The sequence below is a fragment of the Oryctolagus cuniculus genome, chromosome 1 (genome assembly GCF_051225735.1).
Source record: "Oryctolagus cuniculus isolate XC-2025 breed Fujian yellow rabbit chromosome 1, ASM5122573v1, whole genome shotgun sequence".
Taxonomy (NCBI): Eukaryota; Metazoa; Chordata; class Mammalia; order Lagomorpha; family Leporidae; genus Oryctolagus; species Oryctolagus cuniculus.
The window spans coordinates 7,813,758-7,957,936 of NC_142867.1; the positions used below are offsets into that span (position 1 = coordinate 7,813,758).

The window sequence follows — 144,179 nt, forward strand, 5'->3', positions numbered from 1 at the left end:
GCAAGTGTGCAGAAAGATGATTTCTGGGAGAGAATAAATATGTAATTATAGTTTTAAAAATATTGCACAATTGTGGGACTATAGACTAATCAATACCTAAATGCCAGAGGGCACACAGGATAGAAATAGGGAAGAAGAAATTTATAAATAAAACAAATAAAACTTATGACTTCATTCTGTAGACAGGGTCTCACTTAGTTTCAGGATTATCTCCTGTGGAACAGCTTCTATTGAGGATTTCTGAGTCAAGCACACAGAGGTTGTCTTAAGCAAATAGAAAGAGAGTTCAAGGATCAAACATGGAAAAGCAATGATACAAATATTCATTTCTATTGGAGCGTGTTAGAAAGGACATTATGCAGCAAGGCTGTACCTAAGGTCAATTTCTGTCTTTTACCATTTTATTCTTTTTTAAATGATTTTTTTTCACATGAGTGTGATCTTAGTACAAAGAGAAGAGAATCAATGTAGTTCATAGGTTTGATTCTAAGAATATAATATTCTCTTCTTCCCTGAAACCCACCAGCCCTTCCCCCACATCTTCCCCTCCTCTCCCCTCCCCTCCCCTTCCCTTCCCTTCCCTCCCTCCCTCCCTTTGTTTTTGAGATAATATTTTATTTTATTTTATTTTTGACAGGCAGAGTGGACAGTGAGAGAGAGAGACAGAGAGAAAGGTCTTCCTTTGCCGTTGGTTCACTCTCCAATGGCTGCCACGGCTGGCACGCTGTGCACCACGCTGATCTGAAGCCAGGAGCCAGGTGCTTCTCCTGGTCTCCCATGCAGGTGCAGGGCCCAAGCACTTGGGCCATCCTCCACTGCACTCCCGGGCCATAGTAGAGAGCTGACCTGGAAGAGGGAAACCAGGACAGAATCTGGTGCCCCGACTGGGACTGGAACCCAGTGTGCCGGTGCCACAGCTGGAGGATTAGCCCATTGAGCTGTGGTGCCGGCCAGATAATATTTTATTTTTAAAAATTTATGATTACCATGCCATGGTTGAACATTTGAGGGGGGCACAGTGTAATATTACAGCACACATACACAGGATAAACAAATCAAGTAGGGCAAATACCCTTTTATTTCCTTTTCTTTCTGCTTGGAGCCTACTGGCTCCTCTCTTGCAGTTGTTTATATGGCATATAATACATTATTTTGAACCGCAGTCACCCCACTGTGCTATGGAATACTAGCACAGGTTACTTCCATCTGATTGTGTTTTAGATTCAATTATTCAACCTCCCTCAGTCCCCTCTCTGTCACCCCTCCAGCCTCTAGTTACCACTATCCTAAGTTCTGATCTTCCATTCTTTGAAGTTCAACGTAGGGGAAAGAACATGAGAAATCTGTCTTGGTCTGGCCTATTTCACTTTGTGTGATGCTATCCAATTCCATTCATTTTGCTGAAAATGTCAGGAGTTCATTCTTTTTTATGGCTGAAAAATATCCCATTGTATCTATAGGCCACATTTTCTTGACTCATTCATCAATTAATGCATACTGTATTAGTCATCTTTTCATGACTTTGTCTAGAATACTTGAGAGCCAGCTGTTAAACAGATACTTCAGATTGTGTGACCAGCTTTGAAACTGGGTAGTGGGCAGAGATTGGAAGAGTTTTGAGGTGCATACTAGGAAAAGCCTACATTGCTGTGAATGTAGTTTCAAGGGTAATTCTGGCCAGGGCCCAGAAAGAGAAAGGAAGAGCTATAGAAAAAGCCTCAGTCTTCTTAGAGAATACCTACTAGTCTTCTTTTTTTTTAACTTCTATTTAGTAAATATAAATTTCCAAAGTACAGCTTTTGGATTACAATGGCTTTTTCCCCCCATAACTTCTCTCCCACCTGCACCCCTCCCATCTCCCGCTCCCTCTCCCATTTCATTCACATCAAGATTCATTTTCAATTATCTATATATACAGAAGATCGATTTAGTATATATTATGGAAAGATTTCATCAGTTTGCACCCACACAGAACATAAAGTGTAAAATACTGTTTCAGTACTAGTTACAGCATTAATTCACATTGGACGGCACTTTAAGGACAGAGATCCTACATGAGGTGTAAGTACACAGTGACTCCTGTTGTTGACTTAACAAATTGACACCCTTGTTTATGGCATTAATAATCTCCCTAGGCTCTATTCATGAGTTGCCAATGCTATGGAAGCCTTTTGAGTTTGCTGACTTCGATCTTACTCTGACAGGGTCATAATCAAAGTGGAAGTTCTCTCCTCCCTTCAGAGAAAGGTACCTCTTTCTTTGATGGCCCGTTCTTTCTACTGGGATCTCACTCGCAGAGATCTTTCATTTAGGTCCTTTTTTTTCCCAGAATGACTTGGCTTTCCATGCCTAAAATACTCTCATGGGCTCTTCAGCAACTTCTGAATGCCTTAAGGGCTGATTCTGAGGCCAGAGTGCTGTTTAGGACATCTGCCTACTAGTCTTGAATCTAATGTTGATAGGAATATGACTGGCAAAGACCCCTCTGATTAGACCTCATATATAAATGGGGAGTATGTCATTGGACCATGGAGGAGAGGTGATCCTTGTTATTAGAGTGGGAAAGAATTTGGCTAAATTGGGCTCAATTCCAGTTTTTGTGGAAGGTAGAACTTAACAAGAGATGAAGTTGGATGTATGACTGAATGTCTCTAACCAGTGTATGAGTGGCTTGGCTCCTCTTAACTGTTTTAGCAAAAGTGGAGACATGAGTAATTACTTAAAGACAGTGTTTTTAAGCAAAAAGGAGCTGGTTTCTAAAGTTTTAGAAAAGTATCATCGGAGCTGTGCCAATCCAAAGCCCGGAGCTAAGAGCTTCTTCCTGATCTCCCACGTGGGTGCAGGGGCCCAAGGAGTTGGGCCATCTTCTACTGCTTTCCCTGACCATAGCAGAGAGCTGGACAGGAAGTGGAGCAGCTGGGTCTTGCACCAGCACTCCTATGGGATGCCGGCGCTTCAGGCCAGAGTGTTAACCCCCTGTGCCATAGTGCCGCCCTGGCTGAATTATTTCTTTATGTATTCTTCCAAAGTTAATACTTTTCTAATGTATACGCTGGAAAGGCAGCAGATGATGGCTCAAATGACTGGGTTCTTGCCACCTATATGGGAGACCAAGATGATGTCCCTGTCTCCTGGCTTCCACCTGGCCCAGTTCTGGATTTCAGATCATTTGAGGAGTGAGCCAGTGGATGGAAGATATCTTTCTCCACTCCCCTGCTATCTGTACTCTGCCTTTGAAATAAATAAAATAAATAAGCCATAAAAAATCATTGTGATAATACTCTTCCCCAATCATATATCCTTCAATAACCAATGTAAATACCTCAATAAGTTTGAAATCTTTAGTGTAGCTTATAAGTTCACCTCTTATAGACTTTCTTCCAATGTTCCACTCTCTCTTCTTTCATAGCCCTGTAGCCATTTCTACCACACACACACACACACACACACCCTATCCTATAGCCATCTAAACTTATTGATCAGCATTTTATCCTAAGCCATCACAAGGACTCCATGAGAAGAGTGATCAATATGAACACTACCCTGGAGTACTTATGAATCATGTTTTTTTTTAACGTTTATTTAATGAATATAAATTTCCAAAGTACAGCTTATGGATTACAATGGCTCCCCCCCATAACTTCCCTCCCACCCGCAACCCTCCCCTTTCCCGCTCCCTCTCCCCTTCTATTCACATCAAGATTCCTTTTCAATTCTCTTTATATACAGAAGATCAGTTTAGCATATATTAAGTAATGATTTCAACAGTTTGCACCCACACAGAAACACAAAGTAGACAATACTGTTTGAGTACTAGTTATAGCATTAAATCTCAATGTAGGCGGAGCCAAGATGGCGGAATAGTGAGGGCGCGCACCGATAGTCCGGGAAAATTTAGTTTAATAAAAGGGGAGTTACGGTAGCCGCAGAAAATAGAACCAAACAAAAATTGCAGGGGAAACCCTTCTGAATGGAGCAGGCGTGAATCGGACGACCTACTGGGAGAACAAGGTCGCCCACCACACGGAAGCAAAGTCGCGGGACCCAGCCGCAGAAGCCCCAGGGTCTGCGCGACAGTGCTCCAAGGAGAGTGCACGCCACACAGAAAACAGCAGGGAGACTTGAGACGCTCAGGGCTCCGAGTCCACACATCGGCGCTGGAAGGGGAGGTGAGCTCAATAACCCGAGACATTGGTGGGGAAACGGGGGTCAGAATCTAGAGGGGGGCCGGAAAGTGCAGCAAACTCACTACCGGAAAGAAGGAAAAAAAAAAGCTTCGGGGTTTCTCTTCCCCCTAACCTTGCAAAGGTTACAAGGCTGCCAGACTTGAAGAATTCCCAAGAGACAAAGAGCAGGCCTCCTCTTTGGATTTACATATCAGTGGGGGAGAGTTAAGGAACTGAGTCACTACAATTCAGTAGCCTAGGCAACCCAGTGGGAGTCCAGAGGAGCCAAAGACTGGAAGCTAAATACCATCAATTCTGCACAGCCCTGCCCTGCAGTGTTACTTACCCCCTGAATAAATAAAATAAATAAATAAATAAAAAGAGAGAGATTTACCACACATAACCTGAGGGTGTCACCTTTGCACACCCTTAACCTGGAAGAACCAGGCAGAGCTCTCAGGCCGCACCCATCTCAAGCCTCCAAGGCTCCTCCAACAGCAGGCAGTCCACTTAACACGGACACAGTATAAAAAAAAAAAAAAAAGAAAAAAAAAAAGCGCACAGTGACGCAAGAAGAATTAACTATGCCGAGTAACAAACACAGAAATAGAGGGAGCAAGATCAACGATGACACTATGATGCCTCCAAATAAGCAAAACACCCCAAGCCAAGAGTATGAAGATGATGAGATAGAAGAAATGCAAGATACGGATTTCAAAAAATTTATGATAAGAACATTTAGAAGTTTTCAAAAGCAAATCCTTGAACTACAGAAATCCTTAATGGACAAGATTGAAAATCTTTCTCGTGAAAATGAAATTTTAAGGAAGAGTCAAAATGAAACTCAGAAACTAGTAGAACAGGAAAGTGTAATAGTCAAGAGAAATCAAAATGAAATGAAGAGCTCAATAGATCAAATGACAAACACATTAGAAAGCCTTAAAAACAGAATGGGTGAAGCAGAAGAGAGAATATCGGACTTAGAAGATAGAGCACAGGAAAACATACAGTCAAACCAAAGAAAAGAAGAGGAAATTAGAAACCTAAAAAATATTGTTGGGAATCTACAGGATACTATTAAAAAAACCAACATTCGAGTTCTAGGAGTTCCTGAAGGCATGGAGAGAGAGAAAGGATTGGAAGGCCTTTTTAGTGAGATACTAGCAGAGAAGTTTCCAGGTTTGGAGAAGGACAGAGATATCCTAGTACAGGAAGCTCATAGAACCCCCAATAAACATGACCAAAAGAGATCCTCACCACGACACATGGTAATTAAACTTACCACAGTGAAACATAAAGAAAAGATCCTAAAATGTGCAAGAGAGAAACGTCAGATTACTCTCAGAGGATCTCCAATCAGACTCACAGCTGACTTCTCATCAGAAACCCTACAAGCTAGGAGGGAATGGCGAGACATAGCACAGGTGCTAAGAGAGAAAAATTGCCAGCCCAGAATATTATATCCTGCCAAGCTCTCATTTGTGAATGAAGGTGAAATAAAGACCTTTCATAGCAAACAGAAATTGAAAGACTTTGTGGCCACTCGTCCGGCCCTGCAAAAGATACTTAAAGATGTGCTACACTCAGAAACACAGAAACACGGCCATCAATATGAAAGAAGGGAAAGGAAGAACACCTACCAGTAAAAGAGCATGGGAAGCTCAAAGCATATACTAGAAAATATTTCCGGGAAAATGGCAGGGCAAAGTCACTACGTATCAATTGTCACATTGAACATTAATGGTCTGAATTCTTCAGTTAAAAGACACCGTTTAGCTGACTGGCTCACAGAACACAACCCAACTATTTGTTGCCTACAAGAAACACATCTCTCTAACAAAGAGGCATGCAGACTGAAAGTGAAAGGTTGGAAAAGATATTCCATGCCAACAGAAACCAAAAAAAAGCAGGTGTAGCCATATTAATATCAGACAAAATAAACTTTAATACAAAAACTGTTAAGAGAGACAAAGAGGGACACTATATAATGATTAAGGGTTCAATTCAACAGGAAGATGTAACTATTATAAATGTATATGCACCTAATTACAGGGCACCGGTCTATTTAAAAGATATGTTAAGGGACTTAAAGGGAGATTTAGATTCCAATACAATAGTACTGGGGGACTTCAATACTCCACTCTCAGAAATAGACAGATCATCTGGACAGAAGATCAACAAGGAAACAGCAGATTTAATTGACACTATTGCCCAAATGGATCTAACAGATATCTACAGAACTTTCAACCCTACATCTACAGACTTCACATTCTTCTCAGCAGCGCATGGAACCTTCTCTAGGATTGATCACATACTAGGACATAAAGCAAATCTCAGCAAATTTAAAAGAATTAGAATCATACCATGCAGCTTCTCAGACCACAGCGGGATGAAGCTGGAAATTAGCAACTCAGGAAACCCCAGAAAGTATGCAAACACATGGAGACTGAACAACATGCTCCTGAATGAACACTGGGTCATTCAAGAAATCAAAAGAGAAATCAAAAACTTTCTGGAAGTAAATGAAGACAACAACACAACATATCAAAACTTATGGGATACAGCAAAAGCAGTATTGAGAGGCAAATTTATAGCAATAGGTGCCTATATCAAGAAATTGGAAAGGTACCAAATAAATGAGCTTTCAGCGCACCTCAAGGACCTAGAAAAACTGCAGCAAACCAAACCCAAATCTAGTAGGAGAAGAGAAATAATTAAAACCAGAGAAGAAATTAACAGGATTGAATCCAAAAAAACATTACAAAAAATCAGCCAAGCGAGAAGCTGGTTTTTTGAAAAAATAAACAAAATTGACACCCCATTGGCCCAACTAACTAAAAAAAGAAGAGAAAAGACCCAAATCAATAAAATCAGAGATGAAAAAGGAAACGTAACAACAGACACCACAGAAATAAAAAGAATCATCAGAAATTACTACAAGGACCTGTATGCCAGCAAACAGGAAAACCTATCAGAAATGGATAGATTCCTGGACACATGCAGTCTACCAAAATTGAACCATGAAGACATCGAAAACATAAATAGACCCATAACTGAAACAGAAATTGAAACAGTAATAAAGGCCCTCCCAACAAAGAAAAGCCCAGGACCAGATGGATTCACTGCTGAATTCTACCAGACATTTAAAGAAGAACTAATCCCATTTCTTCTCAAACTATTCAGAACAATCGAAGAAGAGGGAATCCTCCCAAATTCTTTCTATGAAGCCAGCATCACCTTAATCCCTAAGCCAGAGAAAGATGCAGCACTGAAAGGAAATTACAGACCAATATCCCTGATGAACATAGATGCAAAAATCCTCAATAAAATTCTGGCCAACAGAATACAACAACACATCAGGAAAATCATCCACCCAGACCAAGTGGGATTCATCCCTGGTATGCAGGGATGGTTCAACATTCGCAAATCAATCAATGTGATTCACCACATTAACAGACTGCAGAAGAAAAACCATATGATTATCTCAATTGATGCAGAGAAAGCATTTGATAACATTCAACACCCTTTCATGATGAAAACTCTAAGCAAATTGGGTATAGAAGGAACATTCCTCAATATAATCAAAGCAATTTATAAAAAACCCACAGCCAGCATCCTATTGAATGGGGAAAAGTTGGAAGCATTTCCACTGAAATCTGGCACCAGGCAGGGATGCCCACTCTCACCACTGCTATTTAACATAGTTCTGGAAGTTTTAGCCAGAGCCATCAGACAAGAAAAAGAAATCAAAGGAATACAAATCAAGAAGGAAGAAGTCAAACTATCCCTCTTTGCAGACGATATGATTCTGTACTTAGAGGATCCAAAGAACTCTACTAAGAGACTATTGGAACTCATAGAGGAGTTTGGCAAAGTGGCAGGATATAAAATCAATGCACAAAAATCAACAGCCTTTGTATACACAAGTAATGCCATGACTGAGAAAGAACTGCTAAGATCAATCCCATTCACAATAGCTACAAAAACAATCAAATACCTTGGAATAAACTTAACCAAGGACATTAAAGATCTCTACGATGAAAATTACAAAACCTTAAAGAAAGAAATAGAAGAGGATACCAAAAAATGGAAAAATCTTCCATGCTCATGGATTGGAAGAATCAACATCATCAAAATGTCCATTCTCCCAAAAGCAATTTATAGATTCAATGCAATCCCAATCAAGATACCAAAGACATTCTTCGCAGATCTAGAAAAAATGATGCTGAAATTCATATGGAGGCACAAGAGACCTCGAATAGCTAAAGCAATCTTGTACAACAAAAACAAAGCCGGAGGCATCACAATACCAGATTTCAGGACATACTACAGGGCAGTTGTAATCAAAACAGCATGGTACTGGTACAGAAACAGATGGATAGACCAATGGAACAGAATTGAAACACCAGAAATCAATCCAAACATCTACAGCCAACTTATATTTGATCAAGGATCTAAAACTAATTCCTGGAGCAAGGACAGTCTATTCAATAAATGGTGCTGGGAAAACTGGATTTCCACGTGCAGAAGCATGAAGCAAGACCCCTACCTTACACCTTACACAAAAATCCACTCAACGTGGATTAAAGACCTAAATCTACGTCCTGACACCATTAAGTTATTAGAGAACATTGGAGAAACCCTTCAAGATATTGGCACAGGCAAAGAATTTCTGGAAAAGACCCGGGAGGCACAGACAGTCAAAGCCAAAATCAACTATTGGGATTGCATCAAATTGAGAAGTTTCTGTACTGCAAAAGAAACAGTCAGGAGAGTGAAGAGACAACCGACAGAATGGGAAAAAATATTTGCAAACTATGCAACAGATAAAGGGTTAATAACCAGAATCTACAAAGAGATCAAGAAACTCCACAAAAACAAAACCAACAACCCACTTAAGAGATGGGCCAAGGACCTCAATAGACATTTTTCAAAAGAGGAAATCCAAATGGACAACAGGCACATGAAAAAATGTTCAAGGTCACTAGCAATCAGGGAAATGCAAATCAAAAGCACAATGAGGTTTCACCTCACCCCGGTTAGAATGGCTCACATACAGAAATCTACCAACAACAGATGCTGGCGAGGATGTGGGGAAAAAGGGACACTAACCCACTGTTGGTGGGAATGCAAACTGGTCAAGCCACTATGGAAATCAGTCTGGAGATTCCTCAGAAACCTGAATATAACCCTACCGTTCGACCCAGCCATCCCACTCCTTGGAATTTACCCAAAGGAGTTTAAATTGATAAAGAAAAAAGCGGTCTGCACCCTAATGTTTATTGCAGCACAAGTCACAATAGCCAAGACCTGGAACCAACCTAAATGCCCATCAATGGTAGACTGGATAAAGAAATTATGGGATATGTATTCTTTAGAATACTATACCGCAGTAAGAAACAACGAAATCCAGTCATTTGCAACAAAATGGAGGAATCTGGAACACATCATGCTGAGTGAAGTAAGCCAGTCCCAAAGGGACAAATACCATATGTTCTCCCTGATCGGTGACAACTGACTGAACACCAAAAAGGAAACCTCCTGAAGTGAAATGGACACTATGAGAAATGGTGACTTGATCAGCATAGCCCTGACTGCTAATGGACAACTTAATACATTATCCCTCATAGTATTTTTTTTTTGTCTGTTCTACTTAATATGACTGGTTTAATTCTGTAATTATCACACAGTTATTCTTAAGTGTTGAAAATTAACTGAAATGTGATCCCTGTTAAACATAAAAGTGGGTATAAGAGAGGGAAGAGATGTATAATTTGGGGCATGCTCGGGCTGACTTGCCCCAATTGGTAGAGTTGGAAACATACCAGGGGATTCCAATTCAATCCCATCAAGGTGGCATGTGCCAATGCCATCTCACTATTCCAAGTGATCAATTTAAGTTCACAATTGATCATAATGAAAGGACTAAGAGTCAAAGGGAGCACATAAACAAGTCTAGTATCTGCTAACACTAACCGATAGAATAAATAAAGGGGAGAGTGATCCAACATGGGAAGTGAGATACTCAGCAGACTCATAGAATGGCGGATGTCCTAAATAGCACTCTGGCCTCAGAATCAGCCCTAAAGGCACTCGGATCTGGCTGAAAAGCCCATGAGAGTATTTCAGGCATGGAAAGCCAAGACACTCTGGCAAAAAGATCTCTGTGAGTGAGATCCCAGTGGAAAGAACAGGTCTTCAAAGAGGGAGGTGCCTTTCTCTGAAGGGAGGAGAGAACCTCCACTTTGACTATGACCTTGTCTAAACAAGATAAGAGTCGGAGAACTCAAGGGGCTTCCATAGCCTTGGAAACTCTTGACTGGTGCATAGGGAGATTACTGATGCCATAAACAGGAGTGTCAATTTGTAAAGTCAACAACAGGAGTCACTGTGCACTTACTCCTCATGTAGGATCTCTGTCCTTAATGTGCTGTACACTGAGGCTTAATGCTATAACGAGTACTCAAACAGTATATTTCACTTTGTGTTTCTATGGGGGTGCAAACTGTTGAAATCTTTACTTAATGTACACTAAACTGATCTTCTGTTAAAAAAAAAAAAAAAGAAACTATCAATTCCCAACTTGACTCTCACTGGGATTAAACATGACAATAGGTCTGCTCTGATTTCATCATCATTTAAAAAAAATCATCTATTATTTTTCACTTTATGTTTCTGTGTGGGAACAAACTGTTGAAATCCTTACTTAAGGTATAATAAGCTGATCTTCTGTATACTAAGATAATCGAAAATGAATCTTGATGTGAATGGAAGGGGAGAGGGAGTGGGAAAGGGGAGGGTGGTGGGTGGGAGGGACGGTATGGGGGGGAAAGCCATTGTAACCCATGAGACGTACTTTGGAAATTTATATTTTTTAAATAAAAGATAAAAAAAAAAGAATTATAGGATGTTTTAAGTAATAAAACTAACAATGTTCTACACAGAAAATACTGTGAAACAAAAACTATTCCATAATATTAATTAAAAAATGCACGAGTACTTAAGTTTTGAAAAAGAAAAAAAAAAATGAATCTTGATGTGAATCGAAGGGGAGAGGGAGCAGGAAATGGGAGGGGTGCGGGTGGGAGGGAACTTATTGGGGGGGAAGCCATTGTAATCCATGAGCTGTACTTTGGAAATTTATATTCATTAAATAAAAGGTAAAAAAAAAAATCTCAATGTATAGCACATTAAGGACAGAGATCCTACATGAGGAGTAAGTGCACAGTGACTCCTGTTGTTGACTTAACAAATTGACACTCTTGTTTATGGCCTCAGTAATCACCCTAGGCTCTTGTCATGAGCTGCCATTTTGGGACATGCTCAAGCTGACTTACCTCAAACAGTAGAGTTAGAAACATACCAGGGGATTCCAATTCAACCCCATCAAGGTGGCATGTACCAATGCCATCTCACTAGCCCCAGTGATCAATTTCAGTTCATAATTGATCATAATGATAGGACTAAGAACCAAATGGAGCACATAAACAAGACTAGTGTCTGCAAATACTAGCTGATAGAATCAAAAAGGGATAGAACGATTCAACATGGGAAGCGAGATAAACAGCAGAACCATAGAATGGCAGATGTCCTAAACAGCACTCTGGCCTCAGAATCAGCCCTTAAGGCACGTGGATCTGGCTGAAAAGCCCATGAGAGTATTTTAGGCATGGAAAGCCAAGACACTCTGGCAAAAAAAAAAAGACCTAAATGAAAGATATCCGTGGTTGAGATCCCAGTGGAAAGAACAGGTCATCAAAGAAGGAGGTACTTTTCTCTGAAGGGAGGAGAGAACTTCCACTTTGACTATGACTTTGTCTAAATATGATCAGAGTTGGTGAATCATGTTTTAAGATGCACATTCATACTTCACAGTCAGCTGAGAGAACATAACATTATGATTCTATATGGTAAGTGGTGCCTTGGGAGACCCACGTGTGTTGTGGTGATGCTCGTCTGCCTGCCCACCTAGGATGGGCACTTCCAGACATGGAATATCCAAAACTGCTTGCTTGGCAAATTCATGACAAGTTAATTACTTTTAAAGTTGCAAAAATCACCGTTAGCCTTTTATTAATAATACAAGCACCCAGTAATACAGCACCAGTATCCCCTCACTGTGCACCCAACATGTTTTAAGGAAATGCCTATTCATTTCAGTGGGGCAACTGCGACATCATAACCAATTTGTGAACCTAGAATTATTAAGCTTGCTGTCTAGGAGTGACTTAACACACAACCCCCCTGACTAAGGCCTTCATGCTAATCTTCATTTCTGTGTCTTCGAACAGGCTGAATCCCTCATATTGGAACATCTTTCCCCTTTCCCCTGTGGTTAAGTTCTCACCTTTCTCAATCAACGTGTCACCTCTAATTCCTACTTTGAAATGTCCCCACTCTGATGGAGCTGTCATTTCAAAATCCAGCACAAAGATACTATACAGAGAGTTCTATGACAACAAAGTAGCACTGACCACATGGACTTGAATTCATATCTGTATCTAGATCTCTGAGGTTCAAGGCAGCCCCAGTGCTGTAAATTGAATGCTGGAACATAATAACATCAAAACACCACAGACTGCGGGTCCTGAACTAGAGACACTCAGCTGTCTGAGTGATCACACATATGAGGCTTCCCACCAGCATTCCAGTCATGCAGAGGAATAGAACCACTGATTTCAGTGACAGATGATCACATACCTGGTCCACTGGAAGAGACAGAAATCAGGCAATAGAGCCCAACAGCAGCTTATGACCTGCCCATGTTCACCAGCAGGAACACTGTCCAGCCTTTCTCAGTTACATTTAATGACCTGTGTCATTGAACTCCCAGTTTGAACACAGCTTTCTCTAAAAATTCTCATTCTAAACTGTTTAGTTTATATTTGTCTGTTTTTATATTCACTTAAGACTCTGTACCTTGGTGGTTCTCAATCTTTGCCACACATTGTAAACATGGAGGAGGAAGTTTTTTATATTACAACCCTGCTTTGTTTCCCTGACATGTAGCCAAAACATGGAGATGTTTTAGGATTAACACAGATATGTCTGATTTGCAGCCTGAGCTAAGAACAAGTGACCCAGAAGATGTTTTCACACTTGAGGATATGTAAAAGGGTTCATGGAAAAAAATGAATCAAAAACTACACTTATTTTTGTGTAAAAATGTTTTGACAACCGTGCATGTTTTATTCAAAAACACATTTTCCATGAACTTGCTGAAGACTGCTTGTATATCAATTGTTTGTCTAATCATCCACCTCCACAATAATTTTATCTCTGTGATATAGGGTTCATGTTTAGTTGTTCAAATTCATCACCTTGGGTTCTATGCAATGTCCTAGCAATTAAAGTATAAACAATCACCATTTGCTGAAAGAATGAAGGAGAGCAGTCTACAGAATCTACACTGGGACTGGAGAATTGAATCATGTTTGTTGCCTTCCACACATCCACGTCATGTACTCAGGAGGACCAAGCAAGGTCTCTTACCTCAATCACAATAGCTGAGGCGAAGTAGCTTCCTGCCACTGTGGATGAGTGAAGTGATGGCACTTCTCTGGCCTCAGGTTTGAGTCTAGTGGGATGCAGAATGTCAGGAGGGCATTGTGGCTGAGGACCCCAGTGGCATTGACAGACACCATGTGATTATCCAGGATGTGGGTCCCGCAGTGATGACTAGGGATGGCTGCAGTGAAGTTATTCAGTAGGATATTGGAGATTATTACCAGGGAAGAATGAAAGCCATCAGAAGGGAATGCAGCCTCCTAGGCATCCTACTTGATTTAAGAGCTCCTCAAAAGCCATTGAATGTGAAAGGTGATGCTTTCTCCCAAGGGAGGCACAATCATTTTACAGAGATAAGCTCCAAAGGAGAAAACTTCCCCTTTCATGAAATCACTGTAAGTCTGAGTTGACCCTAACGTCAGTGTCTCATCTATGGGCCCACCACAGCACTGCAGCAGAGCAATGGCAGCATTTTTTTAGTCCTTTTGGGATCAGGAGATAGAATAGCTTTTAGTAAAGGCAGAGAGAGAATTATTTAGCAGAGTTGCTTTCAGCTGTTGAAATTTAATCCATTTAAAGATTTACCCTCCTGTGTGCTTGCCCTCAGTACACTGTGGAAATTAGCATTGGACTTTGGCATGTACAGTGTCCTTCAATGAACTGAAATAAATCTAGTGAACAGTTCAATTATTTCCTAGAAATAGAATTGGAGAGACACCAACATGAACTGAAGAACAGAAACTCAGGGCTTTTCTTACTTAGTATGAAATTTAGATTAAATAATTAATATGTGCAAAATTAATACAATCATTTGCTTTCAATTAAGTAAAGTGGAATGTGATGAAATTACTATTTTTTGGCAACTGATCATATGCTTTAATTTAAACCACAGTAAGGATTCCTAGTAATTTTAAACTACATGAAGTGTGGTTAGATAAGGAAGGCAGAGGTAAATTCTTATGAGGACTTATTTCCTTGTTTTTACTTATTCATTAATTTGATGCCTTTAAGGTTCTTTTCTAGTTTTCAATTTAACATATTGTCATGATGAACTCTATCTGCTTACTTCTGGTAATGCTCCTCAATTTGAAGTAAATGTTTTATTTCTAATTGAAACATCATAATTATACATATTTGTAAGATATAAAGTTAAGTTTCTAAAGATGTATCGTGTCATGATCGAATTGGGTAATTAGACTATCTATCACTTTGAACACCTATCATTTCCTTATGATGAAAACTTTCAAAATTCTCTCCTCTACCTTTTTTTAAATATGCAGTCTACATTACTGGTAACATTATTGGTAATTCTGTGCCACAGAATACCCGAAATTCTCCTCTAAACTGGAGCACTGCATTGTATCTCTCTCTCAGACTCTCCTCTCCCAGACTCTTCCCCAGCCTCTGAAACCACTGTTCTACATTTGACTTCTATGAGATAATTTTTTTTAGGTTTCACAAAGAGTGAGAGCATGTGGTGTGGTGGAATGAGAAGGCCATGCCAAGATGGCTGCTGAGAAGCTAGCATCAATTACTCAAAAATGTCTTCAGAACCCACCTGGCAACGGAGCCTGCCTGGCAACAGGCAGTGATTGGTTAGGGCATAAACTGCCCCATGACTGGATTGGCTGCCTCGGCTATAGAAGCTGCTGTACCAACTGAAATAAGCGAGTCTGTGGGCTGCTTGCCTCTGGCCCACTTTCACCTGACTCTCAGGGTCTGTGTGGTGACGCTGTACCTCTTGCCCCCACCATGCTCCTCCTCTCAGAACGAATCCACAGCAACATCTGGCACCTAATGTGACTGAGAGAGAAACAGGGTGTCGGACTTGGCGAGATCTCCCTTTGATTTCAGCAAGTGGGCCCCTCGCTGTTTTGTGTGCTGTTCGGTTCTGTGAGGGTGAGCACAGAACCCCCTCCTACGCCCTTTCCTTGTCCTTGTCCTCGGTTGAAGTGACCCCAGGTTAGGCACACACTGCCCAGAAGCATACTGCCGCTTCTTGGCTCCTCCTTTTACATTCGGTTCACCCAGCAAATTCACATAAGGGACTCAGCATCCCAGAATTGGAACCTAGTCATCTTCCCTCACTCAAGAGAGGTGACGCTCTGGAGACATCGTGTGGCCATATGGCCTTGACCTAACGAATCAAGGAAGTCCCCCACTAAGCACAGGACATTGCCAAGGCCAGGGCAACTTCAGCTGGTTGACAAGGTCACAGCAGAAGGTCTGTCTCAGCAAGGTGTGAGAAGGATGGCTGTGGTCCTCTTGGTGGTATTAGGTTTTTTGGGAACTATACTCTGCATAAGAAAGCCAGAGCTTCCTGGTGGTCCCACTAATGATTGCTGTATTCCTAATTTTAGGGAAAATGTTTAGTCTCATTACCCACAAAATGTCCATTGCTTTGTAATATTTTAATCAAGCAGAATATTAGTGTAGGAGAAAGTGTTAATGATTTACACAAGTTTGAGCTGTTTGTGGAAAAGAATTAAAAGACAATGGCTCCCTGGTAGATACTTCCCACTAAAACAAAGATAAATGTTATTAAAGCTTTAACTCAATATATGCTACAAATACAATAATGGTTAGGATATCAAATCTGTAGAATAGATCTAAGTGAACTTTAAATAAGTACAAAAAGAAATTAGAGTTATAGAAAGAACTGAAAAGAGGGGTTACTTTTTTTAAAGGCCTGCTTTGAACTTGGGGCTTCTAGTAGAGATTAAATTAGGAAGGTACTGTTCTATCTTGTGTAGCCAATTTCTGCATAGCTGGACAGTGCTCCAGGCCTTGGCTTGTGTGGGCAACCTGTTATCTTGCACCTGTCTGTGATTGTAACCTATGCTCTGAATATGCCCTTGAAAATCAAAGAAATTTGCAGACACTAGTCTTGTTTATGTGCTCCCTTTGGCTCTTAGTCCTATCATTATGATCAACTGTGAACAGAAATTGATCACCGGGACTAGTGAGATGGGATTGGTACATGCCACCCATCAATTTGTTGGCAATTTGTTAAGTCAACAACAGGAGTCACTGTGCACTTACTCCTCATGTAGGATCTCTGTCCTTAATGTGCTGTACATTGTGATTTAATGCTATAACTAGTACTCAAACAGTATTTTTCACTTTGTGTTTCTATGTGGGTGCAAACTGTTGAAATCTTTACCTAATGTATGCTAAACTGATCTTCTGTATATAAAGAGAATTGAAAATGAATCTTGATGTGAATGGAAGGGGGAGGGAGTGGGAAAGGGGAGGGTTGCGGGTGGGAGGGAAGTTATGGGGTAGGGGGGAAGCCATTGTAATCCATAAGCTGTACTTTGGAAATTTATATTCATTAAATAAAAGTTAAAAAAAAAACCAAAAAAACAACAACAAAAAAGAAAATCAAAGAAATTGTAATTAGAAAAAATGGAAAACAGACTTGTTATTGTGAGAAAAAAATCATTATGTGACTTATGATATAAAAATAAAGTCTGATGCTTGAGAGCTAGAGCCATACCATCAGCCTTGCTGTGAGTTTGTCTATCATTTCTTCAAGTGCTGACACCTCTCACACCTTGGGGCCCTTGGACTTGCAGGAGCTGGTCTCTGGAAGGACACACTTAAGATCTGATACACCACTGTTCATCTAATGTAGGGAACCGCCTGCATAATGCCATCAACCGCTGAGGTGCTAGGAATTTGTTTTGTTATGGCAGCAGTACTGTGGGTATCTTTCCTTTGGCTAGAGTTGGCGTGGCATACTGCTCTTAAGCACTCCAACATGGGAAAGATAACCCCTCTCAGAAACCCAAACAGATTACCAAACATAATGAATCTGTGAGTGATAAGAGCCTGTCACTCCAGGCCGCTGCCTTTCAATTCCTAGGTTATGAAATCTCTTCCCATATATCTCCAATGGGCCCAAACCTAAAAGTCAAGCATAAATACTCACTTAATGAACTTCAGCAACTATGCGGCCAAATCAATTGGCTGAAGCCCTTCCTTCCCCAAACACCTGCAGAGCTTAGACTGCTATTTGATTTACTAAGGGGAACAGCCCTTCCTCAAAAATCACATTGACATCAGCAGCCAAATCTACTATAGAAAAGATCAACACCCAGTTGTCAAATTTAAAAACCTTTAGATATGACCCTTGAGTGCCTCTATTTTCTGTAACCCTATCTACCCTCAAGGTCCCCTTAGGTAGGAATTATTTGGCAACAACACAGACCACTTTTTTGGGCGCACATAGTCTGGAGCGAGTGTCATAAATAGTTAACAAAGTAGATGCCCTCCTTATGATGGGACTTAAATTAAGATATTATGCCAATAAGATATTTAACACAGAGGCAGACATAGTGGTCCTACCCCTATCACAATTAGAACTGACCACGCTGATGCAGAATAGCACACTCTTTCAAACTTTAATGATAAATTTCCCAGGACAGGTTGAGAATCATCTGCCTGTGGATAGCTTACTCCAGATGTTACAAACCTTAGAAATAGACTATCCAAAACATGCTTTCCCTGCTAATCAACCTATACCCATGGCACCGTGTGTGTTTATGGATGCCAACATGTCACTGTTTGGAATAGTGATCAAGTCAAATAGTCAACAGAAAAAGATAAGAACCATGTAGATCCCCACAGAGGATCAGTACAGTTGGGAGAAATAAGGGCAATAGTCAAGGTACTACTCATTAGCCAGGATAGGCTTATAAATATATTTTCAGACAGCAAATACTCAGTACAGGTAGCAAAGATGGTCCCTTTTGCAGTATTGAACCTGACTAATAAGCCAATTGACCAGATGTTCACAACAATTAAAGAGCTAACTGAGAATAGAAAACATCCATGGTATATCTCACATGTAAGATCACATACTGGGTTACCTGGCTTTATTTTCCAAGGCAATGAACAGGTTGATCGTCTTATTTCCTGCAACACAACTTCCATTGGACACCTAGAACAAGCCTGTATTCTACACCAAGAATTTCATATGCCAGCAAGCAACATAAAATTGCTTTTCCCAGAGTTAACAATGAGCCAATGTAAACATCTAGTGTGCTCTTGCAAGAGTTGTGCCCCCCTCGTCCACTGTAACAAGGAGGAGTGAACCCGCAAGGCCTTGCTCATAATAAACTCTAGCAAGTGGATGTCACCTACATTAACTCCTTTGGTAAACTTAAGTTTGTCCATGTGTTGGTAGATATTTATTCCAAGGCTGTATTCACAACAGCCCAATCTGGCAAAAAGGCTAGTAATGTGATAAAGATGGTCAAGTCAGCCGTGCTGGTCTTCTGTGTCCCCTGGACCATAAATACTGATAATGGGCCAGCATATACATCACAGGAATTTAATTCCTTCCTGAGATCCTGGGACATACAATCTGCCACAGGTATTCCATATAATCCATAGGGACAGGCAATCATTGAAAGAACTCATAGGATGATTAAAGATCTCTTAGACAGAAAAACAATCATATGCTCCCAGAACCACAGCTTGCTTTTAAAGAGGTCTTTTTCTTTATCAATTTTCTTACTTTTGATTCTCAAGGGGTCAGCCCAGCTTATAAACACTGGGGATCCTTTCCATCACAGACCCCGGCCCCTATGGTTGGGTAGAAAGACCCCCTGACGGGAGAATGGAAGGGACCACACCCTCTGCTAACCAAGGGCCAAGGGTATGCTTGTGTCTTTCCAGAAAATGCAGGACAGCCTATTTGAGTACTATCCAGAAACATCAAGCCTGCAACTGACAGCCAACCAGAACCAGCAAACAACACAGAATCTGCCTTGTTAGCGGTTGCACCTGCTACTGATTGTCAAGCTGCTGCCTTATCATTCTGCCCTGAGGAACTGCCCATAGCCACATCTGTTACTGCTTTATTCCTCACTTAGCTCTGGTAACACACTCAAATGACCCACAGCCTGTGTGTGGTCACACCATTCCTGATTACCATTGTTTCTCATTCCTACCCCCATCAGAGCAAGCACTCCTGTGGTCTCAAGCTTTGAGGGCTGGTTAGTCAACGACAGGTAAGATCACCTGGGAGACAACCTAAGACAGGCACAGCTGTGTACAGAGACCACATGGAAATGGGGTCAACAATGGTATGGCCAAGAATCATGCCTCACATTGCTCAAAAATAAATGAAAGGGGGAAATGTGGTGGAATGAGAAGTCCATGCCAAGATGGCCACTGGCAAGCAATCATCACTTACTCAGGAATGGCTTCAGAACCCAACTGGCAATGGAGCCTGCCTGGCAACAGGCAGTGATTGGTTAGGGCATAAACTGCCCCATGACTGGATTGGCTGCCTCGGCTATAGAAGCTGCTGTACCAACTGAAATAAATGAGTCTGCAGGCTTCTCACCTCTGGCCCGCTTTCACCTGACTCCTGGTGTCTGTGTAGTGAATCCGCACTTCTTGCCCCCACCATGCTCCTCCTCTCAGAACAAATCCACAGCAACAATGTGGAATTTGTTTTTCTGTGCCTGGCTTATGAAATTGAACAAAATGTCTTTCAAATTAATTCATGTTGTAACAAATGACATGATTTGATTTTTTTTACAGCTTAATAGTATTCCATTGTTTATATATAACACATTTTTTTTTATCAGTCCACCCACTGATGGACACATAGGTTGATTCCATGTCTGGGGTATGGTGAATAGTGTTGCAATATACATAAGAGTGCAGATGTTTCTTTAACATACTGAATTCATTTCCTTTAGATATATTAGCAGTGGGATTGCTGGATCATATTATAGTTCTAATTTTAGTTTTTTCAGGAAACTTCATATTGTTTTCCATAATGACTGTACTAATTTACATTCTTACCAACAGTGTTCAAGGGATCCCTTTTTTTTCAACTTTTATTTAATACATATAAATTTCCAAAGTACAACTTCTGGAGTATAGTGGCTTTTCCCCTATAGCCTTCCTCCCACCAACAACCATCCCATCTCCCACTCCCTCTCCCCATCCCATTCTTCATCTAGATTCATTTAAAATTATCTTTATATACAAAAGATCAACTTAGGATATACTAAATGAAGATTTCAACAGTTTGCACCCACACAGATACACAAAGTATAAAGTACTGTTTGAGTATTAGTTTTACCATTGATTTGCATAGTACACCACATTAGAGACAGAGACCCTACATGGGGAGTTGGTGTACAGTGACTCCCATTGTTGATTTAACAGTTGAAAGTCTTATTTATGATGTCAGTAATCACCCAAGGCTCTTGTCATGAGCTGCCAAGGCTACGGGAGGCTCTTAAGTTCACAAACTCTGATCTTATTTAGACAAGGACATAGTCAAAGTGGAACTTCTTCTGGGTCTCCTATATTGGTGCAGGAGCCCAAGGACTTGGACCATCCTCCACTGTTTTCCCAGAAGTGGAGCAGCTGAGACTCGAACTGGTACCCATATTGGATGTTAGCACTGCAGGCTGGGGCTTTAACCTGTTGCTCCACAGTGCTGCCCTCATCTCTGTGTATTTTCAAAAAGCCTGTCTTTAGTTCCATAGATTCTTCTTGATCAGTTCTGCTGTTGATAGTCTCTATTGTATTTTATTCTTTTTTTTTTTCAACTCCAGAATATCTGTGTTGCTATTATTATTATTTCAGTTTGTCTGATGAATTTCTGAATCATTTCCCTGTGTTTTCTTTAAGTTTATTGTTTCCTTAAAACAGCTACTTTGAATTCTTTGTATGACATTCACACATCTGCATTCTCTTAGGCATAGTCACTGGCAATTTGTCCCTTTACTGACTTTATATTTCTCTTTTCTTGATGTTTGCAGGTATGTATTTGTGTCTGCTCATTGAAGAATTCATTGGGGACTTGTTCCTGATTCTCAGACTGGCACTTTCTGGGTACTCATCCTTCTTTAAAACTTTTCAGAAACTCTTGGCAACTTGACTTATGTTCCATAAACCTGTGACTGCTACAGCTGTTTCTGTATTAGATGGTACCCTAAGTCATGTTATCTACAAACATTACAGGATTTTAAAAGTTTGTGTGGATCCCAACATAGGTGAACCTGTGGGATACCAAAGGAAGGTATCTGGACTTGTGGGAAAACTGGCGAGGGACCCAATCCTAGAAGCCGATCCTGGTGGCATAGACAGGTGCAACCTCCAGAACCTCCTCTTACAAGTGCAAGTTTCCCAATTGCAGTGAGAGAAGCTGGAGCTGGGACCAGGCCCCCTCAGGGTCTGCTGTGAGATGGAGTCTGGTAGCCCATCACAGGGTCTCATGCAGATAGGTAACTTCTAGCCTGTAAGGTATAACCAAGTCTCCTTCCAAGATACAAACAAGTCCTTGTGTGGACAGTGCCAAGCAGGGCCCATGACTAGACAGGACTGCAGCTGAGTCACAGAGCAACTTCAAGGTCCACGGCCAAGACCAATGTTGGCAGGCAGACAGGTCAAGCATTTGTATGCTTGATTTGCCCTGGACGCTTTCACAACTGGCTTTAACTTCATGCACAGGACCAGATGGAGACATATGTCCACGCTCTGGTGGAGAACCCAGGAGCGTGATCTGCAGGTCAACCACCTGCATGCAGGTCTGTACTCTCAAATAATCCTCCTAGGTCTTGGTCTCTGCTAAGGTTCCACAGCCTCCTACCCAAATCTCTAGGCTCCTACAAAGCGACAGACTATGGATGGGTGCATATTTCTTGTCGTGTTGGGATATAAGCTATTTACTTCCTATTCCACCACCTTACTTTGTCACTCTCCCTTGCTTCTTTGTGACAGGCCTCTAATATTTAAACACCAGTCCTTTTGTACTTTCAGGAATTCTTGTGAGGAATTGTGAACAGTTACACATCTAATAGTGTCTACATTATCATCAACATGATGGCTAGGACCAGGAAACTGGTTTAAGGGACAAAAGAGTAGAATGCAAATGCAGGTTTCCTCTCCTCTTTCTTTGTGTTTGTAATTCAGATGCTTATTGGGATTATTATAGATTCACATACAGTTGTAAGAAGTCACACAGGGGCTGGCACCGAGGCTCATTAGGCTAATATAGACAAGACCAGCCAATTCGGTTAAGGGGCAGTCTATGCCCCAACCAATCACAGCCTGTTGACAGGGAGTTTCCAAAGCCATCCAATCACAGCCTGTTGCCAGTCAGGCTCTTGTTGCCAGGCAGTTTCTGAAACCATCCAATCATGGCCTACTGTCAGTCAGTCTCTGTTGTCATGTGGTTTCCTCTGTCGTCATGTGGTTTCCAAAGCCATCCAATCATGGCCTGTTGCCAGGCAATTTCTATTGTCAGCGGCCATCTTGGCATGACCTTTCACCTCTGTGGCCATCTTGGCATGAACTTTTCACCTCTGTGGCCATCTTGGCATGAATTTTTCACCTCAGCAGCCATCTTGATATGACCTTTTCACCTAATTCCACCACATTTAATGCCTTAAATATTATGATTAACTTAATACATTATCCCTCTTAGTAGATTTTTTGTCTGTTCTACTTAATATGACTGGTTTAATTCTGTAATTAATACACAGTTATTCTTAAGTGTTAAAAATTAACTGAAATGTGATCCCTGTTAAACATAAGAGTGGGAATAAGAGAGGGAAGAGATGTATAATTTGGGACATGCTCAAGCTGACTTGCCCCAAATGGTAGAGTTAAAAACATAACAGGGGATTCCAATTCAATCCCATCAGGGTGGCATGTACCAATGCCATCTCACTATTCCAAGTGATCAATTTCAGTTCACAATTGATCATAATGAAAGGACTAAGAGTCAAAGGGAGCACATAAACAAGTCTAGTACCTGCTAACACTAACCGATGGAATAAATAAAGGGGGGAGTGATCCAACATGGGAAGTGAGATACTCAGCAGACTCATAGAATGGCGGATGTCCTAAATAGCACTCTGGCCTCAGAATCAGCCCTAAAGGCATTCGGATCTGGCTGAAAAGCCCATGAGAGTATTTCAGGCATGGAAAGCCAAGACACTCTGGCAAAAGATCTCTGTGAGTGAGATCCCAGTGGAAAGAACAGGTCTTCAAAGAAGGAGGTACCTTTCTCTGAAGGGAGGAGAGAACCTCCACTTTGACTATGACCTTGTCTAAACAAGATAAGAATCAGAGAACTCAGAGGGCTTCCATAGCCTTGGAAACTCATGACTGGAGCATAGGGAGACTACTGATGCCATAGACAGGAGTGTCAATTGGTAAAGTCAACAACAGGAGTCACTGTGCACTTACTCCTCATGTAGGATCTCTGTCCTTAATGTGCTGTGCATTGAGATTTAATGCTATAACGAGTACTCAAATAATATATTTCACTTTGTGTTTCTATGGGGGTGCAAACTGTTGAAATCTTTACTTAATGTATACTAAACTGATCCTCTGTAAAAAAAAAAATAAATTATCAACTCCCAACTTGACTCTCACTGGGATTAAACATGACAATAGGTCTGATCTGATTTCATCATCATTTAAAAAAAATCATCTATTATTTTTCACTTTATGTTTCTGTGTGGGAGCAAACTGTTGAAATCCTTACTTAATGTATACTAAGCTGATCTTCTGTATATTAAGATAATCGAAAATGAATCTTGATGTGAATGGAAGGGGAGAGGGAGTGGGAAAGGGGAGGGTTGTGGGTGGGAGGGACGGTATGTGGGGGAAGTCATTGTAATCCATAAATCGTACTTTGGAAATTTATATTCATTAAATAAAAGTTAAAAAAAAGAAATACAAAGAAAAAAAAATTATGACTTTTGGGGGCTGGCATTGTGGCACAGCAGGTTAAGCTGCCACTTAAGATGCTCACATGCTGTGCAGGTGCTAGTTTGAGTCCCAGCTACTCTACTTCCTATTCAGTTCCCTTCTAATGTGCCTAGGAACCCAGCAGAAGATGGCCCAAGTGCTTGGTTTGCTGCCACCCACAAGGGGCCCAGATGGAGTTTCAGGCTTCTGGCTTTGGCCTGACCTAGCCCCAGCTCTTGCAGCTACTTGTTGGAGTGAACTCCACTTGCTCTCTCTCTCTCTCTCTCTCTCTTTCTCTCTGTAACTCTGCCTTTCAAATATATAAAAAATAAATCTAAAAAATGGTGACTTCCATTTGGAATATTGAGTCCATTAAATTACATCTGATATAATTTTCCATATTCTTTTTTCGATATACATTTGCTGCTTGCTCTTATTTTATAGTTGTCTAATTTTATATTTTTCCTTTTTTGCCTTCTTTTAAAAATATATTTGTTCTCCTTCAATAGTACTGTTGACAATTTAACAATATCTACAAAATTGCTTTTAGACACTCATCTAGAGTTGAAAATTTTTTTTAACTTAATCCACTTAGGTGTAATATTTACCACCTCAGATAAATTATTAGTGTCTTTCCGCCAATCCTTAGTTACAGTATTTAATTCTGTGTCACCTTGCCTGGGCTGTGGAATGCCCAATCAGCTGCCTAAATGTTATTCTGGTTGTGTCTGAGGGCATTTACAGATGAGATTTGCATCTGAATTGTTGGGTCAAGTAAAGCAGGTGACTCTCCCCAGTGTGAGTGGGCATTATCCAGTCTACTGAATGCCTGCCTGGAACAACAAGGCAAAGAGAAGTGAAGTCACTTCCTGCCTGGCTGCTTGAGCTGGGACACCCGTCTTCCCTGGCCTGCATTGCTCCTGCTCCCCAGGCCTCAGATCCACCCTGCAGTCGGCACCATGGACAGTGGCTCTCAGACTTTTCAACTTTGGCAGCAGCTTTCCTGGGTGGCAGCAGGCTGGGGTGCTTCTCAGCCTTCATAATCATGTGATCTGTGGGATGTTTATTCTTATTCTTCTTTATATGTTCACCTGAATACTGTGGTACTTTCTAATTTCCTCAGTTAATTTTTCTTTCTTTCCTGGGAGACGTTGAAGATGGGACACTATGATTTCTGTTTATTTGCTGTCAGACACCTTGACTCTAGATATACAATCATTATTTATCAGCATCAACATAAAATTATTAAGAATAAAGTTCATTAATTGAAGTGAGCAAAAAATTTGTCCATGGAGTTCAACTACTTTGGTCTATATTTTGTCTCCACCACTTATATTTGGTATATCCATTCTTTGGCAAATTACTTAATGTTCCTGGACATCTGCCTACTTGGTGATAAAGTGGAGTAGATAAGGGTAAGAACTAAAGGAAAGAAAACAGGGGCAGCGCCTTGGCCTAGTAGGCTAAGCTTCCGCCTATGACACCAGAACCCCATATGGGCACTGGTTCCTGTCCCAGCTGCTCCTCTTCTGATCCAGCTCTTTGCTATGGCCTGGCAAAGCAATCAAAAATGGCCCAAGTACTTGGGACCCTGCAGCTGTGTGGGAGACTGGGAGGAAGCCTCTGGCTCCTGGCTTTGGATTGTCTCAGCTCAAGCTGCTGCAGCTACTTGAGAAGTGAACAGAGTATTGGAGACATTTCTCTCTGTCTCTCCCTCTCACTGTTTGTAACTACTTCTCAAATAAATAAAATAAAAATTTTATTTTAAAATAAAATTTAAAAAAAGAAAGGAAGAAAACATTAAAGTGCTTATAACAAAACTGACGCATGTGAATATTCAGTGAATTGTCAACTTTAATTGTCATGATTTATATCAGTTTATTCACAGAGTTGTAAATGATTTGCCTTGTTTGATTCACATCTCACTATTTTTACATACTATTAGTGACTGTGGGGAGCAACTCGGACTAGACTAAGTTACTGGAATTAAGACTTATTCTATGCATCTGCTCTCCCACAATATGGCGCTGAGAAGGGAGAAACAGCCTCTACACAGCTGCCTCCAGTTCAACCAATAAACTGTAGGACCTACTCCTGATTGGAGGAGAGCAGCGTACTCGGCGTGTGGGTAGCAGAGTTGGGATTGGTGGAAGAGGACTATAAAGGAGGAGAGAGACAACATGCACCAGGAACATCTAAGGGGAACATCCAAGAGGAACACCTGAGGAACATCTGAGCAGCCCCCGAGAGAGCCGGCCGGTGGTGTGCTGCTCCCCTGCGGAAGTGGGGAAAGTGGCCAGGGGGAACCGCCCTTCCACGGAGGTGGAAGGGACGGCAGCCAACCCGGGAAGAACCAGCAGCAAACCCGGGAAGGGCCGAGCAGACAGAAGAACAGCGCAGGGTCCTGTGTCATTCCTCCACGAAGACGGGGAGCGACAGTGACTTTAGTAAAATGTTCCATTTGAATAACCCCATTAGCAGCTGAATTGTGTCACCCCAAAATTCACATGTTGAAATCACAACCTCCAGCAACTCAAGATATACCTGTATTTGGAGAAAAGTGAAGATGAGGTGGATAGGAAGGCATCCTGATCCAATGGTGTCCTTGTAAGAAAAGGAAGAGCCATCAGGAATGTGCCTGCAAAATAAGAAAGACCTGATGAGAACACAGCAAGAGCCAGCTATCCACAAGCCAAGGAGAGAGACCTCAAAAGTAACCTACCGTGTTGACACCCTGATCTTGGACTTCGAACCTGCAGAACTGTGAGGAAATACATTTCAGCCATCACAGAGTGTGCTATTTTGTGATTGCAATCCTGGCAAACAAATCTGCTTTCTAGCATTTTGTAACACTTCCCAGTGATTTCTGAGGTTTTCAGCTTTGGAGTTGCTCCATCAAAGTCGAGGTGGACAGGAGTCTGCGTTTTAAACTGCTCCAAGGATAATGAATTAAAAGGTAAAGGACAAGAGCCACCAGTCTGCAGAGTCAGTTCTAGAGGCTTTGTTGGTTTGCTTGGTTTGGTTTTTATAATCAGCCTACTTTATTATGCCCTGCATGTTTCTTAGCTCTGGCTTTGTAACATCTTGTAGGTGAGCAGTTATTTTCTGCCCTGTTACCTTAATTATGTACTTGTTATTTTCATCTGTAAACAGGCCTTTTTCCATTCTGTCACCTACTACTTCATTGTCTCATTAATATCTCTTCCATTGTCAGTACAAGTTCATTTAAATAGGGATAACTCCCCAGCTCTGTGGCATCTACCTGGGAATCATTAAATGGTTTCTATTTATTTCTTTCAGAGGAGATTGTCTAACTTCCTTGTGGTTCTCTTATCACCTTGCAATGAAATTATTTATGTATCTATCTCTTATGAATTGAAAGATGAGACCTTGTAACAGGTTTATAATTCATAATTTATTTATAAATTTATACATATATATGTAAGTATATATTAGCAAAATAACTCTATAGCAATAATAGCAGAAAGTTAGTATAAGTGCTATTAGTATCACTCAGTAAATCTGTTAAAATAAATGGCATAAAAGTACAATTTCCAACTTCCTTGCCCCATGTCCTTATTTCAGCATTGCAAAATTCTTAAAATCAGTGTCACTGGTATCATTTAACTCAAGCAGGAGTTTGCCTACCAAAGGTTAGGCTTACCAGTGAACATTCCACTTTGCTTTATTTTAACTAAGGATCCTTTCATTAACTTTTATTTGAACTTCAGTTCCTAGAAAAATCCCTGGTCTGTTCTTGGCAGAGGAACATCATCAGGCACCCCCTTGTGGGTCTCCAACTCCCCTTTCTGAAAACAAAGACAAACCACTGAGCGTGATTATTTTAGGTCATATGGAGATTACATCCCTGTGAAGCCCACCCAACTCTCCTGAAGCTCAGGGGTCAGCGTCATGCAGAGAAGTGTCTTGTGCAGGAAGTTGTATTGCCAAATAATTGCATCTGTGACATTTTTTAACCTGTTGGCTGCCAACATCAAAGAATTTGTGGAAACTCCTGTCTCTGCTCCTCTGCAGTGCTGAGACTGGGCCTATTGAGAAAGTGGGACCAAGACAACACAGCATTAGAGGACGTGGTGAAAGGAAGCATTCTCTTCCTCTGAACCTATCTCCATAGTCACTGTGCTTCACCTTGGAGACAACCTGCTCAGCCTCAATGGGCTTCGATGTGCTCCTGGATCAAGCTGGAAGTCTGGGGAGATTTCAGATCCTTCAGATTGCCTTCTTATTTGTCACCAGTATGATAACATACCCTCAAGCTCTGTTGGAGAACTTCACTGCAGCCATCCCTGGGCATCGCTGCTGGGTCCCCCTCCTGGACAACCAAACCGCCTCTGGCAATGGCTCTGACATCCTCAGCCAAGACGCCCTCCTGAGCGTCTCCATCCCGCTGGACGCAAACCTGAGGCCAGAGAAGTGCCGTCGCTTCACCCGTCCCCAGTGGCAGCTCCTTCATCTGAACAGGACCTTCCCCAATATAAGTGAGTCAGACACAGAGCCCTGTGTGGATGGCTGGGTGTACGACCAGAGCTCCTTCTCCTCCACCATTGTGACTAAGGTAAGAGTCCTCATTAAACCTCTTTATAGAGAAGTGATGTGAACTGAAGGTGTTTGGAGTTAACACAAAGAATGGACTGAGAATTCTCTACCAACTTATTTTATCAAATGAAGAAAGTCTTCATTCCTTCAGCAATTAGCAGTTGCTTATCTGTACCACAATATCAAGGGTGCTAGTATGGAGGTTAATGAATTGAACAAACTATACCTCAACCTACTACTATATCATTTTATCTGGAGATGATAATCAATTGAAGTGCTACTAGGCTTATGATATGCAAAGTCAGTGCTACTCAGTACTTACTGCAAAACTGATGCACAAAGCAAGTAAAGTAGAACCTGTATACATAGGATCCAGGCATCAGTCCTGTTGAAGCTCTCTAGCTGATTTGATGAGTGGCCAACACAAAAACAGATACATGGAGACAAACGGTCAATAGTACTAGTTAGCACAAAAATAAAAATGAAAATCAAAACCACAGGGAGAAATCATCTACCCCGGTTAGAATGGCTATCATCAAAAAGACAAAAAATAACTCATGCTGGCCTGTATGTGGAGGGCGGGAAACTCTTATACACTGCTGATGGAAATGTAAATTAGTACAGCCATTATGGAGAACAGTGTAAGACTTCTTGAAAAACTAGAAAGAGAACTGCCATATGACCTAGCAAACTCACCACTGGGTATATATTCAAAAAACATGAAATCATTATTTGTTCCACCACGGTTATTGCTCTTCACTGTAGCCTGGATTTGGAATTGACCAGGTTTCCATCATCACATGAATTAATAAAAAATATATGGGAGACCACATTGTGGTAGAGTGGGTTAAGATGCTACCTGCAATGCTGGCATCCCATGTAAGCACTGATTTCACTCCCATCTGCTCCATTTCTCTGCTAATGCCACTGGGAAAGCAGCAGAAGATGTCCCAAGGGCTTTGGCCCCTGCCACTCATGTGGGAGCCTCTGATGGGGTTCCAGATCCTGGCTTTGACCTGTCCTAACCTTGAGTATTATATCCATGTGTGGAGTGAACCAGTAGATGAAAGATCTTTCTCCGTGTGTGTCCCTCCCCAAATCTCTGTAACTCTGATTTTCAAGTGTGTAATTAATTTCTTTCAAATGAAATATATATTCACAATGGAATCCCATTCAGTTATTTAAAAAGAATGAAATCTTGTTATTGGCATCAAACTGGATGGAACTTAAAGACATCATATTAAATAAGTCAGTCACAGGGAGACAAATATTACATGTTCTTTCACATATGTGGGAGTTAAAATAAGCCTCAATATGAACATAGAATGTTGATCACTAGAAGCTGAGAGGAATGTGAGGGACAGATTGGACTTTGGATTTTAAAACACAGTGTCACTCCCCGATTTGCGGAGGAACGACACAGGACCCTGCGCTGTTCTTTTGTCTGATCGGCCCTTCCTGGGTTTGCTGCTGGTCCTTCCCGGGTTGGCTGCCAACCCCTCCACCTCCGTGGAGGGGCGGTACCCCCTGCCACTTTCCCCGCTTCCGCGGAGAAGCGGCACACTGCCGGCCGGCTCTCTCGGGGGCTGCTCAGATGTTCCTCAGGTGTTCCCTCAGATGTTCCTGGTGCATGTTGTCTCTCTCCTCATTTATAGTCCTCTTCCACCAATCCCAACTCTGCTACCCACACGCCGAGTACGCTGCTCTCCTCCAATCAGGAGCAGGATCAGCTCCTGCAGGTTATTGGTCAAACTGGAGGCAGCTGTGTAGAAGTTGTTTGGTCTCTCTCTCAGCGCCATATTGTGGGAGAGCAGATGCATAGAATAAGTCTTAATTCCAGTAACTTAGTCTAGTCTCAGTTGCTCCCCACACAGAGGAAAATAAAGAGTGGCTAATGGAGAGTGGCAAATATGTATGATGTTAAAAATATTGGAAGCTGGGAGAGTGCTACATAGAAACTCACATAGCTCTAAAATTTTAGTTTTTTAATTTTAAAACTTCTAAAATGAAAAGTTTTAAAAGAAAAAACTAAGCCATTTTGTAATAATTAGTATAAACACTTGAGTGACATGCTAATGATATGATGAAGGAAAAAAAACCTTGTATTTGCCTAAGTATTTAAATTTTGGTAACTTAAGTTACTTAAAATAACATTTTATGTGAATTTAATTTTGGTACCTCACAAATGTGTTGACAGTGATACAGTAAAGGGATTTGGTGCTCTAGGGGAAAAATGACTGAAGTCGTGTACACACGTGGTAACAGATTATCAGAAGGGTATGGCGTAAAAGAGGCAGTGGCATTTGAAAGGTTGCTATGAGTTTCAGTATTTCTAGAGTGTGGGCAACCAGAGGGAAGTGACTGTAGATGAAACTGGAGAAGAAGGCAGAACCCCATAGCAGGAGCTCGTGTGTATCATATGGAGGAGTTTGTGGTCAGGCTCCACCAAAGGGCTGAAGCTCTCCTAACACTCTGCTGTGCTGCTTCCTCTTCCAGTGGGACCTCGTCTGTGAATCTCAGTCACAAAAATCAGTGGTTCAAACCGTGTTCCTGAGTGGGTCGCTGCTGGGAAGTCTGATATTTGGCTATCTCTCAGACAGGTAAGTGTCACCTCACTTTATTTGGGGTTGTTGACCACATGATCCACACATTCATGTATTTTAGAAGACTTTGATGAGATCACACTGTGCCCTTTATGCTGGGCTACATACTCACCTAATTGTCTGATTTCAGGGAGCTACAACAATAAGCATATTTGCTACATGACCTGGATATTATAATTTGTTATGACAAATCTATTCATTGTGTGCATAACAGGAGACATAAAGAGACATCTAAATAAGATTCAAGCAAGTTTCATGAGTGATTTTCAAAACACATTGAAGGGTATGAGATTTCTGAGTTGGAGTGAGTTCAATACAAGGAGAGGTAGAGAATTTGAGGCATGTTCAAAACCACAAAATTGTGAAATAATGTTGTTGGCCTTGGCGATGATAGGAAACACCTGGAACCTGTGAGGTCACTGGTGGTGGACACTTGTAGACTGGCATCACTTTGTGTCTGCAGCATAGATGCACATGTACAGTGGGTCGTCATTGTTGTAAAATCTCTTGTTGTGAAATAACATCGGGTAGATATGGTGGTAAACCTTACAGCAATAACCTGAGAGCTGAACCTTGTGAAATAGGTACAATAGGTAATATTTGCCACCATAAAATGTAAATCATCTTAAGAAATTATGATGACATGGTTTTAGTATAAAATTGGAGATTTCTTGTGTCTCGGATCAGCTTCTGAAGGAGGCAACCATGCCTGTCAATCAGGATGCCTCTTACTAGAACAATCAGAGAATGACAGACGCTCATTGCCAGCCAGTTGTCAAAGTTAAAAGCTATGTATGCCCTTTGAATTTACACAGTTACATATTACATATATAGAAGTAACTTGTCCTAGCTTTCTTTCATATATATATATATATATATATATATATATATAAAGGGAAAATGTTCATATATTTTTTTTCTTTTTTTTTTTAACTTTTATTTAATGAATATACGTTTCCAAGGTACGAATAATGGATTACTATGGCTTCCCCCCCATACCGTCCCTCCCACCCACAACCCTCCCCTTTCCCACTCCCTCTCCCCTTCCATTCACATCAAGATTCATTTTCAATTATCTTAATATACAGAAGATCAGCTTAGTATACATTAAGTAAGGATTTCAACAGTTTGCTCCCACACAGAAACATAAAGTGAAAAATAATAGATGATTTTTTTTAATGATGATGAAATCAGATCAGACCTATTGTCATGTTTAATCCCAGTGAGAGTCAAGTTGGGAGTTGATAGTTTCTTTTCTTTTCTTTTCTTTTCTTTTCTTTTTTTTTTTTTTTTTTACAGAGGATCAGTTTAGTATGCATTAAGTAAAGATTTCAACAGTTTGCACCCCCATAGAAACACAAAGTGAAATATATTATTTGAGTACTCGTTATAGCATTAAATCTCAATGCACAGCACATTAAGGACAGAGATCCTACATGAGGAGTAAGTGCACAGTGACTCCTGTTGTTGACTTTACCAATTGACACTCCTGTCTATGGCATCAGTAATCTCCCTATGCTCCAGTCATGAGTTTCCAAGGCTATGGAAGCCCCTTGAGTTCTCCGACTCTTATCTTGTTTAGACAAGGTCATAGTCAAAGTGGAGGTTCTCTCCTCCCTTCAGAGAAAGGTACCTCCTTCTTTGAAGACCTGTTCTTTCCACTGAGATCTCACTCACAGAGATCTTTTGCCAGAGTGTCTTGGCTTTCCATGCCTGAAATACTCTCATGGGCTTTTCAGCCAGATCTGAATGCCTTTAGGGCTGATTCTGAGGCCAGAGTGCTATTTAGGGCATCTGCCATTCTATGAGTCTGCTGAGTATCTCACTTCCCATGTTGGATCACTCTCCCCTTTATTTATTCTATCGGTTAGTGTTAGCAGGTACTAGACTTGCTTATGTGCTCCCTTTGACTCTTAGTCCTTTCATTATGATCAGTTGCGAACTGAAATTGATCACTTGGACTAGTGAGATGGCATTGGTACATGCCACCTTGATGGGATTAAATTGGAGTCCCCTGGTATGTTTCTAACTCTACCATTTGGGGCAAGTCAGCTTGAGCATGTCCCAAATTATATATCTCTTCCCTCTCTTATTCCTACTCTTATGTTTAACAGGGATCACATTTCAGTTAAATTTCAACACTTAAGAATAACTGTGTATTAATTACAGAATTAAATCAGTCATATTAAGTAGAACAGACAAAAAAAACTACTAAGAGGGATTAATGTATTAAGTTGTTCATTAACAGTCAGGGCTATGCTGATCAAGTCACCGTTTCTCATAGTGTCCATTTCACTTCAGGAGGTTTCCTTTTTGGTGTTGAGTCAGTTGTCACCGATCAGGGAGAACATATGGTATTTGTCCCTTTGGGACTGGCTTATTTCACTCAGCATGATGTGTTCCAGATTCCTCCATTTTGTTGCAAATGACTGGATTTCGTTGTTTCTTACTGCAGTATAGTATTCTAAAGAGTACATATCCCATAATTTCTTTATCCAGTCTACCGTTGATGGGCATTTAGGTTGGTTCCAGGTCTTAGCTATTGTGAATTGTGCTGCAATAAACATTAGGCTGCAGACCGCTTTTTTGTTTGCCAATTTAAATTCCTTTGGGTAAATTCCAAGGAGTGGGATGGCTGGGTCGAACGGTAGGGTTATCTTCAGGTTTCTGAGGAATCTCCAGACTGATTTCCATAGTGGCTTGACCAGTTTGCATTCCCACCAACAGTGGGTTAGTGTCCCTTTTTCCCCACATCCTCGCCAGCATCTGTTGTTGGTAGATTTCTGTATGTGAGCCATTCTAACCGGGGTGAGGTGGAACCTCATTGTGGTTTTGATTTGCATTTCTCTGATTGCTAATGACCTTGAACATTTTTTCATGTGCCTGTTGGCCATTTGGATTTCCTCTTTTGAAAAATGTCTATTGAGGTCCTTGGCCCATCTCTTAAGTGGGTTGTTGGTTTTGTTTTTGTGGAGTTTCTTGATCTCTTTGTAGATTCTGATTATTAACCCTTTATCTGTTGCATAGTTTGCAAATATTTTTTCCCATTCTGACGGTTGTCTCTTCACTCTCCTGACTGTTTCTTTTGCAGTACAGAAACTTCTCAATTTGATGCAATCCCAATAGTTAATTTTGGCTTTGACTGCCTGTGCCTCCCGGGTCTTTTCCAGAAACTCTTTGCCTGTGCCAATATCTTGAAGGGTTTCTCCAATGTTCTCTAGTAACTTGATGGTGTCAGGTCGTAGATTTAGGTCTTTAATCCATGTTGAGTAGATTTTTGTGTAAGGTGTAAGGTAGGGGTCTTGCTTCATGATTCTGCACGTGGAAATCCAATTTTCCCAGCACCATTTTTTGAATAGACTGTCCTTGCTCAAGGAATTAGTTTTAGATCCTTGATCAAATATAAGTTGGCTGTAGATGTTTGGGTTGATTTCTGGTATTTCAATTCTGTTCCATTGGTCTATCCTTCTGTTTCTGTACCAGTACCATGCTGTTTTGATTACAACTGCCCTGTAGTATGTCCTGAAATCTGGTATTGTGATGCCTCCGGCTTTGTTTTTGTTGTACAAGATTGCTTTAGCTATTCGAGGTCTCTTGTGTCTCCATATAAATTTCAGCACCAATTTTTCCAGATCTGAGAAGAAGGTCTTCGGTATCTTGATTGGTATTGCATTGAATCTATAAATTGCTTTTGGGAGAATGGACATTTTGATGATATTGATTCTTCCAATCCATGAGCATGGAAGATTTTTCCATTTCTTGGTATCCTCTTCTATTGCTTTCTTTAAGGTTTTGTAATTTTCATCGTAGAGATCTTTAACGTCCTTGGTTAAGTTTATTCCAAGGTATTTGATTGTTTTTGTAGCTATTGTGAATGGGATTGATCTTAGAATTTCTTCCTCAGCCATGGCATTGTCTGTGTATACAAAGGCTGTTGATTTTTGTGCATTGATTTTATACCCTGCTACTTTGCCAAACTCTTCTATGAGTTCCAATAGTCTCTTGGTAGAGTTCTTTGGGTCCCCTAAATAAAGAATCATGTCATCTGCAAAGAGGGATAGTTTGAGTTCTTCCTTCCCAATTTGTATCCCTTTAATTTCTTTTTCTTGCCTAATAGCTCTGGCTAGAACCTCCAGAACTATATTGAATAGCAGTGGTGAGAGTGGACATCCCTGTCTGGTCCCAGATCTCAGTGGAAATGCTTCCAACTTTTCCCCATTCAATAGGATGTTGGCTGTGGGTTTTTCATAGATTGCTTTGATTGTATTGAGGAATGTTCCTTCCAAACCCAGTTTGCTTAGAGTTTTCATCATGAACGGGTGTTGTATTTTATCAAATGCTTTCTCGGCATCTATTGAGAGAATCATATGGTTTTTCTTCTGCAGTCTGTTAATGTGGTGAATCACATTGATTGTCTTGCGCACATTAAACCATCCCTGCATACCAGGGATAAATCCCACTTGGTCTGGGTGGATGATCTTTCTGATGTGTTGTTGCATTCTATTGGCGAGAATTTTATTGAGGATTTTTGCATCTATGTTCATCAGGGATATTGGTCTGTAATTCTCTTTCAGTGCTGCATCTTTTCCCGGCTTAGGAATTAAGGTGATGCTGGCTTCATAGAAAGAATTTGGGAGGATTCCCTCTTCTTCAATTGTTCTGAATAGTTTGAGAAGAATTGGAGTTAGTTCTTCTTTAAATGTCTGGTAGAATTCAGCAGTGAATCCATCTGGTCCTGGGCTTTTCTTTGTTGGGAGGGCCTTTATTACTGTTTCAATTTCTGTCTCAGTTATGGGTCTGTTTAGGTTTTCGATGTCTTCCTGGTTCAATTTAGGTAGGTTGCATGTGTCCAGGAATCTATCCATTTCTGATAGGTTTCCCTGTTTGCTGGCATACAAGTCCTTGTAGTAATTTCTGATGATTCTTTTTATTTCTGTGGTGTCTGTTGTTACATTTCCTTTTTCATCTCTGATTTTATTGATTTGGGTCTTTTCTCTTCTTTTTTTAGTTAGTTGGGCCAATGGGGTGTCAATTTTGTTTATTTTTTCAAAAAACCAGCTCTTCGTTTGGCTGATTTTTTGTAATGTTTTTCTTGATTCAATCCTGTTGATTTCTTCTCTGATTTTAATTATTTCTCTTCTCCTACTAGATTTGGGTCTGGTTTGCTGTAGGTTTTCTAGATCCTTGAGGTGAATAGAAAGCTCATCTATTTGGTGCCTTTCCAATTTCTTGATGTAGGCACCTATTGATATAAACTTTCCTCTTAACACTGCTTTTGCTGCGTCCCATAAGTTTTGGTATGTTGTGCTGTTATCCTCATTTACTTCCAGAAAGTTTTTGATTTCTCTTTTGATTTCTTCTATGACCCATTGTTGATTCAGGAGCATGTTGTTCAATCTCCATGTGTTTGCGTATGCTCTAGGGATTCCTGAGTTGTTCATTTCCAACTTCATTCCTTTATGGTCTGAGAAGCTGCATGGTATGATTCTAATTCTTTTGAATTTGCTGAGACTTGCTTTATGGCCTAGTATGTGGTCAATCCTAGAGAAGGTTCCATGTACTGCTGAGAAGAATGTATAATCTTTAGCTGTAGGATTGAAAGTTCTGTATATATCCGTTAGATCCATTTGGGCTATAGTGTCGTTTAAATCTACTGTATCCTTGTTGATCTTCTGTCCTATTGATCTGTCTATTTCTGAGAGTGGAGTATTGAAGTCCCCCAGTACTATTGTATTGGGGTCTAAGTCTCCCTTTAAGTCCGTTAACAAATCTTTTAGATAAACCGGTGCCCTGTAGTTAGGTGCATATACATTGATAATTGTTATATCTTCCTGTTGAATTGATCCCTTAATCATTATGTAGTGTCCCTCTTTGTCTCTCTTAATGGTTTTTGTGGTAAAGTTTATGGTGTCTGATATTAAGATGGCTACGCCTGCTCTTTTTTCATTTCTGTTGGCATGGTATATCTTTTTCCAGCCTTTCACTTTCAGTCTGTATGGATCTTTGTTGGAAAGATGTGTTTCTTGTAAGCAGCAAATAGATGGGTTTTGTTTTTTAACCCAATCAGCCAAACGGTGTCTTTTAACTGGACAGTTCAGGCCATTCACGTTCAATGTGACTAATGATAAGTGGTAACTTTGCCCTGCCATTTGCCAAAGATAAGTTCTAATATATGCTTTGAATTCCCTGTGATCTTTTGCTGTGAGCTTTCCTTCCTTGGTTTCCTTCCTTTACCTTCTTTCATATTGATGACCGTGTTTCTTTGTTTCTGTGTGTAACACATCTTTAAGCATCTTTTGCAGGGCTGGACGAGTGGCAACAAATTCTTTCAATTTCTGTTTGTTATGAAAAGTCTTTATTTCACCTTCATTCACAAATGATAGCTTTGCAGGATATAATATTCTGGGCTGGCAGTTGTTCTCTCTTAGTACCTGGGCTATATCTTGCCATTCCCTCCTAGCTTGTAGAGTTTCTGATGAGAAGTCAGCTGTGAGTCTGATTGGAGATCCTCTGAGAGTAATCTGACGTTTCTCTCTTGCACATTTTAGGATCTTTTCTTTATGTTTCACTGTGGAGAGTTTAATTACAACGTGTCGTGGTGAGGGTCTCTTTTGGTCGTGTTTATTAGGGGTTCTGTGAGCTTCCTGTACTAGGATTTCTCTGTCCTTCTCCAAACCTGGGAAATTTTCTGCTAATATCTCACTAAAAAGGCCTTCTAATCCTTTCTCCCTCTCCATGCCTTCAGGAACTCCTAGAACCCGAATGTTGGGTCTTTTAATAGTATCCTGAAGATTCCTGACAATATGTTTTAGATTTCTAATTTCCTCTTCTTTTCTTTGGTCTGACTGTATCCTTTCCTGTTTTCTGTCTTCTAAGTCCGATATTCTCTCTTCTGCTTCACCCATTCTGTTTGTAAGGCTCTCTATTGTGTTTTTCATTTGATCTATTGAATTCTTCACTTCAGTCACTATCACAGTTTCCTGTTGTACTAGTTATTTCATTTCATTTTGATTCCTCCTTAATATTTCATTTTCACGAGAGAGATGTTCTATCTTGTCCATTAAGGATTTCTGTAGTTCAAGAATTTGTTTTTGAGAACTTCTTAATGTTCTTATCAATTTTTTGAGATCTGCTTCTTGCATTTCTTCTATGTCATCATCCTCATAATCTTGAATTGGGGTGTCTTTTTCATTTGAGGGCGTCATGGTGACTTCCTTGTTTTTATTACCTTGGTTTTTGCATTTGTTATTTGTCATATTGGAGATATTTGGTTTCTTCACTGTGGTGCTTTTTCTTGTTATACTATGACTCTAGATTAAGTGGACTATCTGTTTTTGATGGAGCCTTAGGGCTTGAGATGGGTGTGGCCTGAGAGCTCTGTTTGGTGTGCCAAAGGTGACACTCCCAGGTTAGGCGTGGTAAACCTCTCTCTCTCTCTCTCTTTCTCTTTTTTTTTTGATTCAACAGGGAAGTTATTCTGCACAGCTGAACAAAGTTGGAGGTAGTTAGCAGGCAAATGATATACCCACAGGAGCCAGAGATCAGAAGCTCTTTCCCAAGGACCACACAGGGAATCTGTTCGGCCCTTAGAGTGGGCTCAAATTCTCCTTCAGTCTCCCACTGGGTTGCCAAAGTTACGGAATTGTAGCGTCTCTGGAGAGTGCTCACGTGAATTCTGTGAGTTCTCTCCCCCACCGTCTCTTTTTTCACAGTCTCAGTTCAGTAGCACCATAAATTTACTAAGTCCTAATCTCCTGTTAATTCGCCCCACCCAGAGTCAGGTTTTACTGCTAATCTCAGGGCCGGTGCAGACCTGAGGTCGCTCTGCTTATGACGTATGTCCAAGATGGCGCCTGCTCTTTGTCTTGCTCGCCCTTGAGAGGTGAGCGGAGAGAGAGAAACCCGTGTCCATACCAGTCACCTTTTTTTTTTTTCCCTCTCTCTCTCTTCCAGTTAGCTTGGTGAAGTCCCCCCCGCCCCGGGGGTCGTTCCCTCTAGTCTCCTCTCTCCGCTTGCCTGCCGGTGTCTCGGGTTATTGAGGTTCGGCTCACCTCGCGTTCCAGCGCTGGTGTGTTGAGTCTGCCGCTGATGTCCCGAACTGTGGGCTCCCACGCTCTCCACGCAGGTCTGCTCCCCTTCCAGCACCGATGTGTGGACTCGGAGCCCTGGACTTCCCAAGTCTCCCCTCTGTTGCACTCCCCTTCGAGCACTTGCGCGCAGACCCTGCAGCTTGCGCAGCTCAGTCCCACGGCTTGGCTTCCGCGGCTCAGTCCCGCGGCTCGGTCCTGTGGTTCGGCTTTCGCGCGCGGTGGGCGACCTTGTTCTCCCAGTAGGTCCTCCGATTCACGCCCACTGGATCCAGAAGAGTTTTGTCTGCAATATTTTCCTGGTTCTTTTTTCTGAGGCTACCGTAACTCCCCTTTTATTAAACTAAATTTTCCCGGACTATCGGTGCGCGCCCTCACTATTCCGCCATCTTGGCTCCCAGAAATGTTCATATATTTTATATACACAGTTTTAAAAACATAATGACACCTTCCACATCTTTCCCTCCCTCGTGCCCACCCTTCATCCTCCTTAGTTTCTTATTTTTCTTTGAAAATTTTCAATGATATATTTCAATTTCCATTATAATTATAGGATTAATTCTCCACTACATTAAAAAAACTCAATAAGTAGTAAGTAGAAAAACCACTGATTCTCAAATACATAAATAAATCTTTTTAAAAAAGGTCAATTTTGCTCACATACATTGTATTTCTGTACTCTATATAATAGTTACCACAAATCAGAGAAAACATGACACATGTCTTTTTAAGACTGGCTTATTTCACTAAGCATAATGGTCTCCAATTGCATCGATTTTGTTGTGAAAGACAGGATTTCATTCTATTTTATGGCTGGGTAGTATTCCATGGTGTACATTTATCACAATTTCTTTATCCAGTAATCAATTGATGTACATTTGAATTGATTCCATATCTTAGCTACATAAATTGTGCTGTTATAAACGTGGAACATGCAGATTTCATTTCCTTTGGGTAAATTCCAAGGAGTGGGGTGGCTGGGTCATATGGTAGATCTATTTTCAGATTTCTGAAGAATCTCCTACTGTCTTCCATAATGGTTGCATAAGTTTACATTGCCAGCAACAGTGTATTAGGGTACATTTTCCCCCACATCCTCACCAGCACATGTGACTTTTTAATTTTTGGATGATAGATATTCAAACTGGGGTGAGGGGAACCTCATTATAGTTTTTATTTGCCTTTCTCTAATGGCTCATGATGTTGAGCAACTTTTCATGTGTCTGTTGGCCATTTGTATTTTATCCTTTATCATATACCTGGTAATACATTAGACCATTTCTTCAATGGAATATTTGTTTTGTTGCTGAGTTTCTTGAGCCCCTTATATATTCAAGATATTATTCACTTATCAGATGTATAGTTTTCCAATGTTTTCTCCCATACTGTCAGTTGAGTATTTCCTTTGTTGGGTGTTTCTTTGTTGATTTTTTTCTACAGAGAAGCTTCTTAGCTTGATGTAATCCCATCTGTCTATTTTTGCTTTTATTGCCTGTGCTTCTGGGATTTTATCCAAAAAGCCCTTGTCTATGCCAAAATCTTGCAGTGTTTCCAATGTTTTCTTCTATTAATTTGACTGTTTCATATCTTAGATCTAGATCCTTGATCCAATGTGTTTTTTATACGGTGTAAGGTAGAGGTGTTTCATATTTCTGCATAAGGTGGACCAATTCTCCCAACACCATTTGTTGATGAGACTGACTTTTCTGCAGGAATTGAATTTTAGTTTGTCAAAGATTAGTTGATTGTATATGCATGGATTAATTTCTGGTGTCTCTGTTATATTCCATTGTTCCACATATCTATTTTTGCACAAGCACCCAGCTTTTTTGATTGTAACTGTCATGTAATATGTCTTGAAATATGGTACCGTAATGCCTCTGGCTTTGTTTGCTGTTTAAGATTGCTTAGGTATTCAGGATCTCATGTGTTTCTATGTGAATTTTAGGGCCTATTTCCCTAGATCTGAGAAGAAAATCCCTGGTATTTTTATTGGGATCACTTTGAATCTGTAAAATTGCTTTGGGCAGTGAGGACATTTTAACAATATTAATTCTTCCAATCCATGAACATGGAAGATTTTTCATTTTGTGTGTGTGTGTTTATATTCCTTTCCTTAATGTTTTTAAATTTTCTTTGTAGAACTCTTTCATATCCTTGGCTAAATTTATCACAAGGTCTTTACATTTTTGTAGAAATGATAAATGCGACTAATCTTACAAGTTTCTTCTCAGCCATGGCATTTTTGTGATACAAATGCTGTTGACTGTTGTGTGTTTTTATTTACGCTGAAGCTTTTCCAAACTCTAACAAGTTCCAGTAATCTGTTGGTGGAGCTTTTGATTCCCCTAAGTATAGAATCCTGTCATCAGGAAGCAGGGGTAATTTGTTCCTCCTTTCCCCTATATATCCCTTTGATTTCTTTTTTTTCCCTAATTACTGTGGCTTTAAATTCCAGAACTGTATGAAATAGTAATGGAGGGAGTGGACATTCTTGTCTGGTTCCACATACAGTGAAAATGCTTCCAGCTTTTCCTCATTCAACATTCTGGCTGTGGTTTGTCATAGATTGTCTTGATTGTGTTGAGGTTCATCCCTTCTATACCCAATTTCTTAAGATTTTTTAAATTATGAAGACATTGTATTTTATGAAATGATTTTTCTGCATATATTGAGATAATCATATGGTTTATTCTTCAGTTTGTTAATGTGAGGTATCGTGTTTATTGATTTGCATATGTTGAACCATGCCTGCATCCAGGCGTAAATCCCACTTGGTCCACATGGATGATCTTTTTGATGTGTGCTTGGATTCAGATAGCTAGTGTTTTGTTGAAGATTTTTGCATCTATGTTCATGAGGGATATTGGTGTCTAATTTTTCTTTGTTGTATCTTTTTCTGTTTTTGGAATTAAGGTAATGCTGACCTCATAGAAGGAGTTTGGGAGGATTCACTCCTTTCAATTGTTTTGAATGGTTTAAGAAAAATCGGATTAGTTTTTCTTTAAAAATTTGGTAGGATTCAGCAGTGAAGCCATCCAGTCATGGACTTCCCTTTGTTGGTAGGGTCTTTATTACTACTCCTTTTCATCTACTAAAAAAGCTGCGTTATGCAGTGAGAGATCTTCCATTGCTGCTTCATACCCTAAGTACCCTAAAATAGCTAGGGATGCACCAGGCTGCAGTCAGGAGCCTAGAACATTGTCTGGGTCTCCCATATGAGGGGCATTCAATTGAATGCCTCCCAAGATGCATTAGGAAAAAGCTGCATCAGGGGCAGAATGGCTGGGACTGGAACTGCCACTCCCGCTTGGAATGCAGGCATCCAAAGCAGCACCACTACATCATAATGCCTACTCCTCATGTAAATTTGTATTCAACAATAAAAAAATGCTATCATCACATGCATCAATGCAGAAGAAACATTATATAACACACAATCAAATGATATGATTCCAATTTTTTAAAAAAGAAACAAAAATTAATTTTAAAATACAAGCCAAATTAATGCATTGTATTTTAACTTGTGAAATTATATACCTTTGTGGAAGTAGGAGCTAAAAGAATGCACAATTGGGGATTCTTGTGTAAGAACAATGATGCATTTCATCAGGGTCTGGTGGAGTACCTTGATTTTTTTCTGTTTCATTTTTTTAAGATTTACTTATTTATTTGAAAGTCAGAGTTACAGAGAGGCAGAGAGAGGCAGGGAGAGAGAGAGAGAGAGAGAGAGAGAGAGAGAGAGAGAGAGAGAAAGTCTTCCATCCACTGTTTCACTCCCCAGTTGGCTTTAATGGCTGAAGCTACTCTGATCTGAAGCCAGAAGCCAGGAGCTTCTGGGTCAACTATGTGGATGCAGGGGCCCAAGGACTTGAGCCAACTTAAACTGCTTTCACAGACCATGGAAGAGAGCTGGATCAGAAGTGGAGCAGCCAGGACTCAAACCTGTGACCATATGGGATGCCGGCACTGCAGATGGTGGCTTTACCTGCTATGCCACAGTGCTGGCTCTGAGTACCTTGTTTTATGAAAAGCTTATTGATAGTTCAGAGGCAAAGTATAGATCTCTTGATTTCACTCCTAACTGCTCTAAAGACAAGGCACAAACTCACTATATTCAATGCATACATTTGTATAGCAAACTTTTGGGGTAAATTTTTATATTTCATTTTCTTCTATATGACTTCATATGAAAAGAGACTTCCTGGTGATTGTTGACTAACAGAGAGTTGATAATGGTCTTGTATGTACTAGGAGGATTACATCTGTGATTTCTATTGTTGACAAATATAATTATTCCATTAGCCTCCAATGCAGTGCTACAAATGAGAAACATTTATCCTGACTTCTAAATGTGCCATCTTCTGTTAGGTTTCCTACACATTATGTTTCTCCCTAAATAACCTTATTTCTTAGATATGGTCGGAAGGGGTTTTACACATGGTGTCTCCTGCTGACGGCTATCGTGGACACCTGTGCCACCTTTGCTCCCACCTTCCTCATCTTCTGCATTCTACGTTTCTTGGCTGGATTTTCTGCTATAACTGTTGTAGCAAACGCTTTCCTTCTTGGTAAGTTAACAATTTAAAACTTTTATTGTACCACTGCCTTGAATTGATCTTGAAATTGCCCTTTGTCTGAAATAATTGTGTATATATTTTTTCAGTAACAGAGTGGTCAGTGTCCAAGTCACAACATATAGGAGCAACACTGATGTTATGTTCCTACAGTGTTGGGCAGATACTCTTAGGAGGATTAGCTTTTGCCATTCGAGACTGGCAAACACTGCATCTGATTATGTCTGTACCCTTCTTTGTCTTCTTCCTGATTTCCAGGTATGTACAACCACAGGGGAGGCACTGTGGGAATATACAGGAAAATGTTGACATTTAACATGTTTGGTACTGGTCTGACACTGAGCCATGTTCCCTACTGAAATCCATTGAACTACTTGGAATGCAAAGAAGGGAAAAAAATGATACATGACCACAGATGCTAAGACTTTACAGTCATCATTGTAGTACAGTAAAGAAAGAATTATTTGTTAAAACATTGTTAATAAAAAACAGTATACACTTAGTAATGAATCAAAGATACTATTTATTTAGCTTTGGAAGTCAAAAAGTGATGGAAATTCTTTGGTGGCTCTTGTCCTTCTAAGTGATATTGCATCAAAGACAATGAGCTTATCTCCACAAGTATTTGACATAAGAAGAGTATGCCTTCTCCAGCATTAAAAATTGGCAAGTATTTTAGGCATGGAAAGCCAAGTCATTCTGGGAAAAAAAAAGAAGACCTAAATGAAGATCTCTGCGAGTGAGATCCCAGTGGAAAGAACAGGGCCATCAAAGAAGGAGGTACCTTTCTCTGAAGGGAGGAGAGAACTTCCACTTTGACTATGACCCTGTCAGAATAAGATTGAAGTCGGCGAACCCAAAAGGCTTCCATAGCCTTGGCAACTCATGACTAGAGCCTAGGGAGATTACTGACGCCATAAACAAGGGTGTCAAATTGTTAAGTCAACAACAGGAGTCACTGTGTACTTACTTCTCATGTGGGATCTGTCCTTAATGTGTTGTCCAATGTGAAGTAATGCTATAACTAGTACTGAAGCAGTATTTTTACACTTTGTGTTTCTGTGTGGGTGCAAACTGATGAAATCTTTACTTAATATATACTGAATCGATCTTCTGTATATAAAGATAATTGAAAATGAATCTTGATGTGAATGGAATGGGAGAGGGAGCGGGAGATGGGAGGGGTGCAAGTGGGAGGGAAATTCTGGGGGGGAAAGCCAATGTAATCCATAAACTGTACTTTCGAAATTTATATTTCCTAAATAAAAAGAAAAAAAGAATTGGCATGGAGAAATCAAGGACAATTGAAGAATAAAGCATCCAAACATTGGGTCCTCAATAAAGGCAACAAAAAACTGGGAAAAAAATCAGAATTACCTTTTTCAGAAATCTAAACTGATGCCTGCAGTGATTCATTGAATCTTTAATTCAAGAAAAATAGCTGATTTCAGTATGAATAATGAATTTTGCGGTATTTCAAATATATACTAATTTTATTCCTACTCTCCATATATGGTATAGCCTTGAACAAAAAATATAATGGTGTTTATTCTTGGTATTAGCAGAGCAGGGTTTGATTTATTTCTTTTTTTATTTAGTAAATATTAATTTCCAAAGTACAGTTTATGGATTACAATGGCTTCCCCCCCCCTATAATTTCCCTCCCACTCACACCCCTCCCATCTCCCGTTCCCTCTCCCATTCCATTCACATCAAGATTCATTATCAATTATCTTTATATACAGAAGATCGATTTAGTATATATTAAGTAAAGATTTCATCAGTTTGCACCCACACAGAAACACAAAATGTAAAATACTGTTTCAGTACTAGTTATAGCATTACTTCACAGTGGACAACACATTAAGGACAGATCCCATATGAGAAGGAAGGAAGTACACAGTGACTCCTGTTGTTGACTTAACAATTTGACACCCTTGTTTATGGCGTCAGTAATCTCCCTAGGCTCTAGTCATGAGTTGCCAAGGCTATGGAAGCCTTTTGGTTTCTCCGACTTTCATCTTATTCCGACAGGGTCATAGTCAAAGTGGAAGTTCTCTCCTCCCTTCAGAGAAAGGTACCTCCTTCTTTGATGGCCCCATTCTTTCCACTGGGATCTCACTCACAGAGATCTTTCATTTAGGTCTTCTTTTTTTTTTTCCCAGAATGACTTGGCTTTCCATGCCTAAAATACTCTCCTGGGCTCTTCATTCATATCCAAATGCCTTAAGGGCTGATTCTGAGGCCAGAGTGCTATTTAGGACATCTGCCATTCTATGAGTCTGCTGTGAATCCCACTTCCCATGTTGGATTGTTCTCTCTCTTTTTTATTCTATTAGTTAGTATTAGCAGACACTAGTCTTGTTTGTGTGATCCCTTTGACTCTTAGACCTATCAGTGTGATCAATTGTGAACTGAAACTGATCACTTGGACTAGTGAGATGGCATTGGTACATGCCACCTTGATGGGATTGTATTGGAATCCCCTGGCACATTTCTAACTCCACCATTTGGAGTATGTCTCAAATTGTACATCTCCTCCCTCTCTTATTCCCACTCTTATATTTAACAGGGATCACTTTTCAGTTAAAATTTAAACACCCAAGAATAATTGTGTGTTAATTACATAGTTCAACCAATAGTACTAGAACATATAACCCTACCATACAACTCAGCCATACCACTCCTTGGAATTTACCCAACGGAAATTAAATTGGCAATCAAAAAGATGTCTGCACATTAATGTTTATTGCAGCTCAATTCACAATAACTAAGACCTGTAACCAACCCAAATGCCCATCAACAGTAGACTGGATAAAGAAATTATGGGACATGTACTCTATGGAATACTATACAGTGGTCAAAAACAAACAAACCCCATCATTTGCAATAAGATGGAGGAATCTGGAAAACATTATGCTGAGTGAATTAATCAGTCCCAAAGGGACAAATATCAAATGTTCTCCCTGATCGGTGACAACTAACTGAGCACCAAAGGGGAAAGCTGTTGAAGTGAAATGGACAGTATGAGAAACAGTGACTTGATCAGCCCTTGTCCTGACTGTTGATGTACAATGTAATACTTTATCCCAGGTTTGAGTTATTTCATAGCCTCACTCACAGTAAGTTGTCATTATTTGATCTGTTTGGTGATTTGCCTAAAATCATTTCAAAGACTATTTGACTTGACTTATGACTTGCCCATGATAGAAAAAAACAACAGGTGTTTCACTGGAGTGTCTGAGCCAGAGTTCTCGAGGGGAGACGGAAGTTAAAGGGATGTTGTAAGCATGGAGATGCACGGGGACCTTCTAAAAGGGAAACAAAGAACACAGAATTCAGAATCCCACAATCAAGATCACTCTAAAGCAGAAGGGACTCTGTTTGACAGGAAAATGATCAGCAGGACTCCTACTCACACCACAGAAAACTGAAGCATGTGCTGCTGGAGATATCTACAGTCCTCACAAACTGAGCCTTTTAGGGGAGCTTCTGTGTTACTGGCTACATTTCCCCCAGAGAAATAGCCCAGCCCATGTTATGCCTTCCTCCACTCTGGCCTTTCATGCACAGTGCCTTCTTGTGTACCTATCCACTCAGGGTCCTTAAAACAGCCAACAACTGCCCCCAGAAGTTCATCACACCAAGTCCCCAAACCAGCTGAGTTAGCACACCTACATTCCTAGAGGCTCAGCAGTATCCAATCAGGTTGCCTGAAGGCAAAGCCCACTGAGCTCCTGCAGAGCCATCAGGCAGCCCGGTCTACCTTCTTTCAGACCCAAGAAGCTGCCAAACCACCAGTTCTCCATCCTTGGCTCATTAATGCCCTGGCCAGCAGCCATGTCTCACAGAATGCATGAGCATAGCTCTGGGGCTAACTCCCACAGTTCCAGGGTGCAGGGTATCTGACCTTAGCCCCACACATTGCACTGACTCTGACCACAATGCTGGTAGGAGCAGAATAGATGTGTGCTGCATAGCTTTTCACTGCTGCGATGGCACTCAGTGTGGGTTTGGGAGGGGCAGAAAGGAAAGCAAAGCAGCTTCCCTGCTCCAAGCCAGGCAGTGGCTCACACCACAGTCAGCTCCCCAGCCTGAAGTAAAAGTCAGTGGTTGACTGTGAAATTCCCACTCAATGAAAACTGTGAGTCGACACAAACAGACAAGAATACACCTCCTATGATTTAAAAAATGATTTACCCTGCTAAACCTGGGTGTGTCACCTCAGACACGACCTTCGCGCTGGCGCACTGAACACAGAGCCTTGGACACACCCACCACATGCTTCTAGGTATTTCCAGAAAGCAGACACTCTACTAGTCACTCAGACATAATCCAAAGAATAAAACAGCCACAGTGAAAAAAAAAAAAAACAAATGAGTATCTTCTTAAATGCCAAATAAGAAACACACAAATTAAAGAAACAAGAGTAAGGAAGAAAACATGATATCCCCAAAGGAACATAACACTTCAGTACTAGCTTGTAAATATGATGAGATTAAAGAAATGCCAGATGGAATTCAAAAAATTGATCATAGGAAAACTTAGAAGTTATCAGAAGCAAGTGCATGAACTAATGAAATCCATACATGACGTGAAAGAAATCTTCTACCACAAAATTTAAATCTTACAGAGAAATCAAAATGAAATCTAGGAAATAAAGAATTCAAGAGAACAAATTAAAAATGCTGTGGAAAGCTTTAAGAAAAGAACATCTGACTTAGAAGATGAGGCAAAGGAATTTATAAAGTCAGACCTAACACAAAAAGAAGAAATTAGGACACTAAAAACACTGTTAGTAATCTAAAGGACATTATCAAACAACCCAACATATGCAGTCTATGGGTTCCTGAAGGCATGGAAAGAGATAAAGGGTTAGAAGGCCATTTTAGTGAAATAATAACAGATTTTTTTTCCCAATTTGGAGACAGAAAGGGCATTCAAATACAGGAAGTGTATAGAACTCCTAATGGACATGACCAGAAAGGAACTTCACCATAATGCATTGTAATGAAACTCTGCACAGTAAAATAAAGAAAAGATTCTAAAATGTGCATGAGAGAAATGCCAGATAAATTTCAGAGGATCCCTAATTAATCTCACCACAGACTTATCATTAGAAACCTTACAGGCTAGGAGAGAATGGCGAGATATATTCTAAGTCTTAAGAGAAAAGAACTGTCAATCCAGAATACTGTACCCTGCTAAGTTCTCATTTAACAATGAAGGTGAAATAAAGATCTTGCATGACAAACAGAAATTGAAAGAATTTGTCACCACCTATCAGGCCCTTAAAAGAATGCTTAAGGATGTGCTGCACACAGAAACACAGAAACATGGTCTTCATTATGGCAGAAGGTAAAGGAAGTAAGTAAATCCCTCAGTAAAAGTAAATCGAAAGTAAAAAAAATAGAAATGTTTATGGAAAAATGGCAGGGCAAAGTCATTACTTATCAATAGTCATCTTGAATGTAAATGGCCTCAACTCCCCACTTAAAAGGCATAGACTGGCTGAAGGGATTAAAAAACAAAACCAGTCTATTTGCTGCCTACAAGAAACACATCTAACCAACAAAGACACACACAGACTAAAAGTGAAAGATTCGAAAAAAATATTCCATGTCAACAAAAAGGAAAGAGCTGGTGTAGCCATCTTAATAGCAGAGAAAATAAACTTTAACACAAAATCTGTTAAAAGATACAAGAAGGAAACTATATAATGATAAAAGGATTAATTCAACAGGAAGTTTTAAGTATTATAAAGGTATATACCCCTAAAAACAGGGCCACGGGCTATTTAAACAGGATCTAAATGGATTTAAGGAAACTTAGACCCAAATACAGTAGTATTGGGGACTTCAGTACTCCACTTTCATCAGTGGACAGATCAACAAGATAGAAGGTCAACGAGGAAACATCAAATTTAATCGACACTATAGACAAAATGGACCTTACAGATATTGACAGAATTTTTCATCCTACACTTGAAGAATACACATTCTTCTCTGCAGTGCATGGAACTTTCTCTAGGAAGGACCACATATTAGACCATAAAGCCAGTCTCAGAAAATTCAAAAGAATAGAAATCATACCATGCATCTTCTCAGAACACAGTGGAATAAAGCTGGAAATCAGCAACTCAGGAAGCTCTAGAGCATATGCAAACACATGGAGACTGAACAACATGCTCCAGAATGAGCAGTGGGTCACAGAAGAAATCAAAAGACGTATCAAGTGTTCTAGTGGGAACGAGTCTTGAAGCCCCAAGGGGGAAAGTACACCAGTCTAACTAGAGGAGGGAAAAAATAAAAGGCACAGTTAGGACACAATTCTTTCTCTCAAATCACCTTAAAAAGACATCCAAGCTCATAGAGCAGGTGCCATTTTTGACATACATAATAGCTGTGCAAGTTCCTGTCTGTGCCCAGCAATCAGCTGAGAAGATACCTGACTCTGTCAGGGAGTCATAACAGGAGGCTAAGATCTAGTGAATGTGTGGAGCTTCTGAACTGAGAATGAAAAAAATGAGGGTGTGTGAGAGAACTTACATTGTGGCTCAGACTTTGAGTGGTCTTGGTGGGAGACGCTACAAGCTCGGGCAGCCCTGGCTTCCTGGTGAGAAACATTGCAGGAGAATCTGAACTTACACTGAGGACTGAACAGATCCTTTGTGTGGTCCTTGGGACAGAGCAGATGAATATTATACTCACTGGGGCTAGTGCTCAGGCACTTATCACCATCGAGGAGAAGAACTCAGCCGAGTGGAATTACTTCCCTTCTGATAAAAAAAGAGAAGAATTACCATGCCAAAATGGGTGTGTCACCTTAGGAACACCCTTATCACTAAAGAACTGAGCAGAACTCTCTGGCCACACCCACCACTAGCCTCTAGAAAGTCACTGAGTGCACACAGTCCACTTATTTACAGAGTCATAGCACAACATTAAAAGCCATGACAGCAGGAAAAAAAAACAAGAAACAACCAAGGAGTATCACCACAAATTCTGAACAACAAATGCAATAATCCAAGAAACAAGAATAAGGATGACAAAATGATGCTCCCATAAGAACATGACACTTCAATATAAAATTATAAAGATGATGAGACAGAATGAATGCAAGAAAGGGAACTAAAAATGGATGATAAGAATACTTAGAAATAATCAAAGGCAAGCTCATGAACCACTGAAATCTATGCAGGACATGAAAGAAAATCTTTCTCATGAAAATAAAATCTTAAGGAGGAATCAAAATGAAATGAAGAATTTAATAGAACAAATATGCAGTTGAGAGCCTTAAGAACAGAATCAGTGAGGCACAAGAGAGAAAAAAGAGAATATATCAGACTTAGAAGACAGAGCACAGGAAAATATACAGTCAAACCAAAGACAAGCAGAGGAAATAAGAAATCTAAAAAATAGTGTTGGGAATCTACAGGATACTAATAAAAAACCCAACATTTGGGTTCTAGGAGTTCCTGAAGGCATGGAGAGAGATAAAGAATTAGAAGGCCTTTTTAGTGAGATACCAGCAGAAAACTTCCTGGGTTTGGAGAATGAAAGAGAGGTCCAAGTACAGGCAGGACACAGAACTCCCAATAGACATGACCAGAAAAGATCCTCACCATGTCCCATTGCAATCAAACTCACCACAGTGAAACATAAAGAGAAGATTCTAAAATTTGCAAGAGAGAAATGCAAGATTACTCTCATAGGATCTCCAATTAGACTCATCAGAAATCCTACAGACTAGGAAGGAATGGCGAGATATAGCCCAAGTACTAAGAGGAAAAAAATTGCCATCCCAGAATATTATATCCTGCACGGCTCTCATTTGTGAATGAAGGTGAAATAAAGACCTTTCATGGCAAACAGAAATTGAAAGAATTTGTCACCACTCATCCAGCCCTGTAAAAGATGTTTAAGATGTGTTACAAGGAGAAACACAGAAACACAGTCATCAATACAATAGAAGGTAAAGGAAGACAATCTCTCAGTAAAAATTCACAGCATGTTCAAAGTTTATTAGAAATATCTTTGGAAAAATGGCAGGTCAAAGTCACTGCTTATCAGTAGTGACATTGAATGTAAATGGCCTCAACTCTCCAGTTAAAAACACAGACTGGCTTAATGGATTAAAAGGCAAAACCCCATTTGTTTGCTGCTTACATGAAACATCTTTCCAACAAAGGTGCATGCACACTGAAAATGAAAGGTTAGAAAAAGATATTTCATGCCAACAAAACCAGAAAAAAGCTGGAAATTCAAAAGACTAGAAATCATACCATTCATCTTATCAGACCACAATGGAATGAAGCTGGAATTTAGCAACTCAGGAATCCCTACAGCTTATGCAAACACATGGAGACTAAACAACATGCCTAGGATGATCAGTGGGTCATAGTAGAAATCAAAAGAGAAATCAAAAACTTTCTGGAAGTAAATGAAGAAAACAACACAACATATCAAAACTTCCTGGATACAGCAAAAGCAGTGTTAAGAGGAAAGTCTATAGCAAGAGGTGTCTCCATCAAGAAATTGGAAAGGCTGTCAATGCATCTCATGGATCTAGCAAAACTGCAGCAAACCAAACCTAAAACTAATGAGAAAAGAAATAATTAAAATTAGAGAAGAAATAAACAACATTGAATCCAAAAAATTATAAAAGCTCAATAAAACAAAGAGCTGGTTTTTTGAAAACATAAACAAAATTGACACACCATAGGACCAACTAACAAAAAAAGAGAAGACCTAAATCAATAAAATTAGAGATGAAAAAGGGAATGTAACGACAGAAACCATAGACTTAAAGAGTCTTCAGAACTTACTACAAAGAGTTGTATGCCAGCAAACTAGGAAATCTATCAGAAATGGATAGATTCCTGGACACATACAACCTACCTAAATTGAACCATGAAGACAGAGAAAAACTAAACAGATCCATAACCAAGATGGAAATTGAATCAGTAGTAAAAGCCCTCCCAACAAAGAAAAACCTAGGACCAGATGGATTCACGCTGAATTCTACCAGACATTGAAGGAAGAACTAACCCCAATTATTCTCAAGTTATTAAATACAATTGAAGAAAGGGAATCCTCCAAATTCTTTCTACTAAGCCAGCAACACCTTAATTCCTAAATCTAAAAAAAAGATGCGGCCAGAGAAAGAGAACTACAGACCAATTTCTCTGATGAACATAGATGCAAAAATCCTCAATAAAATTGTGGCCAATAAAATTCAACAACACATCAGAAAGATCATCCACCTAGACAAGTGGGATTCATCTCAGTTATGCAGGGATGGTTCAACATTTGCAAATTAATCAATGTGAGGCACCACATTAGCAAACTGTAGAAGAAAAACCATAGGATTATCTCAATAGACGCAGGGAAAGCATTTGACAAAATACAATACCCTTTCGTGATAAAAACCCTAAGCAAATTTGGTATAGAAGGAACATTCCTCAACAGTATCAAGGCAATTTATGAAAAACTGATGGCCAGCATCCTACTGAATGGGGGAAAGGTTGGAAGCATTTCCAGTGAGATCTGGTACCAGACAGGGATGCCCACTGTCACCACTGCTATTCAATATAGAACTGGAAGTTTTAGCCAAGTTTTAGGCAAGAAAAAGAAATGAAAGGGATACAAATTGGGAAGGAAGAAGTCAAACCATCCCTCTTTGCAGATGATCTGATTCTTTATTTAGGGGATCCAAACAACTCCACTAAGAGACTATTGGGACTCAGAAGAGTTGTTCAAAGTAGCAGGATATAAAGTCATTTCACAAAAATCAACAGGGATACAAATTGGGAAGCAAGGAATCAAACCATCCCTCTTTGAAGATGGAATGATTATTTAGGGGATCCAAAGAACTCTACTAAGAGACTATTGTAACCCATAGAAGAGTTTGGCAAAGCAGCAGGATATAAAATCAATGCACATGAATCAACAGCCTTTGTATACACAGACAATGCCATGGCTGAGAAAGAACTTCTAAGATCAATCCCATTCACAATAGCCGCAAAAACAATCAAATACCTTGGGAATAAACTTAACTAAGGATGTCAAAGAACTCTACAATGAGAATTACACAACTTTTTTAAAAAATAGAAGAGGATATACAAAAAATGGAATAATCTTCCATGTTCATGGATTGAAAGAATCAATACCATCAAAATGTCCATTCTCCCAAAAGCAATTTATAGATTCAATACGATACCAATCAAAATATCCAAGACATTCTTCTCCGATCTGGAAAAAATGATGCTGGAATTCATATGAAGTCACAGGATATTTTGAATAGCTATAGCCATCTAGTACAACAAAAACAGGGCTGAAGGCATTACAATACCAGAATTCAAGACATACTACAGGGTAGTTATATTCTAAAGAGCGTGGTACTGGCACAGAAACAGATGGATAGGCCATTTGAATAGAATAGAAACAGCAGAAATCAATCCAAAATGTACAACCAACTTATATTTTATCAAGGAGCTAAATCCAATTCCTGGAGCAAGGATATTCTATTAAACAAATGGTGCTGGGAAAACTGGATTTCCACATGCAGAATCATGAAGTAAGACTCCTACCTTATATTTTACACAAAAATCCCCTAAACATGGATTAAAGATTTAAATCTATGACCCAACACAATCAAATTATTAGAGAACATCGGAGAAACCATGTAAGATATAGGCACAGGCAAAGACTTTTGGAAAAGACCCCAGATAAAAACAGGCCGTCAAAGCCAAAATTAACAATTGGGATTGCATCAAATTGAGAAGTTTCTGTACTGCAAAATAAACAGGAAAGTGTAGAGGCAACCAATGAAATGGGAGAAAATATTTGCAAATTATGCCACTGATAAAGAATTTTTTAAACTTTTATTTAATAAACATAAATTTCCAAAGTACAGCTTTGGGATTACAGTGGCTCCCCCCCATAAGTTCCTTCCCACCCACAACCCTCCCATCTCCCGCTCCCTCTCCCATCCTATTCACATCAAGATTCATTTTCAAGTATCTTTATATATATAGAAGATCGATTTAGTATATATTAAGTAAAGATTTCAACAGTTTGCACTCACAAAGAAACACAAAGTGTAAAGTACTGTTTGAGTGCTAGTAACACCATTGATTCGCATAGTACAACACATTAAGGACAGATCCTACATGGAGAGAAAATGCACAGTGACTCCTGTTGTTGATTTCACAATTGCCACTCTTGTTTATGGTGTCAGTAATCACCCTAGGCTCTTGTCATGAGCTGCCAAAGCTATGGAAACCTCTTGAGTTCGCCAACTCCAATCTTATTTAGACAAGGCCAAGTCAAAGTGGGAGTTCTCTCCTCCCTTCAGAGAAAGGTACCTCCTTCTTTGATGGCCCATTCTTTCCACTGGGATCTCACTTACACAGATCTTTCCTTGAGGTCATTTTTTTTTCCAGAGTGTCTTGGCTTTCCATGCCTAAAATACTCTCATGAGCTTTTTAGCTGAATTGGAATGTCTTAGGTGCTGATTCTGAGGCCAGAGTGCTCTTTAAGACATCTGCCGTTCTTTGATTCTGTTGTGTATCCCACTTCCCATGTTGGATCATTCTCTTCTTTTTAATTCTATCAGTTAGTATTAGCAGACACTAGTCTTGTTTATGTGATCCCTTTGACTCTTAATCCTAACATTATGATCAATTATGAAGTGAAACTGATCACTCTGACTAGTGAGATGGCATTGGTACATGCCACCTTGATGGGATTGAATTGGCATCCCCAGGCATGTATCTAACTCTACCATTTGGGGAAAGTCTGATTGAGCATGTGCTACACTGTACATATCCTCCCTCTCTTATTCAAACTCTTATATTTAACAGGAATCACTTTTTAGTTAAATTTAAACACCTAAGAATAATTGTGTGGTTTTTTTTTTATCTTTTATTTAATGAATATAATTTTCCAAAGTACGACTCATGTGTTACAATGGCTTCCCCCCCCATACCGTCCCTCCCACCCACAACCCTCCCCTTTCCCACTCCCTCTCCCCTTCCATTCACATCAAGATTCATTTTCGATTATCTTAATATACAGAAGATCAGCTTAGTATACCTTAAGTAAGTATTTCAACAGTTTGCTCCCACACAGAAACATAAAGTGAAAAATAATAGATGATTTTTTTAAAATGATGATGAAATCAGATCAGACCTATTGTCATGTTTAATCCCAGTGAGAGTCAAGTTGGGAGTTGATAATTTCTTTCTTTCTTTTTTTTTTCTTTTTTTTTCTTTTTTTTTTTTACAGAAGATCAGTTTAGTGTACATTAAGTAAAGATTTCAGTCGTTTGCACCCCCATAGAAACACAAAGTGAAATATACTGTTTGAGTACTCGTTATAGCATTAAGCCTCAGTGTACAGCATGTTAAGGACAGAGATCCTACATGAGGAGTAAGTGCACAGTGACTCCTGTTGTTGACTTTACCAATTGACACTCCTGTTTATGGCATCAGTAATCTCCCTATGCACCAGTTATGAGTTTCCAAGGCTATGGAAGCCCCTGAGTTCTCCGATTCTTATCTTGTTTAGACACGGTCATAGTCAAAGTGGAGGTTCTCTCCTCCCTTCAGAGAAAGGCACCTCCCTATTTGAAGACCTGTTCTTTCCACTGGGATCTCACTCACAGAGATCTTTTTGCCAGAGTGTCTTGGCTTTCCATGCCTGAAATACTCTCATGGGCTTTTCAGCCAGATCCGAATGGCTTTAGGGCTGATTCTGAGGCCAGAGTGCTATTTAGGACATCCGCCATTCTATGAGTCTGCTGAGTATCTCACTTCCCATGTTGGATCACTCTCCCCTTTATTTATTCTATCGGTTGGTTTTAGCAGATACTAGACTTGTTTATGTGCTCCTTTTGACTCTTAGTCCTTTCATTATGATCAATGGTGAACTGAAATTGATCACTTGGAGTAGTGAGATGGCATTGGCACATGCCACCTTGATGGGATTGAATTGGAATCCCCTGGTATGTTTCCAACTCTACCAATTGGGGCAAGTCAGCCCGAGCATGCCCCAAATTATACATCTCTTCCCTCTCTTATTCCCACTCTTATGTTTAACAGGGATCACATTTCAGTTAATTTTCAACACTTAAGAATAACTGTGTGATAATTACAGAATTAAACCAGTCATATTCAGTAGAACAGACAAAAAAAACTACTAAGAGGGATAATGTATTAAGTTGTCCATTAGCAGTCAGGGCTATGCTGATCAAGTCACCATTTCTCATAGTGTCCATTTCACTTCAGGAGGTTTCCTTTTTGGTGTTCAGTCAGTTGTCACCGATCAGGGAGAACATATGGTATTTGTCCCTTTGGGACTGGCTTACTTCACTCAGCATGATGTGTTCCAGATTCCTCCATTTTGTTGCAAATGACTGGATTTCGTTGTTTCTTACTGCGGTATAGTACTCTAAAGAATACATATCCCATAATTTCTTTATCCAGTCTACCGTTGATGGGCATTTAGGTTGGTTCCAGGTCTTGGCTATTGTGAATTTTGCTGCAATAAACATTAGGGTGCAGACCGCTTTTTTGTTTATCAATTTAAACTCCTTTGGGTAAATTCCAAGGAGTGGGATGGCTGGGTCGAACGGTAGGGTTATATTCAGGTTTCTGAGGAATCTCCAGACTGACTTCCATAGTGGCTTGACCAGTTTGCATTCCCACCAACAGTGGGTTAGTGTCCCTTTTTCCCCACATCCTCGCCAGCATCTGTTGTTGGTAGATTTCTGTATGTGAGCCATTCTAACCGGGGTGAGGTGAAACCTCATTGTGCTTTTGATTTGCATTTCCCTGATTGCTAGTGACCTTGAACATTTTTTCATGTGCCTGTTGGCCATTTGGATTTCCTCTTTTGAAAAATGTCTATTGAGGTCCTTGGCCCATCTCTTAAGTGGGTTGTTGGTTTTGTTTTTGTGGAGTTTCTTGATCTCTTTGTAGATCCTGGTTATTAACCCTTTATCTGTTGCATAGTTTGCAAATATTTTTTCCCATTCTGTCGGTTGTCTCTTCACTCTCCTGACTGTTTCTTTTGCAGTACAGAAACTTCTCAATTTGATGCAATCCCAATAGTTGATTTTGGCTTTGACTGTCTGTGCCTCCCGGGTCTTTTCCAGAAATTCTTTGCCTGTGCCAATATCTTGAAGGGTTTCTCCAATGTTCTCTAATAACTTAATGGTGTCAGGACATAGATTTAGGTCTTTAATCCACGTTGAGTGGATTTTTGTGTAAGGTGTAAGGTAGGGGTCTTGCTTCATGCTTCTGCACGTGGAAATCCAGTTTTCCCAGCACCATTTATTGAATAGACTGTCCTTGCTCCAGGAATTAGTTTTAGATCCTTGATCAAATATAAGTTGGCTGTAGATGTTTGGATTGCTTTCTGGTGTTTCAATTCTGTTCCATTGGTCTATCCATCTGTTTCTGTACCAGTACCATGCTGTTTTGATTACAACTGCCCTGTAGTATGTCCTGAAGTCTGGTATTGTGATGCCTCCGGCTTTGTTTTTGTTGTACAAGATTGCTTTAGCTATTCGAGGTCTCTTGTGCCTCCATATGAATTTCAGCATCATTTTTTCTAGATCTGCGAAGAATGTCTTTGGTATCTTGATTGGGATTGCATTGAATCTATAAATTGCTTTTGGGAGAATGGACATTTTGATGATGTTGATTCTTCCAATCCATGAGCATGGAAGATTTTTCCATTTCTTGGTATCCTCTTCTATTTCTTTCTTTAAGGTTTTGTAGTTTTCATCATAGAGATCTTTAACGTCCTTGGTTAAGTTTATTCCAAGGTATCTGATTGTTTTTGTAGCTATTGTGAATGGGATTGATCTTAGCAGCTCTTTCTCAGTCATGGCATTGCTTGTGTATACAAAGGCTGTTGATTTTTGTGCATTGATTTTATATCCTGCCACTTTGCCAAACTCCTCTATGAGTTCCAATAGTCTCTTAGTAGAGTTCTTTGGATCCTCTAAGTACAGAATCATATCGTCTGCAAAGAGGGATAGTTTGACTTCTTCCTTCTTGATTTGTATTCCTTTGATTTCTTTTTCTTGTCTGATGGCTCTGGCTAAAACTTCCAGAACTATGTTAAATAGCAGTGGTGAGAGTGGGCATCCCTGCCTGGTGCCAGATTTCAGTGGAAATGCTTCCAACTTTTCCCCATTCAATAGGATGCTGGCTGTGGGTTTTTTATAAATTGCTTTGATTATATTGAGGAATGTTCCTTCTATACCCAATTTGCTTAGAGTTTTCATCATGAAAGGGTGTTGAATTTTATCAAATGCTTTCTCTGCATCAATTGAGATAATCATATGGTTTTTCTTCTGCAGTCTGTTAATGTGGTGAATCACATTGATTGATTTGCGAATGTTGAACCATCCCTGCATACCAGGGATGAATCCCACTTGGTCTGGGTGGATGATTTTCCTGATGTGTTGTTGTATTCTATTGGCCAGAATTTTATTGAGGATTTTTGCGTCTATGTTCATCAGGGATATTGGTCTGTAATTTCCTTTCAGTGCTGCATCTTTCTCTGGCTTAGGGATTAAGGTGATGCTGGCTTCATAGAAAGAATTTGGGAGGATTCCCTCTTTTTCGATTGTTCTGAATAGTTTGAGAAGAAATGGGATTAGTTCTTCTTTAAATGTCTGGTAGAATTCAGCAGTGAATCCATCTGGTCCTGGGCTTTTCTTTGTTGGGAGGGCCTTTATTACTGTTTCAATTTCTGTTTCAGTTATGGGTCTATTTATGTTTTCGATGTCTTCATGGTTCAATTTTGGTAGATTGCATGTGTCCAGGAATCTATCCATTTCTGATAGGTTTTCCTGTTTGCTGGCATACAAGTCCTTGTAGTCATTTCTTAATATTCTTTTTATTTCTGTGGTGTCTGTTGTTACGTTTCCTTTTTCATCTCTGATTTTATTGATTTGGGTCTTTTCTCTTATTTTTTTAGTTAGTTGGGCCAATGGGGTGTCAATTTTGTTTATTTTTTCAAAAAACCAGCTTCTCGCTTGGCTGATTTTTTGTAATGTTTTTCTTGAATCAATCCTGTTAATTTCTTCTCTGGTTTTAATTATTTCTCTTCTCCTACTAGATTTGGGTTTGGTTTGCTGCAGTTTTTCTAGGTCCTTGAGGTGCGCTGAAAGCTCATTTATTTGGTACCTTTCCAATTTCTTGGTATAGGCACCTATTGCTATAAATTTTCCTCTCAATACTGCTTTTGCTGTATCCCATAAGTTTTGATATGTTGTGTTGTTGTCTTCATTTACTTCCAGAAAGTTTTTGATTTCTCTTTTGATTTCTTGAATGACCCAGTGTTCATTCAGGAGCATGTTGTTCAGTCTCCATGTGTTTGCATACTTTCTGGGGTTTCCTGAGTTGCTAATTTCCAACTTCATCCCGCTGTGGTCTGAGAAGCTGCATGGTATGATTCTAATTCTTTTAAATTTGCTGAGACTTGCTTTATGGCCTAGTATGTGGTCAATCCTAGAGAAGGTTCCATGCGCTGCTGAGAAGAATGTGAAGTCTGTAGATGTAGGGTTGAAAGTTCTGTAGATATCTGTTAGATCCATTTGGGCAATAGTGTCAATTAAATCTGCTGTTTCCTTGTTGATCTTCTGTCCGGATGATCTGTCTATTTCTGAGAGTGGAGTATTGAAGTCCCCCAGTACTATTGTATTGGAATCTAAATCTCCCTTTAAGTCCCTTAACATATCTTTTAAATAGACCAGTGCCCTGTAATTAGGTGCATATACATTTATAATAGTTACATCTTCCTGTTGAATTGAACCCTTAATCATTATATAGTGTCCCTCTTTGTCTCTCTTAACAGTTTTTGTATTAAAGTTTATTTTGTCTGATATTAATATGGCTACACCTGCTTTTTTTTGGTTTCTGTTGGCATGGAATATCTTTTTCCAACCTTTCACTTTCAGTCTGCATGCCTCTTTGTTAGAGAGATGTGTTTCTTGTAGGCAACAAATAGTTGGGTTGTGTTCTGTGAGCCAGTCAGCCAAACGGTGTCTTTTAACTGAAGAATTCAGACCATTAATGTTCAATGTGACTATTGATACGTAGTGACTTTGCCCTGCCATTTTCCCGGAAATATTTTCTAGTATATGCTTTGAGCTTCCCATGCTCTTTTACTGGTAGGTGTTCTTCCTTTCCCTTCTTTCATATTGATGGCCGTGTTTCTGTGTTTCTGAGTGTAGCACATCTTTAAGTATCTTTTGCAGGGCCGGACGAGTGGCCACAAAGTCTTTCAATTTCTGTTTGCTATGAAAGGTCTTTATTTCACCTTCATTCACAAATGAGAGCTTGGCAGGATATAATATTCTGGGCTGGCAATTTTTCTCTCTTAGCACCTGTGCTATGTCTCGCCATTCCCTCCTAGCTTGTAGGGTTTCTGATGAGAAGTCAGCTGTGAGTCTGATTGGAGATCCTCTGAGAGTAATCTGACGTTTCTCTCTTGCACATTTTAGGATCTTTTCTTTATGTTTCACTGTGGTAAGTTTAATTACCATGTGTCGTGGTGAGGATCTCTTTTGGTCATGTTTATTGGGGGTTCTATGAGCTTCCTGTACTAGGATATCTCTGTCCTTCTCCAAACCTGGAAAGTTCTCTGCTAGTATCTCACTAAAAAGGCCTTCCAATCCTTTCTCTCTCTCCATGCCTTCAGGAACTCCTAGAACTCGAATGTTGGTTTTTTTAATAGTATCCTGTAGATTCCCAACAATATTTTTTAGGTTTCTAATTTCCTCTTCTTTTCTTTGGTTTGACTGTATGTTTTCCTGTGCTCTATCTTCTAAGTCCGATATTCTCTCTTCTGCTTCACCCATTCTGTTTTTAAGGCTTTCTAATGTGTTTGTCATTTGATCTATTGAGCTCTTCATTTCATTTTGATTTCTCTTCACTATAACACTTTCCTGTTCTACTAGTTTCTGAGTTTCATTTTGACTCTTCCTTAAAATTTCGTTTTCACGAGAGAGATTTTCAATCTTGTCCATTAAGGATTTCTGTAGTTCAAGGATTTGCTTTTGAAAACTTCTAAATGTTCTTATCATAAATTTTTTGAAATCCGTATCTTGCATTTCTTCTATCTCATCATCTTCATACTCTTGGCTTGGGGTGTTTTGCTTATTTGGAGGCATCATAGTGTCATCGTTGATCTTGCTCCCTCTATTTCTGTGTTTGTTACTCGGCATAGTTAATTCTTCTTGCGTCACTGTGCGTTTTTTTTTTCCTTTTTTTTTTTTTTTTTTATACTGTGTCCGTGTTAAGTGGACTGCCTGCTGTTGGAGGAGCCTTGGAGGCTTGAGATGGGTGTGGCCTGAGAGCTCTGCCTGGTTCTTCCAGGTTAAGGGTGTGCAAAGGTGACACCCTCAGGTTATGCGTGGTAAATCTCTCTCTTTTTATTTATTTATTTATTTTATTTATTCAGGGGGTAAGTAACACCGCAGGGCACGGCTGTGCAGAATTGATGGTATTTAGCTTCCAGTCTTTGGCTCCTCTGGACTCCCACTTGGTTGCCTAGGCTACTGAATTGTAGTGGCTCAGTTCCTTAGCTCTCCCCCATTGATATGTAAATCCAGAGAGCAGGCCTGCTCTTTGTCTCTTGGGAATTCTTCTAGCCTCACAGCCTTGTAACCTTTGCAAGGTTAGGGGGAAGAGAAACCCCGAAGCTTTTTTTTTCCTTCTTTCCGGTAGTGAGTTTGCTGCACTTTCCGGCCCCCCTCTAGATTCTGACCCCCGTTTCCCCACCAATGTCTCGGGTTATTGAGCTCACCTCCCCTTCCAGCGCCGATGTGTGGACTCGGAGCCCTGAGCGTCCCAAGTCTCCCCGCTGTTGTCTGTGTGGCATGTACTCCCCTTGGAGCACTGGGGCTTCTGCGGCTCGGTCCCGCGACTTGGCTTCCACGCGGTGGGCGACCTTGTTCTCCCAGTAGGTCCTCCGATTCACGATTCCCGTGCAATTTTTTCCTGGTTCTTTTTTCTGCGGCTACCGTAACTCCCCTTTTATTAAACTAAATTTTCCCGGACTATCGGTGCGCGCCCTCACTATTCCGCCATCTTGGCTCTGCCCCAATTGTGTGTTAATTAAAGAGTTCAATCAATAGTATTAAGTAGAACAAAAGAATACTAAAAGGGATAATGTAGTAAGTTGTTCATTGATAGTCAGGAAAGGGCTGATCAAGTCATTGTTTCTCATGGTGTCCATTTCACTTCAACAGGTTTCCTTTTTGGTGCTTGGTTAGTTGTCACCGATCATGGAGAACATGATATTTGTCCCTTTGGATTGACTTATTTCACTCAGCATTATGTTTTCCAGATTCCTGCATTTTGTTGCAAATGACCAGATTTCATTGTTTTTTACTGCTGTATCGTATTCTATAGAGTACATTTCCCATAATTTCTTTATTCAGTCTACTGTTGATGGGCACTCTGACACTATGATAAACAATATTTGATCAGCCCTTGTCCTGATTGTCGAGGAACAGCTTACTATTTTATTCTTTTTAGTATTTTCTTTTTCCACTTAAAACCATTGGTTGAAGTCTTTAATTAACACACGATTATTCTTAGGTGTTTAAAGTTAACTGAAAATTGATCCCTGTTAAAAACAAGAGTGGCAATAATAGCCAAATGTGTTCTACAGTTTGGCACATGCTTACTCAGAATTACCCCTAATGGTAGAACTAGAAACGTGCATGGGACTCCAAATCCCATTAAGTTGACAGTTACCAATGCCATTCTATTTGTTAAAATGATCAGTTTAGGTTCACAATTGAACATAAAGATAGGATTAACTGTCAAAGCGATCACATAACTAAGACTGGTGTCCACTAAAACAACCTATAGAATTAAAAAGGAGAGAACAACCCAACCTGGAAAGCAGGATACACTGCAGACTCACAGAATGGCAGATACCCTTAATAGCACTCTGGCCTCAGATTCAGCCCTTAAGGCATTCGGATCTCGCTAAAAAGTCCATGAGAGTTTTGCAGGCATGGAAAGCCAAGACTCACAAAAAATGGCCTAAATGAAAGATCTTTGTGAATGAGATCCCAGTGGAAAGAATGGTCCATCAAAGAAGGAGGTACCTTTCTCTGAAGGGAGGAGAGAACTTCAATTTTGACTAAATAAGATTGGAGTTGGAGAACTCAAGTGGCTTCCATAGCTTTGGCAGCTCATGACAAAGCCTCGGGTGATTAGTGACACCATAAATAAGACTTTCACTTGTTATATCAACAATGGGAGTCACTGTGCACCTGGTCCCCATGTAGGACCTCTGTCCTTAATATGTTGTACTATGCAAATTAATGGTAAAACTACTACTCAAACAGTACTCTATACTTTGTGTGTCTGGGTGCAGTCTGTTGAAATCTTAGTACATACTAAGTTGATTTGTATATAGATAATTAAAAATGAATCTTTATGAATTTGGAATGGGAAAGGGACAAAGAGATGGGATGGTTTGTGGGTGGGAGGGTGATTATGGGGGCAAAAGCTGCTAGAATACCTAAGTTGTAATTTTGAAATTTATATTTATTAAATAAAATTTTTCTTTAAAAAATTGAAAAAGACCTAAATGCCCAACAGCTGAAGACTGGTTTATAGAGATTTTGGGGTATGTACTCCGGGATACTACACATTGTTAAAAAAAGTGAAATCTGGTCATTTGCAACAAAGTGGAGGAATCTGGGAAACTTCATACTGAGTGAAATTTGCCAGTTCCAAAAGGATAAATATCATATGTTCTCCCTTATTTGTTATAACTAACTGATCACCTAAAAAGGAACCTGTAGAAGTGAAATTGACACTATGAGAAGCAGTGACTTGATGAGCCCTTGTACTGACTGTTGAGGAACAGATACCCTTTTATCTTTTTACTTTTTTCTTTTTCTATGTAATACCACTGGTTAAACTCTTTACTTAACATAGAGTTATTCTTAGGTATTTAAATCCATTTTAAAAGTGATCCCTGTTAAAAAATAAGAATGGGAACCAAAGAGAGAGGAGAGGCACCATTTGACACACCTTCCCTCAGACTTACCCCTCAGGGTAAAGATAAAATATTGCCATGGGACTCCAAATCCCATTAAGTTGACAGTTACCAATGCCATATTACTAGTTAAAGTGATAATTTTAAGTGCATAACTGATCATAAAGATAGGATTAAGTGTCAAAGGGATCACATAAATAAGACCAAGTGTCTGCTAATAATAATTTCATAGAACTGAAAAGGAGAGAATGATCCAACATGGGAAGCAGGACACACAGCAGACTCATAGAATGACAAAAGCCCTAAACAGCACTCTGGCCTCAGAATCAGCCCTTAAGGCATTTGTATCTGGCTAAAAGCCAATGAGAGCATTTCAGGCATGGAAAGCCAAGATGCTGTTGAAAAGAATGGCTTCTTACCTGTTCCTTGAAAATCAAGACAAAGGCTATTTAAGTCATGGCTGCTCAAAGCATCAACTTCATTTCTACGGATTTCCTTTCAGGTGCTCTATTAGTTGTCATAGATCAGGTAGAACATATGGTATTGTCCCTTTAGGACTGGCTTATTTCAGAGTTACAGAGAGAGATAGAGACAGAGAGAGAAGTCTTCCATCAGCTGGTTTACTCCCCATGTGACTGCAATGGCCAGAGCTGCGCCAATCTGAAGCCAGGAGCCAGGAGTTTCCTACGGGTCTCCCATGCATGTAAGGGGCCCAAGGACTTGGGCACCTTCTACTGCTATCCCAGGCCATAGCATACAGCTGGATCAGAAGAGGAGCAGCCAGGTCTCGAACCGGAGCCCATATGGGATGCCGGTGCTTCAGTACAGGGTGTTAACCCACTGTTGCACAGTGCTGGCCCCTGAAATCTATTTTCTTCATATTAATAATTTTTTAAGAAAGAGAGAACTCTAAAATGAACTTCCATTAGGTTGCTTATTATTCATCAGAAATACAGGCAAGGAGAGACACAGTACAAGACCAGAAGAGAAACTTCCCAATCTATAATACTTTATTCAACAAAGTAATCTTTAATAAATAAAGGATAGTTAAAATATTTCTAAGACAAATCAACACTGAAGAAATTCATTACTAACTGTCCAGCCTTAAAAATAATAATTAAGGATAAATTACATACAGAATAAAGAAAGGTTACATCTGTCCTGACAGTGTTGGATACTATAAAACCTACCAGAAAAAGATCTAAGTATATTTGAAGCAAACAAAAGAAACTTTAAAGGAATAGGGCCAGAAAAAATCCTTAATTATCAATAATATCCTTAAATGTAAAAGAACTAAATCTTCAATTAAAATATACAGGTTCTCTGAATGAATTTTTGAATGACTTAACAACAAACCTCCCCCAAGAAAGTCTCTTTACAAGTAAATGCACACATACACTGAAAGTAAAGAAAAAGATGTTCCATGCAAACACAAACCAAAAGAAGTAGGAGTAGCTATGCTTGTATGAGGCAAAATAAACTTTAAGACAGAAACTGTAAATTAGAAAAAGAAGGTCACTATATGATGATCAAGGGAACAAGCCAACAAGATGTTGTTGTTGTAAATGTAAATGCAACTATGCCAGAGCACTTAGTTTAATGGAACAAATGTTATTGTTACTAAAGGGAGATGTAAGCTCTAATACATTGATATTGTTGGACTTTAATCCACACTTTGATCAATGGACAGATCATCCAGACAAAAAATCAACACAGAAACCACAGAACTTATACAAACTATTGACCAAATTGACCTAATAATATTTAAAGAATATTCTATTCTACAACTGCAGAACCCACATTCTTTTCATCAGCTTGTGCAACACTCCTTGAATAGACTATGGACTACAAAATGACTCTTAAGAATTTTTAACAAATCAAAATCATATCATGTATATTTTCTGACTGATAACCACTAGAATTGTAAATCAACACAAAAGAAGCTGAAGACACTAGGGCCTCAGAATGAGACCCTAAGGCATTTGGCTCTGACTAAAAAGCCCATGAGAGTTTTGCAGGCATGGAAAGCAAAGACACTGTGGCAAAAGGAAAATGGCCTAAATGAAAGATCTCTGTGAGTGAGATCCCAGCAGAAAGAACGGGCCATCAAAGAAGGAGGTACCTTTCTCTGAAGGGAGGAGAGAACTTCAATTTTGACTATGGCTCTGTCTAAATAAGATCGGAGCTGGTGAACTCAAGAGGCTTCCATAGCCTTGGTAGCTCATGACAAGGGCCTCGGGTGATTACTGAAGCCATAAATAAGAGTGTCAATTGTTTTTTTTTCTTTTTTTAACTTTTATTTAATGAATATAAATTTCCAAAGTACGATTTATGGATTACAATGGCATCCCCCCCATACCGTCCCTCCCACCCACAACCCTCCCCTTTCCCACTCCCTCTCCCCTTCCATTCACATCAAGATTCATTTTCGATTATCTTAATATACAGAAGATCAGCTTAGTATACATTAAGTAAGGATTTCAACAGTTTGCTCCCACACAGAAACATAAAGTGAAAAATAATAGATGATTTTTTTTAAATGATGATGAAATCAGATCAGACCTATTGTCATGTTTAATCCCAGTGAGAGTCAAGTTGGGAATTGATAATTTCTTTTTCTTTCTTTTTTTTTTTTTTACAGAAGATCAGTTTAGTGTGCATTAAGTAAAGATTTCAACAGTTTGCACCCCCATAGAAACACAAAGTGAAATATACTGTTTGAGTACTCGTTATAGCATTAAATCTCAATGCACAGCACATTAAGGACAGAGATCCTACATGAGGAGTAAGTGCACAGTGACTCCTGTTGTTGACTTTACCAATTGACACTCCTGTCTATGGCATCAGTAGTCTCCCTATGCTCCAGTCATGAGTTTCCAAGGCTATGGAAGCCCTCTGAGTTCTCCAACTCCTATCTTGTTTAAACAAGGTCATAGTAAAAGTGGAGGTTCTCTCCTCCCTTCAGAGAAAGGTACCTCCTTCTTTGAAGACCTGTTCTTTAAGAGTGTCAATTGTTAAATTGACAACGGAAGTCACTGTGCACCTCCTCCCCGTGTAGGACCTCTGTCCTTAAGGTGTTGTACTATGCAAATTAATGGTAAAACTATTCCTCAAACAGTACTGTATACTTTGTGTGCCTGTGTGGGTAAAGTCTGTTGAAATCTTTACTTAGTATATACTAAATTGTTCTTCTGTATATAAAGATAATTGAAAATAAATCTTGATGAAGAATGGGATGGGAGACGGAGTGGGAGATGGGATGGTTGCTGGTGGGAGGGAGGTTATGGGAGGAAAAGCCACTATAATTCAAAAGTTTTACTTTGGAAATTTGTATTTATTAAATAAAAGTTTTAAAAAAAAGAAGCTGAAGAAATTATACAACTAAATGGAATAGAAATGGCATGAATTAACCACGAACAATGTTTACTGGAGAAAGGAATAGGAAACTTAAACATTTCCTTGAAATTAATGAAAATAAAGCATATCATATGTTGAAAAGTTGATTCTGTTGCCAGCACTGTTGTGCAGTGGGATAAGCCACTGCCTGCAAAACCAGAAATTCACATGATTATCAGTTCAAGTCCAGGTACTCCACTTCCAATCCAACTCCCTGCTAATGCACTGGGCAAGTAGCAGAACATGTCCCAGTGCTTGGGCCCCTATCCTTAGGAAGACCAGTACAGTGGGGGAGGTACATCGATTAAGGTACACTGCTAGAATTTATGTTAGTACTTTATGGAAAGGAAAAGGAACCTCAAGTTAATGTTAAGTGACAATTAAGCAATTGAGTGCTAACTGATTCTTTGCTGTGTTCTTTCAACAGGAGGCTGGTGGAGTCTGCTCGGTGGCTAATTACCACCAATCATCTAGTTGAGGGCACCAAGGCACTTAGAAGGGTTGCACACATCAATGGAAAAAAGAGTGCTGGAGAGATCCTGACCCTTGAGGTGACTGGAAAGGGGAGCTAGTCACTGGGATAAAATGCCCTGAACTCACAATCACCCTAATCTGGGTTGTATTTTTTGGAGGACACAAAAGCACTCACTATAGCTTAATGGGCTAGGAAAGGATTATGAGTTAGCTGTTAAAAATGATAAAGAAAGGCATTGCAAACATCACAGGAACTGATTGGTAGCTGTGCAACTGATAAAACCCCATTCAACCACAAAGGAAAACAATGTCTCATAGAATAAAATATTGATCAAAGAAAACACAATGTTTCTGGCCTCTGAGTCTATGACTCCATTTCCCTTATATGATAAATAAATTGCCACTTGCCAAATGTCCAAGAAAAACTAATATCCTTATAGCTTATTTTCAAAGTCTATAATTATAACATTTAAATGATGCCCAAATGTGGATGAGACTACCTAAGTGTGTAGTTGTGTAACTACAGAATTTTTGTATTTTATTTGTGTTTTCTCTTACATGTTTATCACTTACTCTATACCTTCAGAAGGAGCTTGCTCAATACACAAATTTCTGCTAGAATCATTCAAGGCAATAGAATGGTTTTCAAAAATTTCATAGATATGCCTACCATAAAAAAACTAAGCATAGATTTCAAACTTCTTGCACCGACAAATTTATTAATTGCATTTTTTTGACAGGCAGAGTGGACAGTGAGACAGAGAGAGACAGAGAGAAAGGTCTTCCTTTGCCATTGGTTCACCCTCCAATGGCCGCTGCGGCTGGCGCACCACACTGATCTGAAGGCAGGAGCCAGGTGCTTCTGGTCTCCCATGCAGGTGCAGGGCCCAAGGACTTGGGCCATCCTCCACTGTACTCCCTGGCCACAGCAGAGAGCTGTCCTGGAAGAGGGGCAACCGGGACAGAATCCGGAGCCCCGACCAGGACTAGAACCCGGTGTGCCAGGGCCACAAGGCGGAGGATTAGCCTATTGAGCCATGGTGCCGGCCAATTGCATTTTCCACTTATGTTTTGAAGTTACTTCCTAAATGAATTCTCTATCATAATCCAGAAGAATCCTCCTAGCCTTCATGTATTTTCTAATTCCAAATCCATTTGCAAATTTTTAGCTATTTCTAGTAGCTCTACTCCACTCCCTGTGCCAACACTAGATAGAGTACTCTATTGCATGAATCAAATGACCTCAAAATATAGGGTCTTTAAAGAATCTAGGAAGGGTTTACCTTGGTCCGTTATTAACAGTCTCTCACAGTTTGCAATCAAGACAGCTGTTACAGCTATGATATTATCCAAGTCTTCACTGGGGAAGGATCTACTTGCTAGTTTACTCACATGGTTGTTGGAAGGGTGAAGTTCCTCTCAGATGGTTGAACTGAGGACTCCTTTATGGTCATATGGATCTCTCCAATATGGCAGTGCTTAGATAAAGTATGTAGCTGGAGAGGGAACCCAGTATGGCAGAAGTCACAGTCTTTTATAATCTACCCATAGATGTAGCAGACCATGATTCTTGCTCTATTCTGTTTATTAGAAGCGAACGTCTCTTGAGAAGAGAGGATTACACAGAAGTATAAATACCAGAAAGTAGTATAGAAGTGGTGATTCAAAGCTGCCCACCCCATTTTCACGTGATAGAAAATCTCCTTGTCTGATTTTACAATATGTAAACCTTGTGATATTTTTCGAGAGAGAGAGAGAGAGTGAGTGAGCGAGAGTGAGCGAGCCAGAAATAGCCCACGGAGAGCTTTTATCTGTTTTTACGTTCTCCAAATGCCTGCAAGAGCCTGGGCTGGGATGACCATGAAACTAGGAGTCCACAAAGCAATCCAGGTCTACTAAGTGTGCTTCAGGAACCCAATTACGTTATCAATCAACACTGACCCTCTGGGATCTGCATTAACAGAAAGCTGAATACAGGAGAATGATCCAGTGCTAGGAATCATACCCAGGTACACTGATGTGGGACACAGGCATCTTAACCATTACTGTAAACATCTATTCCAACCTTGTTATCAGAGTCTACTCTTTTGCATTGATGGTCCCTTGCTATAGCCATCCAGTGCTAACGTCCTATTAGTTATTATTTTTCTTGAAATTTTCAAAAAATCCTAGGTCATACATATGCCAGTATATCTACTGCACCACTAATCCATCCTGTTCATCATAGTGAAATTTTTAATAGTTGAATCACAATAGCATACTCCAGTGAGCACCAGATTTGGAATATTCATTGAACCATCTAGTTCTAAATTCTCATTGTGGTACCTATAATCTAGTATCATTTTACAAGACAATAATTGCATTCTTCTGATTTTATATACCTTTCATGATGGCATATGATTCTTTGGTTAAATTTTAGAAACCCCCATGGAATAGAAGTGCTAATTTCATTTTTTAACTTTATGCATAACCGCACATATCATTGGGGTACCATAAGAAGTTTAAATACATTATACATTATATATTGCTGAAATCACCATGAGCTTATCTATTTCCTCAAATTTTTATCATTAATTTGTAATATGGACATAAAAATTCTTCACCTTTGCCTTTATCTTTTTGGGGGGAATACATGAGGGAACTTCCAAAATTTGATGGAAAATGGAATTTAAGTAAGGTTATTTGAGTACAAAATATTTCAAATTCATTCATATCAAAGGTCTTCAAAAAGCTCATAGAAAAATGTGTATTGTGAAAAAAAACTATGCATGGATTTCCAAATGTTTTTTGCATCAAATAATTTATCTTTACTTTTTCCACAAGGTGTTTGAAGCACCTTTATGTAATGTATTATCGTTATCGATAATCCCAACTGTACAACAGAACAACAAAACTTATTTCTCCTATGTAAGTTTAATTTAGTGCCAGTGGACCCACTTTTTCTGACATAGTAAGTCACATTTTTAGTTCAGGGATAAATTCTAAGCTGATTTTTGAAGCCTTTTGGCATTCATAAAGTTTGCCATGCTTAAGCCCAGTTCACAGTGTATCAACATTTCCCTTGCTTTTTTTTTTTACTGCCTTTAACTCTGCCTTCCATTCATGATGGGAGGCTTCCTGTCTATCATTCTTAGACAAGTATTTCTTGGAACCAAATGATGAAGAGGATATAGTTTTCAGAAAAAGGCCACTCATTGCGTTGCTTTTTGTGTATTTTGCAGAATCAACTTGCTATTAATGCATGCATTCATAATCGTGATCTTGATTCTATTCCATGGCCTATAAGTCCATCTTATGCCATTTTACTTTAGCTTTGTATTATCTCATGAAATCAGAAATTGTGATGCCTTAAGCTTTGTTCCTTGTTTCTCGAAATTGCTTGGCTATTCCAGAACTTTTCTGCTTCCATATGAACTCTAGCATTGTTGTTGTTGTTCTCCAGAGAACACCATGGAATTTTGGTGGGAATTGTTTTAAAGCTGTAATCACATTAGGTATTATGGATTTATTTTTGACAGGCAGAGTTAGGCAGTGAGAGAGAGAGACAGAGAGAAAGGTTTTCCTTCCGGTAGTTCACTCCACAAATGGCCACTATGGCCGGCGCACTGCACCATTCTGAAGCCAGGAGCTGTGTGCTTCCTCCTGGTCTCCCATGCAGGTGCAGGGCCCAAGCCCCTGGGCCATCCTCCACAGCAGAGAGCTGGACTGGAAGAGGAGCAACTGGGACAGAACCGGCATCCCAACTGGGACTAGAACCCGGAGTACCGGCACTGCAGGCAGAGGATTAGCCTAGTGAGTTGCGGTGCCGGCCATTATGGATATTTTGATAACAGGAGTATTAATTCTTCACGTCCATGAATATGAGAAGTCCCACTTAATTTGTCTTCTTCAATTTCTTTTATCAATGTTTCATCATATTCAATGTGAAAAATCTTTCAAATCCTTGGTTAAATTTCTTTCAGGATACTTTTCATAGTATTACTGAATTGGACTTCTTTTATGATTTTTTTACATCAGCTTTGTAAAATTGCTGTTGATTTATGTTAATTTTATGTCCTATAACTTTATTGTATTTGTGTATCAGTTCTAATAGGATTTTGGTGGACTCTTTAGATTTTAATATACAGAATCATGTCATCAACAAACAGGGAAAACTTAACTCCATTTTTCCTGTTTGTATAGTTTTGTATTTCTTTCAGTTAGCTAGTTGCTCTGGCTAAAGTTCTCTTAATTTGAACAAGGGAAGGACCGGTCCCCATGCTTAATGAAAAGAACAGAAACCTTGAACAATGAAACTATTACTTTTTATGGTATTCCTTTGGTAATATAAATAATTTTTCAATGTTTTTGTACCTCAGGAGTTCAATATTTCACTGGCTTTATTCCTATGAAATTCATCTGAGTTCCATTTCTCACTATACCTTTTGGAACTCTCCACACAAGAGATTGGACACTGAATGCTCTCTCACACACACCCCCTAGATAGAAGAGTCGTGAGTACAGTGAATTCTGGGTCTATCTCATCTTCCAGGACTCACCACTACACTCATTGACATCTATCTCATAAACACTTGTTGTTTTTGTTGTCAAAGTTTGTGAGGTCCACCATGCAGGAGGAGATGGACAAAGCCTCAACCAAACCATCCGTGGTTGAGGTGTTCCAGGCACCCAAACTGCGTATGAGGGTTTTCTACTTGAACTTCCTGAGGTGAGTTACACTGGGTGATGGTCATGAAGAATTCCTTATGTTGTTCTGTGTCCATTTTCATTAGGTTGTCAATTTTTTTGGTTCTTTATTAAAAATATATTCCAAACATAATACTTAGAAATATATTCTAAATGTGTTATATCAGACAGGAAATTCAGGAATGTGTTTTCATTAAATTTTATCTTTTTATCTAATTTTTTTTAACTTTTATTTAATAAATATAAATTTCCAAATTACAGCTTTTGGATTACAGTGGCTCCCCCACCATAACTTACCTCCCACCCGCAACCCTCCCATCTCCTTCTCCCTCTCCCCTTCCATTCACATCAAGATTCATTTTAAATTATCTTTATATACAGAAGATCAATTCAGTATATATTAAGTAAAGATTTCAACAGTTTTCACTCACACAGAAACAGAAAGTGTTAAGTACTGTTAGAGTACTAGTTATAGCATTAATTCACATTCTATAATGTATTAAGGACAGAGATCCTAGAGGGGGAGTAAGTGCACAGTGATTCCTGTTGTTAACAATTGACACTCTAAATCTCCCTTTAAGTCCCTTAACATATCTTTTAAATAAACCAGTGCCCTGTAATTAGGTGCATATAGGTTTACAACATTTACATCTTCCTGTTGAATTGACCCCTTAATCTTTATATAGTGCCCCTCTTTGTCTCATTAAAAGTTTTTGTGTTAAAGTTTATTTAGTCTGATATTAATATGGATACACTAGCTTTTTTTTGGTTTCTATTGGAAGGGAATATATTTTTCCAAGCTTTCTCTTTCATTCTGCATACATCTGTGTTGGAAAGATGTGTTTCTTGTAAGCAGCAAATAGATGGGTTTTGTTCCTTAATCCATTCAGCCAGTCTGTGTCTTTTAACTGGAGAGTTGAGGCCATTAATGTTCAATGTGACTATGAATTTGTTTTTGATAACTTCTAGATGTTCTTATCATAATTTTTTGAAATCCATATCTTGCATTTCTTCTATCTCATCATCTTCCTAATCTTAAATTGGGGTGTCATGTTCATTTGGGGGTGTCTTAATGTCTTCCTTGTTCTTGTTTCCTCAGTTTCTGCATTTGTTGCTTGGCATTGTGGAGATATTCTTTGGTTTCTTCTTTTATTTTTCCTCGCTGTGGTGGTTTTTCTCAGTATACTATGACCCTAGATTAAGTGAACTGCCTGCTTTTGATGGATTCTTAGAGGCTTGTGATGGGTGTGGCCAGAGAGCTCTGTTCGGTTTTTCAGGTTTAAGGGTGTGCCAGGCCAGTGCTGTGGCTCAACAGGCTAATCCTCCGCCTGCTGTGCCGGCACCCCGGTTCTAGTCCTGGTCGGGGCTCCAGTTCTGTCCCGGTCGCTCCTTTTCCAGTCCAGCTCTCTTTTGTGGCCTGGGAATGCAGTGGAGGATGGCCCAAGTCCTTAGGCCCTACACACATGTGGGAGACCAGGAGGAAGCACCTGGCTCTTGGCTTCGGATCAGTGCGGTGCACCGGCCACAGCGGCCTATGGGGGGTGAACCAATGGTTAAGGAAGACCTTTCTCTCTGTCTCTCCCCCTTCTCTCTCACTGTCCACTCTTTCTGTCCAAAAAAAAAAAGAAGAAGAAAAAGGTGTGCTAAAGGTGACATACCCAGGTTAGGCATGGTAAATCTCTCTCTCTCTCTCTCTCTCTCTCTCTCTCTCTCTCTCCCCCCTCTCTTTTTTTCAAAAGGGAAGTAATTCTGCACAGCTGAGCAGAATTGAAGGTAGTCAGCGTCTGAGCTCTGGTTCCTGTCGGTATAATATTCGTCTGCTCTGTCCCAAGGACCACACAAAGCATCTGTTCAGTCCTCAGTGTGAGCTCAAATTCCCCTGCAATCTCCCACCAGGTTGCCAAGGATACTGAGATTGTGGCGTCTCTGGAGAGTACTCACATCTCGGGTACTCCGTGAGTCCTCTCACACACTCTTTTTTTTTTTTTTCTCACAGTCTTAGTTTATCATCTCCACACATTCACTAGTTCCTAACCTCCTGTTATTTCTCCCCACCAGAGTCAGGTTTTTCTGCTTGGCTGATGGCAGGGGCAGCTTTTATGTATGTCCAAAAAGGTGCTTGCTCTTTGTCCTGCTCACCTTTGTAAAGTGAGTGGAGAGAGAGAATTATGTCTGTACTGGTCCTATTTATTCATTTTTTTTAATTTATTTTTGTTTTGACAGGCAGAGTGGACAGTGAGAGAGAGAGACAGAGAGAAAGGTCTTCCTTTGCCGTTGGTTCACCCTCCAATGGCCGCCGCGGCCGGCGCACTGCGGCCGGTGCACCGCACTGATCCGATGGCAGGAGCCAGGAGCCAGGTGCTTTTCCTGGTCTCCCATGGGGTGCAGGGCCCAAGCACCTGGGCCATCCTCCACTGCACTCCCTGGCCACAGCAGAGAGCTGGCCTGGAAGAGGGGAAACTGGGACAGAATCCGGCGCCCCAACTGGGACTAGAACCCGGTGTGCCGGCGCCGCTAGGTGGAGGATTAGCCTAGTGAGCCGCGGCGCCGGCCCTGTACTGGTCCTATTTATTTATTTATTTATTTATTCTCTCCTCTAGTTAGCCTGGTGAATTTTCCCCCACGGGGCTTCAAGCTTCGTTCCCTCTAAGCTCTCCCTTCCGCTTTCTCACCCGTGTCTCAGGCTACTGAGGTTTTGCCTCACCTCCCTTTCCAGCGCTGGTGTGTTGATTCAGTGGCTGGGGTCCTGAGCTGTGGGTGCCCGTGCCCTCCACGTAGGTCCACCATGTCCCACTAGTTCTGGAAGTGTTTCCTCTGCTGTTTTTCCCCTAACTCTTCCCTGAACCTACAGTATCTCCCCTTTTATTAAGCTGTCTTTTCCCGGACTATCAGTGTGCTCCCTCCCTATTTCACCATCTTGGACTGAGAATATGAGACCAGCACTGGAAAGGGAGAAGAGGCAAAACTACAGTAGCCTGAGACACTGGCAGAAAAGTGGCAGGAAGAGTATAGAGGGAACGAGGCTTGAAGCTCCATGGGGGAAAGTACACCAGCCTAACCAGAGGAGAGAAAACAAAACGAAAGGGACCAGCATGGACATGATTCTCTCTCTCCACCCACCTTACAAAGGCAGGGAAGACAATAGAGCAGGTGCCAATTTGGAAAACCTAACAGCTGTGCCAGTTCAGGACTGCACCTGCCCTCAGCCAAGCATGAAAACCTGACTCTGGTGGGGAGAAATAACAGATTAAGACCTAGTGAATCTGTGGAGGTTATGAACTGGGAATGTGGGGAAAAAAACTGAGAGTGTGTGGAAGAACTCACGGTGTGGTTGAGACATGAGTAGTCTTGATGGGAGACCCCACAAATTCGGGCAGCCTTGGCTACCCGATGAGAATACTGCAGGGGAATCTGAGCTTACACTGAGGGCTGCACAGAACCTTTGTGTGGTCCTTGAGACAGAGCAGATGAATATTATACCCACTGGGGCTAGTGATCAGGCACTGCATGCCATCAAGAAGAGCTCAGCTGAGCAGAATTACTTCCCTTGTAAATAAAAAAAAGAGAGAGAAAAAGAGAGATTTACCACGCCAAACCTGGGGGTGTCACCGTGGGCACACCCTTAACTCTGAGGAACTGAACAGAGCTCTCTGGCCACACCCACCAAAAGCCTCTAGAGATTCACTAAAAACAGACAGTCTACTTAATCTAGAGTCATAGTATAATGAGAAAAGCAACTACAGCAAGAAAAAAAGAAGAAACTAAAGAATATCTCCACAATGCCAAACAACAAACGCAGAAACAGAGGAAACAAGAAAAAAGAAGACATTATAATGCCCCCAGATGAATATGACACTCCAATACAAGATTATGAAGATGATGAGATAGAAGAAATGCAAGATATGGATTTCAAAAAATTTATGATCGGAACATTTAGAAGTTCTCTAAAACAAATTCATGAATTACAGAAATCAATACAGGGCAAGACAGAAAATCTCTCTCATGAAAATGAAATCTTAAGGAGGAATGAAAATGAAATGAAGAATTTAGTAGAAGATGAAATTGTGATATTGAAGAGCAATCAAAATGAAATGAAGAATTCAATGGAACAAATGAAAAACACATTTGAGGGCCTTAAAAACAGAATCAGTGAGACAGAAGAGAGAATATCAGACTTAGAAGACAGAGCACAGGAAAGCATACAATCAAACCAAAGACAAGCAGAGGAAATTAGAAATCTAAAAAATATTGTTGGGAATCTACAGGATACTATTAAAAAACCCAACATCCAGGTTCTAAAAGTTCCTGAAGCCATGGAGAGAGAGAAAGGATTAAAAGGCCTTCTTAGTGAAATACTAGCAGAGAACTTCCAGGGTTTGGAAAGGAAAGAGACATCCAAGTACAGGAAGCACATAGAACCCCCAATAAACATGACCAAAAGAGATCCTCACCACGACACGTGGTAATCAAACTCACCACAGTGAAACATAAAGAAAATATCCCCAAATGTGTAAGAGAGAAACATCCAGATTCCTCCATTTTGTTGCAAATGACCAGATTTCATTGTTTTTCACTGCTGTATAGTATTCTATAGAGAGCATATCCAATAATTTCTTTATGCAGTCTACTGTTGATGGGCATTTAGATTGATTCCAGGCCTTAGCTATTGTGAATTGAGCTGCAATAAACATTAAGGTGCACACCGCTTTTTTGTTTGCCAATTTAATTTCCTTTGGGTAAATTCCAAGGAGTGGGATGGCTGGTTGTATGGCAGGGTTATGGTAAGGTTTCTGAGGAATCTCCAGACGGACTTCCATAGTGTCTTTACCAGTTTGCATTCCCACCAACCGTGGGTATAGTTCTAAGAAGATAACCATATTCCCTCTCTCCTGAACTCCCTCCATCAATTCCCTTTCTCCTTCCTATTTTTCTTACTGCAAAAACATAATTCAGTCCACTCAATAGTCACAGGCTTAATCCATCACTAATAATATTCAACAAGTAAAGAGTAGGAAGACCACAGTTCCACAGGAGTATAAACAAGGGCTAAAAACAACAAACATACCACAAGATGTCCATTTCATGCCTATACATTTTTGGCATTCAATATTAACTGCCACATATCATAGCAGCATGTGATATTTGCCTTTCTTGACTGGATTATTTCTCTAGGCGTAATGTCTTCTAGTCGAGTGCATTTTGTAGGAAAAGACAGGATGTCATTCAGTTTTTGTGGTTGAGTAATAGTCCACAGGGAAGATATATCACATTTTTTTTGTACAGTCATTGCTTGATGGACACCTACATTGATTCCGTATTTTAACAATTGTGAATTGAGTTGCAACACAGTTAGGGGTACAGATAAGTCTTATAATGATAGATTTATTTTCAGATTTCTTCCATAATATTTGTAGCAGATTGCATTATTAGAGTACCTAGAGTACTTTTTCCACACAGCCTCACCAACATTTGTAATTTGTTCATTTGGGTTAAGATACCATTCTAATTGGAGTGGGGTGAAACCTCATTGTAGTTTTGATTTGCATTTCCTTGATGCTTAGAGATCCTGAGTATCTTCCACCCATTTGAATGTCATCATTTGAAAAATACCTTTTCATGTTCTTTGTTATTTCTTAACTAGATTGTTAATTTTTAGTTGTTGAATTTCTTGAGCTCTTATAGATTCTCAATATTAATCCTTTATTAATTGCATAGTTTGCAAATATTTTCTCCTGAGTTGCCTCTTCACTCTACTGAGTGTTTCCTTTGCAGGGCAGAACTTCTTAGCTTAATGCAATCAAATTTGTCTACTTCTGTTTTTATTTCCTGTGATTCTGGGTTCCTTTCCAAGAAGTCTTGGCCTATGCCAATGTCTGTAAGAGTTTCCCTGAAAGGGAATTTGATGGTTTGAGGTCATAGATTTAGATCCTTGATTCATTTTGAGTTGATGTTTGTATAAGGTGTAAGGGAGGGGTCTTGTTTCATATGTTTGCATGCAAAGATCCAATTTTAAGAGCACCATTTGTTGAAGAGACTGTCCTTTCTCTAGGGATTGATTTTTAGCTTCTTTGTTAAAGAATACTTGGTTATAGATATAGATATATGTATTAACTTATCGGGTTTATTTTCTGTTCCACTGATTTAATGTCAACTTTTGTGCCAGTACCCAGATGTTTTGATTATAATTGTCCTTGTAGAATGTCTTGAAATCTGGTAGTGAAAGCCCTATGGCTTTTTTAAGTATTTTTCTTTATTATTTGTGGTCTCATGACTCAAGTATTTAGTGTTTTTTTTTCTATATGAGGAGAATGTCCTTGTTTAAAAGATTTTTTATTTATTTGGGATGCAGAGTCACAGAAATAGGAAGAGACAGAGGTCTTCCATCCTCTGGTTCACTACCCAAATTATTGCAATGTCCAGAGCTGGGCCAATCTGAAGCCAGGAGCCAGGAGCTTCCTCTGGTTCTCCCATGTGAGTGCATGGTCCAAACACTATGGCCATCCTCCACTGCCCTTCCACACCATTGGCAGGTAGCTGGACCAGAAGGGCAGCCAAAACACGAACTAGTGCCAATATGGAGTACTGGCACCATGGGTGGAGGCTTATTCTACTTCACCATGGTGCTGGCCCCTATCCTTTTTCATTTTTATTGAGATCACAACAAATATGTAAATTACCTTGGGTTGTATGGACATTTCATTTATATTATTATTTCCAAACCATGAACCTGGAAGATGTTTTGGTTTCTTTTTTTTTTTTTTTTCATTTTCGATTCTCTTTATATACAGAAGATCAGTTTAGCATACATTAAGTAAAGATTTCAACAGTTTGCTACCACACAGAAACAAAGTGAAAAATAATAGATGATTTTTTAAATGATGATGAAATCAGATAAGACCTATTGTCATGTTTAATCCCAGTGAGAGTCAAGTTGGGAGTTGATAATTTCTTCTTCTTTTTTTTTTTTACAGAAGATAAGTTTAGTATACATTAAGTAAAGATTTCAACAGTTTGCACCCCCATAGAAACACAAAGTGAAATATACTGTTTGAGTACTCGTTATAGCATTAAGTCTCAATGTGCAGCACATTAAGGACAGAGATCCTACATGAGTAAGTGCACAGTGACTCCTGTTGTTGATTTTACAAATTGAAACTCCTGTTTATGGCATCAGTAATCTCCCTATGCACCAGTCATGAGTTTCCAAGGCTATGGAAGCCTCTTGAGTTCTCCGACTCTTATCTTGTTCAGACACGGTCCTAGTCAAAGTGGAGGTTCTCTCCTCCCTTCAGAGAAAGGTATCTCCTTCCTTGAAGACCTGTTCTTTCCACTGGGATCTCACTCACAGAGATCTTTCATTTAGGTCATTTTTTTTTTTTGCCAGAGTGTCTTGGCTTTCCATGCCTGAAATACTCTCATGGGCTTTTCAGCCAGATTGGAATGCCTTTAGGGCTGATTCTGAGGCCAGAGTGCTGTTTAGGACATCTGCCATTCTATGAGTCTGCTGAGTATCTCGCTTCCCATGTTGGATCACTCTCCCCTTTATTTATTCTATCGGTTAGTATTAGCAGGTACTAGACTTGTTTATGTGCTCCCTTTGACTCTTAGAACTTTCATTATGATCAATTGTGAACTGAAATTGATCACTTGGAGTAGTGAGATGGCATTGGTACATGCCACCTTGATGGGATTAAATTGGAGTCCCCTGGTATGTTTCTAACTCTACCATTTGGGGCAAGTCAGCTTGAGCATGTCCCAAATTGTACATCTCTTCCCTCTCTTATTCCCACTCTTATGTTTAACAGGGATCACATTTCAGTTAAATTTCAACACTTAAGAATAACTGTGTATTAATTACAGAATTAAAACAGTCACATTAAGTAGAACAGACAAAAAAAACTACTAAGAGGGATTAATGTATTAAGTTGTTCATTAACAGTCAGATCTATGCTGATCAAGTCACCATTTCTCATAGTGTCCATTTCACTTCAACAGGTTTCCTTCTTTGTGTTCAGTCAGTTGTCACCAATCAGGGAGAACATATGGTATTTGTCCCTTTGGGACTGGCTTATTTCACTCAGCATAATGAGTTCCAGATTCCTCCATTTTTTATTTATTTTTTATTTTTTTTATCTTTTATTTAATGAATATAAATTTCCAAAGTACGACTCATGTGTTACAATGGCTTCCCCCCCATACCGTCCCTCCCACCCACAACCCTCCCCTTTCCCACTCCCTCTCCCCTTCCATTCACATCAAGATTCATTTTCGATTATCTTAATATACAGAAGATCAGCTTAGTATACATCAAGTATGGATTTCAACAGTTTGCTCCCACACAGAAACATAAAGTGAAAAATAATAGATGATTTTTTTTAAATGATGATGAAATCAGATCAGACCTATTGTCATGTTTAATCCCAGTGAGAGTCAAGTTGGGAATTGATAATTTCTTTCTTTCTTTCTTTTTTTTTTTTTTTTTTTTTTTTTTTTACAGAAGATCAGTTTAGTGTACATTAAGTAAAGATTTCAGTCGTTTGCACCCCCATAGAAACACAAAGTGAAATATACTGTTTGAGTACTCGTTATAGCATTAAATCTCAATGTACAGCACGTTAAGGACAGAGATCCTACATGAGGAGTAAGTGCACAGTGACTCCTGTTGTTGACTTTACCAATTGACACTCCTGTTTATGGCATCAGTAATCTCCCTATGCACCAGTCATGAGTTTCCAAGGCTATGGAAGCCCCTTGAGTTCTCCGACTCTTATCTTGTTTAGACACGGTCATAGTCAAAGTGGAGGTTCTCTCCTCCCTTCAGAGAAAGGCACCTCCCTCTTTGAAGACCTGTTCTTTCCACTGGGATCTCACTCACAGAGATCTTTTTGCCAGAGTGTCTTGGCTTTCCATGCCTGAAATACTCTCATGGGCTTTTCAGCCAGATCCGAGTGCCTTTAGGGCTGATTCTGAGGCCAGAGTGCTATTTAGGACATCCGCCATTCTATGAGTCTGCTGAGTATCTCACTTCCCATGTTGGATCACTCTCCCCTTTATTTATTCTATCGGTTGGTGTTAGCAGATACTAGACTTGTTTATGTGCTCCCTTTGACTCTTAGCCCTTTCATTATGATCAATTGTGAACTGAAATTGATCACTTGGAGTAGTGAGATGGCATTGGCACATGCCACCTTGATGGGATTGAATTGGAATCCCCTGGTATGTTTCCAACTCTACCAATTGGGGCAAGTCAGCCCGAGCATGCCCCAAATTATACATCTCTTCCCTCTCTTATTCCCACTCTTATGTTTAACAGGGATCACATTTCAGTTAATTTTCAACACTTAAGAATAACTGTGTGATAATTACAGAATTAAACCAGTCATATTAAGTAGAACAGACAAAAAAAATACTATGAGGGATAATGTATTAAGTTGTCCATTAGCAGTCAGGGCTATGCTGATCAAGTCACCATTTCTCATAGTGTCCATTTCACTTCAGGAGGTTTCCTTTTTGGTGTTGAGTCAGTTGTCACCGATCAGGGAGAACATATGGTATTTGTCCCTTTGGGACTGGCTTATTTCACTCAGCATGATGTGTTCCAGATTCCTCCATTTTGTTGCAAATGACTGGATTTCGTTGTTTCTTACTGCGGTATAGTACTCTAAAGAATACATATCCCATAATTTCTTTATCCAGTCTACCGTTGATGGGCATTTAGGTTGGTTCCAGGTCTTGGCTATTGTGAATTGTGCTGCAATAAACATTAGGGTGCAGACCGCTTTTTTGTTTATCAATTTAAATTCCTTTGGGTAAATTCCAAGGAGTGGGATGGCTGGGTCGAATGGTAGGGTTATATTCAGGTTTCTGAGGAATCTCCAGACTGATTTCCATAGTGGCTTAACCAGTTTGCATTCCCACCAACAGTGGGTTAGTGTCCCTTTTTCCCCACATCCTCGCCAGCATCTGTTGTTGGTAGATTTCTGCATGTGAGCCATTCTAACCGGGGTGAGGTGAAACCTCATTGTGGTTTTGATTTGCATTTCCCTGATTGCTAGTGACCTTGAACATTTTTTCATGTGCCTGTTGGCCATTTGGATTTCCTCTTTTGAAAAATGTCTATTGAAGTCCTTGGCCCATCTCTTGAGTGGGTTGTTGGTTTTGTTTTTGTGGAGTTTCTTGATCTCTTTGTAGATTCTGGTTATTAACCCTTTATCTGTTGCATAGTTTGCAAATATTTTTTTCCCATTCTGTCAGTTGTCTCTTCACTCTCCTGACTGTTTCTTTTGCCGTGCAGAAACTTCTCAATTTGATGCAATCCCAATAGTTGATTTTGGCTTTGACTGCCTGTGCCTCCCGGGTCTTTTCCAGAAATTCTTTGCCTGTGCCAATATCTTGAAGGGTTTCTCTAATGTTCTCTAATAACTTAATGGTGTCAGGACGTAGATTTAGGTCTTTAATCCATGTTGAGTGGATTTTTGTGTAAGGTGTAAGGTAGGGGTCTTGCTTCATGCTTCTGCACGTGGAAATCCAGTTTTCCCAGCACCATTTATTGAATAGACTGTCCTTGCTCCAGGAATTAGTTTTAGATTATTGATCAAATATAAGTTGGCTGTAGATGTTTGGGTTGATTTCTGGTGTTTCAATTCTGTTCCATTGGTCTATCCATCTGTTTCTGTACCAGTATCATGCTGTTTTGATTACAACTGCCCTGTAGTATGTCCTGAAATCTGGTATTGTGATGCCTCCGGCTTTGTTTTTGTTGTACAAGATTGCTTTAGCTATTCGAGGTCTCCTGTGTCTCCATATAAATTTCAGCACCATTTTTTCCAGATCTGAGAAGACTGTCTTTGGTATCTTGATTGGTATTGCATTGAATCTATAAATTGCTTTTGGGAGAATGGACATTTTGACCATATTGATTCTTCCAATCCATGAGCATGGAAGATTTTTCCATTTTTTGGTATCCTCTTCTATTTCTTTCTTTAAGGTTTTGTAATTCTCATCGTAGAGATCTTTAACGTCCTTGGTTAAGTTTATTCCAAGGTATTTGATTGGTTTTGTAGCTATTGTGAATGGGATTGATCTTAGAAGTTCTTCCTCAGCCATGGCATTGTCTGTGTATACAAAGGCTGTTGATTTTTGTGCATTGATTTTATACCCTGCTACATTGCTAAAATCTTCTATGAGTTCCAATAATCTCTTAGTAGAGTTCTTTGGGTCCCCTAAATAAAGAATCATATCATCTGCAAAGAGGGATAGTTTGAGTTTTCCTTCCCAAAATTAACCCTTTAATTTCTTTTTCTTGCCTAATAGCTCTGGCTAGAACTTCCAGAACTATATTGAATAGCAGTGGTGACAGTGGGCATCCCTGTCTGGTACCAGATCTCAGTGGAAATGCTTCCAACTTTTCCCCATTCAATAGGATGTTGGCCGTGGGTTTTTCATAGATTGCTTTGATTGTATTGAGGAATGTTCCTTCCAAACCTAGTTTGCTTAGAGTTTTCATCATGTTGTGCTGTTATATTTTATCAAATGCTTTCTCGGCGTCTATTGAGATAATCATATGGTTTTTCTTCTGCAGTCTGTTAATGTGGTATATCACATTGATTGTTTTGCGCACATTAAAGCATCCCTGCATACCATGGATAAATCCCACTTGGTCTGGGTGGATGATCTTTCTGATGTGTTGTTGCATTCTATTGGCGAGAATTTTATTGACGATTTTTGCATCTATGTTCATCAGCGATGTTGGTCTGTAATTCTCTTTCAATGCTGCATCTTTTTCCGGCTTAGGAATTAAGGTGATGCTGGCTTCATAGAAAGAATTTGGGAGGACTCCCTCTTTTTCGAATGTTCTGAATAGTTTGAGAAGAATTGGAGTCAGTTCTTCTTTAAATGTCTGGTAGAATTCAGCAGTGAATCCATCTGGTCCTGGACTTTTCTTTGTTGGGAGGGCCTTTGTTACTGTTTCTATTTCTGTCTCGGTTATGGGTCTGTTTAGGTTTTCGATGTCTTCCTGGTTCAATTTAGGTAGGTTGCATGTGTCCAGAAATCTATCCATTTCTGATAGCTTTCCCTGTTTGCTGGCATACAAGTCCTTGTAGTAATTTCTGATGATTCTTTTTATTTCTGTGGTGTCTGTTGTTACGTTTCCTTTTTCATCTCTGATTTTATTGATTTGGGTCTTTTTTCTTCTTTTTTTAGTTAGTTGTGCCAATGGGGTGTCAATTTTGTTTATTTTTTCAAAAAACCAGCTCCTCATTTGGCTGATTTTTTGTAATTTTTTTTGATTCAATCCTGTTGATTTCTTCTCTGATTTTAATTATTTCTCTTCTCCTACTAGATTTGGGTCTGGTTTGCTGTAGTTTTTCTAGATCCTTGAGGTGAATTGAAAGCTCATCTATTTGGTGCCTTTCCAATTTCTTTTTTTTTTAACTTTTATTTAATGAATATAAATTTCCAAAGTACGACTTATGGATTACAATGGCATCCCCCCCATACTGTCCCTCCCACCCACAACCCTCCCCTTTCCCACTCCCTCTCCCCTTCCATTCACATCAAGATTCATTTTTGATTATCTTAATATACAGAAGATCAGCTTAGTATACATTAAGTAAGGATTTCAACAGTTTGCTCCCACACAGAAACATAAAGTGAAAAATAATAGATGATTTTTTTTAAATGATGATGAAATCAGATCAGACCTATTGTCATGTTTAATCCCAGTGAGAGTCAAGTTGGGAGTTGATAATTTCTTTTTTTTTTTTTTTTTTTTTTTTACAGAGGATCGGTTTAGTATACATTAAGTAAAGATTTCAACAGTTTGCACCCCCATGAAAACACAAAGTGAAATATACTGTTTGAGTACTCATTATAGCATTAAATCTCAATACACAGCACATTAAGGACAGAGATCCTACATGAGGAGTAAGTGCACAGTGACTCCTGTTGTTGACTTTACCAATTGACACTCCTGTCTATGGCATCAGTAGTCTCCCTATGCTCCAGTCATGAGTTTCCAAGGCTATGGAAGCCCTCTGAGTTCTCCGACTCTTATCTTGTTTAGACAAGGTCAGAGTCAAAGTGGAGGTTCTCTCCTCCCTTCAGAGAAAGGTACCTCCTTCTTTGAAGACCTGTTCTTTCCACTGGGATCTCACTCACAGAGATCTTTTTGCCAGAGTGTCTTGGCTTTCCATGCCTGAAATACTCTCATGGGCTTTTCAACCAGATCCGAATGGCTTTAGGGCTGATTCTGAGGCCAGAGTGCTGTTTAGGACATCTGCCATTCTATGAGTCTGCTGAGTATCTCACTTCCCATGTTGGATCACTCTCCCCTTTATTTATTCCATCGGTTATTGTTAGCAGGTACTAGACTTGTTTATGTGCTCCCTTTGACTCTTAGTCCTTTCATTATGATCAATTGTGAACTGAAATTGATCACTTGGACTAGTGAGATGACATTGGTACATGCCACCTTGATGGGATTGAATTGGAATCCCCTGTTATGTTTTTAACTCTACCATTTGGGGCAAGTCAGCTTGAGCATGTCCCAAATTGTACATCTCTTCCCTCTCTTATTCCCACTCTTATGTTTAACAGGGATCACATTTTAGTTAATTTTTAACACTTAAGAATAACTGTGTATTAATTACAGTATTAAACCAGTCATATTAAGTAGAACAGACAAAAAAACTAGTAAGAGGGATAATGTATTAGGTTGTTCATTAACAGTCAAGGCTATGCTTGGCCCATCTCTTAAGTGGGTTGTTGGTTTTGTTTTTGTGGAGTTTATTGATCTCTTTGTAGATTCTGGTTATTAACCCTTTATCTGTTTCATAGTTTGCAAATATTTTTTCCCATTCTGTCGGTTGTCTCTTCACTCTCCTGACTGTTTCTTTTGCAGTACAGAAACTTCTCATTTGATGCAATCCCAATAGTTGATTTTGGCTTTGACTGCCTGTGCCTCCCGGGTCTTTTCCAGAAATTCTTTGCCTGTGCCAATATCTTGAAGGGTTTCTCCAATGTTCTCTAATTTTGTTTATTTTTTCAAATAAAACAAGCTCCTCGTTTGGCTGATGTTTTGTAATGTTTTTTGGATTCAATCCTGTTGATTTATTTTCTGATTTTAATTATTTCTCTTCTCCTACTAGATTTGGGTCTGTTTGCTGCAGATTTTCTAGATCCTTGAGATGCCGTAAAAGCTCATCTATTTGGTGCCTTTCCAATTTCTTGATGTAGGCACCTATTGATATAAACTTTCCTCTTAACACTGCTTTTGCTGCATCCCATAAGTTTTGGTATGTTGTGCTGTTATCCTCATTACTTCCAGAAAATTTTTGATTTCTCTTTTAATTTCTTCTATGGCCCATTGTTCATTCAGGAACATGTTGTTCAATCTCCATGTGTTTGTGTATGCTCTAGGGATTCCTGAGTTGCTAATTTCCAACTTCATTCCTTTATGGTCTGAGAAGCTTCATGGTATGATTCTAATTCTTTTGAATTTGCTGAGACTTGCTTTATGGCCTAGTATGTGGTCAATCCTAGAGAAGGTTCCATGTACTGCTGAGAAGAATGTAAAATCTTTAGCTGTAGGATTGAAAGTTCTGTAGATATCTGTGAGATCCATTTGGGCTATAGTGTCATTTACATCTACTGTATCCTTGTTGATCTTCTGTCCTATTGATCTGTCTATTTCTGAGAGTGGAGTATTGAAGTCCCCCAGTACTATTGTATTGGGGTCTAAGTCTCCCTTTAAGTCACTTAATAAATCTTTTAGATGAACCGGTGCCCTGTAGTTAGGTGCATATACATTGATAATTGTTATATCTTCTTGTTGTATTGATCCCTTAATCATTATATAGTGCCCCTCTTTGTCTCTCTTAACAGTTTTTGTGGTAAAGTTTATGTTGTCCGATATTAATATGGCTACGCCTGCTCTTTTTTCATTTCTGTTGGCATGGTATATCTTTTTCTAGCCTTTCATTTTCAGTCTGTATGGATCTTTGTTGGAAAGATGTGTTTCTTGTAAGCAGCAAATAGATGGGTTTCGTTCCTTAACCCAATCAGCCAATCGGTGTCTTAACTGGACAGTTCAGGCCATTAATGTTCAATGTGACTAATGATAAGTGGTAACTTTACCCTGCCATTTGCCAAAGATAAGTTCTAATATATGCTTTGAATTCCCTGTGATCTTTTGCTGTGAGGTTTCCTTCCTTTATCTTCTTTCATATTGATGACCGTGTTTCTGTGTTTCTGTGTGTAACACATCTTTAAGCATCTTTTGCAGGGCTGGACGAGTGGCGACAAATTCTTTCAATTTCTGTTTGCTATGAAAAGTCTTTATTTCACCTTCATTCACAAATGATAGCTTTGCAGGTTATAATATTCTGGGCTGGCAGTTGTTCTCTCTTAGTACCTTGTCTATATCTCGCCATTCCCTCCTAGCTTGTAGGGTTTCTGATGAGAAGTCAGCTGTGAGTCTGATTGGAGATCCTCTGAGAGTAATCTGACGTTTCTCTCTTGCACATTTTAGCATCTTTTCTTTATGTTTCACTGTGGAGAGTTTAATTACAACGTGTCGTGGTGAGGATCTGTTTTGGTCGTGTTTATTAGGGGTTCTGTGAGCTTCCTGTACTAGGATATCTATGTCCTTCTCCAAACCTGGGAAATTTTCTGCTAATATCTCACTAAAAAGGCCTTCTAAACCTTTCCTCCTCTCCATGCCTTCAGGAACTCCTAGAACCCGGATGTTGGGTCTTGTAATAGTATCCCGAAGATTTGTGACAATATGTTTTAGATTTCTAATTTCCTCTTCTTTTCTTTGGTCTGACTGTATCCTTTCCTGTTCTCTATCTTCTAAGTCCGATATTCTCTCTTCTGCTTCACCCATTCTGTTTGTAAGGCTCTCTATTGTGTTTTTCATTTGATCTATTGAATTCTTCACTTCATTATGATTTCTCGTCACTGTCACAGTTTCCTGTTGTACTAGTTGTTTCGTTTCATTTTGATTCCTCCTTAATATTTCATTTTCACGAGAGAGATGTTCTATCTTGTCCATGAAGGATTTCTGTAGTTCGAGAATTTGTTTTTGAGAACTTCTTAAGGTTCTTATCAATTTTTTGAGATCTGCTTCTTGCATTTCTTCTAGCTCAGCATCTTCGTAATCTTGAATTGGGGTGTCTTTTTCATTTGGGGGCGTCATGGTGACTTCCTTGTTTTTATTACCTCGGTTTTTGCGTTTGTTATTTGGCATATTGGAGATATTTGGTTTCTTCACTGTGGTGCTTTTTCTTGTTATACTATGACTCTCGATTAAGTGGACTGCCTGTTTTTGATGGAGCCTTAGAGGCTTGAGATGGGTGTGGCATGAGAGCTCTGTTTGGTGTGCCAAAGGTGACACTCCCAGGTTAGGCATGGTAGATCTCTCTCTCTCTCTTTCTTTTTTTCTATTTCTTTCTTTAATATTTTGTAGTTTTTTTTAACTTTTATTTAATGAATATAAATTTCCAAAGTACGGCTTATGGATTACAATGGCTTCCCCCCATAACGTCCCTCCCATTCGCAACCCTACCCTTTCTCATTCCCTCTCCCCTTCAATTCACATGAGGATTTATTTTCAATTCTCTTTATATACAGAAGATCAGTTTAGTGTACATTAAGTAAAGATTTCAACAGTTTGCTCCCACATAGAAACATAAAGTGAAAAATAATAGATGATTTTTTAAATGATGATGAAATCAGATCAGACCTATTGTCATGTTTAATCCCAGTGAGAGTCAAGTTGGGAGTTGCTAATTTCTTCTTTTTTTTAAACAGAAGATCAGTTTAGTATACATTAAGTAATTATTTCAATAGTTTGCACTCCCATAGAAACACAAAGTGAAATATACTGTTTGAGTGCTCGTTATAGCATTAAATCTCAATACACAGCACATTAAGGACAGAGATCCTACATGAGGAGTAAGTGCACAGTGACTCCTGTTGTTGATTTTACAAATTGAAACTCCTGTTTATGGCATCAGTAATCTCCCTATGCTCCAGTCATGAGTTTCCAAGGCTATGGAAGCCTTTTGAGTTCTCTGACTCTTATCTTGTTCAGACAACGTCCTAGTCAAAGTGGAGGTTCTCTCCTCCCTTCAGAGAAAGGTATCTCCTTCTTTGAAGACCTGTTCTTTCCACTGGGATCTCACTCACAGAGATCTTTCATTTAGGTCATTTTTTTTTTTTTTTGCCAGAGTGTCTTGGCTTTCCATGCCTGAAATACTCTCATGGGCTTTTCAGCCAGATTGGAATGCCTTTAGGGCTGATTCTGAGGCCAGAGTGCTGTTTAGGACATCTGCCATTCTATGAGTCTGCTGAGTATCTCGCTTCCCATGTTGGATCACTCTCCCCTTTATTTATTCTATCGGTTAGTATTAGCAGGTACTAGACTTGTTTATGTGCTCCCTTTGACTCTTAGAACTTTCATTATGATCAATTGTGAACTGAAATTGATACTTGGACTAGTGAGATGGCATTGGTACATGCCACCTTGATAGGATTAAATTGGAGTCCCCTGGTATGTTTCTAACTCTACCATTTGGGGCAAGTCAGCTTTTTGTAGTTTTTATTGTAGAGATCTTTTACCTCCTTTGTTACATTTATTTAAATGTATTTAAATATTTTTGTAGCTATTGTGAATTATACTGATCTTACAAGTTCTTTCTCAACCAAGGCATTGCTTTTGTTTAAAAAATCTATCGATTTATAGTTTGAGAAAAATTGCAATTAGTTCTTCAAAGGTCTGGCAGAATTCAGCAGTGAAGCAATCCGGTCCTGCGCTTTTCTTTGTTTGGAATTTCTGTATTACTGAACCAATCTCCATCTTGATTATTGCTCTATTTCGGTTTTCTATGTCTTCATGACTCAGTTTTGGTAGATTGTATATATCTAGAAATCTGCTCATTTCTTCTGTATTTTCCAATTTGTTGGCATATAGCTGCTTGTAGTAATTCCTCAAGATTCTTTTTATTTCTGTGGTTTCCATTACAACATCACTTTTTCATCTCTGATTTTATTAGTTTGGGTATTTTCCCTTTTCTTTGGTTAGTTAAGCCTATGGTGTATCAATTTTATTTGTTTATTTTTTCAAAAACCAGCTCTTCATTTCTCTGATTTTTGAATAGTTTTGTTTCAATTTCATTTCTTCACTAATTTTAACTATTTATTTCCTAATACTGCTTTTGTGTCTGTTTTTTATTGTGTTTTCTTAGATCTCAGTATGCATTCTTAAATCATCTATCTGATGCCTTTCCAATTGCTTGATGTTGGCACAAACTCCTATAAAGTTTCTCATAACACTGCTTTTGCTGTATCCCATAAGTTTGATTTGTTGTATTGTAATCTTCATTCATTTCTAGCAACTTTTTTTAAAGGTTTAGTTATTTATTTGAAAGTCAGAGTTACACAGAGAGAGGAGAGACAGAGGAGAGAGAGAGTGAGAGAGAGAGAGAGGTCTTCCATCTGATAGTTCACTTCCCAATTGGCCACCAATGGCTGGAGCTGCACTGATCCAAAACCAGGAGCCAGGTGCCTCCTCCGGGTCTCCCACATGAGTACAGGGGCCCAAGGACCTGGGCTGTCTTCTACTGCTATCCCAGGCCATAGCAGAGAGCTGCATTGGAAGTGGAGCAGCCGGGTCTCAAACCAGCGCCCATATGGGATACCGGTGCTTCAGGCCAGGGCATTAACCCACTGCGCCACAGTGCCAGCCCCTTCTAGCAACTTTTTAAAATTATTTTTTAAGGAATACAAATTTCATACATACAACTTTAGGAATATAGTTACTCTTCCCACCATACCCACTCTCCCACGCACGTTTCCATACCTCTTCCTCCTCCCTCTCCTCTTCCCAGTCTCATTCTCCATTAAGATTCATTTTCAATTACTTTCTAGCAAGTTTTTGATTTTTCCTGTAATCCTCAGTTCAATGAGAAGCATGTTTTTAGTCTCTATGTGTTTGCATAAATTTTGGAGTTTCTTACTCTTTAGCATCATAAAACTGTGGTCAGAAAAGATGCATGCGGATTTCATTTTTTTTGAATTTGCTGAGACTTGTTTTAATGGCCTAACATTTATTCTACCCAAGAGAAAGATCCATGCACTGATGAAAAGGATGTGTATTCTGTTGTGGTTTGAAATGTGCCATAAATATCAACTAGGTCCATTTGGTCCATATTGAAGATTATTTGTGTTGTTTCTCTGTTGATTTTTGTCCAGTTTTCTGTCCATTGGCTAAACTGTAGTGTTGAAGTCTCTTATTATTATTATATTTGAGAATATGTCTCCCTGTAGAGATATTAATATTTGTTTTAAATAGCCAAGAACCCTGGTATTGGGTGCATATGTATTTATTATAGTGACAACACCCTGTTGAATCATTAATTGATACTTTCTTTGTCTCTTTCAACAGATTTTGTGTTAAAGTCTATGTTGTGTGATATTAAGATGGCTACTCCTGCTGTGTTTGCTTTCTGTTAGCCTGGAATATCTTTTTCTATCATTTTCTTTCAGTCTGTGTGTATTTTGTTTGGGAGGCATGTTTCTTTGAGGCAGCTAATACAGAGGTCTTGTTTTTTAAACCTTTCAGTAAGTCTATATATTTTATTGTAGAATTAAGCCATTTATATTAAAGTTTATTGTTTGTAAGTAACGACTTGGTCCTGCCATTTTTCCCAGCTATTCCTATTCTTCGCTTTAGATTTCCTTTGTATTTTTACTAGCACCTTTTTCTGCATTCACAATCTTTCATAATGATGCATATGTTCTCTATTTCTGTGTGTAGCAAATCCTTAAGTATCATTTGTAAGTCTGCATGAATTGAGAAAAATCCTTTCAATTTCTGTTTGTTTTGGAAGGCCTTTATTTCTCCTTCATTTATAAATGAGAGCTTTGCTGTATACAGTATTCTGCATTGACAGATTTTTATTCTTTTATTATTTGGACTATGTCTCTCCAGTCCCTCTTAGTCGTAGGGTTGCTGATTAGAAATCAGCTGTCATTCTAATTGGTGATCATCTGAAGATAATCTGGACTCTCTTATGCACATTTTAGAATCTTTTCTTAAAGTTTTACTGTAGAAAGTGGTGGGGCAAGGGAGCTCTGGTCATTGCAGCTGGTAGGTCAAGAGTCCAGTGTGACAGCCGAGTTGGGCATGGTAAGTCTGCTCTATTTTCAGCATTGGGAGAGTATGATGGCATCAGGTAGCATGATCACAGCTTGCTCTCCTCTCTGCCAAGGTGACCAATGCTCATGGTGAGCCCACAATGGCTACACATCCCATTAACACAAGCATAGGAACTGCACAGAGGATCTCTGTGGTCTTCAGTGTGAGCACAGAACTCTCTGCAATGCCCCCCTCCCTAGGCACTCAGAGAACTCTGAATCTCTGAAGTGACACATGGATTTACCAGAGACCCAGCTACACCCAGGCCTATCATTTAGTCACAGATTTCAGGTGAGCTGGGCTCCCACAGTCAAAGGGACAGGGAATCCACTCTCAGCTCTGCTAGCCTACACCATCCTCAGAGAGAGCCCAAGTATTCCCAAAGCCAACTGCCACTCAATTCTGTTGGGTTACTATTCCTGTCTCAAATGTTTATAAAACCCAAGAATGAATCCATAGTGGTCTGAAGTATTTCCTTGGATAGATAGTTAATTATGAATTGAATTTCCATAATACAAATGACTAGTGAGAATTTGATCTTGTGTTTCCATGTTGTTTTTTGAATTGTTTTCTCAAGAAAATTACCTGTTTCATCCAAGTTTTTTTAATTTGGAGGCATAAAATTATACACAATATTTTTTATATCACTTAAATGACTGTTAGTAACATACAAAGGAGTTTCCTTTTTTTCGTTGCTGATATTGATAACTAGTGTACTATTTTGGTGAGGGAAACTATCTTCATAGGAGTTTATGAAGTTTAAAGAATCTTTCAAAGATATAATTTCACATACATTATTGTTAGCTATTTCATGGTTTTCTGCATTTTATCTTAAGTATGATGTTGCTTCAAAGTGTGTGTGTTTGTGTGTTTGTGTGTGTGCGTGTGTATGTGTGTATGTCTTCTGTCAGGGAAATTTGGTTCATTTCTTTGCAAGCTTTCATCTTTTCTGATAAATGAATGTAATTCAGTAAGTTCCCTGTAAGAATTGCCAAAGCTGTAATCCAAGTGTTTTGAGGAGCTATATAATTTCATTCTAAATAAGTTCAAAATAATGCCTTATTGCAATTTGTATCCTCTTTGACTAATAAATTTTATATAAATGTGATTTGTTTCCAAACATCTATAGGCAATCTGGTTGTTGTTTATTTGTTTAGCTTTCTATTCTTTTATCCTTGGCTCTGGTTTTTTGAGTATTGATTTAATGACTCAAAATATATTCTATTCGGTAAATACAAATATTTTAAAATATATTTTCTACAGTTACTTTCATAAGTGTATCTCTCTCTCTCTCTCTCTCTCTCTCTCTATATATATATATATATATACACACACACACACCAATTCATTCAAGTGGGCAAAGATGTTGTATAAGGCACTGCTCTATTTCATCATGTTGGGATTTCTTTCCACATCTCTGGTCTGTGACCCATGTTTCTACATTCTACATACTCAATCAGGAAAAGGGGAAGATATAATGGGAAACGGAACTGACCAGTGTTAAATATAGGATCCAAGGCACGGTAGATGATCAAAGCAGATTTCTTCCTAGGACACTTTTGTACAGATTCTGTGGAGGCTTCCAAATGCCTTTTAGCTCTCTCTGCATTTCTTCTGATTTAGGAAATGCATTTTCCTCTGATGGCTGCAAATACATTTCTCTCTAGGCCATGCAAATTTGCCTGTGTATTGTGTAGATTACTTGGCCCACCACAACCCTTTTTTCCTCTTCCTTTCTCCCATTCAGGAATTAAAATGACACCAGGCCAGGTCTCTTTCAGAGCCTTTACTAAGCTATGAACAAAGCCAAACATCCTTGCCATATATTACTGGACATGTACTTAGCAGCCACTCTCCTTATCTCAATTCTGATGCTTCAGTTTAACAGTTACGTGATTATAGCTCTTAGATTGCTTGAAACTGTCAAGTCACAATGCACTTCAATACAGGAAACACATGGAAAGCTTGCCTGTAAGAGTTCTTGCCGCCTCACACACAAAGAGTAAGGTTTAGAGGTTTTCGACATTGAGGAGCAGAGAAGAGAATCTCACAGGATGTTGAACCTTGGCAAAAATACATAAACAAACGCTTCCTCATTTACAGTATATATCTAACTGTATTTTGGCTGAATTCTTTCTTTTTTTTTGACAGGCAGAGTTAGACAGTGAGAGAGAGAGAGAAAGGTCATCCTTCTGTTGGTTCATGCCCCAAATGGCCACTATGGCCAGCGTGCTGCACTGATCCGAAGCCAGGTGCCAGGTGCTTCCTCCTGGTCTCCCGTGTGGGTGCAGGGCCCAAGCACATGGGCCATCCTCGACTGCCTTCCCAGGCCACAGCAGAGAGCTGGACTGGAAGAGGAGCAACCGGGACAGAACCGGCACCCTGACCAGGACTAGAACCCGGAGTGCCAGCGCCACAGACAGAGGATTAGCCTAGTGAGCCGTGGTGCCGGCCAGGTTGAATTCTTTATAATGTCCTGTTGAGTGATGAACTTGGATTTCATATTACTTTTTCTGTATGAGTGCTTTAATATCTTTTACTGGAGTATGTGTACATTTGATATTCCCTTCCTGTGGCCTCAGCAGAATCGGGGACAAACAGCCGTTCTCCAACATGATTTTATATTAAAATCATTGCCTTAAGAAGAAATATGCTATGTATGAAGCAGGACAAAATGTCATCTGTAACAAGGACTTCAGCTACCTGGACAATATTTTCATCAAGTATAGGACTTGCCTTCAAAATTGTAAATGATATTCCGTAGGCTCTAAGCCTTATTAAATTTCTTTTATTCCTTTATGCACTCAGGCTCGGAGCCACTGTACCCTTTTATGGCTTGATACTCAACCTACAGGAACTGGGAAGCAGTATCTTCATGTTCCAGATCCTCTTTGGAGCTGTCCCATTCATATCCAGATGTATTATCCTTTTTATAATGAAATACATGGATCGTCGGAAAAACCAGTCATTGTTTTTCTTCCTGGCAGGACTTTGCATTCTGGCCAACGCCTTTTTGTCCAAAGGTGAGAGAGGCAGGAGTTTGGGGGAAGGAATTGGTTTCCCTCAGTCCTCAGGAATTATGTGGGTTTATATGTGGCCAAAAAGAGAATGCTACTGGCTTTGAGAGTTGAAGGCTTGCTTGAAATTAACAAGACAGCTTGAAAGTGCTCCTGATAAAAATTCATTGGCATGTCTTAGGCTCCAACTGAGCCAGTGTCAGCAAGGGGTGGCTCAGATACACAGGTGTCTTCATGACATGCAGGATGAACCTGAACACCAGTACCGACTACACAGAGTCACTCTCTACCAGTTACAGCACAGACCGTTGGCTAATCATGCTGTAATACACATGGAAGGGGTTGGCCTTGCTGCTGTGTCCCCAAACGCACACACAGTGCTCTCATCGCGTCTGTCTGGCACTCTTTCCAGTGTTAAGGGATTCCTGTTTTGGCATCTCACTCACCCTTTCATTTTCACTTTTTTTTTAAGTCTGTCATTTAAGTCACCATAAATACAAAAGAATTTTAGGAGAAACTCTTTGACTAAGTGAAATAAAAGCCCTGTCTTCAATCAGAGAACTCTATGGCAAGAACAAGAGTCTCATCTGATTTCATTGTTTAACTTGTTTTGTGTTCTGTGGCTCAAAATGATGAGCTTCACACCACCTCGTGCAAATTGGCTGACTTAGAGAATACCCTTCTCCATTATTTAGTCCTATCGGGGGTAGTTGCTGTGGTGTATCAGGTAAAGCCGCAGCCTGAAGTGCCAGCATCCTATATGGGTGCCATTTCAAACCGTGGCTGCTCCACCTCTGATTTACCTCTCTTTTATGGTTGGAAAGCAGTAGAGGATGGCCCAAGTGCTTGTGCCCCTGCAACCATGTGGGAGGCTTGTAGGAAGGTCCTTGATCCTTGCTCCTGACTTCAGGTTTGGCTCATCTATGGCCATTGTGGCTATTATGGTAGTGAACCAGCAGATGGAAGACTCATTCTCTCTCTCTCTCTCTCTCTCTCTGCCTCTGTTTCTCTGTAACTTTGCCTTTCAAGCAAAAAATAAAGCTTTAAAAATAAACATATGGGCTGCCGCCATGGCTCAACAGGCTAATCCTCTGCCTAGCGGCGCCAGCACACCAGGTTCTAGTCCCGGTCTGGGTGCCGGATTCTGTCCCGGTTGCCCCTCTTCCAGGCCAGCTCTCTGCTGTGGCCCAGGAGTGCAGTGGAGGATGGCCCAAGTGCTTGGGCCCTGCACCCCATGGGAGACCAGGAGAAGCACCTGGCTCCTGCCTTTGGATCAGCGTGGTGCGCCGGCCTTAGCGCGCCAGCCGTGGCGGCCATTGGAGGATGAACCAATGGCAAAGGAAGACCTTTCTCTGTCTCTCTCTCTCACTATCCACTCTTCCTGTCAAAAAAAAAATATATGAAGTTCTATTAGTTTTTTCCATTGAATTTTATAAGTTCCTTTTTGAATTTTTAGTATTAATGTTTCCCTGGATAACATTACTTATGTCCAAATACAAGTCTTAATTCTCTCATAAACTACTGTTCTAGATCCTGTATCTCTTCACGCTATCCACTCTAAATAGATACAATCTACTTGTTACTATTTGGTAGAATACTTGTCGTATATCAAAAATGGTCCCCACACTCTTAATTATAAACTGTTCAATACTAAAGTATTTCCAGTTACTACCTGTAATGTAAGTACATACAGTAACCTATGAAATGACTGATGTTATATATAATATATAGTATATATTATATATTATATATAATATAATATATAATATAACCATATATATATTTATTATCTGTAAATACATCTATGTCTTACAGAAATTATACAGTAAAATTTACTCCAATGTGCAGAAAGACTTGAAGCAACTGATTTTCACTCATTGTTTAAGCCATGACATTATACAGTCAGTGCTCACTCATCCGTAACAGTGCACAATCATTCCATAACTTCTAGAATGTGCAGTTCTTATACATTAGATTTTACACTTGAACTCCCCACTGACCTTCCGACAGTTGTTCCACAGTTATTTGGAGGTTGAAAGATTTCTCCATCCAAGGTTTCCTGACTCTTGCTGGTCTTCCTTTCTCCAGAGATGCAGACTCTACGTGTGATTTTAGCCACTTTGGGAGTTGGTGCTATTTCTGCTGCCCTTACTGCCTTTTCAGTCCATTCTGTAGAACTCATCCCTACTATATGCAGGTACAAGAATAAAAGACCTATGCTTGCTTTCCAAAATGTATTTTTCTATAATAATTCGTATTTATTTTGGGAATAAAATTGAGACTGTCTAGATGTCAGTGGAATAAATGGTGATGCAAATGAAGGAAACAATAACAAACTATTAATAAAGCTAACTTTATACCTGAGAATCTGCCAAGTCCAACAACGCATCATTTCATTTACCTTAAGAACCACTCTACAGAATTGGTGCTACATTGATCTCTACCTCAATAATGATGAAATTAAGGTTTTGAGCAATTACTAACATCATAAAATCAAGCAGGATATATATAATAGAAGCAAATCTCACTATTAAGGGCTTGCTGTGTGTGTAATAACTGATTCAGTATGCTCCATACTGAAAGCAAGATGATAAACAAGATGTTGCATGTAATATTTGTACAAAATTTTTTTTATTGTTATTTGCACACAAAGGTCAACAATTACGGGAATCAATAATGTGTTCTCAAGAATTGGGGCAGTATTTGCCCCCTTACTCATGACCTTAATAGTGTATTCTCCCCACCTGCCCTGGATCATGTATGGAGTCTTCTGCATCTTTTCTGGCCTGATTGTCTTCTGCCTTCCGGAAACCAGGAATCAGCCTCTTCCTAACACCATTCAGGATGTGGAAAAGGAGTGAGTAAATCCTGTAGCAGTCACCAGAGTGGGTTGTAATTGTGTTCATATCATTGTCATGAGGAAAGGAATGACCCTTTAGGCTTTTGTCCAAGTGGGCGCAACCAGGGGGGCTGTTTGTCTCCATGTCCTTGAGTTCAGTGGCAGTGTTGCCCCATGCACAGAAGTGTCAGATTCTTTGTGAGACTCCCTAGGTAACAGAGACAGTGCCACACTGTGGTGAAAGGCCAAAAGTTTTCTCATTATGATTGGTTCATACTCTCTACCCTTATGAGAAAGACACACTGCTAACATTTTCTCAGAAATCTACTGAAATGTAATGCTTCATTCTTATCATGCCAGTTTTATCATCCATCAACCCAATGAGTGCTTGATAAATATGGGAAAGAACTAAGTTTGCCTATTGGACATAAACCCATTTAGTGATTTAATTAGGTAGAATTATGGGACTAGAATATGGAACAAACTTCCTTTCAGGGTTGCCACTATATCTACAGATGGTTGGTCTGTTGGGATATTTATTTTTTTTAACTTTTATTTACTGAATATAAATTTCCAAAGTACAGCTTATGGATTACAATGGATTCCCCCCCATAACATCCCTCCCACCCGCAACCCTCCCCTTTACTACTCCCTCTCCCCTTCCATTCACATCAAGATTCATTTTCGATTCTCTTTATATACAGAAGATCAGTTTAGTGTACATTAAGTAAAGATTTCAACAGTTTGCTCCCACACAGAAACATAAAGTGAAAAATACTGTTTGAGTACTAGTTATAGCATTAAATCTCAATGTACAGCACACTAAGGACAAAGATCCTACATGAGGAGTAAGTGCACAGCGACTCCTGTTGTTGACTTAACAAATTGACACTCTTGTTTATGGCATTAGTAATCACCCTAGGCTCTTGTCATGAGCTGCCAAGGCTATGGAGGCCCCCTGAGTTCACTGACTCTGATAATTTTTAGACAAGGCCATGGTCAAAGTGGAAGTTCTCTCCTCCCTTCAGAGAAAGGTACCTCCTTCTTTGATGACCCGTTCTTTCCACTGGGATCTCCCTAGCGGCTATCTTTCATTTAGTTTTTTTTTTTTCCCCAGAGTGTCTTGGTTTTCCACGCCTGAAATACTCTCATGGGCATTTCAGCCAGATCGCATGCCTTAAGGCCTGATTATGAGGGCAGAGTGCTGTTTGGGACATCTGCCATTCTATGGGTCTGCTGTGTATCTCACTTCCCATGTTGGATCATTCTCTCCCTTTTTGATTCTATCAGCTAGTATTTGCAGACACTAGTCTTGTTTATGTGATCCCTTTGGTTCTTAGTCCTATCATTACGATCAATTGTGAACAGAAATTGATCACTGGGACTAGTGAGATGGCATTGGTACATGCCACCTTGATGGGATTGAATTGGAATCCCCTGGTATGTTTCTAACTCTACCGTTTGAGGTAAGTCAGCTTGAGCATGTCCCGAATTGCACATCTCTTCCCTCTCTTATTCTGTTGGGATATTTGTGAGACATGCACAGTTATTTTATATCTTCTTTGTTTCTTGACTTTGTTTTTGTTGGATTTGTTTTTCCCAGCACAAAAGATTCAAGGGGAATAAAGAATGAAGACACTTCCCTGAAAATAACACAATTTTAAGGCATTCCAAGAATTGATCCGAAGAAGAGCTAAAAAACAAAGCTTGTTCCTATGTATTTGTAAAACCAGTGAAAATACAATGTATAAATGGATGCCTTTTACATTCATAGAACTAAATATATCAATTTTCTCAGAATAATTTATGAGTTTAAGTAATTCAACCAACCAACTGTTTACATGGGGGAGGAGTAGTTGAAAACTAGCTCCAACTTCATCCACAACATATTAACAGTTATGATGATTTATAAAAAGCAGCATTATTCATGTGATCTAGCTATCCCAGGATTGGTATTTGCAAAGGAAATGTAATCACTATGTCAAAGAGATATCTGCACTCCCATGTTTATTGAAACACTATTCATTATAGCCAAAATGTGGAATCAATGTAAAATCCAATAGATGAATAGATACTGAACAAGTAATATAGATACTGAATATTATATGATTCAGCTATTAAAAAGAGAAAATCCTATCATTTTAAACAAAAGGATGGAACTGCAGGACATTATGAAAAAGAAAAATGTCAATGATGGAAAGACAAGTGCTGCATGATCTAACTCATATGTAGAATCTATGATAAGTAGATTTCACAGAAATAGAGCATAGATGTTGGTTACCAGAGAGTAAGGCAGTTGGATGAGGAATACAGGTAGGGAAATGCTGGTAAAGAATATAAAATTACAGTTATGTAGAAAGTGTAAGTTCAAGAGATCTGTTGTACAGCCTCCTGACAATAGTTAATAACAACTTAGTGTATCCTTTAAAAATGATGAAAGTGGATGGTATTATAACTGTAAAAAATTATAACAATGAAATAATGAAATGGGAAACAGCCAGATTTAAACACTCTGTTATGCAAATATACATCAAAAGTTGTATTCTATATAATAAATATAATTATCTATGAAGTCAAAAGTAAATTTGAAAGAAAAGGGCACATCATGGGGAAACCAATGGTCATATATGATAAAGTGTATCATGAACAGGAGTAGCCACATTAATATTAGACACAATAGACAACACAAAACTATTAAAAATACAAAGGACATTATGTAATGAACAAGAGAAAAGTTCAAAGGGAAGCTGGAATCATACTAAATGTATATGCATGCAACACCAGGGTGGCTGGCTGTTTAAAACAAATTTTAGTGGATTTAAAGAGTCTTAGGCCCCAACAGAATAATAAAAGGGTCTCTGACAGCCACTTTCATCAATGAATAGATCATCTAAACAGAAAATCAACAAACAGCAGAGGTAATCTGCCATATGATAGATATATTTGATACCTGCAGAACATTTCACCCGGGGCAGATAGAGGATAGAATATGGATAAACCTGCCATTGAGTAGTGGGTGAAGATGCCACCTACAGTGCCAGGATCTCCTTTAGATACTGGTTTGAGTCCTGGCTGTTCCATTTCTGATCCAGCTCTCTTATGATATGCCTGTTAAAGCAGTGGAAGATGGCCCAAATATATGAGCCCCTACACCCACGTGGGAGACTTTGAAGAGCCTCCTCCCTTCTGGCTTCGGATTGGACCAGCTATGGCTCTTGCAGCCATTAGGGGAGTAAACCAAAAAATAGAAGATTTCTCTATGTATCTCTCCCTTTCTCTCTAACTCTGCCTTTCAAAGAAATAAAATAAATCTTTCTTTTAAAAAAAGAACATTTAACAACACAGATACAGAATACACATTATTTTCAATAGTGCATGGAATCTTCCATAGTGTGGACCATTTTATAGGCCATAAAGCATGTCAATAAATTAAAAAAAATTAAAATCATACCATGTATATTTGCTGGCCATATGGAATAAAGCTGGAAATTAACAACAATCTCTAGAAAATATGCAAACACATGGACACTGAACCACATACTACTTGAATGAACATTAAGTCATAGAAAAAATCTAAATCTAAAAATATTTTAAAATCCTAGAGAGATGACAACATAACAAATCACAAAAATGGGATGCAGAAAAAACAGAGTTCAGATCAAAGTCTATGGCAATTAGTGCCAATTTTGAGAAATTGGAAAGCAATCAAGTAAAGTCTAACAATGCATCTCAAGGACCCAGAAAAACAGGGACAAATCAAACACAAAATCAGTAGAAGAAAAGAAATAATAAAAAGCAAAGAAGAAATAAACAAAATTTAAATTAAAAAAATGAGTATCTTGGGTAGTTGAATGTGCCAATTTCAATTGCTCTTGGATAGGAAAAGAACAAAGGAAGGGCATTTGTAGAGGTCAGGATGATGGAATGTTTGATGAAGAACTGAAGAAACAATGAAGACTCTGGGACAAGAGGAGAGAAGACAGAGACGCTGCTGCAGCCAGCCACATGGTACAGCCATTGGCCAGCTCTCAGCTGACATCTGACCACATCAAAGTAGGGAGAAATGCATCTGCAACTAACTGCTTTGTTTTAGCTGAGAGAGAATTCCACAGACCCCCATTGACTTGACTATTTCATCCTGGGGGGCCAGTGCCGGGGCTCACTAGGCTAATCCTCTGCCTTGCGGCGCCGGCACACCGGGTTCTAGTCCCGGTCCAGGCGCCGGATTCTGTCCTGGTTGCCCCTCTTCCAGACCAGCTCTCTGCTGTGGCCAGGGAGTGCAGTGGAGGATGGCCCAAGTACTTGGACCCTGCACCCCATGGGAGACCAGGAGAAGTACCTGGCTCCTGACTTCGGATCAGCGCGGTGCGCTGGCTGCAGCACGCCGGCTGCGGCGGCCATTGGAGGGTGAACCAATGGCAAAGGAAGACCTTTCTCTCTGTCTCTCTCTCTCACTGTCCACTCTGCCTATCAAAAAAAAAGAGAGACTATTTCATCCTGGGGGGAAGGTGATTGGTTTCTGAGCAACTGCCAGACTTGGAAGAGGAATGCCACGTTACTTCCCTCCCCTCCCCCATCCCTAGATACATATGACCTACCAAGATTAATTCAAGAAAATATATATAATCTAAACAGGCCCACAAGAAACAATGAGTTTGAAGCAGAAATCAAGTTTCTGATCAAAGAAAATTCTGGGACCTGATGGCTTTACTATTAAATTCTACAAGACATTCAATGAAGAAATAATTCCAATACTCTTCAAACTGTTGCAAAATTCTGAACAAGATGGAATTCTTCCACTCTTTGGTGGAGGCATTATTTTGATACCAAAATTGAGCAAAGACATGACACAAAAAGAAAACTATTGATCTATTGTCGCTCCCCCTCTTCGTGGAGGAACGACACAGGACCCTGCGCTGTTCTTTTGTCTGCTCGGCCCTTCCCGGGTTTGCTGCTGGTTCTTCCCGGGTTGGCTGCCATCCTTCCACCTCTGTGGAGGGGCGGCTCCCCCTGCCACTTTCCCCACTTCCGTGGGGGAGTGGCACACCACCGGCCGGCTCTCTCGGGGGCTGCTCAGATGTTATCCGGATGCTCCCTTTAGATTTTCCTGGTGCATGTTGTCTCTCTCCTCTTTTATAGTCCTCTTCCACCAATCCCAACTCTGCTACCCACACGCCGAGTACACTGCTCTCCTCCTATCAGGAGCAGGATCAGCTCCTGCAGGTTATTGGTCGAACTGGAGGCAGCTGTGTAGAAGCTGTTTCCTCCTCTCCCAGTGCCATATTGTGGGAGAGCAGATGCATAGAATAAGTCTTAATTCCAGTAACTTAGTCTAGTCCGAGTTGCTCCCCACAACCTATCCTTTTTTTTTTTTTTTTGACAGGCAGAGTGGACAGTGAGAGAGAGAGACAGAGAGAAAGGTCTTCCTTTTGCTGTTGGTTCACCCTCCAATGGCCGCTGCGGCCGGTGCACCGTGCTGATCTGATGGCATGAGCCAGGTGTTTCTCCTGGTCTCCCATGGGGTGTAGGGCTCAAGCACTTGGGCCATCCTCCACTGCACTCCTGGGCCACAGCAGAGAGCTGGCCTGGAAGAGGGGCAACCGGGACCGAATCCGGCGCCCTGACCGGGACTAGAACCTGGTGTGCCGGTGCCGCTAGGCGGAGGATTAGCCTAGTGAGCCGCGGTGCCGGCCTGACCTATCCTTAATGAATATAAATGCAAAGATGCTCAGCAAAATATTCACAAATCAAATCCGAAACCACATCAAATAGATCACATATCTTGGGTTAATATCATGATCAAGTAGGATTTAACCCAGAAAGGCTAGGATGGTTCAACATTCATAAATCAATAAACATCATAAATCATATAAATAGAACAAAGAATAAAAATCATATGTCATCTGAAAAGATGCATGAAAGCATTTGATAAGATTCAATATCCCTTCATGAGAAAGACTATTTGCAAATTATGTATAGGAGAAATATTCCTCAAAATTATAAAGTCTGTATATCAGAAACCAATAGCAAAGATAATATTGAATGGGGAAAAACTGAAAGCATTTCCCTTCAGATCAGATATCAGATAATATTGATTGAATAAGGATGTCCATTTTCACTACTTAAATTCAATATAACCATAGAAGTTAAAGCAATTAGGGAAGAGAAAAATAAAGGAGTTCAAAATTGGAAAACAATAAGTCAAATTACCTGTCTTTGCAGATGACCTGATGTTGTCCATGTAAAAATCTGCACACGCCAACAAAAAGCTGTTAGAATATTAAACCAGTTCAGTAAAGTTGCAGGTTACAAAATGAATGTACAAAAAAGTAGCAATTTATATACTAATCATGAACTTGCAGTAAGAGTAATCAAGGAAGAAATCCAACTCACAATTGCCACACCAAAATTCATATGTTTGGGAATAAATTTGACCACAGAAGTGAAAAATCTGTACAGTGAAAATTATCAAACATTGGTGAAAGTAATCATCAAAGACAAAAAAACGAGAGGATATTCCTGGCAAATGGATTGAAAGAATCCAAATCATCAAAATGCCTATACCCCCTCCAGCAGTCTACACATTCAATACAATCTCTATTAAAAAAAAATGACAATCTGCTTTTGAAAGAACATGGATGCAACTGGAAACCATTGTACATAATGTGATACATCAGTCCCAAAAAGACAAATATCATGTTTCCTTCATCTGTGGTAACTAAAAGAGTATTTAAAAAGTAAAGTACATGAAGGAATTGGCATTTTGAGGTTGTCTATATTCCCATTTAAAAATATTCCTTTCGCTTTTAACTTGCTAAACTTCTTATACCAGGAAGAATGGACCCATTTTACTGCAATGTAAATTTAACAGATGTGCTCAAAAGCAAAAAGAAAGGTAGAGAGGACGATACAGGGGGGGAGAGGGACAAAATGAATATCATTATATTCTTAAAATTGTACCTATATTCTAAACTGAATCTGTTAAAAACTAATTTTAAAATAAAACGAGGGGGCCAGAGCTGTGGCGTAGCAGGGAAAAGCCCTAACCTGCCGTGCCAGCATCCCATGGTGTGGGTCATGTTTCATACTTCTGCATGTAGAGATCCCTTTTACAGCACCATTTTTGGGAAAGGTTTTCCTGGCTCCATGGATTGATTTCAGCTCCTCTGTCACAGAAAAGTTTGTTGTAGATGAATTGAAATATTTCTGGGGTTCTGCTCTGTTCCAAGGGTCTACATGTCTATTCTTGTGCCAGTACACAGCTGTTGTGATTTTAACAAACTGCAATGTATAATAAAATCTGTAATTGTGATGCCTCTAGCTTTGTTTTGCTGTTCGGAGTCACTTATGTTTCCATATGAATTTCAGCATCATTGTTCTAGATCTGAGAAAAATGTCATTGGTATTTTGATTAGGATCACATTGAATCAGTAATTTGCTTTCTGCAGTATGGACACTTTGGTGATATTAGTTCTCCCAATCAACAAATACATAATATTTTTCATTTTTTGTGATTTTTTATATTTTATAATGTTTTAAAATTTTTATCATAGAGATCTTTGACCTCCTTGGTTAAGTTTGTTCCAAGGAATTTAATTTTTTTAGTTATTGTAAATGTGATTGCTCTTAAAGGTTATTTCTTAGCCATGGCATTGTCTGAGTGTACAAAGGCTATTGATTTTTGTGTGTTGATTTTATGCACAGCAACTTTTTTTAACTTTTATTTAATGAATATAAATTTCCAAAGTACAGCTTATGGATTACAATGGCTTACCCCCCCCATAATTTCCCTCCCACCTGCAACCCTCCCCTTTCCCTCTCCCTCTCCCCTTCCATTCCTATCAAGATTCATTTTCGATTCTCTTTATATACAGAAGATCAGTTTAGCATACATTAAGTCAAGATTTCAACAGTTTGCTCCCACACAGAAACATAAAGTGAAAAATACTGTTTGAGTACTAGTTATAGCATTAGATCTCAATGTACAGCACACTAAGGACAAAGATCTTACATGAGTAGTAAGTGCACAGTGACTCCTGTTGTTGACTTAACAAATTGACACTCTTGTTTATGGCATCAGTAATCACCCTAGGCTCTTGTCATGAGTTGCCAAGGCTATGGAAGCCCCCTGAGTTCACTGACTCTGATCATTTTTAGACAAGGCCATGGTCAAAGTGGAAGTTCTCTCCTCCCTTCAGAGAAAGGTACCTCCTTCTTTGATGACCTCTTCTTTCCACTGGGATCTCACTCACAGAGATCTTTCATTTAGGTCATTTTTTTTGCCAGAGTATCTTGGTTTTCCATGCCTGAAATACTCTCATGGGCTTTTCAGCTGGATCCGCATGCCTTAAGGGCTGATTCTGAGGCCAGAGTTATGCACAACAACTTTATCAAGCTCTCCTGTGACTTCCAATAATCTCTTAGTGGAGCTTTTGGATCTCCTATATATAGAACCATGTCATCTGCAAACAGGGATAATTTGATTTCCTCCTTTTCAAGTGTATCTCCATTGATTTCTCTTTCTTGCCTAATGGCTCTGGCTAAAACTTTCGGGACTAAATTGAATAGTAATGGTGAAAGTGAGCATCCTTGTCTGGTTCTTGCTCTTGGTGGAAATGCTTCCAAACTTTCCCCATTCACTAAGATACGGGCTGTGCATTTGTCGAACAATACTTTGGTTATGGCAAAGAATGTTCCTTCCCTCCCTTTCAATTATTTTGCATAGCTTGAGAAGTATTGAATTAGTTCTGAATTAAAAGTCTGGTAGAATTCAGCAGCGAAGCATCTGGTCCTGGGCTTTTCTTTGCTTGGAGGGTCTTTCTTACTGACTCAGTCTCTATCTTGGTTATTGGTCTGTTTAGGCTTTCTGTGCCTTCATGACTCAATTTTGATATGTTGTATGTATTCAGGAATCTACATATTTCTTCTACATTTTCCAACTTGTTGACATATAACGGTTTGTAGTAGTTCCTGATGATTCTTTTTTTTTCTGAGGTATTCATTGCTGCATCTCCTTTTCATCTCACTTTATTAATTGGAATCTTCTCCCTTTGGTTGTTTCTCTTTATTTAAGTATGCCAATTATGTATCAATTTTGTTTATTTTTCTAATAAACCAACTCTTCATTTCACTGATATTTTGTATTTTTGTTTCATTTTTGTTTATTTCTTCTCTAATATAATTTTTTCCTCCTATTAATTTGTGGTTTGGTTTGTTGTTTTTCTATGTCCTTAAGGTGCAATGATAGCTCATTTGTTTTATGTCTTTCCAGTTTCTTGATATAGGTGCTAATTGCTATACACTTCCCTTTCACACTGCTTTTGCTATATTCCCTAATTTTTGACATGTTGAATTTCCATATTTATTCACTTTCAATATTTTTTAAAATTTCTCTTTGTATTTCTTCTATGACCCATTCATAGCATGTTGTTCATTCTCCATGTGTTTGCATATTTTCTAGAGATTGTTAGGTTGTTCATTAACAGCTTCATTTCATTGTGATCAGAAAAGATGCATGGTATGATTTCAATATTTTTGAATTAGCTGTGACTAGCTTTATGGCCTAGTATATAGAATATCCTAGAGAAATCTACAAGCACTGATTTAAAAAATGCATTCTACAAGTGAGTGACGAAATGTTCTGTACAACGCTGTTTTCTCCTCCATGGATATTTTGGGCACCTGAATAGTGAGGACTGATTCGCAGATAGAAGAAGGGGTGGGTGCAAGTGTGGGGAAAGATGATTTCTGGGAGAGAATAAGCATGTAATTATGGTTTTAAAAATATTGCACAATTGTGGGACAATAGAATAATCAATACCTAAATGCCAGAGGGCACACAGGATAGAAATAGGGAAGAAGAAATTTATAAATAAAACAGATAAAACTTATGACTTCATTCTGTAGACAGGGTCTCACTTAGTTTCAGGATTATCTCCTGTGGAACAGCTTCTATTGAAGATTTCTGAGTCAAGCACACAGAGGTTGTCTTAAGCAAATTGAAAGAGAGTCCAAGGATCAAACGTGGAAAAGCAATGATATAAACATTCATTTCTATCGGAGAGTGTTAGAAAGGATATTACGGCCGGCGTCGTGGATCACTAGGCTAATCCTCCACCTGCAGCGCTGGAACACCGGGTTCTAGTCCCGGTCGCGGCGCCCGATTCTGTCCCGGTTGCCCCTCTTACAGGCCAGCTCTCTGCTGTGGCCAGGGAGTGCAGTGGAGGATGGCCCAGGTGCTTGGGCCCTGCACCCCATGGGAGACCAGGATAGGCACCTGGCTCCTGGCTTCAGATCAGCGTGGTGCGCCGGTCGCAGCGCGCCAGCCGTCACGGCCATTGGAGGGTGAACCAACGGCAAAGGAAGACCTTTCTCTCTGTCTCTCTCTCTCACTATCCACTCTGCCTGTCAAAAAAAAAAAAAAAAAGGATATTACACAATCAAGGAATCAAGGCTGTACCTAAGGTCATTTTCTGTCTTTTAACATTTTATTATTTTTTAAATGCTTTATTTTTTTCACATGAATGTGATCTCAGTACAAAGAGAAGAGAATCAATGTAGTTCATAGGTTTGATTCTAAGAATATAATATTCTCTTCTTCCCTGCAACCCACCAGCCCTTCCCCCTACATCCCTCCCTCCCTTCTCCTTCCCTTCCCTCCCCTTCCCTTCCCTTCCCTTCCCTTCCCTTCCCTTCCCTTCCCTTCCCTTCCCTTCCCTTCCCTTTCCTTCCTTTGCTTTTTTAAATAACATTTTATTTTTAAAAACTTATGATTACCATGCCATAATTGAGCATTTGAGGAGGGCACAGTGTAATATTACAACACACATACACAGGATAAACAAATCGAGTCGGGCAAATACCCTTTTATTTCCCTTTCTTTCTGCTTGGAGCCTACTGGCTCCTCTCTTGCAGTTCTTTATATGGTATATAATACATTATCTTGAACCGCAGTCACCCCACTGTGCTATGGAACACTAGCACAGGTTACTTCCATCTGATTGTGTTTTAGATTCAATTATTCAACCTCCCTCAGTCCCCTCTCTGTCACCCCTCCAGCCTCTAGTTACCACTATCCTAAGTTCTGATCTTCCATTCTTTGAAGTTCAACGTAGGGGAAAGAACATGAGAAATCTGTCTTGGTCTGGCCTATTTCACTTTGTGTGATGCTATCCAGTTCCATTCATTTTGCTGCAAATGTCAGGAGTTCATTCTTTTTTATGGCTGAAAAATATCCCATTGTATCTATAGGCCACATTTTCTTGACTCATTCATCAATTAATGCATACTGTATTAGTCATCTTTTCATGACTTTATCTAGAATACTTGAGAGCCAGCTGTTAAACAGATACTTCAGATTGTGGGACCAGCTTTGAAACTGGGTAGTGGGCAGAGATTGGAAGAGTTTTGAGGTGCATACTAGGAAAAGCCTACATTGCTGTGAATGTAGTTTCAAGGGTAATTCTGGCCAGGGCCCAGAAAGAGAAAGGAAGAGCTATAGAAAAAGCCTCAGTCTTCTTAGAGAATACCTACTAGTCTTGAATCTAATGTTGATAAGAATATGACTGGCAAAGACCCCTCTGATTAGACCTCATATATAAATGGGGAGTATGTCATTGAACCATGGAGGAGAGGTGATCCTTGTTATTAGAGTGGGAAAGAACTTGGCTAAATTGGGCTCACATTCCAGTTTTTGTGGAAGGTAGACCTTACAAGAGATGAAGTTGGATGTATGACTGAATGTCTCTAACCAGTGTATGAGTGGCTTGGCTCCTCTTAACTGTTTTAGCAAAAATGGCGACACGAGTAATTACTTAAAGACAGTCTTTTTAAGCAAAAAAGGAGCTGGTATCTAAAGTTTTAGAAAATTATCATCAGTCTATTTTGAAAATAATGAGGAAGCCTGTACAATGAGAACGCTAAGAGTTGAGGCCACAGCCGTGTCGTAAGATTAGTCATCCATCTACACAGAAGCCAGATACTCTCCTTCAAGACAGTAGAAGAATAATGTGGAAGGAAGTTCCGATAATGGACCCATAATATGTCCTCCTGTTTGTTTTCTGAGGTCTGGGGTCACTTGAGTTCACAATGCCCCTTCAATTTCCAGGGCTAGGTCATTCAAGAGACAGTCCCTCAGGTGGGTGTCATGGATGCAGTGATGCTCACTCCATCTTGAAGCTCCTTCAACAAGAAAATAGATATGTCTGGAATCATCTCTTGGACAAGCTGGGGGAAGTTACATGAGGTGCCGAGCATTGGCTCCAGCTACTGGAGTGCTCCTGGTAGTTGGTGCTCTAGTAGCTCTCTGATGCAAGTTCACTATAAACAGGGCCAAAAAAGTAGCCACTGGGAGTGTATGCTGTGGGCCCTTCCCAGAGAGAAAATGTGCCGGAGCCCAACTCCAGCCAGTCTAGGGGTTCCCAAAGGTGTGAGAGGTGTCGGCACAGGAAGAAATGAGAGACAAACTCACAGCAAGGCTGAAGGCATGGCTCTGTCTCTCAAGCACCAGAATTTATTTTTGTATCATAAGTCACAAAATGATTCTTTCTTCTTACAGTAACAAGTCTGTTGTCCATTTTTGTAGAAACATTGATCTTGTATTTTATGTTGCCTCTCGATTCTATGTCTACATCTAGTTACAATTTCTTTGATTTTCAAGGGCATATACAGAGCGTGGGTTACATTCACAGATAGGTACGAGATAATGTGCTGCCCACACAAGCCAAGGCCTGGAGTGCTGTTGAGCTATGCATAAAATGGCTACACAGGCTAGAATAGTACCTTCCTAATCTAATCTTTACTAGAAGCCCCAAGTTCAAAGCAGACCCTTTTTAAATATATCTCCTCTTTTGCAGAAAGCTGCAACTCTTTAGTATCTTTATTGTACTTATTTAATATGCCAAATTATGTTACATGCACACAATTTTTAAACTTTCTATATTCTCTCTCTCACTCTCACTCTTTCTCTCTAGTTTTCCATAATAAGAGAAAACATTTGATAATTGTCTTTATGGGTCTGGCTTATTTAACTTAGCATCATGATATCCAGTTCCATTCATTCATTGCAAATGTCAGGAATTTATTCTTTTTTTTTTTAAAAAAAGATTTATTTATTTATTTGAAAGTCAGAGTTATACACAGAGAGAAGGAGATGCAGAGCGAGTGAGAAGAGAGAAGTCTTCCATCTGCTGGTTCACTCCCCAATTGCCTGCAATGGCTATAGCTGTACCGACCCAAAGACAGGAGCCAGGAGCTTCTTCCGGGTCTCACACATGGGTGCAGGGTCCCAAGGACTTGGGCCATCTTCTACTTCTTGCCAAGCCAAAGCAGAGATCTGGATCAGAAGCGGAGCGGCTGGGACTCGAACCGGTACCCATATGGCATTTCTTCAGTTTATTCATCTTCATAGTCTCATACTGAAGTGTTTTGTTCTTTTGGCAACAGGCAGTGATTGGTTAGGGCATAAACCGCCCCATGACTGGACTGGCTGCCTCGGCTATAGATGGTGCTGTACCAACTGAAATAAGTGAGTCTGTGGGCTGCTTACTCCTGGCCCACTTTCACCTGAATTCCAGGGTCTGTATGGTGACTCCACACCTCTTGCCCCCACCATGCTCCTCCTCTCAGAATGAATCCACAGCAATATCTGGTACCCAACATAACTGAGAGAGAGACAGGGTGTCGGACTCGGCAAGGTCCCCCCTGGATTTCATCAAGTAGGCCTCTTGGTGTTTTGTGTGCTGTTCGGTTCTGTGAGGGTGAGCACAGAACCCCCTCCTACGCCCTTTCCTTGTCCTTGTCCTCGGTTGAAGTGACCCCAGGTTAGGCACACACTGCCCAGAAGCATAATGCCGCTTCTTGGCTCCTCCTTTTACATTCGGTTCACCCAGCGAATTCACATAAGGGACTCAGCATCCCAGAATTCGGAACCAAGTCATCTTCCCTCACTTGAGAGAAGTGACACTCCAGAGACACTGTGTGGCCATATGGCCTTGACCTAACGAATCAAGGAAGTCCCCCACTAAGCACAGGACATTGCCAAGGCCAAGGCAACTTCAGCTGGTTGACAAGGTCACAGCAGAAGGTCTGTCTCAGCAAGGTGTGAGAAGGACGGCTGTGGTCCTCTTGGTGGTATTAGGTTTGTTGGGAACTATAGTCTGCATAAGAAAGCCAGAGCTTCCTGGTGGTCCCACTAATGATTGCTGTATTCCTAATTTTAGGGAAAATGTTTAGTCTCATTACCCACAAAATGTCCACTGCTTTTTAATATTTTAATCAAGCAGAATATTAGTGTAGGAGAAAGTGTTAATGATTTACACAAGGTTGAGCTGTTTGTGGAAAAGAATTAAAAGGCAACAGGTTCCCTGGTATATACTTCCCACTAAAACAAAGATAAATGTTATTAAAGCTTTAACTCAATATATGCTACAAATACAACAATGGTTAGGATATCAAAACTGTAGAATAGTTCTAAGTGAACCTTTAAATAGTGCAATAAAGAAATGAAAAGAGGGGTTACATTAAAAAAAAGGGCCTGCTTTGAACTTGGGGCTTCTAGTAAAGATTAGATTAGGAAGGTTCTGTTCTAGCTTGTGTAGCCAAATTCTGCATAGCTGGACAGCACTCCAGGCCTTGGCTTGTGTGGGCAGCCCATTATCTTGCACCTGTCTGTGATTGTAACCCATGCTCTGAATATGCCCTTGAAAATAAAAGAAATTGTAATTAGAAAAAAAAATGGACAACACACTTATTATTGTGAGAAAAAAGAATCATTATGTGATATAAAAATAAACTCTGGTGCTCGAGAGCCAGAGACATGCCATCAGCCTTGCTGTGAGTTTGTCTCTCATTCCTTCCAGCACCGATGCCTCTCATACCCTGGGGCCCCTGGACTGACTGGCTGGAGCTGGTCTCTGGCAGGACATACTTACGATCTGATACACCACTGTTTGTCTAACATAGGGAAACCCCTGCATAATGCCATCAGCCACTGAGGTGCTAGGAATTTGTTTTGTTATGGCAGAAATGCTGTGGGTATCTTTCCTTTGGCTAGAGTTGGCATGGCTTGCCGCTCTTAAGTGCTCAAACATGGGACAGATAGCCCCCTCTCAGAAGCCCACACAGATTACCAAACATACTGAATCTGTGAGTGATAAGAGCCTGTCACTCCAGGCCTCTGCCTCACAGGCAACAGTCAATGACTTGGGGAGAGAGAGCTCTGACAGTGAAAATGACATGACAGTGGACAACGTAGCAATGCCTAGTCAGCCACCCCCGATATACCTGTGGGATGAATTTAGATGACCTTGAGGCAATAGCCCATGCAACGACATCTCATCTGCACCCAGTAAGGGACCCCCACATTTGTGGCAGTCCCCAGGCACCCCAGGCTCTCAGGGCAGCTGCTAGACCCCATTCCACCTGCTTGTTTGCTGTTAATGTAGGAGCAGATGCAGAATTCAGGCCCTGGATTCCAATGACCGTAAAAGGCCTTACTATGCCCAAAAAGGCTTCTCAAGAGTCAGGCTATGACTCTTCCTACTTTGAACAGGTGCTCACACCATGGGCATTGAACCTTCAAACTCATTTTGACTGGGTTACACTGCTCAAAGCGTGTTTGTCGAGACCACAGTTCTTACAGTGGAAAGCCTCCTATGAGGAAGAGGCTGAAACTGTGGCGAGGAATAATGCTGCCTATGGAATTGTGGTAATCCTTGATATGCTTAGAGGTGATGGCACCTACATATATCCCCATGAACAGACCTGCATAGGAGTAGTTGCCTATTTTGATCAGGTCAGAGACTTGGCACTTAGAGCCTTAAAAATATAAATCCTCCTAATTATAGTCAGCTCTTTAGAAACCTAGTTCAAGGTCCAGGCAATTGGCTCCCTGATTTTCTTGCCTGAGTCTTCGAGGCAGTAGAGAAAAGATTACTGCTTGTCCCTGATCAAGACAATTTGGTCAAACAATTAGCTTGGGAAGGTGCTACCAAAGAGGAAAAGCTGCAATCACCCTGTCCATAATGAAGATATCTCTAAATGGATAGTAGCTACAAAGGAGGTAAACCCTGCTGATACACTCATACAGGCCCTAACTGCAGCCATGAACAAATCAAACACAAGGAAGTCTAATGATCCTCCGGTTTGTTGGAGATGTCAGGAAATGGGACACCTATGGCGAAATTGCCCAAATGCTGACAGAAAGGGAAAGCCCAAAATGTGTGTCCCAGATGTAAAAAGGGCTTTCATTGGGCAAAAGATTGCAAGACCTTTAAACTCCCAGAGAGGCAGCCCTCAGCCCAGCAAGTAAGAGGAAGTCCCAGCACCATTAACTGGTCGATGTCTATCTTCAATCTGAGGCCAAAATTGACTCTATACTTAGTGACATTGCCTTTGTGCATTTAATTGATACGGGGCGGATGCCACTGTCATAAAAGCTAGGTACACAAGGAAAATGCAACATTGGAAGACAGTGCCTGGGTCTGACCTCTAAAGTGTTGGAGGATTAAAATTGGCTGATCAGGTCATCACACTGTAACATGGTGAGATGACAGTGGAGAACCATATTTTCTCTAATTGCTGAGGTTTCCATGACCTTATGGGGGAGAGATATGCTCTCACAAATGCAACTGGTCCTTACTGAAGATCACAAATCTCTATGAGTCAATGTGTTGGAATGAGAAGGGCATGCCAAGATGGCTGCTTGCAATGGAGCATGTCTGGCCTCAGGCTGTGATTGGATTGCTTCAGAAACCACATGGCAATGGAGCCTGCCTGGCAACAGGCTATGATTGGATGACTTTGCAAACTGCCTGGAAACAGGCTGTGATTGGTTAGTGCATAGATTGCCTCTTGAATGGATTGGCTGCCTTGGCTATATAAGCTGCTGTACCAACTGAAATAAACGAGCCTACAGGCTGCTCTCCTCTGTCCTGCTTTCGCTGGACTCCCAGGGTCTGTGTGGTGACTCTGCGCCTCTTGCCCCCACCACACTCCTCCTCTCAGAATGAATCCACAGCCACATCTGGCGTGCCAACGTGACTGAGAGACAGATAGCATATCAGAGTTGGCGAGGTCCCCCCTTGATTTTGGCACGATAGGCCCCTTGATGTTTTGTGTGCTGTTCGGTTCTGTGAGGGTGAGCACAGAACCCCCTCCTAAGCCCCGTTCCTTGTCCATGTCCTCGGTGTAAGTGACCCAGGTTAGGCACATACCAGCCAGCAGTGTAACACCATTTTTTTTTAACGCCATTAATTGGTCGATGTCTATCTTCAATCTGAGGCCAAAATTGACTCTATACTTAGTGACATTGCCTTTGTGCATTTAATTGATACAGGGGTGGATGCCACTGTTGCAAAAGCTAGGGAAACAAGGAAAAGGCAACATTGGAAGACAGTGCCTGGGTCTGACCTCTAAGGAGTTGGAGTATTAAAATCAGCTGATCAGGTCATCACACCTGTAATGTGATGAGATGACTTTAACTTTTGGTTTGCTCAGCGAATTCATAAGGGACTGATCATCCCAGAATTCAGAACCAAGTCATCTTCCCTCACTTAAGAGAGGTGACACTCCAGAGACACCATGTGTCATGGTCAAGGCCATATGCCTAATGAATCAAGGAATTTCCCTACTAAGCACAGGACATACGTATGTTCTGATACACCACTGTCTGTTCGTCTAACATAGGGAACCCCCTGCATAATGACATCAGCCTCTGAGGTGCTAGGAATTTGTTTTGTTATGGCAGCAGTCCTGTGGGTATCTTTCCTTTGGCTAGAGTTGGCATGGCATGCCACTCTTAAGTGCTCAAACATAGGAATGATGCCCCTCTCTCAGAAACCCACACAGGTTACCAAACATAATGAATCTGTGAGTGCTAAGAGCCTGTCACTCCAGGCCTCTGCCTCACAGGCAACAATTGATGACTTGGGGAGAGAGAGCTCTGACAGTGAAAATGACATGACAGTGGACAACGTAGCAATGCCTAGTCAGCCCCAAATACCCATGGGATGAAGTAATAACCAATGAAGGTCATCTCAACCACATCCGGTGAAGATCCCCACATTTGTGGCAGTCCCCAGGCACCCCAGGCTCTCAGGGCAGCCGCTAGACCCCATCCCATCTGCATGTTTGCCATAAATGTATGAACGGAGACAGAATTCAGGCCCTGGATTCTGACACCTGTAAAAAGGCTTCTGCTAACCAAGGGCCAAGGATATACTTGTGTCTTTCCAGAGAATGCACGACAGCCCATTTGGGTACCAGCCAGAAAAATCAAGCCTGCAACTGACAGCCAACCAGAACCAGCTGAACAAGACTGAGAGTCTGCCTTGCTTGCAGATACACTTGCCCTATCATCCTACCCTGAGAAACTGCCCATAGCCACATCTGCTACTGTTTCATACCCACTAGCTCTAGTCAGCCACTCAAACAGCACACAGCCTGTGTGCAGTCATGCCATTTCTGATTACCATTGTTCCTCATTCCTACCCCCATCAGAGCAAGCACTCCTGTGGTCTCCCATTTTGAGCACTGGTTAGTCAATGACGGGTAAGATCCCCTGGGGGACAACCTAAGAAAGGGACAGCCACCTATGAAGACCACATGGAAATGGGGTCAACAATGGTATGGTCAAGAATCATGCCTCTGGCTGCTCAAAAATGAATGAAAAGGGGGAAATGTGATGGAATGAGAATGCCATGCCAAGATGACTGCTGACAACAGAGCCTGCCTGGCAACAGGCTGTGATTGGATGGCTTCGGAAACTTCCTGCAACAGGCAGTGATTGGTTACTGCATAGACTGCCCCTTGAATGGATTGGCTGCCTTGGCTATATAAGCTGCTGTACCAACTGAAATAAATGAGTCTGTGGGCTGCTCGTGTCTGGCCTGCTTTCACCTGACACCCGGGGTCTGTATAGTGACTCCCCACCTCTTGCACCCACCACACTCCTCCTCTCAGAACGAATCCACCTCAACAAACCAACAGCTTTAATGGAGAGCCTACAAGTAAGATTCAACCCCAATTCTGGGGCCTCTGCTCACCTCATACAGAAGCCAGGCCCAATTCCCATTGAGTGGGAAAAAACAGGAAACATCTGGGTAGAGCAGTGGCCAATATTACAACCCAAACTTGGCATCTTAGAGAATTGTTACAGGAACAATTGGTAAAGGAACACATATAGCCCTCTACTAGCCCTCACAACACACCCATTTTTGTGATGCCAAAGAAACAGGGAAAATAGGCTACTACAGGATTTGAGAGCCATCAACAAAATCATAAAAAGATAGGAACATTGCAGGCTGGCATTCCCCACTGAGGGGCCATTCCTAATGGATACCACATAGTTACCATTGATATAAAAGGTTGCTTCTTTTACATTCCCATTGTGGAGAAGGTAAGGCCTACTTTGCCTTTACAGTATGGGAGCCCAATTTCCAGCTCCCTGCAAAAAGATTCCAGTGGACAGTACTCCCACAAGGCATGAAAAATAGCCCTGCCATTTGCCAAAGATACGTTTCTCATGCTACCAACACAAAGATCAGTGCTTGGTCATACATTATGTGGATGATATCTTACTTGCTCACGAGAATGCAGTAACTATGAAGGCCTGTTTAAGTGAGACAGTAAGAAATTTACAATTCCTGGGTTTGTCTATTGCCAAAGAAAAGGTACAACATTTTTCCTCCCTTTCAATTCCTAGGTTATGAAATCTCCTCCCATATATCTCCAATGGGCCCAAACCTAAAAATCAAGCATAAATACTCACTTAATGAACTTCAGCAACTATGTGGCCAAATCAATTGGCTGAAGCCCTTCCTTCCCCTAACACCTGCAGAGCTTAGACCGCTATTCTATTTACTGACTAAGGGGAACAGCCCTTCCTCAAAAATCACATTGACATTAGCAGCTGAATACACTATGGAAAAGATCAACACCCAGTTGTCAAATTTAAAAACCTTTAGATATGACCCTTGAGTAACTCTATTTGCCATAACCATATCTACCCTCAAGGTCCCCTTAGGTAGGAGTTATTTGGCAACAACATGGACCACATTTTTGGGTGCACATAGCCTGGAGCAAGTGTCATAAATAGTTAACAAAGTAGATGCCCTCCTTATGATGGGACTTAAATTAAGATATTATGCCAATAAGATATTTAACACAGAGGCAGACATAGTGGTCCTACCCCTATCACAATTAGAACTGACCACACTGATGCAGAATAGCACACTCTTTCAAACTTTAACGATAAATTTCCCAGGACAGGTTGACAATCACCTGCCAGTGGACAGGCTACTCCAGACATTACAAACCTTAGAAATAGACTATCCAAAACATGCTTTCCCTGCTAATCAACCTATACCCATGACACCGTGTGTGTTTATGGAGGCCAACAATCACTGTTTGGAATAATGATCAAATCCTTAACAGAAAAAGATAAGATCCATGTAGAACTCCACAGGGGATCAGTACAGGTGGGAGAAATAAAGGCGACAGTCAAGGTACTACTCATTAGCCAGGATGGGTAGGTAAATATATTTTCAGACAGCAAATATTCAGTACAGGTAGCAAAGATGATCCTTTTTGCAGTCTTTAACCAGTAAGCCAATTGACCAGATGTTCACAACACTTAAAGAGATAACTGAGAAAAGAAAACACCCATGGTATATCTCACATGTAAGATCACATACTGGGTTACCTGGCTTTATTTTCCAAGGCAACAGAAAGGTTGATCATCTTATTTCCTACAACACAGCTTCCATTGGACACCTAGAATAAGCCCGTATTCTCCACCAAGTATTTCACATGTCAGCAAGCAACATAAAATTGCTTTTCCCAGAGTTAACAATGAGCCAATGCAAACACTTAGTGTGCTCTTGCAAGAATTGTGCTCCCCTTGCCAATTGTAACAAGGAGGAGTGAACCCACAAGGCCTTGCTCATAATAAGCTCTAGCAAGTGGATGTCACCCACATTAACTTCTTTGGTAAACTTAAGTTTGTCCATGTGGTGGTAGATACTTATTCAAAGGTTGTATTTGCAATAGCCCAATCAGTAGAGAAGGCTAGTATTGTGATAAAGGTGGTTAAATCAGCCATGCTGGTCCTTGGTGTCCCCTGGACCATAAAGATTGATAATGGGCCAGCACTTACATCACAGGAATTTAATTCTTTCTTGTGGTCCTGGAACATACAGTCTGCCGCAGGTATCCCATACAACCCACAGAGACATGCAGTCATAGGACATGCAATCATAGGGTGACTAAAGACCTCTTAGACAGAAAAACAGTCATATGCCCCCAGACCCACAGCTTGCCTCAAAGTCCTTTTCACTGTCAATTTTCTTACTTTTGATTCTCAGGGAGTCATCCCAGCTTATAAACATTGGGGATCCTTTCCATCACAGACCCTGGCCCCTATGGTTGGGTGGAAAGACCCCCTGACAGGAGAATGGAAGGGACCACACCCTCTGCTACCTAAGGTCCTAGGATATGCTTGTGTCTTTCTAGAAAATGCAGGACAGCCCATTTGGGTACCAGCCAGATAAATCAAGCCTGCAACTGACAGCCAACCAGAGCCAGCAAATAAGACTGAGAGTCTGCCTTGTTAGCAGATGCACCTGCTACCGATTGTCAAGCTGCTGCTTTATCATCCTGCCTTGAGGAACTGCCCATAGCCACATCCATTACTGCTTTATACCCAAGTTAGCTCTGGTCAGCCACTCAAGCAGTCCACAGCCTGTGTGCAGTCACACCATTTCTGATTACCATTGTTTCTCATTCCTACCCCCATCAGAACAAGCACTCCTGTGGTCTCCCACTTTGAGGTCTGCTTAGTCAATGATGGGTAAGATCTCCTGGGGGACAACCTAAGACAGGCACAGCCACATACAGAACCTACATGGAAATGGAGTCAACAATGGTATGGCCAAGAATCATGTCTCCTGTTGCTCAAAAATGAATGAAAAGGGGGAAATGTGGTGGAATGAGAAGGCCATGCCAAGCCCAGTTGGCCGAGCTTCACGCTTTGCCTCCTAGCTCATCATCAGCACTCACTGTGCCTTGCCAGCCTCATCCAGCTAACAGATTAAAGCATCCTCCTTGAAAGCAAGCATCAGTTACTCAGGAATGGTTTTGGAACCCACCTGGCAACAGAGTCTGCCTGGCAACAGGCAGTGATTGGTTAGGGCATAAGCCGCCCCTTTAATGGATTGGCTGCCTTGGCTGTATAAGCTGCTGCACCAACTGAAATAAATGAGTCTGTGTGCTGCTGGCCTCTGGCCCACTTTCACCTGACTCCTGGTGTCTGTGTGGTGAATCCGCACCTCTCGCCCCCACCATGCTCCTCCTCTCAGAAGGAATCCACAGCAACAATGTGGAATTTGTTTTTCTGTGCCTGGCTTATGAAACTGAACAAAATGTCTTTCAAATTTATTCTTGTTGTAACAAATGACATGATTTGATTTTTTTACAGCTTAATAGCATTCCATTATTTATATACAACACATTTCTTTATCAGTCCACCCACTTATGGACACATAGGTTGATTCCACATCTGGGGTATGGCGAATAGTGTTGCAATAGACATCAGAGTGCAGATGTTTCTTTAACATACTGAATTAATTTCCTTTAGGTATATTAGTAGTGGGATTGCTGTATCATATTATAGTTCTAATTTTAGTTTTTTCAGGAAACTTCATATTGTTTTCCATAACGATTATACTGTTGGTAAGAATGTAAATTAGTATATAGATTATACTAATTTACATTCTTACCAACAGTGTGCAAGGGTTCCCTTTTTTTCAACTTTTATTTAATACATATAAATTTCCAAAGTACAACTTCAGGATTATAGCGGCTTTTCCTCTATAGCTTCCCTCCCACCCACAATCATCCCTTCTCCCACTCCCTCTCCCCATCCCATTCTTCATCTAGATTCATTTAAAATTATCTTTATATACAAAAGATCAACTTAGTATGTACTAAGTAAAGACTTCAACAGTTTGCACCCACACAGATACACAAAGTATAAAGTACTGTTTGAGTATTAGTTTTACCATTGATTCACATAGTACAATACATTAGGGACAGAGACCTCCCATTGTTGATTTAACAGTTGAAAGTCTTATTTATGATGTCAATAATCACCCAAGGCTCTTGTCATGAGCTGCCAAGGCTATGGGAGGCTCTTAAGTTCACAAACTCTGATCTTATTTAGACAAGGTCATAGTCAAAGTGGAAGTTCTCTCCTCCCTTCAGAGAAAGGTACCTCCTTCTTTGATGGCCCGTTCTTTCTGCTGGTGTCTCACTCACGTAATCTTTCATTTAGGTCATTTTTTTTACATTTTTTAACTTTTATTTAATGATATAAATTTCCAAAGTATGGCTTATGGATTACAATGGCATTCCCCCCATAACGTCCCTCTCACCCGCAACCCTCCCCTTTCGCACTCCCTCTCCCCTTCCATTCACATCAAGATTCATTTTTGATTCTCTTTATATACAGAAGATCAGTTTAGCATACATTAAGTAAAGATTTCAACAGTTTGCTCCCACACAGAAACATAAAGTGAAAAATAATAGATGATTTTTTTTTAAATGATGATGAAATCAGATCAGACCTATTGTCATGTTTAATCCCAGTGAGAGTCAAGTTGGGAATTGATAATTTCTTTTTTTTTTTTTTTTACAGAAGATCAGTTTAGTATACATTAAATAAAGCTTTCAACAGTTTGCACCCCCATAGAAACACAAAGTGAAATATACTGTTTGAGTACTCGTTATAGCATTAAATCTCAATGCACAGCACATTAAGGACAGAGATCCTACATGAGGAGTAAGTGCACAGTGACTCCTGTTGTTGACTTAACAAATTGACACTCCTGTTTATGGCATCAGTAATCTCCCTATGCTCCAGTCATGAGTTTCCAAGGCTATGGAAGCCCCTTGAGTTCTCCGACTCTTATCTTGTTTAGACAAGGTCCTAGTCAAAGTGGAGGTTCTCTCCTCCCTTCAGAGAAAGGTACCTCCTTCTTTGAAGACCTGTTCTTTCCACTGGGATCTCACTCAGAGATCTTTCATTTAGGTTTTTTTTTTTTTTTTTGCCAGAGTGTCTTGGCTTTCCATGCCTGAAATACTCTCATGGGCTTTTCAACCAGTTCTGAATGCCTTTAGGGCTGATTCTGAGGCCAGAGTGCTGTTTAGGACATCCACCATTCTATGAGTCTGCTGAGTATCTCGCTTCCCATGTCGGATCACTCTGCCCTTTATTCTATCGGTTAGTATTAGCCGGTACTAGACTTGTTTATGTGCTCCCTTTGACTCTTAGTCGTTTCATTATGATCAATTGTGAACAGAAATGGATCACCGGGTCTAGTGAGATGGCATTGGTACATGCCACCTTGATGGGATTAAATTGGAGTCCCCTGGTATGTTTCTAACTCTACCATATGGGGCAAGTCAGCTTGAGCATGTCCCAAATTGTACATCTCTTCCCTCTCTTATTCCCATTCATTTAGGTCATTTTTTTTGCCACAGTGTCTTGGCTTTCCATGCCCGCAAAACTCTCATGGACTTTTTAGTCAGGTCCGAATTCCATAAGTGCTGATCTAAGGCTAGAGTGCTGTTTAGGACATCTGCCATTCTATGAATCTGTTGTGTATCCCAATTCCCATGTTTTAGGGTTCCCTTTATTCCATGCTCTTACCCATAATTTGTCTTTTTTTTAACTTATATTTAATGAATATAAATTTCCAAAGTACAGCTTATGGATTATGATGGCTTCTCCCCCATAACTTCCCTCCCACCTGCAACCTTCCCCTTTCCCTCTCCCCCCCTTCCATTCACATCAAGATTCATTTTCGTTTCTCTTTATATACAGAAGATCAGTTTAGCGTGCATTAAGTAAAGGTTTCAACAGTGGGCACCCACATAGAAACACAAAGTGAAAAATACTGTTTGAGTACTAGTTATAGCATAAAGCCTGTCCAAAAAAAAAATCACAATGTACAGCACACTAAGGACAGAGATCCTACATGAGGAGTAAGTGCACAGTGACTCCTGTTGTTGACTTAACAAATTGACACTCTTGTTTATGGCATCAGTAATCACCCTAGGTTCTTGTCATGAGTCGCCAAGGCTATGGAAGTCTTTTGAATTCACTGACTCAGATCATATTTAGACAAGGTCGTGTTCAAAGTGGAAGTTCTCTCCTCCCTTCAGAGAAAGGTACCTCCTTCTTTGATGACCCGTTCTTTCCACTGGGATCTCACTCACATAGATCTTTAACTTAGGTCTTTTTTTTTTTTTTTTTTTTTTTTTGGCTGGAGTGTCTTGGTTTTCCATGCCTGAAATACTCTCCTGGGCTTTTCAGCCAGATCCGCATGCAATAAGGGCTGATTCTGAGGCCAGAGTGCTGTTTAGGACATCTGCCATTCTATGTGTCTGCTGTGTATCTCACTTCCCATGTTGGATCGTTCATTCCCTTTTTTATTCTATCAGCTAGTAATTGCAGACACTAGTCTTGTTTATGTGCTCCCTTTGGCTCTTAGTCCTATCATTATGATCAATTGTGAACAGAAATTGACCACCGGGACTAGTGAGATGGCATTGGTACATGCCACCTTGATGGGATTGAATTGGAATCCCCTGGTATGTTTCTAACTCTACCATTTGAGGTAAGTCATCTTAAGCATGTCCCAAATTGCACATCTCTTCCCTCTCTTATTCCCACTCTTATATTTAACAGCGATCACTTTTCAGTTAAGTTTCAACACTTAAGAATAACTGTGTATTGATTACAGTATTCAACCAAAGTATTAAGTAGAACAAACAAAAAAAATACTAAGAGGGATAACGTATTAAGTTGCTCATCAACAGGCAGGGTGAGGGCTGACCAAGTCACCGTTTCTCTTAGTGTTCATTTCACTTTACAGGTTTCTTTTTTGGTGCTCGGTTATTTGTCACTGATCAGGGAGAACATATGATATTTGTCCCTTTGGGACTGGCTTATTTCACTCAGCATAATGTTTTTCAAATTCCTAACAGGGATCACTTTTCAGTTAAAATTTAAACACCTAAGAATAATTGTGTGTTAATTACTGAGTTCAACCAATATTACTAGAACAAAAAAATACTAAAATGGATGAAGTATTACATCGTACATCAACAGTCAGGACAAGAGCTTATCAAGTTACTGTTTCTCATAGTGTCCATTTCACTTCAACAAGTTTCCCCTTTGGTGCTCAGTTAATTGTCGCTGATCAGGGAGAACATATGATATTTGTCCATTTGGGACTGGCTTAATTCACTCAGCATTGATGTTTTTCAAATTCCTCCATCTTGTTGCAAACGACTGGGTTTCATTGTTTTTGACTGCTGTATAGTATTCTATAGAGTACATGTCCCATAATTTCTTTATCCAGTCTACTGTTGATGGGCATTTGGGTTAGTTCCAGGTCTTGGCTATTGTGAATTGAGCTGCAATAAACATTAAGGTATAGACAGCTTTTTTGTTTGCCAATTTAATTTCCTTTGGGTAAATTCCAAGGAGTGGGATGGCTGGGTTGAACGGTAGGGTTATCTTCAGGTTTCTGAGGAATCTTCAGACTGACTTCCATAGTGGCTTGACCAGTTTGCATTCCCACCAACAGTGGGTGGGTTAGTGTCCATTTTCCACACATCCTCTCTAGCATCTATTGTTGGTAGATTTCTGAATGTGAGCCATTCTAACCAGGGTGAGGTGAAACCTCATTGTGGTTTTGATTTGCATTTCCCTGATTGCTAGTGATCCTGAACATTTTTTCATGTGTCTGCTGGCTATCTGGATTTCCTCTTTTGAAAAATGTCTATTGAGGTCCTTGGCCCATCTCTTGAGTGGGTTGTTTGTTTTGTTTTTGTGGAATTTCTTGATTTCTTTGTAGATTCTGGTTATCAACCCTTTATCTGTTGCATAGTTTGCTAATATTTTTTCCATTCAGTCCGTTGCCTCTTCACTTTCCTGACTGTTGCTTTTGAAGTACAGAAACTTCTCAATTTGATGCAATCCCAAATGTTAATTTTGGTTTTGACTGCCTGTGCTTCTGGGGTATTTTCCAAGAAGTTTGTGCCAGTGATTATATCTTGCAGGGTTTTTCCAATGCTCTCTAGTAATTTGATGGTGTTGGGTCATAGATTTAAGTCTTTAATCCATGTTGAATGGATTTTTGTGTAAGGTGAAAGGTAAGGGTCTTGCTTCATGATTCTGCATGTGGAAATCCAATTTTCCCAGCACCATTTATTGAATAGACTGTCCTTTCTCCAGGGATTGGTTTTGTATCCTTGATCAAATATGAGTTGGCTGTAGATGTTTGGATGATTTCTGGTGTTTCTGTTCTGTACATTGGTCTATCCATCTGTTTCTATACCAGTACCATGCTGTTTTGATAACAGCTGCCCTGTAGTATGTCCTGAAATGTGGTATTGTGATGCCTCCGGCTTTGTTTTTATTGTACAGAATTGCTTTAGCTATTCGAGGTCTCCTGTGTCTCCATATGAATTTCAGCATCATTTTTTCCAGATCTTGATTGGTATTGCATTGAATCTATAAATTGCTTTTGGGAGAATGGACATTTTGATTATGTTGATTCTTCCAATCCATGAGCATGGAAGATTTTTCCATTTCTTGGTATCCTCTTCTATTTCTTTCTTTAAGGTTTTGTAATTTTCATCGTAGAGATCTTTAACGTCCTTGGTTAAATTTATTCCAAGTTATGTGATTGTTTTTGTAGCTAGTGTGAATGGGATTGATTTTAGAATTTCTTTCTCAGCTGTGGTATTGCCTGTGTATACAAAGGCTGTTGATTATTATGCATTGATTTTATATCCTGCTACTTTTCCAAACTCTTCTATGAGTTGCAATAGTACTTAGTAGAGTTCTTTGGGACCCCTAAATAAAGAATCCTATCATCTGCAAAGAGGGATAGTTTGAGTTCTTCCTTCCCAATTTGTATCCCTTTAATTTCTTTTTCTTGCCTAATAGCTCTGGCTAAAATTTCCAGAACTATATTGAATAGCAGTGGTGAGAGTGGGCATCCCTGTCTGGTACCAGATCTCAGTGGAAGTGCTTCCAACTTTTCCCCATGCTTTGATTGTATTGAGGAATGTTCCTTCCATAACCAGTTTGTTAGAATTTTCATCATGAACGGGTGTTGTATTTTATCAAATGCTTTCTCTGCATCTATTCAGATAATCATATGGTTTTTCTTCTGCAGTCTGTTAATGTGGTGTATCACAATGATTGATTTGCGAATGTTGAACCATCCCTGCATACCAGGGATAAATCCCACTTGGTCTGGATGGATGATCTTTCTGATGTGTTGTTGCATTCTATTGGCCAGAATTTTATTGAGGATTTTTGCATCTATGTTCATCAGGGATATTGGTCTGTAATTCTCTTTCAGTGCTGCATCCTTTTCCGGCTTAGGAATTAAGGTGATTCTGGCTTCATAGAAAGAATTTTGAAAGATTCCCTCTTCTTATATTGTTCTGAACAGTTTGAGAAGAATTGGAGTTAGTTCTTTAAATGTCTGGTATAATTCAGCAGTGAATCCGTCTGGTCCTGGGCTTTTCTTTGTTGGGAGGGCCTGTATTACTGTATCGATTTCTGTCTCAGTTATGGGTCTGTTTAGGTTTTTGATGTCTTCCTGGTTCAATTTAGGTAGGTTGCATGTGTCCAGGAATCTATCCATTTCTGATAGCTTTCCCTGTTTGCTGGCATACAAGTCCTTGTAGTAATTTCTGATGATTCTTTTTATTTATGTGGTGTCTGTTGTTAAGTTTCCTTTTTCATCTCTGATTTTATTGATTTGGGTCTTTTCTTTTTTTAGTTAGTTGGGCCAATGGGGTGTCAATTTTGTTTATTTTTTCAAAAAACCAGCTCCTTGTTTGGCTGATTTTTTGTAATGTTTTTTTGGATTCAATCCTGTTGATTTCTTCTCTGATTTTAATTATTTCTCTTCTCCTACTAGATTTGGGTCTGGTTTGCTGTAGATTTTCTAGATCCTTGAGATGCAGTGAAAGCTCATTTATTTGGTGCCTTTCCAATTTCTTGATGTAGGCACCTACTGATATAAACTTTCCTCTTAACACTGCTTTTGCTGTATCCCATAAGTTTTGGTATGTTGTTCTGTTATCCTCATTTACTTCCAGAAAATTTTTGATTTCTCTGTTAATTTCTTCTATGGCCCATTGTTCATTCAGGAGCATATTGTTCAATCTCCATGCATTTGCATATGCTCTAGGGATTCCTGAGTTGCTAATTTCCAACTTCATTCCCTATGGTATGAGAAGCTGCATGGTATGATTCTAATTCTTTTGAATTTGCTGAGACTTGTTTTATGGCCTAGTATGTGATCAATCCTAGAAAAGGTTCCATGTACTGCTGAGAAGAATGTAAAATCTTTAGCTGTAGGATTGAAAGTTCTGTAGATATCTGTTAGATCCATTTGGGCTATAGTGTCATTTAAATCTACTGTATGCTTGTTGATCTGTCTATTTCTGAGAGTGGAGTATTGAAGTCCCCTAGTACTATTGTATTGGGGTCTAAGTCTCCCTTTAAGTCCCTTAACAAATCTTTTAAATAAACCTGAGCCCTTAATTAGGTGCATATACATTGATAATCGTTATATCTTCCTGTTGAATTGATCCCTTAATCATTATATAGTGCCCCTCTTTGTCTCTCCTAACAGTTTTTGTGGTAAAGTTTATGTTGTCCGATATTAAGATGGCTACGCCCGCTCTTTTTTCATTTCTGTTGGCATGGTATATCTTTTTCCAGCCTTTCACTATCAGTCTGTATGCATCTTTGTTGGAAAGATGTGTTTCTTGTAAGCAGCAAATAGATGGGTTTTGTTCCTTAACCCAATCAGCCAATCTGTGTCTTTTAACTGGACAGTTCAGGGCATTAATGTTCAATGTGAGTACTGATAAGTAGTAACTTCGCCCTGCCATTTGCCAAAGATATTTTCTAATATATGCTTTGAATTCCCTGTGATCTTTTGCTGTGAGGTTTCCTTCATTTACTTTCTTTCATATTGATGACCGTGTTTCTGTGTTTCTGTGTGTAACACATCTTTAAGCATCTTTTGCAGGGCTGGACGAGTGGCGACAAATTCTTTCAATTTCTGTTTGCTGTGAAAGGTCTTTATTTCACCTTCATTCACAAATGATAGCTTTGCAGGATATAATATTCTGGGCTGGCAGTTGTTCTCTTTTAGTACCTGTGCTATATTGCCATTCCCTCCTAGCTTGTAGGGTTTCTGATGAGAAGTCAGCTGTGAGTCTGATTGGAGATCCTCTGAGAGTAATCTGACGTTTCTCTCTTGCACATATTAGGATCTTTTCTTTCTGTTTCACTGTGGTGAGTTTGATTACAACTTGTCATGGTGAGGGTCTCTTTTGGTCATGTTTATTAGGGGTTCTATGAGCTTCCTGTACTAGGATGTCTCTGTCCTTCTCCAAATTGGGAAATTTTCTGCTAGTATCTCACTAAAAAGGCCTTCTAATCCTTTCTCCCTCTCCATGCCTTCAGGAACTCCTAGAACCCGAATGTTGGGTTGTTTAATAGTATCCTGAGGATTCCCGACAATATTTTTTAGATTTCTAATTTCCTCTTGTTTTCTTTGGTTTGACTGTATATTTCCCTGTTCTCTGTCTTCCAAGTCTGATATCCTCTCTTCTGCTTCACCCATTCTATTTTTAAGGCTCTCTAATGTGTTTGTCATTTGATCTATTGAATTCTTCATTTCATTATGATTTCTCATCACTATCACAGTTTCATGTTCTACTAGTTGTTTCATTTCATTTTGATTCCTCCTTAATATTTCATTTTCACGAGAGAGATTTTCTATCTTGTCCATTAAGAATTTCTGTAGTTCGAGAATTTGTTTTTGAGAACTTCTTAATGTTCTTATCAATTTTTTGAGATCTGCTTCTTGCATTTCTTCTATCTCATCATCTTCATAATCTTGAATTGGGGTGTCTTTTTCATTTGGTGGCATCATAGTGTCTTCCTTGTTCTTGTTACCTCAGCTTTTGCATTTGTTGTTTGTCATATTGGAGATATTCTTTAGTTTCTTCAGTGTGGTGCTTTTTCTTGTTATACTGTGACTCTAGATTAAGAGGACTGTCTGCCTTTGATGGATCCTTAGAGGCTATGATGGGTGTGGCCAGAGAGCTCTGTTTGGTTGTTCAGAGTTAAGGGTGTGCCAAATGTGTTTCACCCTGATTGTTCTCTTGCTTGCTCTCTCTCTCTCTCTCTCTCTCTCTCTCTCTCTGACTCTGTTGGGAAGTAATTCCACACAGCTGAGTGGAATTGAGAGTAGTTGATGTATGAAATCTGGCCCCTGTGGGTATTCGTTTGCTTACCACTGGGACCACACAAAGAGATTATGCAGCCCTAGGTGTGGTCTCAGATTTCACCACAGTCTCTCACCAGGTTGTCCAGGTTATGGAGTTTGTGTACTCGGTGACTTCTCTCGCCCCCCCCCCTCAGTTTTTCACAGTCTCAGTTGGTTAGCTCCACACTTTCATTAGGTGTTAACCTCCTGTTATTTCTCCCCACCAGTGTCAGGCTTTTCTGCTTGGCTAATGAGGGGCACCCGCTTTACATATGCAAAATGGCACACGCCACTTTACTTATGTAAAATGGAGCCTGGCCTTTGTCTTGCTGGGCTTTGTAAGGTGAGTGGAGAGAGAGGCTAATGTCCTTGCTGGTTCCCCTTATTTATTTGATTTTTTTCTCTCCTCCAGCCAATCTGGAGAACTTTCCCTAGTGGGTTTCAGGCCTCATTCTCTGCAGGCTCTTTCTGCCTTTCCCCGCCAATGTCTTGTGTTACTAAGAAGTTTTTGTCTCACCTCCCCTTCCAGCGCCGGTGCGCAAACTCTGCGGCTCAGCTCCCGCGGCTCCTGCAGCTCCTGTGGCTTGGCTTCCACGCAGTGGGCGACCTTGCTCTCCCCATAGGTCCTCTGAGTCACATCCACTAGATCCGGAAGGGTTTCCTCTGCAATTTTTTCCTGATCCTTTTCCTGAGGCTATCGTAACTCCACTTTTATTAAACTATCTTTTCCCAGACTATCGGTGCATGCCCTCACCATTCTGCCATCTTGGCTCCACCCCCATAATTTATCTTTTTTATAATCTACAATTTAACTGAATTGAGACAGTATCTCATTGTGGTTTTGATTTGCATTTTCCTGATGAGTGATTTTGAGCAATTTTTTGTATATCTGTTGGCTGCCTGTAGTTCTTCTTTTAATAAATGTCTAATCATGACTTTTGCACATTTTCTAAATCAGGTTTTTGCTTGCCCTCATTGAGTAATCTGGTTTTCCAGTGTTTTGAATATCAACCCCTCACCAGATGTGTAGCTTGTGAATATTTTCTCCCATTTAATAGGCTATCTCTTCACTCTGTCAATTGTTTCCTTGGTTGTACAGGAGCTTTATAGTTTTATGTAATTCCATTCATCTACTTTTGCTTTTGTTGCTTGTGCCTTTGAGATTTTATTCAAAGTGTCCTTCCCTGACCAAGGTCACAAGATTTTTTTCCTATGACTTCTTCTAGTCATCTTATCATTTCTCACCTTCTAAGTCTCTGATTTTTCAGCTTTTCATTACTTTGACTAAAATAGGAGATTCTTTGGAAAGAAAAGGTTTGTGTCTGTTTATAGTCCAGGTTCAGGAGGCTCCTTTAATCTGGCAGCTGGATGAGGCCAGCAAGGCACAGTGAGTGCTGATGGTGAGCCAGGAGGCCGAGCAAGAAGCTCGGCCGACTGGGCTAAAATAGCCAAGCCTTTCATGAGAACCATCTGCTGAGGACAAGCCCCCAGTAACTAAAGACCTTCTGCTGGAAGCACCTCTCAGATGCCATAATTAGACCAAGTCTCCACCCTTAATCCAGCAGTGGTTAACTTAAGACTTCCTTGTTTAGGGGTGGGCATTGTGGTACAGAGGTCTAAGCCACCACTTGGGACACCCACATGACATATCAGAATGTCTGGTTCAAGTCTTTTCTGCTGTTTCTGATTAAGCTTCCTGTTAATACACATGGGAAGGCAGAGGATGATTGCCAAGGATTTACATTCCTACCACCCATTTAAGAGGCCGAGATGGAGCTCCTGGCTCCTGGCATAGGCCTGGCTTCCTCCTGACTGTTGTGGGCATTGGGGAAAGTGAACTAGTGGATGAAAGAGCACTTTCTGATTTTCTCTTTCTCTCTGTTACTCTGTCTTTCCAATAAATAAGCTTTTAGAGTTTAAACAGGAGCATGAGTTTAGAGAGCCAAGTTCTGCTTAATCCATAACAATTTCTAATTAATTTTGAATTTTTGTATATGGTAAGTAAATATTCTATCCCTTTGTCTTTCTCTACTCCCTTGTTAATTCGAATGATGTATATTTGCTCTTTTGGTTTTAGCCCATAAATCCTTATGCTTTATTCCTTCTTTTTCATTTCTTCTTCTTTGACTATTTTTTAAAGGTTTTATTGATTTGAAAGGCAGAGTTACAAAGAGAGGTAGAGACAGCGGTATTTTCCATCTGCTGGTTCACTCCCAAAGTGGCCACAATGACCAGTGCTGGGCCAGGCTAAAGCCAGGAGCCAGGAGCTTCTTCTGGGTCTCCTATATTGGTGCAGGAGCCCAAGGTCTTGGACCATCCTCCCCAGTTTTCCCAGAAGTGGAGCAGCTGAGACTCAAACTGGTACCCATCTTGGATGCTAGTATTGCAGGCTGGGGCTTTAACCTGCTGTTTCACAGTGCTGCCCCCATCTCTGTGTATTTTCAAAACACCCATCTTTAGTTCCATAGATTCTTCTTGATCAGTTCTTCTGTTGATAGTCTCTATTGTATTTTATTGTTTTTTTTCAACTCCAGAATATCTGTGTTGCTATTATTATTATTTCAGTTTGTCTGATAAATTTCTGAATCATTTCCCTGTGTTTTCTTTAAGTTTGTTGTTTCTTTAAAACAGCTACTTTGAATTCTTTGTATGACATTCACACATCTGCATTCTCTTAGGCATAGTCACTGGCAATTTGTCCCTTTACTGACCTTATATTTCTCTTTTCTTGATGTTTGCAGGTATGTATTTGTGTCTGCTCATTGAAGAATTCGTTAGGGACTTGTTCCTGATTCTCAGACCGGCACTTTCTGGGTACTCATCCTTCTTTAAAACTTTTCAGAAACTCTTGGCAACTTGACTTATGTTCCATAAACTTGTGACTGCTACAGCTGTTTCTGTATTAGATGGTACCCTAAGTCATTTTATCTACAAACATTACAGGATTTTAAAAGTTTGTGTGGATCCCAACATAGGTGAACCTGTGGGATACCAAAGGAAGGTATCTGGACTGTGTGGGAAAACTGGCGAGGGACCCAATCCTAGAAGCCGATCCTGGTGGCATAGACAGGTGCAACCTCCAGAACCTCCTCTTACAAGTGCAAGTTTCCCAATTGCAGTGAGAGAAGCTGGAGCTGGGACCAGGCCCCCTCAGGGTCTGCTGTGAGATGGAGGCTGGTAGCCCATCACAGGGTCTCATGCAGATAGGTAACTTCTAGCCTGTAAGGTATAACCAAGTCTCCTTCCAAGATACAAACAAGTCCTTGTGTGGACAGTGCCAAGCAGGGCCCATGACTAGACAGGACTGGAGCTGAGTCACAGAGCAACTTCAAGGTCCACGGCCAATGTTGGCAGGCAGACAGGTCAAGCATTTGTATGCTTGATTTGCCCTGGACGCTTTCACAACTGGCTTTAACTTCATGCACAGGACCAGATGGAGACATATGTCCATGCTCTGGTGGAGAACCCAGGAGCGTGATCTGCAGGTCAGCCACCTGCATGCAGGTCTGTACTCTCAAATAATCCTCCTAGGTCTTGGTCTCTGCCAAGGTTCCACAGCCTCCTACCCAAATCTCTAGGCTCCTACAAAGCGACAGACTATGGATGGGTGCATATTTCTTGTTGTGTTGGGATATAAGCTACTTACCTCCTATTCCACCACCTTACTTTGTCACTCTCCCTTGCTTCTTTGTGACAGGCCTCTAATATTTAAACACCAGTCCCTTTGTACTTTCAGGAATTCTTGTGAGGAATTGTGAACAGTTACACATCTAATAGTGTCTACATAATCATCAACATGATGGCTAGGACCAGGAAACTGGTTTAAGGGACAAAAGAATGGAATGCAAATGCAGGTTTCCTCTCCTCTTTCTTTGTGTTTGTAATTGAGATGCTTATGGGGATTATTATAGATTCACATACAGTTGTAAGAAGTCACACAGGGGCTGGCACCGAGGCTCAGTAGGCTAATCCTCCACCTGTGGCACCAGTACTCCAGGTTCTAGTCCTGGTTGGGGTGCTGGTTCTGTCCCGGTTGCTCCTCTTCCAGTCCAGCTCTTTGCTGTGGCCCTGGAAGGCAATGGAGGATGGCCCAGGTGCTTCAGATCTGCACCCATATGCGAGATCAGGAGGAAGCATCTGGCTCCTGGCTTCGGATCGGCACAATGTGCTGGCCATAGCGGCCATTTGGGGGTGAACCAATGGAAAGAAGACTTTTCTCTCTTTCTCTCTCTCACTGTCTAATTCTGTCTGTCAAAAAAAAAAAACAAGATTTAAGACAGGAAGAAACCATATATACATCACCCATGTTTCCTCTAAAAGCATTATTTTATAAAATTACAGTAAAATATTGTACCAATATTAAGAGCTTGGAATATTATAATACTGGGGTACTGATGTTGATACAATCCACTGATCTCACTCATATTTCCCTACTTGATTTTACCTTTAAGTATATTTGTTACTATACAATTTTAATATGTGTGTCACATAGTATACCTACTAATAACTCAAGGTGGTGAACCATTACATCTCCACAGATATCCCCCTTATTGTCCTATTAAGAGAATATGATGTGTATTATTTTAAGATTGCCTTTTTTTCATTAATCAAAATTCCACAGATATTTGTCCATGCTGCTGTGTGTACCAATACATCCTTTTTTTTTTTGATGAACAATATTCCATAGAATATATATGCCATAGTTTGCTTAACCATTCACCAGGTGTAGAATAGTATCTCTGTACTTTAGTTTTAGCTTGTATTTCTTTAAAGTCTAGTGATTTTGATAACATTTTCTGTGATGTATTTTATACATGTATCTATGTTTGGTTACATGTCTTTATTTTCTAATTGTGCATTTTAAATTTAAATATTCAAATTTCTTTATAAATTAAACATATTAATCCTTTGACATTTCTGTTCTTAACAAATAATTTCTCTTTGATCCTTTTTATCACTCTCTGGATTAAAAAGAAAATCCTTCTTTTTGTGGTGGAATGAGAAGGCCATGCCAAGATGGCCACTGGCAAGTGAGCGTCAGTTACTCAGGAATGGTTTGAATCCAACCTGGCAATGGAGTTTACCTGGTTACAGGCTGTAATTGGATGGCTTTGAAACCCACATGGCAAATGGAGCCTGCCTGGTAACAGGCTGTGATTGCATGGCTTTGGAAACTGCCTGGCAACAGGCTGTGATTGGTTGGGGCATAGACTGCCCCTTAACCAAACTGGCTGGTCTTGGCTATATAAGCTGCTGTACTAACTGAAATAAATGAGTCTGTGGGCTGCTTGCCTCAAGCCCGCTTTCACCCAACTCCCGGGGTCTCTGTGGTGACTCCGTGCCTCTTGCCGCCACCACGCTTCTCCTCTCAGAATGAATACACTGCAACATTGTTGAGAAATCAACTGCAACATCTTTTATATTTCTTTATGGATTTTTATCACGTTTTTCATGAAGCATGCTTTTGTTGTAGAATCTAAGAATTTTTTGCCTTAGCTCTGGATACCAAAGAGTTTCTTCTCTGTTTCCTAAAATTTTCTTGTACAATATTTTACATTTAAGAATATAATCCATTTTGAATTTTTTTTATATAAAGTGTACACTGAGATTTGCTGTAGCAACATTTCTGGAAAAGTCAGTGACTTCTCCAGTTAATTTCTTTTGAATCTTTTTTTGAAGATTTTATTTATTTGAGGGGTAGAGTTACAGACAGAGGTAGAGACATAGAGAGAGATCTTTCATGTACTGGTCAATCCTCAAATGGCTGCAACGGCCAGAGCTGAGCCAATCTTAAGCCAGGAGCTTCTTCCAGGACTCCTACACTGGTGGAGGAGCCCAAGCACTTGGGCCATCTTCTTTGGCTTTCCCAGGCCATAGCAGAGAGCTGGATCAGAAGAGGAGCAGCTGGGACACAAAGTGGTGCCCATATGGGATGCCGGCACTGCAGGTGGAGGCTTAGACTACTGTGCCAGAGCAGTGGCCACTTCTTTTGAATCCTTACACACATCAGTTGGGCATGTCTCTATGGATCTCCACAGGAGCCCTCTGTTCTGCTCCATTGATCCACGTCTCCATGCCCCCATCTGTATCACACAATCTTGATCACTGTAGCCACATAATAAACTTTAACATCAGAGTAATTCCTCCCACATTTTTTCCAAAATCATTTTAAGCTAGTCCATGGCCTGTTTCTTTCTATATACACTTTAAAATAAAGTTGTCTACATCTAAAAAAATAATCGCCTGCATTAAACTTATTTTAAAAAACTATATCCTATTTCATTAAACTTATCCGAGTCTTTATATTTATATCTTTATGTTGCAGACAATATATAGTCAGGGCACACTTCTTTAATGCCTTAAAAATTATGACTTTTGGGGGCTGGCATTGTGGCACAGCAGGTTAAGATGCCACCTGAGATGTTGACATCCCATGTACGTGCTGGTTTGAGTTCCAGCTGCTCCACTTCCTATCCAGTTCCCTCCTAATGTGCCAAGGAAAGCAGCAGGAGATGGTCTAAGTGCCTGGGCCTCTGCCAACCACAAGAGGCCCCGATGGAGTTTCAGGCTTCTGGCTTTGGCCTGACCCAGCCCCACCTCTTGAAGCTACTTGCTGAGTGAGCTCCACTTGCTGCAGTGAACCGGCAGATGGATGATCTCTTTCTCTGTGTGTATCCCTGTCTCTGTCTCTCTGTTTTTTCTCTTTCTCTCTGTTACTCTGCCTTTCAAATAAGTTAAAAAATAAATCTAAAAAAATGGTGAATTCCATTTGGAAATATTCAGTACATTAAATTACATCTGATGTAATTTTCCATATTCTTTTATGAACATTTGCTGCTTGCTCTTAAGTTTGTAGTTGTCTAATTTTATATTTTTTCCTTTTCTGCCTTATTTTTAAAATATATTTGTTTTGTTCTCCTTTAATAGTACTGTAGACAATTTAACAATATCTACAAAATTGCTTTTAGTGACTCGTCTAGGGTAGCAAGTTTTTTTTTTAACTTAGTCCACTTAGGTGTAATATTTACCACCTCAGATAAAATATAAGTGTCTTTCCACCAATCCTTAGTTACAATGTTTAATTCTGTGTCACCTTGCCTGGGCTGTGGAATGCCCAATCAGCTGCCTAAATGTTATTTCTGGTTGTGTCTGAGGGCATTTGCAGATGAGATTTGCATCTGAATTGGTGGGCCAAGTAAAGCAGGTGACCCTCCCCAGTGTGGGTGGGCATCATCCAGTCTACTGAAGGCCTGCCTGGAACAACAAGGCAAAGAGAAGTGAAGTCACTTCCTGCCTGGCTGCTTGAGCTGGGACACCAGTCTTCCCTGGCTTGCAATGCTCCTGCTCCCCAGGCCTCAGATCCACCCTGCAGTCAGCACCATGGACAGTGGCTCTCAGACTTTTCACCTTTGGCAGCAGCTTTCCTGGGTGGCAGCAGGCTGGGGTGCTTCTCAGCCTTCATAATCATGTGAATCAGTATCTTACAATAAACACACGCATATGTGCATACAAATACACTTCCTGGGGCTGGTGTTGTTCCATAGTGGATAAAGCATCCTGGCCTCCCATAGGGTGCCTGTTTGAGTCCTGGCTGCTTCACTTCTGATCCAGCTACCTGCTTATGGCCTGGGCAAAGCAGTAGAAGTTGACTCAAGTACTCGTGCCTCTGCCACCCACATGGTAGACCTGGATGGAATTCCTGGCTCCCTGGCCATGTGGGGTGTGAACCAAAAGATGGGGGATCTCTCTCTGTCTCTCCTTCTCTCTCTGAACTCTTTCAAATAAACAAATATTTAAGTATATCTCTATATACATATACACATATTCATTGTTGATTCTGTTTCTCTGGAGGACCCCATTACATTTGTGTCATTGGTGCCATATAAGCTACTAGCACTTTTTTCAAAGAACCTGTAACATGATACAGAAAGCATAGAGTACAAACAGGATAGAAAGACATGTTTTAGAAAACTGTGATGGAAATATAGCTACTCTGAAGAAAAATCAAATACGTAGTTGTCATTGTGTTTGTTGGCGTGGAGCCCAGTGAAACTAAATTTAGTAACTAGGGAAATGTCCTTGTAAACTACAATTCAGAGTTACCTTGCCGGCTACATTTTGGGTCCCTTGAGGCGATAGGAGGCAGAACTGGATAGCTGGAGAGTGGTGGGGGAGGTGTTGGTGGTGGGGATGGTGGAGAAGCTCCTACTGCCTTAGATAGCACTTGCATCAGTGAGAATATCTCCTCTGTCATCCAGCATCCGCAATATAGCACACTTCTTCTAGGCTACACTGGGGGACTCTCAAATTTGAACACAGATAGCACCAATTCTTCTCATTCAGTTCTGCAGTCTGCGGTAACATCTTCCTGTTATTCATGATGTCTAATGTTATCCTTTGTATAGGTTTAGGGTCCCCCCAAATCCATCTGTTAATGGTTTGATCTCCCAGATTATTATGTTGATGGATTATGGATGGAAACTAGTTCAAATCTGGTATCAGAAGGCAGGAATTGGAAGGTGACTGGATTGGATTAGGTAACTGTGGTGTGGCCCTGTGATGGAATCATGGTGGCTTTCCAAGCACAGTTCCATGGACATAGGGGCAGCCAGGCCTGATATCTCTCTCTGCTTCCTGTCTTGCGATGGGATCCTTTTTCTACATGTTTCCCCATTCACTGCACTCATTAGATGCCCAACCAACAGGGATGCCTGATGTGGACCATGAATCTCTAAAACTGAAAGAATCAACCTTCTCCTTGTTAAGTTAGCCTATCTTGGGGGTTTTAGTTGTAGTCATGAAAAGCTGACCATCTTAATCACATTCCCATTTCTTGTTTGAACCTTTGCAACTCAGTTCCCCATATTAAATAAATTATATTATGTTGCTTTAATTATTAGCTATAAATAAGGCTTCTTGCCAGATTTTGTTAACATTTATACCCTGTTCACATCTAAAGCCCCATCAACTGAATGGGACATGTAATAAGACTTATCCATGTTATATTTTTCCTATAAAACAAGGAGAGTGCTATTCATCTCACAGGGTTTTTGGATGAATAAATAACAGATGCGCGAAAAGCATGTAGCTCAGTGTTGGTGCAAAGAAAATATTAATATATTATTAGTGCCGGCGCCATGGCTCAATAGGCTAATCTTCCACCTGTGGTGCTGGCATACCGGGTTCTAGTCCTGGTCAGGGCGCCGGATTATGTCCCGGTTGTCCCTCTTCCAGGCCAGCTCTCTGCTATGGCCGGGGAGTGCAGTGGAGGATGGCCCAAGTGCTTGGTCCCTGTACCCTCGTGGGAGACCAGGAGAAGCACCTGGCTCCTGCCATCGGATCAGCGTGGTGTGCTGGCCGCAGCGCTGGCCGCGGCGGCCATTGGAGGGTGAACCAATGGAAAAGGAGGACCTTTCTCTCTATCTCTTTCTCTCACTGTCATCTCTGCCTGTCTATATATATATATATATATATAATTAGTAAAAATTATTTGTTATTCACACTTCTATTTCTGCATCCTGTTTTATTTCTCCACTATTTTAGGAATGCATTCTTGTTTGATCTGTGGGATGTTTATTCTTGTTCTTTATGTGTTCACCTGATTACTGTGGTACTTTCTAATTTCCTCAGTTAATTTTTCTTTCTTTCCTGGGAGACTTGGAAGATGGGGCACTATGATTTCTGTTTATTTGCTGTCAGCCACCTTGACTCTAGATATACAATCATTATTTATCAGCATCAACATAAAATTATTAAGAATAAAGTTCATTAATTGAAGTGAGCAAAAAATTTGTCCATGGAGTTCAACTACTTTGGTCTATATTTTGTCTCCACCACTTACATTTGGTATATCCATTCTTTGGCAAATTACCTAATGTTCCTGGACATCTACCTACTTGGTGATAAAGTGGAGTAGATAAGGGTAAGAACTAAAGGAAAGAAAACAGGGGCGGCGCCTTGGCCTAGTACGCTAAGCTTCCACCTACGACACCAGAACCCCATATGGGCACTGGTTCCTGTCCCAGCCGCTCCTCTTCTGATCCAGCTCTTTGCTATGGCCTGGCAAAGCAATCAAAGATGGCCCAAGTGCTTGGGTCCCTGCAGCTGTGTGGGAGACTGGGAGGAAGCCTCTGGCTCCTGGCTTCGGATTGTCTCAGCTCAAGCTGCTGCAGCTACTTGAGAAGTAAACAGAGTATTGGAGATATTTCTCTCTGTCTCTCCCTCTCACTGTTTGTAACTACTTCTCAAATAAATAAAATAGGATTTTATTTTAAAATAAAATTAAAAAAAAAACAGAAAGGAAGAATACATTAAAAGTGCTTATAACAAAATTGACCCATGTGGAGAGAGGAGGCAAGATGGTTGAATAGGAAGGGAGCACACTGATAGTCCGGGGAGAGACAGTTTAATAAAAGTGGAGATACTGCAGGTTCAAGGAAGAGTAGGGGAAGAAACAGCAGAAGAAACTCTTCTGGAATGCGTGATTCACAGTGGACCTGTGTGGAGAGTGTGGGAGCCCACAGTTCAGGACACCAGCGGCAGAATCAACACACCAGCGCTGGAATGCGAGGTGAGCCGAATCTCAATAGCCCGAGACACTGGCAGGCAAGTGGAAAGAGGAGACTAGAGGGAATGACCCCGGGGGGAAAAGTTCACCAGGGTAGCTAGAAGAGAGAGAGAGAGAGAGAGAAAAAAAGTGACTGGTACGGACACGGGTTTCTCTCTCTCCGCTCACCTCTCAAAGGCGAGCAAGACAAAGAGCAGGCGCCATCTTGGACATACGTCATAAGCAGAGCGACTTCAGGTCTGCACCATCCCTGAGCCTAGCAGAAAAACCTGACTCTGGGCGGGGCAAATTAACAGGAGATTAGGACCTAGTAAATTTGTGATGCTACTGAACTGAGACTGTGAAAAAAGAGAGGGTGGGGGAGAGACCTCACAGAATTCACGTGAGTACTCTCCAGAGACGCTACAATTCCATAACTTTGGCAACCCAGTGGGAGACTGAAGGAGAATTTGAGCCCACTCTGAGGGCAGAACAGATTCCCTGTGTGGTCCTTGGGAAAGAGCTTCCAATCTCTGGCTTCTATGGGTATAACATTTGCCTGCTAACTACCTCCAACTTCGTTCAGATGTGCAGAATTACTTCCCTTTTGAATCAAAGAAAGAAAGAGAGAGAGAGAGATCTACCATGCCTAACCTGGGAGTGTCACCTTTGGCACACCAAACAGAGCTCTCAGGCCACACCCATCTCAAGCCCTAAGGCTCCATCAAAAACAGACAGTCTAGAGTCATAGTATAACAAGAAAAAGCACCACAGTGAAGAAACCAAATATCTCCAATATGCCAAATAACAAATGCAAAAACCGAGGTAATAAAAACAAGGAAGTCATCATGACGCCCCCAAATGAAAAAGACACCCCAATTCAAGATTATGAAGATGATGAGATAGAAGAAATGCAAGAAGCAGATCTCAAAAAATTGATAAGAACATTAAGAAGTTCTCAAAAACAAATTCTTGAACTACAGAAATCCTTAATGAACAAGACAGAAAATCTCTCTCGTGAAAATGAAATATTAAGGAGGAATCAAAATGAAATGAAACAACTAGTACAACAGGAAACTGTGATAGTGACTGAAGTGAAGAATTCAATAGATCAAATGAAAAACACAATAGAGAGCCTTACAAACAGAATGGGTGAAGCAGAAGAGAGAATATCGGACTTAGAAGACAGAAAACAGGAAAGGATACAGTCAGACCAAAGAAAAGAAGAGGAAATTAGAAATCTAAAACATATTGTCAGGAATCTTCAGGATACTATTAAAAGACCCAACATTCGGGTTCTAGGAGTTCCTGAAGGCATGGAGAGGGAGAAAGGATTAGAAGGCCTTTTTAGTGAGATATTAGCAGAAAATTTCCCAGGTTTGGAGAAGGACATAGATATCCTAGTACAGGAAGCTCACAGAACCCCTAATAAACACGACCAAAACAGATCCTCACCACGACACGTTGTAATTAAACTCTCCACAGTGAAACATAAAGAAAAGATGCTAAAATGTGCAAGAGAGAAACGTCAGATTACTCTCAGAGGATCTCCAATCAGACTCACAGCTGACTTCTCATCAGAAACCCTACAAGCTAGGAGGGAATGGCGAGATATAGCCCAGGTACTAAGAGAGAACAACTGCCAGCCCAGAATATTATATCCTGCAAAGCTCTCATTTGTGAATGAAGGTGAAATAAAGACCTTTCACAGCAAACAGAAATTGAAAGAATTTGTCGCCACTCGTCCAGCCCTGCAAAAGATGCTTAAAGATGTGTTACACACAGAAACACAGAAACACGGTCATCAATATGAAAGAAGGTAAAGGAAGGAAACCTCACAGCAAAAGATCACAGGGAATTCAAAGCATATATAAGAACTTATCTTTGGCAAATGGCAGGGCAAAGTTACCACTTATCATTAGTCACATTGAACGTTAATGGCCTGAACTGTCCAGTTAAAAGACACCGATTGGCTGACTGGGTTAAGGAACAAAACCCATCTATTTGCTGCTTACAAGAAACACATCTTTCCAACAAAGATCCATACAGACTGAAAGTGAAAGGCTGGAAAAAGATATACCATGCCAACAGAAATGAGAAAAGAGCGGGCGTAGCCATCTTAATATCGGACAACATAAACTTTACCACAAAAACTGTTAAGAGAGACAAAGAGGGGCACTATATAATGATTAAGGGATCAATACAACAAGAAGATATAACAATTATCAATGTATATGCACCTAACTACAGGGCACCAGTTTATCTAAAAGATTTGTTAAGGGACTTAAAGGGAGACTTAGACCCCAATACAATAGTACTGGGGGACTTCAATACTCCACTCTCAGAAATAGATCAACAGGA

General features: G+C 40.2%; 1 protein-coding gene across 4 annotated transcripts; it reads left to right on the forward strand.

The window, feature by feature from the left end:
• The first annotated feature begins 26,597 nt into the window (after nucleotides 1-26,597).
• On the forward strand, nucleotides 26,598-101,697 carry LOC100344770 (steroid transmembrane transporter SLC22A24-like). Of its 4 annotated transcripts, none has more exons than XM_008274346.5 (11): nucleotides 26,598-27,366; nucleotides 28,142-28,986; nucleotides 31,464-31,567; nucleotides 44,074-44,228; nucleotides 44,324-44,492; nucleotides 69,105-69,228; nucleotides 73,744-73,859; nucleotides 96,849-97,063; nucleotides 99,146-99,254; nucleotides 99,711-99,914; nucleotides 101,500-101,697. In XM_008274346.5, exons 2-11 carry the CDS (start codon nucleotides 28,585-28,587, stop codon nucleotides 101,558-101,560), a joined length of 1,659 nt encoding a protein of 552 aa, XP_008272568.3. In that variant the 5' UTR covers nucleotides 26,598-27,366; nucleotides 28,142-28,584; the 3' UTR covers nucleotides 101,561-101,697. The 4 variants fall into 4 exon arrangements, with proteins under 4 accessions (XP_008272568.3, XP_002721035.3, XP_008272569.3 ...); XM_002720989.6 differs by having other exon boundaries at nucleotides 28,446-28,986; XM_008274347.5 differs by lacking the exons at nucleotides 44,074-44,228; nucleotides 44,324-44,492.
• The last annotated feature ends 42,482 nt before the right edge of the window (nucleotides 101,698-144,179 follow it).

Coding starts and splice junctions, on each gene's coding strand:
- LOC100344770 (XM_008274346.5), top strand. CDS start 28,585: ATGGGCTTCGATGTGCTCCTGGATCAAGCTGGAAGTCTGGGGAGATTT. Junction 31,568..44,073: donor TTTGGCTATCTCTCAGACAG/GTAAGTGTCACC, acceptor CTTATTTCTTAG/ATATGGTCGGAAGGGGTTTT. Junction 69,229..73,743: donor GAGAGATCCTGACCCTTGAG/GTGACTGGAAAG, acceptor TTGTTGTCAAAG/TTTGTGAGGTCCACCATGCA.